General features: G+C 43.9%; 4 protein-coding genes across 4 annotated transcripts; all 4 read right to left on the bottom strand.

Annotated features, from left to right (window-relative positions):
• Positions 1-8,897: 8,897 nt before the first annotated feature.
• Positions 8,898-14,880, bottom strand: LOC142817724 (uncharacterized). The gene is made up of 2 exons (XM_075895194.1): positions 14,793-14,880; positions 8,898-13,317 (listed from the first exon to the last, which is right to left on the bottom strand). The coding sequence occupies exons 1-2, from the start codon at positions 14,861-14,863 to the stop codon at positions 11,817-11,819; spliced, it is 1,572 nt and encodes a 523-aa protein (XP_075751309.1). The 5' UTR covers positions 14,864-14,880; the 3' UTR covers positions 8,898-11,816.
• Positions 14,881-28,653: 13,773 nt separating this feature from the next.
• Positions 28,654-76,616, bottom strand: LOC119173920 (uncharacterized). The gene is made up of 18 exons (XM_075894479.1): positions 75,686-76,616; positions 73,567-73,653; positions 69,137-69,343; positions 68,388-68,552; positions 66,971-67,169; positions 66,695-66,824; positions 64,844-65,022; positions 64,080-64,144; positions 60,872-61,197; positions 51,882-52,668; positions 48,463-48,549; positions 38,499-38,690; positions 37,808-37,972; positions 36,292-36,487; positions 33,082-33,220; positions 31,762-31,946; positions 30,665-30,729; positions 28,654-29,450 (listed from the first exon to the last, which is right to left on the bottom strand). Exons 1-18 carry the CDS (start codon positions 76,395-76,397, stop codon positions 29,041-29,043), a joined length of 4,296 nt encoding a protein of 1,431 aa, XP_075750594.1. The 5' UTR covers positions 76,398-76,616; the 3' UTR covers positions 28,654-29,040.
• A 3,933-nt stretch (positions 76,617-80,549) lies between these two features.
• LOC142817723 (solute carrier organic anion transporter family member 74D-like) lies at positions 80,550-101,901 on the bottom strand. Its single transcript, XM_075895193.1, has 9 exons — positions 101,063-101,901; positions 100,493-100,579; positions 98,935-99,159; positions 96,625-96,789; positions 93,940-94,138; positions 91,618-91,747; positions 90,127-90,299; positions 89,259-89,323; positions 80,550-88,047 (listed from the first exon to the last, which is right to left on the bottom strand). Exons 1-9 carry the CDS (start codon positions 101,760-101,762, stop codon positions 87,686-87,688), a joined length of 2,106 nt encoding a protein of 701 aa, XP_075751308.1. The 5' UTR covers positions 101,763-101,901; the 3' UTR covers positions 80,550-87,685.
• Positions 101,902-105,199: 3,298 nt separating this feature from the next.
• LOC119173921 (solute carrier family 22 member 20) lies at positions 105,200-106,981 on the bottom strand. The gene has a single exon (XM_037424704.2). The coding sequence runs from the start codon at positions 106,968-106,970 to the stop codon at positions 105,264-105,266; it is 1,707 nt and encodes a 568-aa protein (XP_037280601.2). The 5' UTR covers positions 106,971-106,981; the 3' UTR covers positions 105,200-105,263.
• Between the last annotated feature and the right edge of the window lie 3,047 nt (positions 106,982-110,028).

The following is a 110,028-nucleotide window of genomic DNA, read 5'->3' as shown; positions in this document are numbered from 1 at the left end:
GAGGGGAAGGACCCAGACGAGCTCTATGCATATAATAATTTAATTTTGGAACTCGACAGTGTAGTTTGTAAAAAAAGTGTTCTGTGCGTGTTGAACAGAAATTCTTACTTTAAGGAAACAAGAGGGGTCGATACTCGTTGCGGTAAGTGATGAATGTTTTATCAGAGTCTTGGTATATGGCACGTCTTTAAATTATATTACGCATTATATAGCACTGATGTGGGAATAATTGAGACCATCGGACCACTTAGAGCCTCTTTTGCCAGAGTTTCCATCATTTCATTCATTTTCATCCCCTCGTGTCCCGGAACCCAGGTCAATATTACTAAAGTTATATGAGGGGGCATCAGAAAACGCCACCTTTTTGATTTTTTCTATGGCTCATACCCACTGTGTCGACAATCCCAGAGAATGTGTTGGAGTACTCCTGACGAGGTCAGGAGACCGGGTTGAATGGCGGATCAAGGGAGAGGCCTTGGCTCTGCAGTGGGTTTAGTCAGGCTGAATGATGATGATGACGATGATGATGACGAGGCGGGCCAATGCCCTGCACTGTTCAGAGCACGCCGACCAAACCTCGGTTATCCAACAGGTCTGCGAAGCGCCGACTAAGCATGGCTTACACGCTTCGATGAGAAGCCTGAGGCCGGGTCATCACACTGCACAAAACTCAATAAATTTTTTTTTGCCAACCACAGTACCCACAGCGTGGAAAGAGCCAAGTTTTGTGCATATGTTAAGGGTTAATAATGACGAATACACGTTTATTTTCCAAAATACTACCTGGTACTCCCCTTGGTCTATACTGTATTTTGGCGATGCAACCTTCTGGATTCCCCAGCCTCCATGACGCTGGCGACGAGGTGCCGACGAGGGGTTGGAGGTTTAAACCCTCCAATTTTTTTTTCTATTTTTCTTGCGTATTCAGGATGTCCTTATAACTTGAGCCAAAAATTTGAGAGTGAAATACACTTAGGAAGCGAATTGAACCAAACGCACACTACTCGTACTTGCCTGTAGTTACTCAGGCTATTTTTTTTCTCCCCACACTAATAAATAATAAATGTTAATTACCTAATTCTTTAATTATGGGCTGGAAACCCAAAACATGAACACAAGAAGTAGAGCACTTTCAGAAACCACGGACTAAATTGTTTCCTGTACGATACGTCTCGAGCTGTTTTTTTTTTTTTCACGTTGTAAAGAAAACCCGCAAAACTTGAAAAGAAGCCGCGTGACGGACCAAGAGCGCACTGCTATGGTGCTGCTCTAGGTTTTCTTTACAACGCGGAAAAAATAACAGCGCTAGACGTATCGCACAGGAAACCATTTTGTTGGTGGTGTCTGAAAGTGCTCTACATTTCAGTGTTCATATCTTGGGTTTCCGGCCCATAATTAAAAACGAGTAATTAAGAATTATTCATTAATTATTATGGGGAGAAATAAAAAAAAATAGCCTGAGTACCTACAGTCTAGTGCGAGTAGTGCGCGTTTGGTTCAATTCGCCACTGAAGTGTCTTTCATTCTCAAGTTCTTGGCTCAAAGTTATGTGGCACACCCTGTATTTACACGCGCATATACAAACGCACACACATACATCATGTGTCATCTAACCACCCCTTTTCCCTCGAAAAAAAAATTCTGGCTTCACTCCTTGCTGCTAGGCTTTAGTTAGGTGACGATAGGTTGTTCCTATATAGGATACGTCTCCACTGTTGTCGCAGACATGTTCCTCGTTCGGGAGCACGTCTCACGAGATCGAGCCCTGTTCCGACGAACTGCCTCCCCCCTCCCAGCGCCGCCTTCCGTGCAGAAGAACCGTGCAGTTTCGGGGATAACGTCGCTTCCTCCGCCGAACCACTTTGCAGTTCCGGGTAGGGCTGCGTCTCCTCAGCCGAGCCACTGTGCCGTTCCGGGGAACTGGTCTCGCAGAAGAGTCCCAAAACGCTATTTAAGGCCGTGCCGGCCCCATGTTAGAGGGATTTTGCCCCAGCCGACGTTGTCGTGCTGGCCGGCTCTGTACAAACGACAACCTGCTACAGTAAACGCTACTTTTGTTGCTGTTTTCAAAACGGATTGCCTCCCTGTTTCACCTTCGGGCTAAGGCTTCAGCGAAGTCCGCTCGACGGCTTGCCGCTCTTCGCCACCGCTACCATCGCGACAGAGCAAAATTCATAACACCACGCAGGGAGGTTCATGTTGAACCACACAAAATCCCACACATGAGCTGGATGTCCAAACTCTAGACAAAGAAACTCGCGCTGAAACTGAGTGTTGCACCTCCAAAAGAACTACGAGCACGTAGTCGTGCAAGTAGGGATTCTATCGCTCCAGACACTTGTCTCAACCAGCGTTGCCTCTCCCGTACCCTATTTTGTTCTCTCGTTGAACGCACCACTGAGGCACTCCATACAGATGCCTTGGCGAAAGTGAAATGTGCGGCCTCAGTGCTCATCACTGGGTTAATCCCCGCAGCGGTTTGTTGAAGCTTTTCTTAATCACTGATTACGTCAATCTAGAAATTTTTAGTTGGTGGTTGTTGTACTTGTATTGCTTTCTTCTTTTTTATTTTTCAGTGGACCAGCTGTGAGTAGGAGAAATTGCTCAATTTTTGTGGCGAGTACCCGTTCTTAAGAATGATAGTTTCTTTTTCTACGCATTTGCACGCGTCAAGATTTTACGGCTGGTTCGAACAGATTCGCTGTTAGAAAAGAGGGTATGAAATAGAGACAATGGATCTTATTGACAGTAACTGAGCAAAATTGATGGATGTATCAAACAGAAAATTAAGACGCTGCCACCTGTTCCATTTAGTGTCCTACATTAAGGTGAAACCCTTAGGCGCTTCACCAGACAATGGCTTTGAATAAAGTGGCGTGTGGCACAAAAACCCAAGAGACTGCAGAAAAATCATGGTCCCAGCAAAAATCGAACTTGGGTATCCTACGTGGAAGTCAAGTATTCTGACGTAGAATCACGCTGGTGCTTAAAACGTCTTTGGTAAAATACCCTGTACAGTCGTCATGTCGGGCAAGGAGCCACGTAGCAAATACCTATTATTGCACGGCACTGACTTAGAATTGCACCAGGTTTCATACCATGTGAATGATACAACGAGTGGGCAGTTGGAAGCTGCCAACCCATCACCCTCATCACCAGCCACTGCATCATCATCATCATCATCATCATCATCATCATCATCATCATCATCATCACCATCATCATCATCACCTGACTACGTCCACTGCAGGACAAAGGCCTCTCCCATGTTCCGCCAGTCAACTCGGTCCTGTGCTTGCTGCTGCCAATTTATACCCGCAAAACTCACGTGACCTCATCATCATCACCATCATCACCTGACTACGTCCACTGCAGGACAAAGGCCTCTCCTATGTTCCGCCAGTCAACTCGGTCCTGTGCTTGCTGCTGCCAATTTATACCCGCAAACTGATGGTGCAATTTGCACCATCAGTTTGCGCCAACTCACGTGACCTCATCATCATCATAATCACCTGACTACGTCCACTGCAGGACAAAGACCTCTCCCATGTTCCGCCAGTCAACTCGGTCCTGTGCTTACTGCTGCCAAGTTATACCCACAAACTGATGGTGCAAACTGCACCTTCAGTTTGCGCCAACTCACGTGACCTCATCATCATCATCATCATCACCTGACTACGTCCACTGCAGGACAAAGGCCTCTCCCATGTTCCGCCAGTCAACTCGGTCCTGTGCTTGCTGCTGCCAATTTATACTCGCAAACTGATGGTGCAAACTGCACCATCAGTTTGCACCAACTCACGTGACCTCTCACGTTTCGATAATAATTATGATGATGGCAAATAGACATATCAGAGGAATCTGGCCTTCGCGTGCCCTTCGGCGATTTCATAAGGTACCCTGCGCTTCCTTCGTATTTTTTACATTCTCTTCTTTATCTTAACGCTGCATAAAAGCACCCTGACATTTACGGTACGTCTTGGATTCAAACTACTCGACGAGTGACGCTCAAACGAGCAGTTACGCTTTCTTACAGAGATAAAAATCTACGCCTGATGTATATATGATGCATTAATAAGAAAGATGAAACACTCCACTCGTTTGACGGTCTCACTGTTTAAACCTAGAAAGTTTTTGTGCAATTTTACACAACATCAAGTACGCGTACACCTTTTAATGTTGCATTAAACTTATAGGGACACTAAAATCAAATAACAATTTATGTCAAAGTAAAAGCTCATTGTATGATAACGTTTAAATTGACCATGTTAGAAACAGCAAAGCCCTACTTACCGAGAAATTAAGCTATATGCACGAGAATACATGAGCCACGAGTAGGAAATTTGCAAAATGATCACACTGAGGACAGACTTACCGCCTACAATTAATCACTACTAATCGAACTAGCTGCACTAAATTAAGAACCCTCCGTGCATCAAGAGACAGAATAAAATGCTGCTTGATCGTTTTTGTTTGATTCACGGAAAAAAAGAAACGCCGGACGTTACTATGAGGATTGGCGCGAGTGGTCTTAAAGTTTCAGTTTTGCCTGGTTTACGATGATGACGATGATGTGGTGCCGTTTCCTTTCTAACGCGTCGCCGCGTGTGTGGCGGCTTGGCAATAAAAAAAAAACAGGAGTGCAAAACCGCAATCTAACTGAAAAAGAAAAAAAAGGAGAAAAATAAACGATTAAGAAGGAGACGACCTACTAAAAAGAAAGAAAAAAGTAAGAAACAGGGAGGGAGGGTGGATCCGTTTGTTTCGCGACTCTCTAAAGAGATAACAGTCTCCATCTTTCCAAGCGCCACTTGGTGCGCTCCCCCACTGCTCTGTTCACCTCCCCACGTTCACCCTCGAAACCCAGTGCGAGATGCAACGGAGTGTATCCTCTACATTGGGGTTTGATTTCCTTGCACTGCACCACAGTGTGTTCGATTGTTTCGTCTGCACACTCACAAACTCTACACAACACATCCCAAGGCTCACTATCTATAGTCCTCTGGCGCTCCAAGGTGCGCAGGGCCCCAGCTCACGCCTCGAAGAGCGGGCTGCTTCCAAGGGGACACGGCGCTCTTCTCGGCCGTCACTCACTCTGTTCAATGTATCAGGTGCTGATCGGGCTCATGGCAGCGGCGGCGACGTATGCTACACCCGTGGCATTTCGACCGATCGACACATGGCCAGCGGCTCTTGGCATTCCACAAGCGACTACGCATGATCTACTAGATTCACCAAGCACCTCGGAGCGGTGCCATCTGCGCATCGAAACGAGCTGGATGACAAAGCATCGTGGTACGCTTCCGGATCCGCCTACTGCTGGCTATAAAAGGGAGCCCCTGAACCAATGCCCACTGGGACACGGCGCTCTTCTCGGCCGTCACTCACTCTGTTCAATGTATCAGGTGCTGATCGGGCTCATGGCAGCGGCGGCGACGTATGCTACACCCGTGGCATTTCGACCGATCGACACATGGCCAGCGGCTCTTGGCATTCCACAAGCGACTACGCATGATCTACTAGATTCACCAAGCACCTCGGAGCGGTGCCATCTGCGCATCGAAACGAGCTGGATGACAAAGCATCGTGGTACGCTTCCGGATCCGCCTACTGCTGGCTATAAAAGGGAGCCCCTGAACCAATGCCCACTGGGACACGGCGCTCTTCTCGGCCGTCACTCACTCTGTTCAATGTATCAGGTTAGTTATTTATGCCGTTGTAATTGCTTTAGAAGCAGTGATGACATGCTTCTTAGAGTGTCGTGTCCCATTAACGGTAAATGGCTTATCTGGACGTGCTATGCTGTTTCTCGCGAGTGTATGGCTGCCGCATTGAATTGGTCTGTCTTGGAGGGTTACGATGTGGCCTCTCAGACATTACTACTCTTGGCTGGTGACATAGAACAAAACCCTGGCCCTATGTCTGTGCCTGAGCGAGAACAGATAAGTAAAATCGAAGAAATGCTAAAGGTGCTACAGTCAGGGCAGATAACCGTGTTGGAAAAGCTGTCGGGCATTGCTAAAACTCAGGATGAGCTTCGGAAAAAGCTGGACGACGTGATTACTAAAACTAATGTAATTGAAAAGCGCCTTACTACACTAGAGGAAACAGAAAAGAAGTTCGCTGACAAACTAGACGACTTAGAAAACAGAAGCCGGAGAACAAACTTGGTATTCTTTGGAATACCAGATAGTCATCCAAAGGAAACTTGGGAAGAATCCGAAAATCTAGTTAAGTCTGTCTGTACGGATGTATTAAAGCTGGAAAATATAGCAATAGAAAGGGCTCATCGTCTCGGGGCCTACAAAACAGAAAGAATTCGTCCAATAATTGCTAGCTTTTCAGGATCGAAATCAAGAGAATCTGTTCTGCGAAATGCATACAGATTCAAGGGGACGACATACAGCGTATCAGAAGACTTCAGCAAGGCAGTTCAAGAAAAACGCCGGCAGCTTTGGAAGTACAGTAAAGAAAAACAGCTCGACAAGAAAAATCGTGTACATTTAAGTTACGATAAGCTGGTAATCAATGGACAAGCATTTGCCTGGGATACTGACATGCACCAACCAGTTCCTCTTCGGGCGCATGCTCAGATATTGGGGCGGAAATGACATGATCATTCTAGCTTAAGAACAAATGGGAAATATACCATCACAAAAAGCTTTACACCAGTATTGTTGGTGGTCAATTGTCGAAGCCTAAAAAACAAAACTGATGAGTTTACAATCTTACTTGAAACGGTGAAAGCGCAAATCGTTATGGGTACCGAATCATGGCTTGACGACACAGTATTGGATGTAGAAATATTTCCGCCAGGTTTTACAGTGTACCGTAAAGATAGAAACAGGCACGGTGGTGGCGTGTTTCTTTTAATTTCAAGTAGCCTTGCCAGCGAAGAAGTTGTTTTTGATAATGAAACTGAATCAGTATGGTGCCGCGTCCAATTTCCCCAGGGAAACAACATCGTTTTTGGATCATTTTACCGCCCACCTGACCACAACAATGAATCTTTGATTCAACTTTCCGACATACTATCACAAATATCTCACTGCGTAATACTGGGAGGGGATTTCAATCTGCCCGATATGAAATGGGATTCCGACTGTGTAGCCCCACAAAAAAATCGAAATTGTTCTGCCTTTTCAGAACTAATGAGTGTCTATGGGCTACAACAATATGTGAACGAACCAACTCGGATTAACGCTTTACTAGATCTTTTACTAAGCAATGACGAAAATGTTATTGTTCACACAAACGTATGTCCAGGAATTAGTGATCATAGTTGCGTTGTTGCAGAGTTAAACGTTTCTAGAATACCTGCGTGTAAGCAAACCCCTCGAAATGTTTTCATGTACGACAGAGGGGACTTTAATGCCATTTCCGAAGAGCTGGTCTTGTATTATCCCACTTTTTTATGCATATCGGAGTCATGCGGCATGGATGAATTGTGGCAAATTTTCCGTGACAAGGTTACAGAGCTGGTGAATATGTACGTACCTCAGAGGTGTCTAAGATGCAGAAAGAGGCACAAACCCTGGTTCAACTCTGAGATACGCAAACTTGTTAGAAAAGCAGCGAATGCCCATAAAAGGTTTCTTAAAAAGAGAACAGCACTAAATAAAACAAAGCTCAAAAGTGTAAACAAAGAGCTTAAGTTAAAACTAAAACAGGCAAAGCGTGTCTTCTTTGACAAGCTAAACACAGACTTGAAGTGTAATCCAAAATTCTTTTGGAAGTATGTCAAGAGCAACAGAAAAGACGACACAGCTATCCCTGACCTTTTAACCCAGGAAAAAACTATAACGGATGACTTGGAGAAAGCTGAAGCATTTAACGCCTATTTTCAGTCAGTGTTTTCAAAAAGAACTGAACACTCTCCAATGCTACCTTCAAAAAATATTGGTAATGAAATGGCGGAAATTGAAATCGATTACGCTGGTTTGGATAGTCTGCTGCGTACTCTGGACACCTCTAAGGCTACAGGGCCTGACGGTATATCATCTCATGTACTTAAAAAGTGTCACGTTATTATTGCACAATATTTATGCATAATGTACAAGTTGTCTCTAGACACCGGCGTTATTCCAAGGGATTGGAAAACAGCCAATGTGGTTCCTGTACATAAGGCAGGAAGCAAAAAACATGTACAAAATTATCGTCCCATATCCTTAATTTCAACCTGTTGCAAATTATTAGAACATGTTATTTATAGCGCATTGTTCAAATATCTCGAATCTACTCATTTTTTTGCCCGCTCCCAGCATGGATTTCGGCAGGGTCGTTCATGCGTCACGCAACTAACTGAATTTCAGCATGACGTACTGACTGCGCTTGACCGTAACAACATTGTTGATGCATTATTTCTCGATTTTCGCAAGGCATTTGATACGGTCCCACATAATCTGTTAGACATTAAACTGGCTTCACTGAATATTAATGCTAAGCTGCAAACCTGGCTACGGAATTACTTAAGTGGTCGTAAACAGTGTGTTGTTTTAAATTCTAAAACGTCTTCATATGTAAACGTGACTTCAGGCGTGCCACAAGGTAGCGTTCTAGGTCCGCTGTTATTTTTGGTTTATATAAATGATATAGCATATAACATAAAATCTTGCATAAAATTATTCGCAGACGATTGCATCATCTACCGTCACATTACTTCAATCACAGACACTGAACTATTGCAAGATGACTTAAACACGGTAACACATTGGTGCTCCACGTGGAATATGTGCTTAAATATCTCGAAGTGCAACCACATCAGCTTTGCAAAGAACATTTCAAAAATCCAGTGCACATACAGTATTAATGGCGAGGCAGTCAAAAAGGTGCCCGAGTGTAAATATTTAGGAATTTACTTGACAGAATCGTTCCATTGGAACAGACACATAGACCAAATGATCTCAAAGGCTAGTAGAACGTTGTTTTTTATTCGTAGAAACTTTCACTGTGCAACAAAAGAAGTGAAAGAAACTCTTTACTTCCTTCTTGTCAGGTCTATACTTGAATATGCTTGTGTTATCTGGGACCCGGCTCAAAAGTATCTTGCAAAAACAATAGAAAAAGTCCAAAACCAGGCAGCCCGTTTCGTCAGCAACAACTACGACCCATTCGCTAGTATGTCAGAAATAAAGGCCATATTAGGCTGGGAAACTCTAAAATCTAGAAGACGGAAACTTCGATTAAAACTTCTGCATAGCATATATTATAACCTAACAGGAATTAATAAGTCTGAATACCTACTAGCACCAACATATCGTTCCACAAGATGCCAACACTCACATAAAATACAAGAATACGCGTACAAAACCACTACTTTTGCCAACTCCTTCTTTTTAAAAACAATTAGAGACTGGAATGAACTTCCCGAAGGTATAGTGAACTTGAGTGACAACAGCGCTTTTTTCTCATCGTTGTGAAATTGTGACATATGTACTTCTCTTTTGGTACCTGTTGTCATGTGCAATATTGTACTAAAATATTTTTTTATTTTTTTTATTTTTATATGTTGTTATAATTGAATTTTTTCACTATGTTTGGCGTCTTATCGCAGAAATGTTTCCTATGACTTCTTATGTATCCCCCCCTGCAGTAATGCCACTACGGCGTTGCAGGAACTATGTAAATAAATAAAATAAAGGCTATTGTCATATATTAACATCGCGCCAATACTTCGCTTGTAATAGAGATCTTGCCCCCCATCCCCTGCAGCCACAGCTTCTCTTCCTTCTCCTGGACACGGTCGCGCACATCCTTCACATATTTCTGCCATGGGTCCACCTGTATAGGTGCCGTGAAGAAGCCATATTTCTTTTGAAGGTGATATATGTGGTTTGTCCAGTTGGTGCGCATACACGTCGCCGAGAGGTCGTCAAAGACCTGTCGGGCGAGTCGCTCTTTCCGCAGAAACGGCAAGCGGCCACGGTAGGTCAGTTTGCTTGCCGCCTCCCGTGCCTCGAAGGTGGACCAACCGAGGTCTCCTTGAACAGCCTCAATAGCTACTGCCCCATGCGATTCTAAAGCAGTGCGGCCGCCCTCTCGCTGTCGTCGTTCCAGCCATTCCCTGGTCGCATAAGAGAGGCAGACGATGGCGTTGCAGAAAGTCAGTGCCGGCACATGCACAAGCGTTTACATGTCGTGAACCAGGAGATATCTGTTGAATTTCCATATACTTCTGCATCGGAGAACACACTGTGTTCGCAAGGCCATCCGTCTGACTGTATCCTCGTATTCCCTATAAATGTCGCCTCCTGCGCAGAGCATCACTCCGAGGTACTCGTACTATGAGGCAACCCCCGTCGCCTGTCCAGACAGTGTCAGGGTTCCGTTTCCCAGTGTCACACCGAGTAGCTGTATGTCTTCTTGGCGTTATAGCAAAGCCTCAGCTTTTCGACTTCCGCTGTACAAATGTTGAGTAGTGCCTGCATGTCTCGATGATTTTTTGTCATTAAAAGAATGTCATCTGCCAACACTAGTAAAACTGGACAGGTCTCGCCATCTAGAAGGTCCCAGTTGAATCAAGTACGTCGATTATCTCGGAAGCATTAGCTAAAAATGGTTCAGTGGTCGTTGTTGCTGCTGTGGCTCCCGCTACTTTCTCTGCTGCTTATATAGTGTCGGCGGCCACGCAGTAAAGCCGGGCAACGTTGTTCACGGCAACAGAGACTTGTGATGGCCACTTTCAGGCGGGGAGTTTGAAATGCGCTAACGCAATGCAGACCACTAAAGCGCGACTTTATCTCAAATTAACACCTTCTTGGCACAAAATTATAGCACTACAAGGTTTGTGGGCTGCAATTTCAGCATTCAACATTGGCTTAATATTGGCCTTTAGTGTCCCTTAAATGTTTGATTTCACAGCACGGTTGCCTTACGACGTTCCCTTGGAATAGTTGAGTGATGTTCATAGGTACTCGTAATTTGTGCTCAATTTTTCGCAAGCCCATGAATCATACTTTTCATGCGTTTTTGTGCTTCTAAATGTATACAACTTAAATGAAAATTGGCAGATTACGAAGCTAATGAAGAGACACGGACGTTAGTTGTACTGTTTTAATTGTATTGAAGATAATTGGATATACAAAGAGTTGCCAGTTTCACTTATCATATGCGGATTTGGGCTTTTTTCGCCTAATCACTTGTAGGATGTTCCTGTTTCATCTCGCGTTTTTGAGTTTATTTCCACTTTTCCAGTAAAAATTGTTACTTTAGTGATCGTCACGCTTACTAATCGCACGTTTACGGATCCCCGAGTACTTGTGCGTTGACGTCAAATATGCGCGGGGGAAATCAACAACAACAACAACAAAAAAACGATAACCATGTACAGTCAAACGTTCAATCAACCGAATGCAGACCACCTTGAAGACAATGTTGAAAAGTGCATTTGTGCTTTCATTCATAGTCATGTATTCCGTCCTGCCCAAGTAAGCGACCACGACGTTAGGTAGAAGTATGCAGCTTCATGAATATGACGCATGCGGAGGAAACACCGTGAATTCACTGTCTCATAAGCAGATGAACGCACGCTCACTAAATCAATTATTGTCACGTCCGTACAATAGTAACAGTTTAATACTTGAATTTTGCTGCGTTTTATGAGCACGCGTCATATGTGAAACTACAAAAGTAGCAAATGTGCGGCGATGGTGCGAATCTCGGCAGAAAGAATATCTTCGAGCTACGACACTCAGCCACAGTCTGCCACGGCTCGCATTTAATATCAATCGAGAGACGTCAGTGACGTGAGGTTTTTCTGGTATGTTCACATTCGTGTGAACCCAAAAGAATGCTTCAAACAATCAAGCTGGAAGTGACTAAAATGGGCTGCCCTTTGCGCGACGCTCGGCACGCAGCATCGCAGTGGCTAGCGCAGTATCGAGGGACAGAGAACCACGCTCGAATCGTGGCGGAAGTGGCAGTCGCATCACTTGAAAACCATGACGGGGTGAGCGACTTGCCTCCTCTTCAGCCGCAAAGACCCGCCGGCGTGCACGACCTTCGCCACTACCGACGAGAAGCCCTCTGGGCCTCTCCTGGACACTAGAAGCAGCGACCGCAAAAGATCCCGGTGTCGATAAAGTCGCGCCGTCAGAAAAAAGAACGCGCCTGCGCCAGCGTGTTCTGTCTTGAGCTGGAGGCCATCGGCTATCAATGAACTGCGATACCTCCGCGCTGGGATGCGCGATCGCAATCTTTCCCGGAGACTTCAAAGTTACCGGGCGGGAGTCGTCCTGGACGACGAACGTTTCGCACGTCCTCGCTTTTCGATCGGCTAACTTCCACGCAACCTGTTCGCAGGGCCAGCTTGGCTGACTGCTGCTAACGATGGAACCCCAGGCGTCAGGGCGTTCGGCGTCTTCAATCTCGTTTGTTGTCACCCAGGAAACCGTCGTCCATAGGGAGTTGTCTGAATCCTGGCCACTGGACCAGGCGCATGGAGCCGTCGATAATTGGAATTGACAAATGGATTGCGTACGTTCTTCTTTCACGGAGGCATCTTGAGGATCGAGACCGTCGGACGCAGCTCGACGGTCTTGCTTGGAGCTCGGCTGACGAACGACTTCTGATCTGTAATTTCTGGTAGTTTCTTCGCAGAGCTCGCCTTTGGTGAACGTGAAGGACCCTCCTGGACCCGGGAAAAAACGTTGCAGTTTGTTGGAGCAGGTTGCGCTTTCCTCATCTGGCGCTTCGCTCATCTTTGTAAGCAAGGTGTTTCTGTATACACGTGGAGTGTCATTCGCTTTGGTCGCCTGCGCGGTCATGGTGTTTCTAGGGCCTGCACGACTGGGCATCAATGTACGCGTCGAAAGCGTCGATATCCTCGTTCTTGGCATTGTTTGAGGTCTGCTCGCTTGATCATTGGATTTTACCACTAGGCGATGTGAAGACTTCTCCTCCCTTAGCTTCCCCGCGCTTTCTTTCAGCAAGATGTCTCGTACAGAGGAGCGGGAGTGCTGCACTGGCACGCCGGTGACGTTGAAGGTGGTCCAATGAAAAGGACCACTCCTCTCTCTTTCGACGCCGGCAAAGTAGGCAGCTGACGCTGCCTCTTGCTCAACTGCGTTCCGCAACTCATCTGATCGTGGGACATCTTCCTCGAGCCGCGTCCAATCCCATTGAAACGTCAAAAATCTAATCCTCTGGGAGCCACTGAGGGAAAGCTGGCGCAGACGGCTGCCTGCGCTGGAAATACTCTTGAACGGCCATGTTTTGAAGCAGTTGCGCAAGTTTTCCGTGCGAAATGCTCTGATGCTCCTGGGCAAAAACGAAAGGGTCGAAGAGGTAGGTCTCTTGTCATCCGAGGATCTTCTCAACCTGGAAAAGGCAGACATGTTGAAAATGTATATACTCGTGAGGATAGTTACAGTATAAAAATACGCTGATTTTATTTGCATTAAAGAATTAGGTGAAAAACACGTGATGCAATTTCTAGTGAGCTTTAAAAGTTTATGTGCACCCGAAATAACACATAAGTACTCGTATTTTACTCCGCTCATTGAGTCCTGCTAAGCGAATGAGAGAGTGGAAGATTTCCCTAAAAATATTTGCAAAGTTGCACATACCATTTTCCACACTCAATGCTATGGCGTCGTGCCGACTTCTGTGTTATAAAATATCCAACTCATTTGCCGATCAACATTCTAATGCCAGGTAATCTGTCGCGAGCGCACATTTAGAAATTCCAGCTAAGATGTGCCTCGTATCAAATAAACAAAGATGCGAGTTGTGCGTGTGAATTTGGTACATTATTTTTCTGAGCCAAAATACAGCATGCTGGTAAACAAAGATTGCCTAATTAACTGTTTAATTCTTAACTCTAGCGGTATATTTTCAATATAAATATTCTGACACTTGTTCTGAAGCGTATACATATTTCAATAATGCTATGTGCCAGTTCAATAAGCTGTGAAATTAACCGAGGTTGCGGAATTACCCTTTGAAATTGTAACTCTAATATATAATATACAATAGAAAAAGGTCTTTACAGTTATTCACTACCATCAGATCATTTCCTCCATATTAAGATAACTGGCCAGTTCAATTGTTTTCCAACGTTTCTTCAGAGCCCGTAAACTAGAAAGTTTACTCGACGCGATATAGCTGAAACAACCTGAGTGTAATTTTTGTGTGTGAGGTGCTTAATGGCTCTGCAATAAAGGGGTTCTTATTTTTCGCAAAAATATTTGTGTATTTGGGAAATCAATACAGCAACAATCAAGCAGCTTGTCATGCTACTGTTCTAAATGTTTGAAACAATGCAGTTCCTCAAGCCAACAATTCAAATTTGGAAATATCGAAACTTCTGTAAAAACCTTATAACTTGAAGGCTTTGTAACTCAAAAACACACCACGTAGACACTTTATATTGTTAGGACCAGTCTTCGTCTTGCACGCTTAAGACATCCTTCTGACACTTTCTTTATTGAAGTGTAGCACAGAAAAATAGAGCATAAAAAAATTCTTGTGTCACTGACGCTAGTGTCTCAGCAAGCGGACTTGTGTTTGTCGAGGTAGCAGCCATGACACAAACAGGCCTGCTTGTCGAAGCATTGGCTTCAGTGACACCCCTCTAAAAGAATTTTTTATTGATTAGGAGCTTCCATCTTCCCCCGAACTTTTTTATAGCGCATGTTTGGTCGCCTGGGGGGTCACGGTGTTTCTAGGGCCTGCGAGAGGTGTCCACTGTGTCATGCCCTTTGCCCAACAAGCTGCCGTTTTAATCACTGCTATCAGCGAATGTATTTGGTGCGTTCCAACTGAAATCAAATATCTTCAATCGAACCACTCACCTAATGTAACCAAGAGAGCCAATCACGATAAGCGCCAAGATCAGCAGCATTGCCGGAAACATGGCTGTCATCAGCGGCCTCCAATCAGTTATTTCTGCAGAACCAATGCACAAATCAAGTCAACTTCTTGCGCAAAGATTAAGCACGACGTGAAGTGAGCGTAATCTTTCCTAAGGACACCGTCTGCCTTTGTTTTAAGGACGATATTATTTCTCTGTATACTTCAACGCGAATATTTGGCCTGTCTGTCTGTTGTTGTCTGTCCAGCACAGTGACGCCAACCTAAGACAATATTTCATCCCTACATAGACATCTGAAAATTTCCTACATTACAAGAAAAATTCTTAGATTACCGTTTTAATGACTTTATTCAGGCTAATCGACTTTTAACTAAGTATAACGATAGTGTGATCTGTGGTCAAGTTTTTCTGCGTCTTGTTAAAAGTAAAAAAGAATTATAATAACCACCTCCAAGGTCTTCTTTTCTACCTGCCCAGTGGAGTTGCATATCAGGTGCTTGTAGACACCACTGTAGTTGCCACAGAAGCATTTGTCTGTGAAGTTCACTTTGAACACGCATTGAAGACATATATTTATACATTCGGGTCAACTTCAAATATTTTACTGAATGATAGCTATGTCTTTTCTCTATACTTTCAATAAGCTCCCCCTTTGGCCAAATATTTTGATCACTTTTGCGCTCTTATGTTAAGGCGTAACGGAAAGACTAAAAAAAAAAACGTACATGTCTTGTCTTTCTTCATCTCACAGTTTCCGCAAAATTGAAGTGGTACCACCTTACTCAATTTTCAATACTACTTTCGCTCTGTTCCTCTCTAAGCCTCCTGGTTATTTTCCATGGAAATGCTGCTAAGCGAAGTCACGCGGTGAGTGTAAACTTGATGTGTTACTGTCCACTATTAGACAAAATTTACCTGTGCTTCACAGAGCAGCAGTCACTCATGATATGAGAGTGCATACTTAACTCATGCGAAAAAGACTTTCATTTTTGCAGTATTCCGCATATAATATTCTGAAGTTACAGAGATGCTGTCCCCTTCTCTCTAGCAAGCAGAGCACCAAGGCTGTCATAAATATACAGAACATGAAATGTCCAAAACTATATAGGTTTTTACAGCTTTTTTAAGCTTAAAAAGCGTGATTACTAAACGATGCCTTTATTCATGCCGCGTTATATGACGTTCCCGGAGCATTGCAAAAATTTCTAGATTTAACACAAAATACGCCAAATCTCTAGATTATGTTGGAAATCTCTAGACCTAAGAATAAATCCTGAAGGCTAGCTTCACTGGTCCAACAATTTAGCCACCTGATGAAAGTTTTACACCTTGCTCAAACGCCCACTCATCTTGATTTGATTGATGGCTGCGTTCATAATTCTGAACGTTGTCAATTAAAAAGCAAGTATTACGCACATTTTAGGATCAACATCAGTACATAAGTCTTAGGCAATGTGTCTTTGTATTTACAAAATGCATGGATACGTAAATCTAAAGACTGAAGACTTTATTATGCTGTGCTGACAATGCGACGCTATGAACAAAAAAGCGGTTGTTTTCTACACTTCGCTGAAAAATTCAGGGGCTTTAACTACAACGACCCAATGCTGCCATCTACCAGTGACTCTGCGTTTTAAAGGGGCTTTTGTTTCTTCACACTCCTGCCAGACGGTGCCATATCTCACACAGCACCTTTATACAAAAATACAGAAGACTATCGTCTTTTTGTTTTTTAATTGTGAACACGTCGTTGGTTAAGAGATGTCGCTGTAGCCGACACTTATACAAAGGGATTCATCTTTGTGAACATTTGACGCCATCTTGGCGGAGAAAAGTATCCTTGTTCAAACGTTGGCTCCTGCAACGCCTCCTCTATAGCGATGTTTCTTGTTGGACAAATGCTGACAACTTTGGGACGTCACACTCATCCGAGGATCTGCTCGGTTTGAGTTACTGACAGTGTCATGTAAACTGATTACTCTGCTGTCCCGCATCACACTAGAGAAATAATGAACAAATATTTCCCAATTTAGCTGTACTGAAAGCTTATAACCCAAAGTTCTGGCAGCTGTGCCGACAACTAATACAATACATCGATGCCAAGAAGGTCGTATATGACGCCGACAAGTGTGTATTTGTATTATAGCATTATTAGCTATACACATAAAATCACTGGTGACAAACGGCACGAATAATCAAAGTATTATTTACTGCAGCAATAATGACCCAGAAGAAAAAAAAAGCGATGCAAGCAGACGAATACCGTGTTTTATGAACACGCCAAGGGTTACAACAAGGGCGCTATCGTTACCTCCTGTAAGCCGACTTTCGCTACACTGACACGGCCACTTACCACTGCTATATGCAAAACAACAGACTCCCACAAGACTCTGCTTCACTTCATACCCAAGACTGGTTTTACGGCACACTTGTAGTATAAATACACACGAAGTGTTAGGCCTTAAGGGTTAGTCTATAAAAATACACACGAAGTGTTAGGCCTAAAGGGTTAGTCTATAGAAATATTATTAAATAGGAAGGTACAGCGTAAATAACGCTAAGGACGAAGAACACACACCACACCCATGCGCTGTGCCTTCTCATTGTTATGAACTATCTCGTCCAGATATAAGGCTTGCTGCAAATCTATGAAATAACAAAACGAAAGTAGTAAACAAAAAAGTTCAATAACGGTGGCTGAAAATACAGTGCCACAAAGAACTCCAGTTTACCGTAGAATTATTTCAATGCGTTTTTTAAACACCTGAGGCGATTTTCAATTTCGGGAACACATATTCACACAGTAATGGTCACTCACTCGGCATGCAGAGTGAGCCATCAGCCGAGGCGTAGAAGTCAGTCTGACATCCACACAACGAGTCCACACAGCGTGCTTGTTTGTTGGTGTGGCTGCATTCGGCATCGCTCAGGCAGAATTCCTTCAGCCGCCGAGCTGCGACAAGAAACGCCACTCGGGAAATCAGACAAAAAGCAACATATAAACAAGGTGGTGAGGAGTCGTGAATGCATAATAGCCTGTAATTCAGTCACAAGATATGAACAACATATGCTATACAAAAAGGATGGCTCTGTCACTGGCTCTTCCGTTATATATTGTCGCAGCAGATGCGTATCCAGCCACTAATCATAGGGGGGCTAGTGAGAGGGCTCGCTTGAAGCAACATCGAAGAATAAGTCCTGTTCCTTTAGTAGCTATTGTCATAAGAACTTTATGATGATGAAGTTATCTATGTTCATGTAAATGACGTCTGTTTTGTCATCATCGTTATAGTATGTCCAAGAAGAAAATGTTCTGTTGAAGTGTTATTAACGTCTGTGACAATAAATGTTTCCGAACAGTTCGTGATTTTAAACACAAAGAACTCTAAATCGTTCGCCACTCTTTCTCAACACATGCTTTCCTCGGAGTTTAAGTTATTATTATTGAGTTGTTAGCCCCTGGACGTTTGTACAGCGCGTGAACTGAACGCTGTTGTCCCCTCGCCTCTTGTATTTTTTGTCGATAGGGCGCCAGGCACCATAAAGTGTGAAAACCTTCGAGACGGCTTTATGCTCTCCCGTAGTAAAGTACTAAGTACTCGAAATGGTAAACCACTTTTTGAAAATGACTTGTAGTGATTTAGGAGCGAAGCTACTGTTAGCCTAACCTTGTCATGCGTCACATGTAACCGAGAGAAGAAGAGACGAAAAAAAAGAAAGAAGTATCTCTCAAAGAGTATAATAGACGGCGCTGTCTCATAGAAGTATATACCCATGTTTTTGATGGTACTTACACATTCATTCAGTGTATTGCCTAACATCAAATTTACATGTCTTGTAATCTTTATTATTTTGATGTTACTATGTTTGCTCTTGTTTATAGTTTATTATTTTTTGTACCCCACTCCCCCCTGTAAAGCTATATGCGATTGAGGGTAAAATAAATGAAATAAAAAAAACTGCAATTGACCGATTATATTCTAGATGGCGCTGTACCGCTACTTTCGGATTGGCTGCTGTGTGGGCTGTGCCTGGGTACGCAGAGAATGAATGCCTCTCTCAGTCTCCTGGATAGTCGCCGTACGTGGCGGATAGCAGGTGGGGCATGGACGAAGCAGAGCGGCGGGCGCGTTGAAGACGCTTGCGCTCGGATTCTTTGGCTCGCGTCTCGTCGGTGTTAACCGCGCGCTGTCTGCATTTTTGAACGCGATTGGACGCATGGATGCATGCATGGATGGACAGACACAGGGGAGGATAAACGAACAAACACTTCGACCCACTCATCATCAATCACTCCGTAGACATGCTGTGTTTTTTTTTAGTGGTTTACCTGTAAACGGGACGGCTCACTGCTCTACCATAGTTAGGTACAAAGTACTCAGAATTTTTAAATGCTTTTTCTAAACACTTTCGCAGTGACCTTACGTTACTGGGACAGCTTTCTGCTCTCCCATTGCAGAGTACCAGCTTGTACACTCAATACAAAAACACTTCTTTAGTTAAGACAGTATTTTTGTTGGCAATGCTTCTAAGCACTACAAAACTGCTTCGCTAAAGTATGTAACTGGTACGGCTTTCTGCTCACTCATAGTGAAGTAACAAATACTCTGAACTGTTAAATACTTTTTCTGCTAATAAATACTGTTAATTTGTGCTCACAGCGGGGCCACTAATTTGTGCTAATCGGTGATAAAATATGGACGACAGGCAATGAAGGGAGCTGGGCAGAGGTGCTCAAGTAGGCTTTAGGGTAATGGGGAGTGATAACCGATACCACCCACCTTCTGAATTCCCCGTTGTGTTCCATAAACCACGTAGAATACTCTAATGAGCACTTATGTTTATTCGCAACTGTCTCTTAGCGATGACAGCTTCTTGCTACAGCAATTATATAAGCACCCTCAGCAAATTTTCGCCATCACCATGATGTCCCGGATATATATATATATATATATAAATTGGCTTCGTATCTGCATGTTCATCTGCAAATGTCGTCGAAAGACGACAGTCTTGCGTGGGGAGAGAGTGCAGAAAACATTTATTTGATGTTCTGCGCAAGAAATCGGTGAATGGTATTCTGGAGGCGCAGCGTTAGAGTGCCTCGAGCATGCAGCGAAGGCGAACGAGCGCATCAAGTCACGTCACACGCGAGACATGAGTGCTATATGGCAGTTTTCTTGGAAAACGAAGCGCGTGGCTCTGAGACGGGCGTGCGCGCCTGTCTCAGAGGTGATAAGGTGGAAAACGCAAGGCGACGAGTAGGTGCTACCACCGCGTCGTCTTCGCAAAGCGTTGGAAACACTCGCCTTTTCGTACAAGCGTTGCATGGTCAGCGCAGCGTGATAAACGCTACGGTTCTTAAATTACCTACGTATGCCTTTTCTAGTAAAATATGCGCTTACAGAATAAATGCGTGTTTTCATGGTGCCTCAGATACGCGCACTGATTGCTTTTTAATTGACAATCGCACAAGTATGAACGCTCAATCTTGAGCAACATTCGTGGGCACTGCGGATGGGGTCGGCCGTTTGGGGTATCGGCTGGGGCCGTTCAGACTACCCAGTACAGTTAAGCCCGGACAAACAGACAAATGTTCAGGCAGACAGACCTAAATTCTTGCGTCGAAGGTCCCCAAAAAAAGACTATCGTCTTTAAAAACGTAATACGCCACCCTCCAGAGATCGTTGTGTTTCATAAACCACGTAGAATACTCGAATGAGCACTCATGTTTATTCGCAACTGTCTCTTAGCGATGACAGTTTATTGCTATAGCAATTATACAAGCACCCTCGGCAAATTTTCGCCATCACCATCATGTCCCGGATATATATATATATATATATATATATAGATATAGAAAAGTTGTTGGCCCCGTATCTGCATGTTAATCTGCAAATGTCGCCGAAAGACGACAGTCTTGCGTGGGGAGAGAGTGCAGAAAACATATATTTGATGTTCTGCGCAAGAAATCGGTGAATGGTATTCTGGAGGCGCAGCGTTAGAGTGATCCAGTGATCCCATGCTCCTCAGCGTGCTGCGTTAACCAACTGTAGGCCTCGCCGCTCATGCTATCCATATCATTAAGAACGAGCTCATATATACCACATTTACCATTGCTTGCCGTAATTGAACTTGAAAGAAACATTCTTAAACAAAGTTTGTATGTCTCGCTTGTAGTTATGCAGCACGAAAAAATGAGACAGCTAGTTCTACCAAAGGTAGAACTGGCCAATACCCCGTAGTAGGTGGGAGCCTTATATCGAGGAACAAGCAAGCAAGCTAGCATGCAAGCAAGTTTCTCCTACCATCCAGTTGCTTCCGGCGTCGACGTCCACACTGCTATGTCTAGGACAATCTGAGGTGGACGTTTTGATGAAGTGGATTGGAATCATGCTTTTCGGTACTCTAACTGGTATCGTGGACGTCGACTGACGCCAAGGATAGAAATGCCGAACGAACCCCGGGAAAAACGCTGAATGTAGATTGGTCTTTGTGATGCCCCCGTATCGTACGAACACCTACGGAGCAGCTCCAATGGAATGCTAGTCGTGCTGAAGCAAGGTGGGCTCACATACTTGCCCAGAACAAAAAAAAAAAAAAACATGCTGCTCGTGCGAGAAACGCAGTAGCTGAACTTACATTCGACCGTGTCTACTACATTTCAAGTCATTCTAAATCTTTTAGCTTTGCTCCGTAAAACGATCCACTTCGTTGCTATCGCTTTCAATGCTTTGGTCTTAACCCAAAACTGTGACTTGTATGTTTGAATTGTCTCAATTGAAATACCACTATCAAATTATTCAACGCGATATTAGTAATAAGATGTGATGAGACTGTAGTGGCAGAAAAAAAAATGTTCACACATGTATACAAAAAAAAAACGGAGCACCAAAAGATAGAAAGAATCGTTTTGGTTCAGAACAAGTGCAAATTCGACCAGCCCTACAGAAAGAAGTCGACATATTTAATTATTTTTTTTACTTTAGAAAAGAAGTGAAGGTGATATTGCATGAAGATGTGGGGCATAGATGGAGGTTGCCAATCAGGTTTCATTGCATTAGCGCGTTAGAGTAAAGTTAGCCTGGTTAGCAGAGACATCGGTCTATATCACCCGACTAAACGAAGCTATATAAACTAATGGTGGATGCCAGATCACGTGAAAAAATGAGACACAGCGGCACGTAGTGCACGCACAGAGGAATGATAAGTGTGACAGGCAAGCCTGAGGCCTTACATGAGGCTATGCAATGCTGACACGATGAAAGCCTGAACTTATCAGAGTAACTTTGTATATACGCGGTGTTATAACTTGCGCGCATTGCTTAACCGTACCACATGCAGAGTTCTAACTGCCTCTTGATGAAGCCGTTGTGGTTTTTGAACAAGCACGCATGATAGTTCCAAAATGCTCTATTCAAAGTGAACTATACGTTTCTTCATAACAAAGACACAAAAGAAAGTAAACGGTAACCATGATACGACGACTTCTGTTTCCATACCTTAGTTGCGCTACATTATTACTCCGCTTTGTGACACGCCTTCGATGTAAACTCCTGTGGAGACAAGTAACTATACTGTATATCTGATATGCTGTCCTATAGGATATCCTTTTCAGAGCGCTTAAAATAAGAAACACGAGACATTTAACCAGTATGGTGTGTAATATGAATCGTTCTAGTGTCTCAAATAGGGCTTGAAACTATTCACTTGTGTTGCTAACACGTACAAGAAACGCAGGCGTAGCTGTCGGAATCGCGCACCAGCACGGGCACGTGTTCCGGGCAGCCGCATGTGCCAGACGCCAAGCATGTCAGGAAGGCTGTGCAGTGGACGTGCTCACTGCAAGCTGACCCAGGTCCGGTTGAAGTAGTTCCTGCGTGTACGCGAAATCGGCATAACCTGTATCCAGTTTGCATGACGACACGTTAGCCCGACCCGGACGTTCTTCGTGCGACGTCTAGGAGCGTCAAAAACATGGTCTAATGGTCGCATTAGGGGTGTCGTATTAACATTATGCAATGCCTGTAGGATATTTATCGCCATGATCTGGCAAATATTGCATACCGTTGCTGGAACTAAGTTGTGTTTCATCCTCCGTGTCATCCTGGTCATCACGGGGTGTACTGGGGTCCGTCGATGCTGAGACGTCATGCGTCGCATCTTTTCTCGGCCTACACGCAAAACCGGCAGAGAAAACGTAAAGCGTATATTGACGTTAAAACTCCCAGACAAGCGAAGTTCGCATCACTGACCTGTCTAAATACGACCTACAAAAGAAATTTCACTTGTAAGGCTGTCTCCGTAGTCAAAGGGAACAGAAAAGTGAATTATTGTCTCTCCATTTAAATGCTACAGATGTGAAAGGATCAATGTATTTTATGGCAACAACGAGTAATTCTAGTCATAAAAGAAAAAAAGAAAGGCTCCATCAAAAATCGCTGGCCAGCACAGGCGAGCGAAGGTCGCTTTGTTTTACAATAGCGTCTCTTCCCACCTCACTCTCCTAAGACACCCCCCTTCCCCCTGGAGCTGTTACGATAAGATCGCAGTGCAACGACGAGTGAGTAGAGTAACCAGCCGTACCCAGAAGGTTGGCACCGATGTAGTGGCTTTGCATAGGGACTACAAACGACTTCAGCCAAGAGCCCGCTCTAGCATAGATCAGAGACTGTTGACGACAGAAATAACTCAGGAATGTCGACCGAAAAGGACATCGCGGGTGAAGGCGACGAATGCGGCGCTCAACTTCCTGAATGTAACAGACTTACACCAGCGATTATAAACTTATTGTGCTATGGTGACTGTGAAGGGCGACTTGATGGGCATGCTCTGTGTCCTCTCTCTCATTCTCTATTTCAAAGTTCTTCCACCGCTTTCCACTATGTAGGATAGCATACCACTCCTCTTAGACTGGTTAACATCCCTGACTTTCATTTTCCTCCTGTTCCTTCCCTACGTAGGAACTATTTTGATAAGAAATACATGTTGAATAACTGCTCCGTCAATTATTGTCCAGGCTCTATAACTCTAGCATGTGTAATGCATGCTACTTCATGCATGCGGCACCAGGACCGATTCCGCGAAGCGGGCGACACTTCACCGAGCCATCCCTGTTGTTGCTTTTGCAGCTAACAAGTTCGCAGGTTATTTAACACTCCCGCTCTTTCATTCTTTGTCAGCGTCCCCGTCGCAGTGAAAACGCTACGGTAACATTTCGTTAACATCGCACGTGAGCACAGTACTTGCTGCCATATAGCTGCGTTAACACTATATGGCGTTTACATCTGTGACTTCAACATTTTATGATACTGTATGGAAAATAGTAGACTGTAGGCAGTTTAAGTTGGACGTCCGCAGCTGCTCCCTGTCCACAAGTTACCAGTAATTTCCATTTCCAATCTGCTTCCACGCAGCCGCTTCTGACGTACAACTGCCTGGTGTCTAGAGTACTGGTGTTGACTGTCTCGTCATAGCCTGTCCAGTTTACCCATAAACGCATTACCGAACAACTTGCTGCATGAAAATGTCACTCAAAGAAAAGACCGAGTAAAAGTGGTATCATTTTGTCGCACAACAATAATAGTAATCAGTCTTGCGTTATTTTCCTTGCACTATCATCACGTGCCCGGCCCTCTAAGGTTACGCACGACATGCTTATTATCAGAGTCACATATATAGCATTCTTAATAGGAAAGTGGCCAACGCCGATTTTTCAACAAAGGAAGCGTGAGCAAGCCAGATGATGGTTATTGTTGTTGGACAAAAAGACACCGTTTTTACTCGACCTTCTTTTTTTAATGTAGTGAAATGTTGTGTAACTCTCGTTCAGTTTTCTCACCTGATGACGTTCATGTGCGGAAAGGTGGCTGCCAATGGCGCCAGCAGGACCAACCCGGCAGCAGCAATAACGAGGTGGGAACCGACCATTTTGCCGTGGATGGCGTCTTCTTTTTTCACGTTTTCCAACTGTTATTTGATAATGATGATGATGCTCCTCGGATTATTGTCACCTTCGTGTTCACATCGACTGCTTGATGACGATGAAGTTGCTTTACTCCAATTTGGGTGCACAGTTATTGCATGTCAGGACTAGTAAACCACGTAGCTATCAGCGGGCGCGGCGCTGATTTTTTTGGAGAATTGTGACCTTCCCATCTCGTATAACGAACTAACAAAATATTTTCGTATAACGAAGTAACGAATTATTTTTACCTGGCGCGGAGACAATACTCGCCACCACACAGAAAACTAAGCAGACCTCAGGCTCTGACACTCATGCTTTTTCAGGTAGGGGCGTACCCTAAGCCCACGCTATTGAACAAAATTTATCCCTAAATACAGCCAACTAATACATGTTCTTTCTGCGACGATATAGCTTACTTTGAACATATGCTCTGGCGATGCCCCGCGTTACGTTGTGGGGAAGTCATCACGCCGACCAAATGGGAGGGCGATATTACAAGCTCCGGACTCGAACACCAGTTATGGGCCGTCCACCTGGCCCACGACGCAGCAGGGCGACTTGGTCTTTCTGTTCCGACGTGGCAGCGGCCCACAACGGGCTAAAGCGCGTTCCGAAGGACCAAATTGAGTCGGTATGTCCATCCAACCGTCCATCCATTTAAGCAAAGAATATGAAATGTAATCTCAAATTTTTCTAATACGGTCATCCTCACAATGAGGTCATGCGTCTCGTGCACGAAGTAGGGGGATTTGATGGTCCTTTCTATATTTCAGGTGTTCATGCAAGCCCTTAGTATACAACCTGAGATTATTTTCAAGGGACACTAAAGAGAAGCAATTACTTGGTTTGAATTGATAAACTGCACTCCGACAACTCTAATGCCATAAGTCTCACTATCATAAGTTCTCTATTAGTCGAGAAAATTGAGGTTGAAATTTAATCGTTAAATATTGCGCTGATATCTCCGTGCGTGGCGTAACCAATTTTAAATGCTTTTTTCGTATTTTCGCAACGTTCACTCGTTGAAACTTTCTGAAACTTCGTATGCTTGGTCTATGGCACCCACGGATGACAATGTACTTCAATGTTATCGATTACAAGCTGTCTTTCGTGTCCTTCTTGTCTCTGTGTCGTCGTTTTGTCCTCGCGCTATAACTATCGTCATGCCAGTAGATGCCTTCAGAATTTATGACGTCATGATGTTTGACGCGGGAATCTTAAGGTGGCATCTCCACTCGTATTTCGTTTTCGCAATTTTTCGCTTGGCCAGACCCCCAGCCTGGGTGTGTGCCACAGATTCCAGGTTCTTCTTCTTTTCTTCTCGGTGGATTGCGTTGATTTTTACGCTCCGAAAGTTTTCTGTAGGCAACGTGGTTTTCTACTGCCTCCGTTGTTGGAGTCATTTGAAGCCTTCTGCACCTGACGTAGTTCCGCAGTGATTGCGGGACAGGGGGAGAGGGGGGGGGGGGTCTTGTGGATATTGTCGAATTCTGTCGTAGTGTCGAATTTCATGATAGTGGACATTTAAGGCAAATAGAGACAAGGTAGTAGCCCTCTTGGCGAATCAGAGCTTACCGATTTTGGAATATAACAGCCTGACGGCATTTTAGAAGCGTCCAGAATAGCTGCCCGGCCCAACTTTGACCAAGGGGTGAAGCTGTGTGGCGATGTCATCATGCTACGTCGTATATTCGAGCGTAATAGTGGCGCCTTGATAACGATACACACCTGTCACTTCATGAAGTGGCGTCATCGCATGATGGTTGTTGTTTCATCACTCATTTGGACGCCCATGGTCACATGCCACGTTTTTCTGGGTATAAGGTTATCGCTTTAAAAAGTTCGGCAGCAGGTTACGCTTCCAACACTTGAATACGCAAGCCTGCTACATACTTGGTAACGCAGTGCGTTACATAATCATGGGCCAGACTTCATGTAGGGCCGAACTAGCAGCAGTGTGAGATACAGGCATTAAGTTAACTTAGCATTTTCAGTCAAATGCACTATTCGTATTCCTCCCTTCCCCAACCCCTACAACACTCAAACTTAAATGGCGTACCGCTGGGGTTTACCGCCCCCAACAAACTGGCGAAGTTGTGCCCTCGAATCAATAGAAGTCATGTTCAACAGCTGAAATGCTGCAAAAAGAAGCATGCGTGGCCATTCACGAAGTGCGCCACTGGTGTGGCTTACGAAATACCTCTATCGTGCGGAAAGAGCTAGGTTGGCCACCCGGGGCGATGATCGAGCGAAGGAACACGTTCTCATGCAAAAGAATAAGGACGGGGTGCATTTGAGCACGCATGTCTCTTCAGGTGGATGCACACCGTGCTTCACGCAGATTCGTATCATGGAAAGAAGAAACAAGAGAACACAAGACATTTTGGAGGCCTTTCACATAAAGAAGGGGGGATTAATTGTGTTAGCAAAACTTCACTCATCCTGTATGGGTCGGAGGCATATTGTAGTCCCATAGCGTGATTAGGTTAACCATGTCCCCAGCATGTTGCGGATGCGTTGACGAGTTGTGTCTTTATAAGAGCCCGTTCCCTCAAAGAATAAACAGTTGCAAGTGAGTGCCCGTCCCGTGCATGTGTTTTCTTCTTCTGTGTGGTTGTGATTTTGGCGCGAAATTGACTATTTATTTCAGACATGCACCAACTACACCAACAGCGGGTTCTACTTAAGCTTAAACATTTCTTCACCTAACGTGGCGTTGCACTACCTACAGGTCCTGGCGTGTGAACAAAGGGAGGAAGGGTGGGAGGGTGGGGGGAAGACTCAAAGTCTGCCTTCATTGACTTATTAAGGAGGGGAAGGCGCTGCAATGAACTCCCCCCCCCCCCCCGAAGGGTAAGCCTCCAGGATTGTCCCACCTTTGACCAGGCGGCGATTTCATGTGATTCCTTCATCGTATGGCATCGTGGCGGGCCATCACGATGACATCGCGATTTTCAACATATTTGACGTCTTTACAATGTTGCAAAAAAAGCTGTCATTGGTGCCATCGGCTACGCGTTTTTCTGCCTATACGTTCACAACTGACCCCCTTTCCTCTCCAACGTGCCTCGCTTGGAAGAGGTCACGTGGTTTCTTGCCCCACTTTTGGCGCCGGCTATCTTGCGTGCAAGGTCATCGCGCAACGTATGACTTGAGGCTACCTCCTTGAAGTTTACCAGAGAGCGGTATCTTGCGCGCAAGGTCATCGCGCAACGTATGACTTTAGGCTACCTCCTTGAAGTTTACCAGAGAGCTGTATCTTGCGCGCAAGGTCATCGCGCAACGTATGACTTGATGCTACCTCCTTGAAGTTTACCAGAGAGCTCTGTCTAGCGCGCAAGGTCATCGCGCAACGTATGACTTGAGACTACCTCTTTGAAGTTTACCAGAGAGCTGTATCTTGCGCGCAAGGTCATCGCGCAACGTATGACTTGATGCTACCTCCTTGAAGTTTACCAGAGAGCTGTATCTTGCGCGCAAGGTCATCGCGCAACGTATGACTTGATGCTACCTCCTTGAAGTTTACCAGAGAGCTCTGTCTAGCGCGCAAGGTCATCGCGCAACGTATGACTTGAGGCTACCTCTTTGAAGTTTACCAGAGAGCTGTATCTTGCGCGCAAGGTCATCGCGCAACTTATGACTTGATGCTACCTCCTTGAAGTTTACCAGAGAGCTTTGTCTAGCGCGCAAGGTCATCGCGCAACGTATGACTTGAGGCTACCTCCTTGAAGTTTACCAAAAAGCTCTATTACTGATTTGACACAGAACGAAAACAGACTTGCATTCTTTAGTATTCTCGCCGTTGTCGCGTCATATACTGAGCTAAGTGAACGGAAGGGAAAGCAGAAAGTGAACTTTGAACAGGAAGCGCGCAATCTGAGCTTGTATAGTTCTTTTGCCTTTCTGCCGTTTATTTCAGTCATAAATCGGCATCCTATACCCCATTACAGAGTGTTGGTGGTAGATGCCTTAGAGAGCGCTATCTCCAAATAAAATAAGGTCGGTTGTCACGTTCGCCCAATGTTCATGATTGATGTCTATATATACCACAGTTCACGAGCAGCACACAACAGTGACGCAGACGCGATATCAGTAAAAAAACAAAAACAAACAAACAGAAACTTGTTTGTGCAAGGGAGATGTTAAGAAAGGGAAAGGTAAGGATGATGACCAAAAAAAACCCGGTTCGCTACCCTACGCTGGGTAAGAGAGAAGTGAGTGGAGCGATGACGTAGCAGAACTCCAACAGTCCGTATGTGAGTATTCACTTGGTGACGTTAGTGACCTGATTGAAGTTTTGAAACTCCCAGCTATCGATGCTCTTTGTCCGAGTCCTTGGACGGTGCTCGCCACCTGTCACGTGGCCGTCAGGTCCTTCGCCAATGGACAGCCTGAGGGGTGTGCGTACACCGTCTCCACCGGCCTTCTCGCCACTGTCGACGTCTTCGTCCGCTTCGTCTTCGTAGAAGTTCTTGATGCGCGTGCAGTAGTAAGCCATGACTGCCTGAAAAAGGCAGCCGGCCAACAGCAGCGCCATCGTGACGCCGTGTATGAGGAATCGGAGCTTCTTGAGATCGTAGAGCCAGCAAGATCCATGCTCGCCGCACCTGTCCTCCCAGACAATGCACGAGGCGTCCGTCAGGGCACCGTAGATGAGCGGGTACGGAATGAAAGCTGTCGAGAAAAAATTAGAAACTGCATTACTAAATGCACAACAGCTTCCTAAGCTATGTCGTCTACTGCGAATTATGATAGTTCAGTAAAGCTGCTTGTTTGGCTATACTTGATGCATACATGAAGTTACAAAACGCAAACGTCTGAGATTTGCTTACTAATCGCGCTTATTGCCTGCACTATTTGTCGCGAAAGATACCTGGCGTACCAAATCAAGAATTAATTTGTACCACTTGAACTGGTAACCTTGTGCGCATGTGTGAAACCTTCGTTTGGATGCGCCAAGAGAATATGCCGACTTTGGAAGTCACTTCGTTTTACGACGAATTCGCCTCTTGCGGGATGGTCTGCATGTGAACTGCTCTAGTCTTGACACAGGCTGGCTAGCCAATAAAAAAACTGGCGTACCTTTATGAAGCCGCAGATCAGACAATAGAGTTTTGGTGACGTTCTTTCCTTTCGCCTATCTTGGTGTTTTCTTCTTGCAATTTTACGAATTGTGAGAGACTGTCTAGAAGTGCGTGGAAGTTAAATGACGCGAAGCCAAGGACGTGAAGACCACTCCTATAGTAAGGAGAAGTCTTCGGAGGCGTCCTTTCTACGACTTTCTTTAGTGCGTCTGTTCCTTGTAAAACAGGTGATTCTTCATTCTAACTCATTAAGTTGACAGTTATACACATGGGGGATTGTGTGTGCTTAGGCTAATGCTCTTAAAGGGTTAAGCGTTCCTTTCAGTACCGACTACCTTGTTATTTTCACTGTTGTGTACGCCACCGTTGGATAGTTAAGCTCAAAAAGCCAATCCTATAATAAGCTAACCTAAAAAAAGACGCATTTTCTTAATGACCTATCTTGATAATAAAATAGTGCGTACTTATTCATTATAAGTGATTGTAACAAAATAGTAGCACCGACCATGAGTTATTTGCAAGTTTTATCGTCTTGATGCCACATTCTTTCTCAATTGTTTTCGCTCTGTATGTACTGTAAATCACGCAATCATGTTCAGTCACATGAAGTGGAATTGTAGGTGCCCCACCAGAGAACTCTCTCCACTATAGGTTTAATTATTTTTATACCTTTTTATGCTTTACATTATTCCAAAAGGAAACTAGGACACAAATACAATTATCTTTGGTTGTTACTGTTGTCACAATACTGGTTACCTTTCCTAACTTCTGCAGCAGGCAAGACAATCGAAATTTGAAACTCACCAAATGCATTCATAATTGCCGACGTGACGAGCAAAGACAGGCTTTTGTCTCGTGGTTCTATACACCTTCAAAAGAAAGAAAGAAAAGTATCTCTTTGCGTTAGATCTCAGAAATTCAGCATCATGTGTGTGATAAGTGTTAGTATATCCGTGGTATTGGCAGTTAGGTATGAAGAAGGCTAATTAAGCATGCTCTAAAATATAGTCAAATTTTTGTATCACTAGATTGTGCCTACCATACATTCAATGCCAAGGTAATATTAGTGCCAACGATGTTCTTGATGAACAGAAAAAAAGATAAATACACAGCCTTAGGGGAAGTATCACTGCCAAATGGAAAAGTAAGAGTGTTTCTGTGCACGAATGTCCCGCGATATTTAAATCGTAAAAAAATAAAGCTTCACTAGCAGGCTGCAAACGGTCCCTCCAAAATTAAATTTTTTATGCAACCGTCAGTCAATCAATACCTGTAGTTTCTTTTCATCTGTTCTTTTCAATCAGTGACAATAGTTGGAACACATAAAGGAAAGATATTAATTTGGTTATCAAAACAAATCGCATCAAAATAATCAATGTTTTCTCATTATTTCACAGTATTGCTGGTACTTTATTCCTAATTTGTTTTCAACTATTATATATATCTTGCATGCAATTTCTAGCATATGAACATGTTTACGTGTGTCAGCACGTGTTCCTTTTGTTTAGTTTGATATTTAAATGCGTTCTCCTTCACTTTTTAACGTCATGAAGCATGCCATTCTGTATGATTATTTTGACGTGGCATATCTTTTTTTTTATAAGAACAGTATGTTATTGTATATGTATCTTGCGTCATTGCATATTTACCATTAACATCATGCATACTGATGAATGCTACATAAGCATGAACTAAGCCGAGATTCACTGCAAATATCACGCTGTGTTTTTTCTCGTGTTTTGTGAATGGAAGAATGAGTGAATCAATAAGCCTTAGCTCATCTTAATGCGTAAAATTTTTTCAACCGTTTTCACTGTGAAAGTTCATTTCCTGTCCCAACGAATTTTGTCTTTCGACGGTAGTAAAACGAGTTTTAATGAAATAAAGAAATAAGCTCAAACCTTAGCCCGACGATAGTCGATCCAACATGTGAACTGCCCAGTACAATTTGAATAACGAACACCACACCAGCGAAGATCATCATGGCGTCGAAACAGTCCTGCTCGCATTTGCTGTTTGAAACGTTCCCAACGGTGAACTTATTCATTCCGTGCTCCGATTGAAGGCACAGGCAATCTCGAAATTCCTGCAAGGTAATGGAGATATCACAATATCTATTGACATTCATTTCTTGTTATTGTCTTCATATTTGTTTATGACAATTTATATTTTTTGTCATCAAGTTAGCACTTTTACCGGGAGCTTTTCAATTATTCTTGCATACAACTTTGACCACAATGAAATATGCATATGAAGATGCAGAGAATTTAATGCAAATAAATGAGCTCTGTCTGGGCATGCATCTTGGTTCATAACCCTTACATTGATTTAACTTAAAGTAAGAAATAAGAACCTAAATTGCCTAGACTAATTTTTTAACATACCGTTGACTTAGGTTTTTACTCTCGATTAGGCTGACCACTGTTTATTTTTAACGTGCATGCTTTGTTTCAAAGTATCTGCACAGTACTTATTGCTATCTTGATTTATGGTAGCACATACTTTTTTTTTTTGAATTCGTTCCGAAAGGTTTCGACCATTAAGTAGTTGCTACATTTCTTTTCTTCATAGAAATGAAGTATGCACAGCTCGCAGAAACCGGGAAAAAAGGACATAAGTGAATGATATATGTCGTTTAAGTATCTTCGTTTCGCGACTGTTGGAACTCTGTATACTTAGTATGAACAAAAGAATATGTTTGAGGGGAGGGATATATAGGACAAGTTCGTAATGCCTTCTACGCATATCACCGTAATTATTTCAACCATGCTTTCTTTGAAGCTTTATGTAACAATTACATTCTAGAGCATACTACGCTACCACCTCATATTTTAGGCTACAGCAGTGTGTAGTAAAAACGTGTCGCAGTATCACCGTAATTATTTCGACCATGCTTTCTTTGAAGCTTTATGCAACAATCACATTCTAGAGCCTACTACGCCACCACCTGGTATTTTAGGCTACAACAGTCTGTAGTAAATATAAATAAATTAGCGTACCCTAACAACTATGCGATAACATACATAATCAATTTTTTGTGTTGTTAGTAATCGTTAATGTACGTGTGTACTACTATATAGCGCTGGATAGTTCACTAGCTGTCTTTGTTAATTCCATCAATTCACTTAGTTTACTGTGAAAAGATAGCTTAATAACACTTGTCTCTGATCATCGTTGTTTGCCATTGAATGTGAAGCGACACGAATTCTTAAGGAGCTCACCGTCTGATTGTACTCGCTGACAGGGCAACCTGCGAAGCACGCTGAGAAGTACTGCGTTCCTGTTGCTTGGTCGCACACTGGACGATGCACTCTTGTGGAGCAGTCGCATCCATCACTGCACTGATTTTGGATGGTCACTCTGCGAAGGCGTAGAAAATAAGCTGTGCACACGGAATATCCTCGATCAGTAGGAGCTTGAAGCATACCTTATAGTGCACATGTGAGAGTAAGTACGCGAGGGAATTTTTGTGTGTTTAGAAATAGTGGTGAACGATTTAGAGTACAAGGTACACTACTATATGGGAGAACATACTAAGCTACTTCTCCTGTATGTGAAAAGCGACAAGTCTAAAGCTCTGCACTGCAGGATTTGCACCCGAGCTGAAATGGTCATCTACAAAGCGCGAATTTTGCCGAAAAAAAAGTGTAATGTGTAATAAAAGCAGAAGCTACTACCGATGTTTTTTCATATACTTTTTAGCCGGGTGGAAATGGAAGGGGAGTAGCTTTGAAACCTGTGCACTTATTTAGTAGCTTTTCTCTTTCTATTTCTACAAAAGTATTGAGGACGCTTGAGCTCCGGCTGCAGAGTAGAACGTGAAAGCGTAATCGGGCACCGTACGCGTTGCATTATACCATGCCACAAGGAAAGAAACGTTTGTGGGCGTAGCGCACGTCGTTTCAACTATAGGGAGGAGTCGAAGGAGGTAGAAAAGAATGAAAGGCAGGGGGAGACAAATCAGTCGCGTGTCTGCCTCGCTACACTACACTCGGGGGAAAGGAATTAGAGAAAAAAAAGAAGAGGAAAGCATCATCAGGGTACATGTGCGCTTGCCCATTGCACCCAATGGACTGCTTAACACTGTAGATTTAAATTAAAAAAAAAAAACCGTAGCTATAGGCTCTCGTCGCTTTGCTGGCCTAGAGCCACGATCTGAGAATTTCAACCTGATGTACATTTGTCAAATGCCAACTACGTCATAGTTATTCCTTTTGCTCATTGGCCATGTACCCTCTATTCATCCGTGTACGTGAACTCGCGCAGCCGTACACTTTGTAATGGGTGGGCGGCTTAAGACCACTCACACGCTGCGCTGTTTGCTTGTTTTGACGCCAGGTTCTATTCTGGGGATTGTGTCGCGCAACATTACATGCGCCAAAGAAAGTCGTCCCACGTCATGACATTCTTATAGGCACCCGGCAATGCAGTTTACGAGATCTGATGGTATAGCGCCAGAACACACAGCCTAGCGAGTAGGCGCAGCGAAACCGAGTCTTCCAAGGCGTAGCCTAGCGAGTAGACGCAGCAAAACCGGACTTGCACGTGCATATTATTTTCTTTTTTAGTTGTGAGCAGGAGGTCACGGCTGATTATGTAAGCGCCCAGGAAGCGTTCTTTGAAAACGCGCCCAAAAGGGCACTGACAGTACAACGTCTCAGTGTGTCCAGAGAGATTCGTTTTCTTGGTATCCCTGGCGGTAAATACCAACAATGCTGCGACCGCCCAAAAAGCTTCGTCGCGCCCTCTGGTCCACTGTTGGGTGCCTATAGCGTTTTTTTACAAAGACAGTTTCAAGAAATGGCGTGGCTTTGCGGTAAAACATCTGCTTGCCACGTAGGCGGCATGCGTTTGATTCTCACTTCTAACCAAAGAAAAAGAAGTTCTGTATTTATTTTAGTTGCCCCTTTCTCGACTTCTCGTTCATAGCAAGATAATTTTTTGCTCACAATCAACGACAGCGATGCCGACACAGGAATTTCTGCGAAACGATCTATTTGTTGCCATCGTGGTAATAAAGCACAGACAGACGCTTCAGTTCATGTAATGACTGCAGTGTTACCCTGCTAAAAAAGCGCAAGGAAATAACTGTGCGCGCCCCGCCGCGGTGGTTTAGTGGCTAAGGTACTCGACTGCTGACCCCCAGGTCGCGGGCTCGAATCCCGGCTGCGGCAGCTGCATTTCCGATGGAGGCAGAAATGTTGTGGGCCCATGTGCTCAGACTTGGGTGCACATTAAAGAACTTCAGGTGGTCGAAATTTCCGGTGCCCTCCACTCTCATAATCATATGGTGGTTTTGGAACGTTAAGCTCAACATATCAATTAATCATAACTGTGCGTGCTGCAATAATGATTTGTGGCTTTTAATGGCGTAAAGGCCATGCTTGGCCAAGAAGAGCCAGTGCTGCAGTAAGCCATAAGTATAGCAATATTGCGCATAATAGGAGTAAATGATGTAATTTTCATTATATTTAGAGATCTAGCATTTCATAAAGTTTGCCAACATACATTTTTTTCTGTTACCCGGAAGACGAATGAATCAACAAATGCGCATTTGTCAGAAGCCTCGTGTGCCGTTTCAGTTCGTGACTTTTGGACCTCCTTCTGTATATACTAATCATGTATTATCTCCTTTGTTTGACGTGAAAAATAAAGAAATAGTTCTGATGATTCTGAAGGCTGCGAACGAGACACATCGATCAATAGCACATCTATCATTAGCTTCCTTTCAGAGGAGACATTTCACTGCGGCAAATAACTAAGCTTAAACCTGCGTAAGTTTCTCATCCAACCACGTCATTGTATTCTCTGAAACTAGTGGCAAAGAAACCGAAATCCACCACAGCTCGTTTTTCTCGTTCTTGCAGTTGCTTTATAACAGAGGGCACAATGAGTTACTGATCTGCAGTTAGAACACAAGTGAGTTAGAACCCTAACTCGCTTGCTTAAGCTTTAGTTTGCATGCTGCTGTGGCCCGGTTGTTGTAGCGTTCTGCTGCTGAAAATGACGTAGCGTGCTCAATTCACGGCCTTCTTCATCTAGTGAAAACTTATAGTGTAAGAACTCCCAAAGAGGGGGATGTTAACCAGCTTTTCACAACGGCGTGTCTCATAGCCCGGCATCTCAAATAGAATCGGGACGTTGAGCTACAAAAGTAAATCAATCAATCGATTAATCAATCAATCATCAATAAATAAATAAATAAATAAATAAATAAATAAATAAATAAAGCTCTCAGCATTACCGTTCTTGTTTAGTTCGGTGGCATTGCATGCGCGTCGCATACTCTGTGAATTCTTGTCAACCATCTCTTCAATTAGAATTCCTGGATTCGAGTTGCCTCCGTGAAGAACCTTCCCGCAAATTAGCACGCCTTTATTTGACCAAACTAAAAGAACTTAAGTTTAGTGACTGCATAGAGTGAAGCTCACCCTTCGACCGCATCCGGTACCACGGGGTACTGTATCGAGCCACAGTTAATCGCCATAAGCGAAGTGATACCAACTGCGGCGATAAAGACCACGACGACTGACTGTATGCCCACAATCCTGGGTGACGGCTTCACTTTGTGCACGAACACGGCGCCAAGAACGATGCCGACCACGTTGGACACGATGTACGTGGGCCCTGCGTGCACAGTTTTCTTATGTCAGAGGAACAATAATTGGATGGAGTGAATTGAGGTGAGCTCGAGCCACTGTTAGCCAACGGGTAGCTAAAACTAGCAGATATAAATAACAGCTGTCCAGCTGTAGTTAGCGTTCGCCAACTGTTATCCAATCGAAGCCAACATAAGCCAGCACTAGCCAAAGGTTACAACATTAATTACCTAACGAAAGTCAACAGAAGCCAGAGCGAGCCAGTGGTGGTAATATGGGAGTGAATTCCTTAGTGTACTCAGCGTAAGCTTCAGACAAGCTGCTATACTACATCTAATTCTGGAATATAATAGTTTGTGCTGATAATAATCTCATACATATTTGCAAGATGTTTCAGCGTGCGAACAAAGGAAAAAGGACAGGATAGACAGAAAGAGCGCTGACTTCCAACTAACTTTATAAGGTTAGTTGGACTACGCACCAACTAGCCCAAGCTTCCACTCTTGTGAGTTACAATCTCATACAGTTCATCTTGGGCACCACCCTTTAGAGTTAGAGTAATCTTGCCCTCATTTTAGGTCACAAATTGTTTTCAACTGTACGCTGACTGAATAGTGGCTCAATATACCCCGGCGTTCTAAATATGAAGCATGCGTCGTATAGCAGCCAATTCTTAACCCTTTACTGCCGGACGTTGCGAATTCGCGACATAACGAAAAACTTCAAGGATGTAAGTCACGAAGTGCGTGCCACTTCTTTTTCCGGCTGCCATGTACTCACGGGGCATGTAGCATTCAGCATTAAAAATATAGCACAGTCTCGTATTTTAAGATAGAACCAATTGTCTTGGAGCTCATGGAGGAGAACACGAAGAGCGTGCAACAACTCTCACTTTTTTTTGTTTTTTTCTCGCCGTGCTGACGTAAGTTATATCTCCAATAATATTGCTTATTTGGGGTGCGTGCATTCAAGAGGTGGTACACAACATGTTACGTGGTTCTGAAGTACGTTTTTTTTTTTGTTGCTAGGTCTTCGCTTCTGTGGTATATGGAGAATTTGTGACACGCAAAAGTTTGCATTGAAGTTGATTTTTTTTAATAATTTACCTACGAAATAATTTAAAGACTGCTACTTAAGCTGGAAAATGAATTTTTTTCTTATTTTGCTTGGTGGAGTTGAAGGGTTAACCCAATGAGTATCAACAGTATTTGGTGTGAAAACGTGCCTAATGACACTAATACACTTTACAGTCACTGAAGTTAGCTTATGTTTTACTCAAAACCTCTACAACTTCTTAAAGTGTTTACGGAGCTCCAGCGTTGTAGGTTGTATGGTCCTGTGAGCTCACCAGCAAGAAGACTGGCCTTTGAAGCGGTCTGGGAGAACTGGTGCTCCGTATAGCGAGGAAAAGAAATGTAATAACCAGCCAGAGCAATGTAATTTACGATGGCCGCAAGGATGCGGAACACGTAGACTGGATTCCGGGCAAGCCTCCCGAGGCCTTGCAACAACTCTGCAAACAGATAACAAATAGAGATTACCAGCTTATATGGAGAAGTGTGAAAAGCATATGTCAGATAGCAACATTCTTGTTTTTTTTTTATCAAACTATGTAAATTTCAACTGTAAATCTTGAGAGAGTTATGTAGGGATGAAACATCAGAATGTGTTCTACAGAGTTGCAGGCACTGGTGAACAAGTTTTACTTTTATCTTCAAAACAATATTGCACATATTTTTATATTGGATTTACAATGACATCAAAGTAGAGAACTAAGCATAAAGGAAGGCAGGAGGGGGAGGGGGTCAGGAGTGGTGGTAAAAAGCTTTACAACCTGATCAGGGGTGTTAGTGGTGAGAAGAGAAGAAAAGCTGTGCGCCACGCTACCTGATGGAGTCCATTAATGAAATGAAGAAAAAAAAAGACCACGTGAACATGATAGTCGTTGCCCGCCCACAACCCATCCTAAGTTCTCAGCATATCAGCGCGGCTGTTTACCGCAGACGAGTGCCGAACGCCGAAACACTTTGGGGGCCTACCTTTGAATTCCGTTTTCATACTCTTGTCCTTGCTCAACGCATCTCCTTTGTTCGCTTCTGATTTGGACCGAATCTTCTTCGGAAAAAACAGCATTGGGAGTGTACTGATCAGGATACCCAGCCCGATGAAGATGTAGCCGAACCACCAGGCGCCGATCCACCGAGGATCGCCAGGCTTAAGTGGGGACGTACCTGAGAGCATGTGCAAAATAAACATGAATAGTGAACATTCATGTTCTCTCTTTTTTTTTTGCTCGAAGTGGTTACATTGGTATTACTTATGATGCGTACAGTCATCCGTATTAACATTATGTTGCAGCACACCATATGAAGAAAGTCTTGTTTATGCATAGTACATGTTAAATCTTACTGACCCCCCCCCCCCCCCTCCACTCCCAGAAAGAAACCCCTTCAATTTTACTGCTTATTTCGAAGTTCCTCGCCATGCAGGGAAAGCGTCCACACCTCCACGATTTCTTTCCCGTACGTACCCAGGTCATGCAGAGAGAGAGAAAGAATATAAGAAAGGTAGGGAACGCGCCCGTCTAACACTGGCCTGCATGAATACTATCCCATCCAGCTTAGTAGCCCGATGTTAGTGCGCTTGCCGCTGGAGTTAGTCGTCAGAGTTCAATTTTGTTTTTTTACGTGATTATCACACACTAAAGTTAGCTCGACACGCCCACAACGACCTTCAGCATTTTGCGAGGAAAAGCGTGGTCTTCAAATATGAGCATTAAAAGATGGTGCCTATGACGGCGTATTGAGTACAAGTAAGGCCTCCCCCATCTGTGTGGGTTGCGAAGAGCTTTGCAACATGTTTTGCATTAGCTCATCATCGGAGACTCTTTCATGCCATGCTTCCCGCGGTCTGATCGTACTTACATTGCGTTTTTTTTTTTCTTTTTCTGTGTGGATGCGAAGCAGCTCTTTGACTAGCCTGTGTAACGCTGTCCTTCCATGCGTCCGTACGAACGCGCCGCAAAGCGCTCCCCTCACCGCAGGTGTTGGGGTGGTGACAAGTAAGTCACGCCGCAGCATCGAGTTGACGTCACGCTCTCCCCGCAGTGCGCGGTGACCTCACTCTCTCCCTCACCTGCCACGCGCTCGCCGCAGCGCCCGCAGCTGTCGCCTCGTCCGTTCGCCCGCAACACCGGCTGCTACCGCTGCTCATTCCACTACCGCGACCACCGCTTGCTACACCACCAACTCGTTGGTTCGCGTGCAATAAACCTGACACGCCAGCCATTGCAAGACCTACGCCAGTGAATCTTCCAGCGCTCACCGCAGTACCCGCGTTAGCACCGTTAAACCCGTGACGCCACTCGTGCGCAACGCTTCTGCTTTGCACCCCATCAGAATTCCTTTCGGGGAGATGGTGTGAATGTTTTCTTTCATTTTTTTGAGGCATTGTTGTAAAAAGCCGTTTCATGAACGAAAGTGAGATTTCTGAGAGAGGTCTTATGCACTCCTTTTTTTTTCTGGCTGGAAAATTCAGTTGACGCCATCTTGAATGTTGGTGCCATTCCGGGAAAGAACACCCCTTCCCCCTCCACCATGCTGGCCATTTCGGCTTCCAGAAGGCTTGTTGGGGGGAAGCACATGCCTGGAATTTTACGTATGCACAATACAGTTGCCAAGATTAGATAACACACATGTAACAGGTCGTTCGAATAAACACTGTAACATACACACAGAGCGCAGACGACAATAGAAGGAACGTTCTGTCTGATGTTAGCCGAGTGAACAATCGTGAGAGACAGCGCTAAGGTTCAACGTTACTCGGCCGTTCCATTCTTACATCTTAGACCAAGTAAGATCTGATTCAGGTGCAAGTGGATGTGGCAGGTACTGTAGGCCCTCAATATATAGGCTGCGGGATCCGTTGTCGTTCAAATAGTGTTTGCAACCAGATGAGCAAGTTATAAGGATTTTCTGAACTTGTTTCAGTTGAGAACTTTATCAACTTACTCAACATCACTCAACTGGTGCTGGAAAAGGGTCACATCCAACTTTTAATATATACATTCAGTGGCACTACGTTATAGACTCGTATTTCCAGATCGCAAAGCTAATCTAGATTCATGCGTAAACGTGGCGTGGATCACAGCTCACCGACCCCCCCTTGCTTTAAACGCACTTTGAAAGATAGTAACTACAGGTTATTTGGTTTCACGTGCCAAAGTCGTTATATGTTCGTAAGGAACGTCGTAATAGGAGACGCCGTATGAAATTCAACAAACTAGGATGATCGACGTGCCCAAGGTGCATGGCACTGATTTTTTTATAAGACATTGGAGGGAAATCTGGCACTAATGTCTGCAACTCTTGGCGCTTCAGCCAGCATGGGGATAACGGGTAGTCGAAGGATTTGTCGAAGCCCAGTTCTTTCGGCTTTGTTTGGCTCCATGAGGCCTGCCGCCGGTTCGTCTCAAGACGAAGCTCAGCGAAGTTCAGCAGTGCGACTTCATTAACTTGACCCTCTTGGCTTACCCCTTCAAGTTGGCTCACGAAGTTCACAATGATTCATTGTTTACCCTAAACGAAACCAAAAGCGCACCAATAAACAAGGCTACAAGTGCGTTCGCAATCGCAAGCTCGAAGGTAATGCAAGTTTATGTAAAGAAAAAGGTCGTTAATTCTACACTCATAAATTCGAAAAATGGGGTGATTCGGACGTGTTTTTTGGTCCCGATCAGCATATGCATTCTTGAATGGCTTCGAATTCTTGTTAATTCTGCCATATTTGCTCCAGTACGGTCAGTTCGGACGATCGTGGGAACGCGCCAAGCGTCGAAAACATGCGATGCAAAGTGACGAAAGCCGCGTTCGTGGAAAGCCGAAACGTCCGAGGGCCTTAAGAAAGACGTTGTCGCCATCCATAGTAACGCTTATTGTCATGTTTTAGCCGTAAAATAACACGAACACAGAATAAAGAAACACACAGTGACAAGAACTGTCATTGTCCTTGTTGTGTGTTTCTTTACTCTGTGTTTGTGTTTTTTTGCGGCTAAAATATGTCAATAAGCAAGTACCAACTGGGGTAACACATATTTGTGATACAACATAGTCACGCTGTCGGTCGGTAATGAGATGTAGGTTCGAGCACGTTTCGGATAAAGACAAGGAGTCATGAGCTGCGTTCACACTGCGAAGGGAGTCGAAAACGACAAAAAATTGCGGCTTATTCACTGGTTTTCCACGAAACAATTTGTGTATTTACGTATACCTCATGAAAGTAAAATTACATTGATGAACGAGGCATTTCTTAATCGTGCACCTGATACTTTCAATAATTCGGCAATTGGTTACCGCAGACAGCTTTTCGTGTCTCGTGAAACGCAAATTAAGGAGCTTTTACTGCCCTAGCCATCGTTCTCATGGTGGCTAAACGAATTCAATTTAATCTCGAAAATATTGTAGAAAACTATATATAGTGCAGGGTGCGAAAAGAAAGGTGGCACCAGCGGGGTTCGAAGGGGGAGGGGGGGTCGGACCCCCGCTCCTCAAATTTTCACCAGCCCCCGCTATGACCCCCCAAGATCAAACATGGCCAAAACAAAACGGGCGCCCGCCCCCTTCCCCTTCAAAAATCCTGGCGCTGCCCCTGCCGGTACATGAGCGCTTTCACATTCTGCTGCAGCCGAGGCCGCGGAATTGAACGCGCGACCTTGAGCTGAGCAGCCAGTGCGCTCTTGCCGCGGGTAACATGATGTGCCGACAACAACGCGAGCGGCTCTGACAAGGGCACAACAACTTGAGCCCAGCGCCGAATAGCACACGCCTGTAAAATGGGCTAAAGTATGAGGCATTAACGTACGCACTAGTATATTCTCGTTACTTTTTTTTGGCTTGTCCGCGAGCGTAGTTTTTTTTAATTAGTATTACGTAATGGTGAATTCCAGAGAAAAAACAGAGTAATACAAAATCACGCTGAGAAGGCTCTTTGAGGAGGAAGTGTGTTTCAATGGTCGATTAGGTGTGAGTGTGCTGTTACTCTGTAAACAAAACAAAAGTAAGTCTCCCATTTGAACATCTAAGAATTCTTTACGTGCCAAAACAATGATACTATGAGAAACGCCGAACTGTAGGGCTATTTAAATGGTGTCCTTTAATGTGCAATGGTATCGCGCAGCACACGGGCTTCTGGTCCCATCGAAATGCGAAATCGACCCCGCGACTTCCAAGTCAGGAGCTGAGCACCATCGAGGTGGACAGGTTTCATTTTCTCGAAACGTTCTAATGCTCGTGTTCGCAAGAACTAACCGTGCAGTAGTGACAGCAAATGTTTGATCATTGAATACCGTGTTGGTAGCCTCTATCTCTCGACATAGTTTGCCATAAGACACCTGCCACATAAGGGGAAAAATAGATATCTTCCATTGAAATCTAATGTGGTTGACGGCTACGCATAACTGTCAGTAATAAGTTAATTGCGTACGCAGCCTCTGGTCAGCGGTAAATCAAAGTATAGTTATTTCCCGAAGAAACCATTCTTTGATGCGTACGGAGGAATGTGCATCACACTTACGAGCGTTATGCACATCACACTTGATGTGCATCACGCTGCACATAACACAGTGAAAACAACACGTTAGAGACGAAGTAAATGCTGTCGCTGTGAGTAGAAGGTAGCGCAACAACACAAACGAAGACGTCGACTGACCACTACGAGCCAATGTGGTGCCCACTTCACAAATCAGCGCCACTTCAGACATGGTGTCACCGTGGAAACGTGCCAACGGGCCCAAATAAAAACATATAGCGCAAATAATAGCTTTGCGATATGTAGCTCTGACCATTAGGTGTGATGGAAAGTTCGCCTTTGTACGCTTCGTAGATAAGATAGCGGATGGTTGATTGCTCAGCTGTCAATATGTCTTGCTTTTCCTCTAGGATATTGCCCATCTTGTCCAATTTGGCCTCCAAAGCTGTGTATTTTCACCTTCTCTCTCCCCGCCACGACACCGATTGTGTGGCAAGATCTTTCATTCGTACTGCTTTTGTAGCTGTTTGTGTGACCGTTTCACATGATTTCGTAGCCAGAGCAAGTGAACACACTCTCCTAACATCATCTTCATCATAATCTTTGCCATATATAATGTAGTAATAGCTTTGACTAACACTGGTTAGTTAAAAATTCACAGAGAGCTCCAACCTGTATATTCTATGAAAGGAAAGATAGGGTAAAAAAAGACGTATTTTTGTCAATCAACCATAATCTACCTTGCACTCCTTTCCTTGCACTAAAGCGGCACGCCCGGTGATTTCAAGTCTCGAACAACATGCGCATTAACAGCGTGACATGGCTTTCTTGATAAAAAAAGTGGCCAGTGTCGAATTTTCAAGAAATAGATTGATTGACATGGAGGGTTTAACGTCCCAAAGCCACCATATGATTATGAGAGACGCCGCAGTGGAGGGCTCCGGAAATTTTGACTACCTAGGGTTACTTAACGTGCACCCAAATCTGAGCACAAGGGCCTACATAATTTTCGCTTCCATCAAAAATGCAGCCGTGGCAATCGGGACTCCATCCCGCGACCTGCGGGTCAGGAGTCTAGTGCACTAGCCACTAGAACCCCGCGGTAGGGCGAGTTTTCAAGAAAGGAAGCGCATGCAAGCAAACCAGATGTTGATTATCGTTGTGGGACAAAAATACGCCCTCTTTACTCGACCGTTCTTTGGAATTTTGCATCAATACCTAAAAAAAAAAGACAGGACAGGTAAGGCAGGTAGGTTAACCCTATATTAGCATCCTGTTTGCTACCTTGCACTGGAGTGGGGAAATAAGGGCAAGAAGGAAAGTGTACAAAATGGAGTAACGCTAATGTTCTTTATACACTGGGGAACCTTCCTGATTGACCTTACGAAAAATGTATGGTGAAAGCTAAGTCAGCCTGGAAGTGTAATGTATGTACACATTACCTTCAAAACATAAGAAAAGGTACTTATCTGCACTAAGATATGATTAGATGAACCTTTCTGGAACAAGCCGCTGTGAGAACAACTCGGAAGACTATGCCACCAAAAGTGCTTGTTTAGCTGTAGGTTGATTACTATTCATGTCACTTGAAAGTTAAATTGATAAAAAAGTTGATTAGCTTAGCAATTCATGGGCAAATAAATGCCAGTTTTAGGCCCTCCTAATGACATTTATCAAGCTAACAAAACAATATGGTATTCGCACATCTCATATTGACTCACGCGTTAATGTCCAGGTGAATTTAGAAGTGTGGCAGCTTGGGCTGGTTGGTATGACGTGACGATAGTTATAGCGCGAGAACAGAACGACGACTTCTTGTCTCTGTGTCGTCGTTCTGTTCTCGCGCTATAACTATCGTCAGTCAAGGTGAAGGTTGGATTGCCTACTTACCGCAGTGGGGTGCGTTGGCCAACCACCCGTGTATCCAGTGCTAATACAACTATCTGCATCCCCGTATCGTCAGTGTCAGCTCTATAAAATGCATTGAATCTATACAATACCACCCCACTGTTCTCTTTCAATGCCTTGTTGGCATATTTACGAAAAAAGCTGATTATCAAGCTAATCAAATGCCACTTACGTAACCATTGGTGCTGAAGAAAGTGGCACGTTATTCAGCGAATTGTACTTCGACACAGCGTGACTGTGCGCATCGCGAAAGCTTTTTTTATGTTTAATTTATTAAGCATAATGGAGCATTCAATAAAAATGCAGATGGTATAGGAAGGCTCTGTTGCGAAGCTTCCGGACGTCGTGAATGGACGAACTCTCGAACGTAAACCGGCAAAACGAGCGTTTCTTTGTCGAGGAAGTGGGTTGGGTTAGCGAGACGACGCCACAAGGACATCGAAAGCTTGGAGTCGTTTGAAAAGCGAGGTTAACAGACGCTTACGCATGTCAAATACAGTGTCGTGGTACAACGTTTTGGTACGAGCACGAGGGAGGCGGCTTTATCCATTGCACAACAAAATTTAATATGACGGCGAACAGCTTCTAAGAAGCTTCACCAGGCCCATTATGTTAACCTGCACTCAACAAAACGACCCTACACCCGCTATTTTCCCTCGAAAACTGTTTCTTTTACTTTTGCATGTCGTTCTTGACTCTTTAAGAATGATTGCAGCAGAAACTGCGTACCGTAAAACCCCGAGCAGGCGCCCTCTTCCCCTTTTAAGGGTGTTTGAAGTATACACCAATGCCCGCGAAAGGCCCTCCCCACACCCATCTTCTACCGACATTTTTTTTTTTCTAACCCTTTCGTCGTTACAGAATCCTTCAGCAGCGTTTCCCAGGAAGTCACGTTCTGATAGCACCTAAATATCTACCCGACTTCTCGCTACTTTTAATGTGGTGCTTCGGGGTTACATTCTGAGTTGTCACATATTGTCGGAACATTTGAGGAATGTCTCTCCTCCTTTAAATTTAGCACATGAAATTTCACTCGAGGATTCCTTCTGCATCAGTAAAAAAAGTAAGTCAAAGCGTATTCAATAAAGCATTTCATTAAAAGCGCAAGTCTACCTTCTTCTCAGAAGGTGTTACACCATAATCTTGAATTTTTGTGTGCAACGGATCAAGCCTTCCCACCTCCTTCCCCTTTCATATCTTGTCCGATTATCTTTCATTGTAAAGGAGGGGTGACGTCTCAGCGTTTTACGTCACTGAGGTATTCTAAGCTGGCGTGAATCTTGTTTTTAACTACTTGGCTTGACCAGCATGTGGCAGCACTACATAGCCAAATTAGCCAACCCTACTGAAACGTTCCGTATGTGAGTCCAATAATTCCATATATTCTCATAAGAAATGCATATGTTTCCCATATCTTTTCCATATATTTCCGTAAGATTCTTACGGAAACATACGGAATTATTGGACATCGCATACGAAACGTTTCAGTAGGGAACACTGGTCTGTAGGGTATGGTGGCTTTGTTCGCTGTTCGCCCATCAGCGGTGGTCAGCGCTACATGAGTGCCGATAGAGTGGGATGACTACTTGCTGCAGCGACTGTACTGTCACGCCTCCTATTTAAAACAACACACACACACACACACACACACAAACACACAAACACACACACACACACACACACACACACACACACACACACACACACACACACACACACACACACACACACACACACACACACACACACACACACACACACACACATATATATATATATAAGATCTCAAAGATCTAACAGGTCGCAGGTTCGGTTCCTGCCCACGGCAAGTTATCTTTTTGAACACTTTTCTTTCTTCATACTTAAATTACAATTCAGTCAAATAACTTCCCCTGTACTCTTTCCTTGGCATTATTGTCTGTGTCAGATCTCATTATTATTGTGTCAAACGACGGAAAAATGAGCCCTTAAGTATACACTTCTTTCTCTTATTCATTAACGAGGGTCTCATATTGGCAGACTTGGTGCCTTAGGTTGTATACGAGGGACCATTGGTGAGCTGCCAGCTCGTAATAAGTTCATGCGCTACGTGACGCCATACAGGCTCATAAAGAGTGTGCCACACTCGCCGCCATGGCTACAGATGGCGCTGACTGGCACTCCCGCGCTTAAGTTCACATATAAACCCAATAAAGTGGCTGGGAGGATAGCCGCCGTGGTAGCTCAGTGGTAGAGCATCGAAGGCGTCATTCGAAGGTCGCAGGTTCGGTTCCTGTCCACAGCAAGTTATCTTTTCACCCACTTTTCTTTCTTCATATTTACAATAAAATTCAGTCTAATAACTTCCCCTGTATTTACCTTGGCATTATTTTCTGTTAAATCTCATTAATATTGTGTCAAACCACAGAAAGACGAGCCCTTAAGTATACACTTCTTACCCATATATATATATATATATATATATATATATATATATATATATATATATATATATATATATATATGTATATATATATATATATATATATATATATATATATGTATATATATATATATATATGAGATCTAACAGACAATAGTGGCATAGAATGTATAGGGGAAGTTATTAGAACCAATGTGATTTAAATAAGAACAAAGAAAAGTAGGTGAAAAAATAACTTGCCATGAGCAGGAATCTAATTAGAATTATTGATATTGTGTCAAAACACGGAAAAACGAGCCCTGAGATATACAATTATTTCTCATATATATATATATATATATATATATATATATATATATATATATATATATATATATATATGAGCCTGTGTGTGCGCGTCACCAAATGAAATTTCTTATCAGACGTAATACCGCGTTTGGCCCTCGCTAAACTGCGGAGGTGGTGGTAGGCATGCCGTTCGCGTCTTATAATTGCGTAGGCATTACAGGGGCCTTGTAACAGTTTTTGAGCATGGTCAGAAAACGCTATCCGTAGTAGAAGCTCCCGAGAACACGTGAGCTAAATAATATAGCGTAGCACGCGTCCTGCAATTCACAATAAGTCATCAAAGTCAGCTGGAAACTGCTTTCTATTCTCTCAAGAAATGCAGGAGGAAGCTCGAAAATCACTCGTACGGGGCCATCTATCAGCCATTGGCTCACAGAGAGAGATCGCCACGGGAGGCCGGGGCTTCTCGGCGCGTGCGCGCACTATCACACTAAAAAAGCTACGTATTGGAAGATAAAAAAATGGAAAAAAGGGCGGAAGGTCACTAGGTGCACGTGACGCATTTTCTTTGCCCAAGCCACCCCCTACCCCCAATTAGCTTCCAGCGCTTTCGCCGGGACAAAATAAAGGAGAATGCAATCGCAGCGTACCACTGTATTGGCGTCCGTGCTATTTCGACGTCCTCGTGACATCTTTGTACATTGTGTCATCACTGCCGCATCATTTGGTCAGGCGAGGTTTCTTGCTGTCGGGTGGTAAAGCCACTATTTTAGTGGACGTCAGAGGTTAAAGATCGCGGCGTCGGATATTTCGCCTCGTGGTATGCATGTAGCTTTCGCTTTAAATAAGCAGATACTCACCTTTCATTTCCTCAGGGTAACTTAGGCTTAGCGACGCCAGTGTGAAGCCCAAGACGGGTCCCAGTAGACGGAAGACATACAGGGAGCCTAGAGGCAATAGAAAATGCGAATTTATTTATTTATTTTATTTATCACATACTGCGGACCAAGTATGGTCCATGCAGGAGAAGCAATACAGTTCAAAATTCTTTTATATACATACACTTCTGCTGCAGTATACATTCACTGCAGAACAAAATTTATGTACATTAAAAATTCGTGAAAAACAAGGGACAAATACAGGCAAAGAAGCAGACTTAAGCGACAAGAAAAGGGTATAGTTTCATCTCGGCGTGTCGAGCATAGGGGAATCATGGGGCAGAGCATTCCAATCAGAGACAGTTCTCGGGAAAAATGAATACTTGTAAATGTTAGTGCGTGCAAATATAGGTGTAATGCTACGACTATGTTTATGACGTGAAGCCCTGGTTGAGTCCTGTGTTATGTAATCTGGTGCATGCAATCCTGATCTGGAAAAGTATAAAAGGCGGAAAAAGTTAAGCCGTGCAGTTTTCCTTCGATCAGCCAAAAGTTTGAGGTTCGCGTCCTGCAACAGGGCTGACGGCGAATCGCGACATCTATACCGGTTGTATATAAAACGAGCAGCTAATCGTTCTATTTTTTCTATTTTCTGTATATTACCAGCTGTGTGGGGGTCCCACACAATGCTGGCATATTCAAGAGAAGGACGAACTATGACTTTATAGGCTCTAAGTTTTAGTGAACTAGAAGAACGACGCAATTTATATTTTAGAAAGCCTAATTTTCTCCTGGCAGCAGAACATATACCATCAATATGTGCTGTCCAGCCAAGCTTCGATGTAATCGTTACGCCCAAGTACTTGAATTCTTCTACTTGCCTGATAGCGTATCCACCTACATTATAAGTAAACTCCAGTTTTCGGATTTTGTTACTCAGACATAAATATGCAGTTTTCTCAAAATTAATACCATTTCCCACTTTTTACACCATTTTTTATGTAGTTTAAGTTCTCACACAAGTCACGCTGGTCAGAGATAGAATTTATGGTATTAAAAATTATGAAATCGTCTGCAAATAACTTAACAGACACGCCAGGTCGGATGGCTTGAACTAAATCGTTAATATAAATATTAAATAGTATTGGCCCGAGAACTGACCCTTGCTGGACTCCAGATAACACCCCCAAATAACCAGAGGTAAAACCGTTTATATCTACGTACTGTTTTCTGTTCGTTAAGTATGCTATGACCCAGTTAATTATTTCCGGAGGAATGCCAATATCCTTCATTTTATCTATTAGCTTGATATGCGGGACCTTGTCAAAGGCCTTGGAAAAGTCCATAAAGATGACATCAACCTGTCCAGACTTGTCCAGAACTTTGGAAAACTCGTTAACAGTTGCTAATAATTGTGTGGTGTTAGATAATCCCCGTCGGAAGCTATGTTGCGTGCTGTGAATTACATTATTTTGTTCAAGAAAAGTATTTAAATATTTCGCTATAATATGTTCAAGTAATTTGCAACAAATACAGGTAAGGGAGATTGGTCGATAATTGCTGACTAATAATCTGTTACCTTTCTTAAATACCGGAATTACACGTGCTAGCAGCCAATCGTCGGGCACTGTACTAGTTTTAATCGAAACATCAAATATTATTACTAGGAATCTAGCTATAATTTCAGCATACCTCTTTAGAAAAACAGCTGGGATACCGTCAGGGCCGGTCGATTTTTTTACGTCTAGCCGCAATAATAGTTCTGTCACCCCTTCCAAGGATATATTTATTAGGCTTGAAGGACCTGGCACCGTCATAATACTCAAGTTTTGTGGTCTTGAGAAAACGCTCTGGAAGTAGGAATTAAATGCGTTTGCTATTTCGTTTTTATTTGTGACAGCGGTTTCTCCGTTCATTATTTCATCAGTATTCATAGATATTTGATGAAAAAATAAATGAGTATTCATAGATATTTGATGAAAAATATGCAGGCTGCGTAGAAAATGCGACCACACAATTACTGAAATAACTGCCCCATTATTGATAACGCTTAGTCACAAACGTTTCCCGGCCTTTCAAACACGCCTAAATTCACGACGGGCGCATCGCCTTCTTCCCATGTTTGTGGTCATGGCTGGCCTCATCGAGCGGCCGCCGCATCCAATGAACAACCTTGAGTAGTATAGTAGACAGTAGACTGAAAAGATATCTGTCATGCTCATTACGATAATAATCACTGGGGTTTGACGTCCCAACACCATGACATGATAAGGAGAGATGTGACAGAGGAGAGCTCCAGAAGTTTCAACCGCTTGGGGTTTTTTAACGGGCACCTAAATCTTATTACACGGGTATTTATTATGTTCGCATAATCAGAAGGATTTAAAGATCCAATAACAGCGCTAAAAAAGGGACAACCGGACGGAAGACGTCTTCTTGACTTCTGCATGTTGCTCCTCTGTATTTTGCACATCAGTTATTTTGTTTAAATACACTTATGTAATTGAGCGATCACCAAATCGTCAAACAACACTTCCTTCTGCACAAGCATGCATTTGTTGCGGTTTTAAGTGCGGTGTCCTATACGTATAGGTTCCTTGTGTTGGAACTCTAATAACACTATCATGAAGGTTATTGTTAAAACCGCGAATGATATAGCTGCTTTTCAGAGAAAGAATTTCCATTTTAACCAGAAATTTCGTTTCGTCAAGATTAAAGTAACTACGTATACGATTCTATAAGTAGCATGCTTTGCAGTCTCTTCACAGTGCTATTCGTGCAGCGTCGGCATAACCAAATAAGTAATAATTAACTCGTCTCTAAGAAAATTACGCACTCCTTGCAATACAACCACCTTTGTCTCATTTTCTTGAGCTTACGGCCACTCGAAAGCGTTTGTTTGCCTTGTTACGGAAAAAGGAGGAGGCCACCGCGGGTCACAGCTTCCGCTGCGTAACTTTCCATAGCTTCCTGAAAAGATAAACTAGCCAATGCAAAGAGTAGGAAATAGACGGCTATCTCGGAAGTATTGGAAATGGTTCTGCCATTCTCTGCATATGAAATGGAATATGTCACTGATAACTAAAACCTACGTAAATAACGTAATTAAATACCATAAAATTTAACAGCTGGTTAGATGTCACGCACATGATTCGTCGAATGAATTGGATGTACTATGCGCTCGTACTCTGAACGTCTAGCCGGGGTCTTACCATTTTTTTCTGGCAATATTTGAAACCATTGCACATCCTTTTTCTTGATTGAATTTTGCAATCAGGATCTTACAGACACAGCCGATGCTTTGCCTGAGGAATCACCTACACCGATGCCTCTTGTGATTACACTTTTCTCGATAGAAGTTGTACTCCTGAGCAACAAACTGAGAAGTATGGCGGACATACCGAAGTACACAGCCGAGTTTTTCTTCTTAACGTTGTCGTCCATGTAAGTGGTCCCGATGACATAGTAAGCGGTACCGCCGAGTCCGTTCAAGAAGTTGCCCATGAAGAAGAACATCAGGGGCCCGAGTGAGGCTGCGTCCTCCTTGATGGCCTGACAACTCGCCGCTGCTGCGTCGACGTCCGAAGTGCCACAGAACTGAGTGGTACTTGTTGATACACCACTGACCATACGCACATCTCCTTCGAGGTGCTTGCCCGGACCATAGACCAGGTAAGGGAGCATACTGGACACAGCTCCGAGGAGTGAGAAGAGCATTCCTCCGGACACCCAATTCACTTTACTGGTGCGTCTCAGAAGGGCCATCATCACGAAGTTTGCCACGATGGGACTCAGGTCGTCGGCAATCATGATGATGCCCGAGGCGCGGCTGGACAGCGAAAAACGTCTCTCCACGGTGGACAGTGTCCCGACCAGGTAGGTCCGGAAGGCGCCCTGAAAGATGCCCAGCAAGCCGAACACGAGGGCATAGTAACGCGAAGTGGCGAACCTCTGTAACCAGTTTGGTCTGTAGTTTCCCACACCGCACAAGTAGTCACTATCGGTGTCGTCGTCTTGCGTCGAGTCCTGCGCCGGGACGTCGTCCTGCTTCGACGGGGGTGCGTCCCCGGCTTCCAGCGTCGCCTTTCCGCGCGTGCCGTCGTCGGCATCGCGGTCGTTGAGTCTTGGCTGAGCATTCATGACAAGTGGTGGCTCGGAGGGGCCGCTGAGGTTTCCCTCTCCGTCCGTTTATCGCGTTCGCGGCCTTCGGAACGGCCCGCTCTCTTTTTCTCCGGTCAGCCGCGGCAGTCCGCACTCGAGGGGCAAAGTGTCTGGGCGTCGATAGGCCGACCGTTTCGTCACATCCGCCAGCCGCCGTCCTAAGAAAGGAAGAAGATGTTGACGTTGCTCACGCACACTCACTCAGTTCTCCGCTATTCGGTCTCGCATGCGTCCGCCGGCAACCGACAGACTCTTTTCGACAGCTAGACTGCGCCAACTGACACGTTAGCCTCATTCAACCAATCTTTCACTCAGTCTCAGGATGTTCAATCAGTGTCTGTGCGAACACTTCTGTTGGCTTTTCTACACTCGTAGCATGGCGATGGCTTACATACCTTGGCGTTGAAGTTAGTTAATGTTGTTGCTTTGTTTACATTAGCAAGGCTTCTTCAGCAAGAGCACCGACGTTAAGCTATATAGCGTGATCAAGTCACCCTTCAACAATTATATTTGTTAATGGCCAGCTTCACTTCCCAAAACCACGATATGATATGAGGAACGCTGTAGCGAAGGGCTCTGAAAAATTTTGACTGCCTGGTGTTTTTTAACGTGCACAGGTGTCTCTCGTTATTTCACCTCAACTGAAATGAAGCCGCAACAACAGCTAGATTTCGGTGAGGTGGTTCATCCTAAATATCGTCGTTGGACAAGCAATGCAGGACGGAAAACAGGAGCAGGAAAGAGCGCCGAGCTTCAGCTGTAAATATTTGGGGAATTTAGTTGCTTCTATGCAAGGTCAATGAACTGCGTGCATGTGTGTGGTTATGCCTAATCACGCGTGCGTTGTCGCGTGTGTGATTAGCTCAATCCTCCTGCATAAAACCGGCCAGAATACCTTAATTAAATAGAGCTAAAACTCAGCAGCCTTTCTTCTCTCTGTTTCTTTCCTCTACAGTTGTTGCGTTGCATATACTATTATTAAATGAAACCGTTTCTGTCGGGATTTGATCACACGCCGTTCGGGTTAGAAGTCGAGCAATATAACTACTAGACCAGCACGGTGGTTGGAAAGTTACCCTTCAAGTACAGAACCAAAACAACACTTGATTTATTAATTGGGTTGAAATCAAGGCTGCAAACTAAATTTCGCATGGAAACTATCAATCATGTCCTTTTACATTTTGAATAGTCGATTAAAATTACCGGGGTTAAATTTTTATTCGTTTATTTGGGATACTCTGCATCTCATTAAGGTCACACGTTCTAAAGAAAAAAAAATCGCGTAGTTCAAGCTCTCTTGAAAAATGCAGTAGCAGATATTATTACGCCAAGTTGCAAATCGATAGTAATTACAGAGAACTTAACATAAGATGGTGTTATTGGCAGCCGTCGTTCTCTGTACGAGAATTGATGTAATAAACATAGTCCACTGTGGGTGTTAAATTCAAGCAATCAACTTAATCTTGCTGAAAAAAAAGAATTCATCACATTCGTAAATCAGAGATAACAGATGCTGCAAATTACGTGGCAAAGCCAAGCACAAAGAGTGAGTCGAAATAAAGAATGAGAAAAGAAATAAACAGTCGAATAAAATGGGTGAAGCTACAGGGTTATTTGTAAACACGCTGCTTATAAACTCCTCTTTCACTATGTCGATGTACAAACTTATCTTTGTCTTCTTGATCACCCAGAACAATAACACAATAACGCGTTAATAATAATAATAATAATAATAATAATATTATTAATAATAATAATTATAATAATAATAGTAATAATAATAATAATAATAATAATAATAATATAGTTAATCAATTATCTGCATCAACCCACTCGTGGGAAATCGGTCAAGACACGGGTGGATCATAGGGACTTCATTTTTTTTTTGCTCTAGTAGAGTTTACGGTGTGAATTAGAAAGAAGAGTTATTCTTAATGAATCTCAATTTCAGACTAATATGCAAACCCTGCTGTGAAACCTTTAAAAGAAACAAATCACATCACCGTCAGGTGCACATATAAAGTATTAGCGATCGATGTATATATGAAATCTATTTGACCCGCATATAAATGTTGACTTATGACATTATAAAACAAGGCGGGCTGCACTTCTTTTTTTTTATGGCTGGCAACACTTCCACAACGAAAAATGTGTTATGAATTTCCAGCTACTATTAGAAGTGTTACTGTACTACGCGTAATCTGGAACGCTTGCTCCTCGAACAATTTCAGTGATTCATGATGTGCGCCAGGGTTGCCGCTGGATGGACTTCAAAAGGCGACAGAATTCACGGCAAGAGTAACCAAGGAAACCACTTCATTTATTATTGTCGCCTAATTAGTAGCCCAATAGAAGAGGAGCGTTATTGTTAACAGAGTCCTTACTATTGATCAACGAATAAAGGCGTTTTCAATATTCAAAAAGAAGAAGTTCAAAGGTAGCCAGAAAATAGCCATTGCGCCAGTTGGAAATTTTCGTCGCCGAACGGGTCGAAAAGTAGCTAACTTGAGGAAATGTAGAACAGCAACCCTGATTAGCGCGAAGAAACTGCAAGCTTTGGTTGTTGTATATAGCGGTTATGGTGCACTGCTGCCGCCTTGAAGGTCGCAAGTTGAATGCCCGCTGCGGCGGGATAATTTTGATGGGGGGAAATGATAAAAAGCCCGTGTACTGGGTAATTCCGATGCAATTTAAAGATTCCTAGGAGGTTGAAATTTCCGCATCCCTCCACCATGGCGCGCCTCATGGCCGCGTCGTGGTTTAGGCGCAAGCGATAACTTCTAACAGAAGCTTTCAGCTGAATAGCGTCTATATAATTTTTGAAAAAAACCCGATTAAAAACTATTATCATTAGAGAGACAACCAACTTGACTAAAGAACCCCCCCCCCTCAAAAAAAAAAAAAAAACATTGACTCGGTTTAGATTGACGAAGTGTGGAAGCTTGGGCTAGTTGGTATGGCATGACGATAGTTGTAGCACGAGAAGAAAACGACGACACATTGTCCTTCGTCTCCTTGTTGTCTCTGTGTCGTCGTTTTGTTCTCGCGCTATAACTATCGTCATCGTTAAATTGACAAGTTCCGTTCCAAGAACTTAAATGCCATATGTTTCACTATCATAAGTTCATAATCAGCGGAGAAAATTCAGGGTGAATTCTTATTTTTAAATTTCGCCCCAAGATCTATATACGCGCGTGACGCCACGAATTCCAATATGTAATTTGGATATTTTAGCGAAATTGGCACGATGAAAATTTCTAAAGATACGCATGCTAGGTCTATGGCACCCACAGATGACACTGTACTTCAATGTTTGGTGAAATAGAATCTACGTAGGGCCCAGTATATGCCTTCAAGACTTATGACGTCACATTTTTGGGTGCGGGCGTCTGGAGGTGGCGTATTGACTCGCATTTTCTTTTCGCGAGTCTTCTCCCTTACCAAGCGTCGCGTCGCGGCAAGAATGGTGCTTTTGAGATTGTGAGATTGTACTTTACAAATAGGCAATTTTTTTATATTCTTTTAGTGTCCCTCTAAACGTCAGAAGCCTCGAAGAAAGATGTAAGCTTGAAGAGATGAACAAGTCGTGAACGTGGGCCTACTGGGAAGCCGACGTTTCGGCAAGAGCACTTGTCTTTTTCAAGTCTGTGACTGTTTGCCTTAGCGGGTGTTTGTTTATGAGGGTACGACGCGTAAACTTATACACGCGCGGTATAGGGTCAGCCGTCGCTGTCTTGAAGAAAATGACACCGCTTCTCGAAACATCGGCTCCAGAGACAACCCCATATTCACAAATGCTTTACAAACTTCCATAAAGTGGTCACCCTCCGCGGTGGTCTATAGCAGTTGTGCTGCCCGACGGCTGACCCGAAAGTCAGGGGATCGAATTCCGGCATCGGCGGTCACATGTTCGATGAAGGCGATAAAGGCTTGAGGCGTACTTAGGTTTAGAAGCACGTTAAAGAAGCCCAGGGGGTCGAGATTGCTGGAGCCTTCCACTACGCCGTCCCTCATAAATTAGCATGGTTTTGGAACGCTAAAGACAGACTAATACTATTATTAACATAACACAACAACGGTAGAGGGAAAGGTCAGACAAAAACAAACAAACAAAACATGGTTCGCGAAAAGAGCGCTGACATAGCCAACTCACCATCGTTCTTCTAGGCGCGACAATACGCCGACGCAAGGTCAACAGTTCACGCCAAGCCCTTGCACGTGACACTGATGATTTTCTTGTATTGCCGCTACTAGCGCAGTAGCTTGGTCGCACATTGTCCCAAGACTGGCCCGGTTCTGATTATTTTTTTCACCTATTTTTCGACATTATCGCCGTCTCTTCCATCGCGTCTCTCGAGCTGATACGACAGAGCGATTGGCGATTCACTTTTCGAGTATTCTGGCACCGGCCCACTTGCCCTGTGCCCAACGCGCAGTGCGGACTTATCTATGTGCTCGCGAGGTACCTTCGGCTTCCTTGGAGGTGACTCGTTGAGGTGAAAAAAACAAACGCTCTTTTTCTTTTTTTTTCCTTTGACGTTCTATGCGCGAGCAGCCAGTCACCTGTTGGAGGACTCCTTACACAACTTTTTCTGTCATGCGGCACGGTTCTTTGTGTCTGATAGCGAGAAAGGATAAGAAGAGATCGCAAACACAGCTTTTTAATGCAGATGGCCTAGGTAACTCTCAGACTTGCATCTGAGAGTTGCCGAAGAAAGATTGACCCACCCTTCTTCCTTCCCCGCTCATATTCTGTCCTCCCTTGGCATCACGCTGCCCTCATCACAAAAATACATCCCGCTAAAATACGAGAGTATCAATTTGCGCAGGTAGTTAGGTACACATGGCAGATATTGAAGTGTTTGTTTACCAATGGGTAATGTTCAAGAACTTCTGTATCATGTGCCACTTGGTGTGCACATTGATGGCGTGGTCATCGCGCAAATGTTTCGGTCGCGACTTCTTCGTGTTGACGTTCACCGGTGTGCCGGTGATCTTGATAATCACACTGAGGTTGTCAATAGCGTTTTGTACGAGACAATTTATCTATATAAGCGGCCATAATGTGCGATACAGCCGAAAGGTACTCGGGTGATTAGAGTAATTGGAGTGTGGGAATGCTATGTCTTCCCGAAATAAATTATTCTTCTGAGATAAATCAAGAAAGTTCGGGTAACATGGTCAACTTTATCTCTTCCCGACGTCCCGCAGTGGCCCGGTAACTAGTAGCACTATTGTCTGCCTTTTTAGTTCTAGTGATGGATTTCATTTGAAACGCCACTTGAAATAAGAAGGCAGATAATAGGGATGCGGCCTTTGCAGAACGTCGCAAAAAAGATAAAGTAGACCGCGTTACCGGAACATTATATGTCGATTATTGCTTTCCGATTTATCTCAGGAGGATAATTTTCTTCAGGAAGGCATAGCCTCCGAACACTCCGATTACCCAAATTGCACGTCAACTGTCGTGATTTCCACGTAAGGAAAGCGACTGGAAACACCACAATACCAGCTTTGAGTAGCTGAACACTAACAATATTACAGGGCTATCGCACTCACCCGTATATTTCCCCCACCCCTGTGCTGAGTAGCAAACCGGATGCTATTATATGGTTAACCTCCCGGTATTCCTCTTCTCATCTCTGTCTTTCTCTCTTTATTTTTTTTTTGAGGTGAGGAGACAGCCATACTTTATTATTATATATTCGTGCCTGCATTTCTATGGTTGCATGTAGCAAAATGAAACTCGTGCTAGAAGTTTGACACGTCCCCGCCTCTCCCACCCCTTCCCTCACTGACTGCGCCAGCGTCTGGAGTTGTTTTCAATCCAGCACATAAAGTGTTAGATCACTGAGCTGTTCTTGTTTGTTATAACTACAGCACCGCTGTAAATACTCGATATAGTTAGTCTATATGCCGTCAGGCATGTGCGAACTCGCTACAATCCTCACACGAGTGGCGCTGTTTCAGTTCACACAAACATCCGTGAAAACTTTAGGCGATAAGCTCCTTATGGTGTAGATTGTGCGTCGCTCATTGTAGTGCGTAACCACCGGGGGCACATACCCGAAAGAGCGGTACTTAGAATGTCCGCTAGATGGCGGTACTTGTATATGATGAATACATGATGAAAAGATGTGAGATGTTGGTGCTTGGAGTGCTCACTATAGATAGACTGACGGACGGATGGACATGCAGATAGACTGACGAACGCACGGACGGACAGACAGACAGAGGGGCGGGCGCAAGGATGCAGTAATGGACAGACAGATGGACGGCCGCACGAACAGACACATGGACGCACGGAAGAACGGACGTACGAAGGACGCATGGACGGGCACACAGACGGATGGACGGTCACACGGATGAACGGACACACGCATGGACGGAAGCAAGAACGAATGGACGGACGGAAGCACGGATGGACTGACGAACGCTTCGCCCCACCAATCATCATTCACTCCATGTATATGTTGTGATTTTTTTTTTCACGGCCCGAAAAATTGTGACAATCACACGCATGATCAATCACACGGGTCAACACTGCGGTGGAAACAAAGATTTACCGAACAGAGGGTATGTTAATGTAAATAAACACGATGCGCACCGATACTTGCGTCTAAGTCTATGTTCAATTTGATGTTAACGTGGGCAAATATATTTATTGTCATTATAACACTTCTTGTGGCCATGCGCCGCATAGTCTCTCCATTAAGGTGTTCAGACTAGGCAGGACTGCTAACATATTGCCAAATCGTGATAGCAACATGTTGTACTGAATTTAGTAACAGACCGCATGATGGCGTGATGATGACCCTGCACTTGACAAGGATCAGTTACCGTGTTCTGTTCATTTACTTTCTGATGGTTCTCAAACCGCGAAACCTTCATGAAGGGCAGATTAACATGCTGAGAAAAAAAAAGTTTGGTGGATTACTGAGTTCGCAACGGCTGTGTGTCCGCTCTGTCTTGGAAGATATATTCTGATTACAAAGGTTCCAGCCAGGTAGCAGCTCTTAATTGTGATCCAGGCAATGTTACTCATTACAGGGCCTCTAAACAGCCTTTATATACACGAAGAACAACTGCGCTATTCTCTCCTCTCATTATCCGTCTTTACGGTACAATTCGTGAGGTCAGCAGTCTGTTTACGCTGACTCATGAGGAAATAAGTTCTCGATTGGTCGGCATACAAATGATAGTTCTAAATTGTCTCCTATACCAGGCTTTTGCCATGCAGTCACCCGCTAGTCCTATTTTGTCCTCGTTATACATTGCGTGATCGCCTGATTACCCTAGTTGTCTTCATTTTCGACTGCGCAAGCGTAGATAAAAGTGGGCTGCCAAAAAACTTGAAGTTATGATAGGCTCAGCTTTTAATGTTGGCATTGTCAATGCGTCTTATTGAAGAAATGAGTGGCGAGGAGGTGGTAGCGCCTGTAAGAAAGATAATGAAGGTGAGATGGAAGCCACTGCCTCGTGTTTAATGTAGGAGTGGTTTCAGTAGGGCCCCTCACCTATCTCTACAAAAAAAAAAAAACGAACGCAATATGTCCTCGTGATACTTCTTGTCCTTCTTGCGTCTTTCTGTGACGCAGACAGTAGTTCCCACGACGTCCATAGCTTACATGCTCTCGATCTGTCAATAACGCGAAATATACAACGCGTTGTTTGTCTCCTGCACTGCTTTGTCATGCAACCGCCTACCCGTTCTTCCTTGTCTCTCTTGAATATCGTGCACCATCAACCGATCACGCCTAATTTTGTGTGACTACAACCACGCAAGCGGTGATAACAGCGTGTAGACAAAAAGCGCAAAATGCTGATGGTCTCTAGCGCTCAGTGCTGCCATTGTTCACGTGATTTTGAGAACTAAGGGGTGAGGAGGATGCATCGCGTGGGAGAAGGTTAGCGAATGAGAAAATACCCCCCCCCCCCCCGTCTTTTAACGTGGGGTGGTAAGTGGCCCTTTAAGTTAGTATTGCTCGGCATTAACAGAGCGGACGTTCATGCTTGCCATGAAGCCCATGCTGTATACATTTTTTTTTTTTTGGCCGGTTGTGGTGCTTACGAGGACAGCGTCCTTCAGTGTAAATAAAGGCATTTTCCACCGGTACAAAGTTACGCTATACGCGTAGCTCAGTGCGATCTGACGGTGTCACGTAGAGCTCCGGTCGTTCCCGTCTTTCGTAAAATTGAAAGGCGGGAAACGGTTGTCGCGCCTGTTTCAGGGGCTGCTCGACGTCGTCTTGCCCGCGAGGACGCCGTTGACGCCGTTCAGTTCGAGGGCGCCGTTTTCTGTGGGCTTGGACGACGCGTCGTCTTGGCGAACTTCGTCTTCGCCGTACATGTTGGTGACCCGCTTGGCGTAGTACGACATGATGAGTTGGCACACCAGGCCGAGTGTCATGAAGAGAATCGTGACGGCGTGGTAGATTACTCTCAGTTTGTCGACGTCGTAGAACGAGCAGTTGCCCCGGTGGCCACCCCGGTCTTCCCAGACGAGGCAGGTGGCGTCAAATATGGCTGTGTAGATTAGCGGGTACGGAACGGCACCTGAAAACAGGAGGACACTTTTTTTTAGAAGCTACGATAAAAGCGTAGATATTTAGAACTATGCTTGAGAGGTAGGGAGAGTGCTGCAGAGGGTACATAATTGAGTATGTTGCTTTGGTACTTATAGCCTTGTTACACACTTTGAAATAGACTCCTTTCAAGGTCTATACATGGCTTGCACTGGCGTCACTAAAACCGCCATGTTGACGCACGGTATATCACAAGCAAAATTTGGGACATCGCGTGTTTACGTTTTCGTCACTTGCATTTTTTCTTGTTACTGAAACATATAGTCTACAATTCTGGCTGCATCGTTATTGTATTTAAGCATGTTAAATACGATGGTATTATGCTGCGTTGACGTGATCAAGGCCACCATTTTAGGAAACCAGCACGTTACAAAGCTGTGACGATGACGTCAAGTGCAAGTTCTCTATGAGCAAGGGTATTGCACTAACACCTTTCGGTGTCAACATTGCGTAGGCGCCTACCAAGGTGAAAATATTGTATGGACGTTTCAATTACTCGAGTGTCAAAAAGCCCGCTTGTAGCCTTTGCTCACCCCATTTATAATTACACCCCTTCAAGGCGTGACAGCGTAATTGTTCTGACGTTGATGTGCAATAGCAAAGTTGTTTTGACGTCATAGCGACGCGAGGAGACGCTGCAGTAAAAAGGCTATCGGCGTGCCTCTAGATTAAGCATGTTTTATCTAGGAACCTAGACAGATGCAAGAATAGCTGTGTTTGGTCGTTCTTTGCTTCACTCTTCTTCCTCATACAATGTGGTGCGGGTGCTCTGTTGGACAACTATAATAACAATTGTTAGGATTTAACGTCACAAAACCACCATATGACTATGAGAGACGCCGTAGTGGAGAAATCCGGTAATTTTTAACCACCTGGGGTTCTTTAACGTGCACCAACAGGTCTAACCATGTGGGCCTCAAGCATTCTCGCCTCTACCTAAAATGAGGCCGCCGCAGCTGGGATTTGATCCCGTGACCTGCAGGCCAGCAGCCAAGTGCCTCAGCCCCTAGACCACCATGGCGGCTCAGCTGGAAAACTAGCGGCCACATCACATCACTTGACCTGAAATTCGATACTGAGAAGTCAGATGCAGTGGCGTAGCCATGGGGTGGCACGCCATGGCATATACAGCACAAAATGACACTCGACCACATCTGTCTACGCAGGCCCCAACTCAGACCAAAATGGTGCCACGTCGAAAATAATTTCTGCCTATGCCCCAGCTCAGAAGCGATACCTTTTCTTCATTTCAGTTGAAATTCCAGTCGTTAGATGCAAAGTCTCGAAATCGAGTTGTATTGCGCTTCAACAATGCTTTTAGTGTGTCCCGGTAATTTTCGTGTATAACACAAGTTTGTTGATATGGCAAGTAACCTTAGTGCGAGTTGCGTACACAAATTAAAAAGTACAATACACAAAACATGAGAGAGGCAGAGGGCAACAAATAAGAGTGACAAGGCATAAACTTTACCTAGAAGAAAAAAAAGCATGATACGTTAGTTCGCCATGTAAAACAGGGAATCAGAAAGAGGAAAGATAAGAAGGTGTATTAGAGGAACGCTAAACACAGAGTCCTTATCACTGAGAAGGATTTATCACTAAGCGAGTTGGTGATTTATGAAGAACTGCGCGAAATAAATTGGCACAAGCAAGACACATGCACGAGCGCGTACGTGGCTTTTTTTTCTTTTTTGTTGTTTATATCTGTGTTCTTATAACAAACTTTTATTTGCAAGTCTGCGCTTGTGCTTGGGTCTTTCTTGTCCTGCAGTTTATTTCGCACAGTTCTTTGCACTTCTTATCACAAGTCACAATTCCCACACTCTTTCAAAGCACAGCTGATGATCTGCCTACCAGTTCGAAACCTCTTGGAGAAGTCACTTGTGTGGTGCACTGTTCTTAAAAATAGCCACGCTGTCTCACAGTGTGTAAACAGTGCCGAAAATCTCAGCAGTTCCCAACAATGCCTCAAAAACAGCAACGGTGCAAAAGTGCTAAACGAAAAAGTACATCAGGATGTCTCACTGTCTGATGGCAGTAGAACAAAAAGGATGTATGGAATATTGAGAGATATAGGGGTTTAAAACCTTGCCAAGTTGGGCAGTAATACAATTTTCTGCCCTGTTGATCACGCATCTTAGAGGCTCTTGTGTCGTACACTTGCGGCTTAAAGACGAATGATTCACTCAAAGGAGCTTGAAGCAAGCATTAATTAGAATTCTGTCTTGTAAGTGTATGCTGCAAGCACTAGTTTAAAACTAACCCATAATAATGAGTTATTATTATTTATGAGTTGCTCACAAACAAAGCAGTCATTGAAAAATACAATGGTGTACATAGGATTCTTAACCATGTTATTAGACTCAACAACATTTCTCCTAGCTGCTGTTTTCTTACAAAAAAAAAAACGACCAACAGCTGTATGCGAGGCAAAGATGCCTTTGTAGACATTGTTCTTGTCAGCATTTCTTTTTCGTCAATCATGAATATCTGATCATCTAAATTAACCCAATTGGGTATATAGGAATCAGCAAATAGACCTTATATTTCTTTCATATTTGGTCGGGATAATCTAAACCGAGAATTCAGGTTAGGCAATGCATGGAAACAATCCTGCTAACAAGGTAAGCCGTGATGGCTGCCCTGAGTTTGTCGAGCATTTTCAACAGCCCAACACCAGAGAAAACACTGTGTTAACTTAGTCTAGTCGGTAAATCTTGCCGAACCTTGAAATTATGAGCATGCTAATAAAACATTTTTGTTACTCTGGAGATATGGATATCATTCAACCTGTACAAGAACTTACATAGTTTGCAGTACACCATAACAAGCACGAAATTTGGTTAGTCTTACCGAGAAAATTTAAGCAGCCGGCGAGCATTCCAACTGCTATTCCCTTGTCTGCTGGGTCAACGCACCTGCGTTACGAGGGTGAAAAAAACATTGTGTCATTTTCTTAATGGCGGCTTCGGTGAATCTTCCCTAAGGACATAATAAGCAAGATGATCGCTATTTAAACGGAAAATATACATTCAGTACACCCTCACTTTGTAAAGCACTTTGTGAACAAAGCACCAAAATATCGGTGCAAAAGTCTTCACTCTCTCCGCTCCATTGTTTGGTGTGTCTGTTATTCCAAGGTAAAGCACGTACCATAGACTCTTTTCGCGGTTAAATTGAAGTTACCTAAATAGTAAGCGTTCAAACAGAATTGTATGGAAGGATCCATTCTTGCGCAGCATTTTTTTCCCCTATGCGTAGAATTCGAGATGTTGCGACATTTAGAGCGAAATCTGCCCACTTGCATCTATATTTTTAGAGCGTATTGATGTGGTACAAATGTCCTGCCAGCAAGCAGTTGTTACCTTCAGGTGTTTTGAGCCGTTATTAAGCCTGGTCCAATTCACTCTAGTAAAGCTGTGGCCAACATGCCTGGCTTTCTAATTTCCCCTCACTCAGAGCTAACTGAAATCTGGCCCCAGACGAACATAATTCCAAGCCTCGGCACGACATATATTATCAAAAATATTTTCGGTTCCAGAATTAATCTTGTCGCTGACTGCCACTGCGAAAAGCCACCGTAGAACACGAAAATTGAGTGAATGGTATATAAATACCTGAGAGTGATGAGCGTGGATCCTACCCGAGAAAGCTGCGATATCAGCTTTCCCAAGCTGATGATGAACACGAGGATGAAGAGGTTTTGGCAAGGGAAGTCGCAGAATCCGTTAGCCATTTTTGGAAGCGCAATGTCGGGACCCACAGCTTCTGTTATGCAGGAACACTCCATGGATCCCTGAAACAGGACGCGAGTGTAGCAATCACTGTTAAAATTGCGATATGAGTATAAAACACACGAACAAACAGTTCGTGCCACACTTCCAAGCATTTTATTGTATCACAGAGGCGTACGTGCTATAACAGTGGCGTCGACGAGAAGCTCACGAAACTTGTTCAACATTTTTATAGAATATTTCTGAAAAGTTCTTCTATTACACACGATTTAACGAAGTGCGATGGTTAAGCAGCCAAGCTCGGTATGCGTCTGTGAAGACCATCCCTCCGTGATTGAGCTATACATATATATAGTCACCCTACTACACTCTATTAAGCGCCCTGTTCTCTTGGGGTTTTCGCAACGTTAACCAGACTCGCTGTTTCACTGCATGTCTCTAGAGAATTTATAACCATCCAGGTGACGACGCCCTTAATTTAAGCAAAACTAACGAGATTCTGTTAAAGCGCTCATCTCGCTGACATTCCGGCGAAAAACAAAATGGCATGGTTTTTGAGACAAAAGCAAACAAAGCTTCGAGTGGGAATAGACCTGACGACTTCTGCGTGGCAAGCAGATAGTGTACTACAGAGCCTCACCCAGCTGCTTAAAAAACAAACGAAAAAAACCCCGGCATATTCCACGCGTTTGTGGAATCGATGTAATGCGAAGCAGCCAGCAAGGAGCAAATGATGCTGTACATCACATGCATGTCATGATTGACATGTTAGAACTTATCATTTATGTTCGTCGTGCAGTCACATTACGCAACACCAATTTTGGTGTTTGTCAAGTCAGCAAAACAGGCGCGGGCGCACAATGGGCATGGCATGTAAATCATGATGCATGTGCAACGCATGTAACGATTGTCATCTTTTGTAGTGATTTACAGGCGCACAGTACCTCCGCTTGCGACACGGTTTAGGTGCCCACCGACAGGCGAATGTATGCTGGTGATTGAAAAGGCGAGCTGAATATGGTCCAATTACGCTAAATCGCGCACACTTCTCGAAGGCGAAGCTCAGGCGTCTGTCAAGTTTTCGTTGCAAAAGGATGGGGACAGCGCTCTTACGCTTCACTAGCACTCTCCTAGTCCCTTCTATAGGTTGCTGACGTGGCTTCAGCGATAAAGACACAGCAATGTAGGGTGAGATTAGATTCTTCAAACAGGCTAGACTAGCTTAGCTTGGCGTAGTCTTGGTACTGAGCCACAAGAGAACCAAGACGCCCGTAGACTCCAACTAAAGATGCTCACGAATTAATAGTATTGAGCACCGAGTTGATCGCATGGTTTTTTTTAAGAAAAAAAGAAACATACTAATAATTGTTAGGGCTTAATTAACGTCCCAAAAGTGCGACATGATAGTGAGGCACGCAGCAGTGGAAGAATTCGGGTATTTCGGCTCTTCGGGGTTCTTTAACGTGCATCTAAATATAATTGCACGGGCCTGAACCATTTTCGTCTCTGTTGAAAATGCGGCCGACGTGGCCACGTTTCTATCCCGTGAAATTTGTAAAGAAAAAGAAGGCTGTACTTTTGTCGCTGTTGAGAAACGCTTGCACGTAACCTAGATCTAGTTTGTAGTCCGGTCTACTATTTTACAGTGCATAAAGATGGATTATACAACTGATGGGGTAATGAATTATTTATCTACTTCCAGAAAAGTATTTGAAATTAGCAAAGTCAACCTACGTTTCCTCTGTCGAGGCACCCCGCCGCGCATGGCGAGAAGTACGTGGCCGATTGATCGACGTGGCAGATGGGCTGGAAGCGTCCAGTGGGACACTCGCAGTGTTCGTTGCAAGGGTTACTCAGAGAAAGCCTGCGTAAGTATGGCAAGAGAACTATTTCACACAAAATACTTTGCCGCAAACTTTCGCGTAAGGCAACCATCGTAGAGTCGGATACCGCGGAGTTTTCATTTAGGAATGCATAGAAGGCTAAAATACCAATCTGGAAGGGGTTTACCTGCCATCAGTGTCGACATGTGTGCCCGCCAGTTGCCAGCCGGAGCAGCCGAGGAAAATGCCGGCGAAGAGGAAGGAAATGTTGATGAAGTCCGCGAAGGCTCCCAGGAGGCCTATTGTGCGTGCTCGTGGCTTCCAGAAGCGAATGATCATTCCTCCGAGAAAAAGGCCAACCATCATTGCCAGTACCTTGGTGGGTCCTGCGCAATATTATTTCGATATTTTACGTTTACTTTATTAGTTTTTTTGCTGCCCAGACCTTATGAAGATTAATTTCCAGCCGTTCTAGGAGCAAAGCAGTCTAATTGAAAGACTATATGAGCGAAAAGATCTCATGCCAGAAGTGACGTCTAGGTTTCTTAAAAACTGAGTTCAATTCAATTTCAATTCAATTTTATTTACCAGTTTATACATTATGTAAACCAGAATACCCCAGTTTGGGAGTATATAGGAAGCACCAAAACAGTCGTGCGCCTTGGACGTGTATGTACCATGGGCAAATCTTTTTACGGCCGCGATGATTGTTAGAACTTTACCGGCAGCGGGCTCATCTTTTTTTATATTTATTGATCATTCGACATTTTGATAAATTAATTACATGCAGTCAGCCTCTTCCTCGACTCTTCTTTGTTAAGACATCTTTAAAAGTGTGTGTTTAAGCTTCATCTCTTGTCTGTGGTAACTATAAATATACTGTATATAGTATTAGCACAAAGCGGTTAGATTAAGGTATGATTCATATCTGCTCATCTTAAGCATTACTATCAGCCTTACCTGGGTTATTGTTTATACTCCCAGGTGTTCACTAGTATTGCAAAGCAGTGTAGTTCATACGCAAATTCAATATTTATTAATCACAGGCATGAGTTACTTAAACAGTGCTTTGTGCCCCCCACACCCCACTGTTCCATAGCAATGCTCAATAAATATGTGTTATGTAGTAATCTCTTCCGAGAAGAATGAACTAACTGGTTTGCGAGCACTCATAACTCGTTCTCGAAGGTACTATATCAAACGGCACCAAGAAGAGCATCTATTACTTGAGATATTGGTGTTGAAGAGCATTGACACCTTAGTCGAGAAACCTCATTCCAGGCTAACGGACTCGTGAGCCGACTCACTGTCGTTGCCGACCTATGGGTATATCCATATTAGGGTTCTAGCGACCATGGCAGCACGATGTACTAATATTTTTCTACACAGTATAAAGTCCGCGTCTTCCAGACAGTTACTCGTGTGAAGCTGTCAATATATATCACCCATCTCAAATATGTCAGACGCACAAAAATACAAAAAAAAAGACAGACGGAGAGAGGTTAGGCACCGAGAGGTTAAACAACACGAGCGAAGAACGCCGTTCCAGCGAACCAGTCCTTCGATGGCGAACTTCAAGGAACGAAACACGATTACGTCCTCACCTGTGAAGAGGCTCGCCTTTGACGCCGAAACTCGGTACTGGTTCTCGACGTACTTGGGGAACATGCTGACGTAGCCGCCGATCGCGTTGATGATAAAAACGAGGGTCGCCATTTTCCACATCAACACGGGGTTCTTGGAAAGGCGGCTCACGGCCGTCTTGAACTCTGCAGGAGAAGTAGGCGTCGTTAGCTTTCGTGCGTGTGTTCAAACCTTCACTTTATTTTTGGAAACTGTTCGATTTCTTAACGTAACATTATTATGTCTAGAAATAAATAGAAATTTCAAGGACTCGTTTTTTTTGTTAAATACGGCAATATTGAGAACTAACAGACAATAATGAGAAGCAAAGTATAATTGATTGATATGTGAGGTTTAACGTCCCAAAACCACCATATGATTATGAGAGACGCCGTAGTGGAGGGCTCCGGAAATTTAGAAGAAGCAAAGTATAGGGAATATTATTGGTAGTAAGTGCAATGTAAATGTGAAGGAAGTAGAGGGGACGAAAACATGACTTGCCGCTGGCAGAGACCGAACTTGAAATGTTAGAAGATTTCAGGTTAGGTCCCTGTCATTAATATGATAGTTATTAGAAGTAACAGACCCCATACTGTTCTTGGTAGTATTGTCTGTTCTCATTGTTCATGTTTCTTGCATTATACTTAACGGGTAATGTTTGACTAGTATACGGAAAAATAAATGAAAGAGAAAATCCGAGTAACGTTTCGGACTTGGGAAGCGCTCTCACCTCGAGCATCGTTAGCGATCTTGTCGCCCAACGACTTCGGATTGGTCTTCTTATCCTCGCTGGTTGCGTGTGCAGAACTCCTCCGGATGTGCTTGGGAAACAGGGACATCGGCAGCGACATCACCGCCATGGCACCACCCCAGATGACGAACCCCAACCACCAGGCTCCGATCCAGTTCGGGTGCTTGCGGTTGATTCCTGGTTTCTCTGTTTTAGTGTGTGTGACACGCAGTGCAATATTAGAAACAAGGAAACGTTGGAAGTGAGTGATTACTACGTTAGCGCGCACTATACCTCGTGGTAGTGGTTGTCAATCCTTCGTCAAAGGTAGATGCACCGTATATGCAAAAATTCTTGATGACACTTGAGTTTGCCCTCAAGAATAGAACGCGATAGCATAATCGGGCCCATTCACATCGCCTCCTCGGTCGGTATAAGATCGTTTTGCTTTTCGGAGGATACCTCAACCACACCGCAAGGAAATGAACACCTGTACCCTCGGCATTAGCCATTTCAAACTTTCCTTCCACGCCTACTGAAGGTACAGTTGCGAAAAGCCCGGCACGCCACAGTTCTTCCTTTAATGAATCAGCGATGTACCCTCTACACTATGCGAGGCATACCACGAACCTTCTCAGCTTCTCACTTTGTGGATGCTTTTGCTGTTAATGGTGATCAATTATGTCAGAGAAGTTTGTCATATAGGTGGGCCTCTAAACACCTCACTCGTTGTATAATTATCATATCTTGACACCTGGTGTGGTTCGACGTTTGTGCCGCGCAATATTACATGCCTCAAGAGACTACTCGCATTACATGACACTCCTATAGTTTTTAAAGCCCTTTCAAGCAATAACGTGACTTTGTGATAGAAAACCTAAATGCCTCACAGATGGCTTGTGTCCGAGTCCCACTCAAGACAAAATGTTTTATTACCTATTCATCTCCATGCACTTCGTATTTTCACTCACAGGCGACGCTGATTTTCCGCTCACAACCAACGACGCCAACGCCACAATTTGAGTGCAAATCAGGGCCAATCGCGTTAATTTTACGTAAATTAAGGGTATCAGCCGATAGAAGGTTGTAAAGTCTCCCGAGATGTGCAGAAAAACAGTGAGTCCGGTTGTTGAAGCGAAAGAGCTAAGTGGACACGCCACTCAATCGAGTCAAGTAAGGCGACTGGCTCGACGTAAGGTCGTCACAGACGTACATTGAAACTGGCTCCTTATGCGATGCATACAAGCAGGGGTCCTGTCGCAAACCGCAAAACGGCTGTCATGAAAGAACTTTCCCAAAATATATAATAAAAATGTAGAACATGTCTCACAAACTTCTCGTCGATCCCAATGTTATAGTCCGAATGCTTATGAGATACAATAATGCACTTTTTAAGTGTGACACTAACTAGACCACCCCGTTGCGGTGGTCTAGTGGCTAAGGTACGTGACGGTGGTCAAGTGGCTATGGTACGGTCTAGTGGCTAAGGTAAGTGACCCGCAGGTCATGGGATCGAATCCTGGCTGCGGCGGCTACCATTCCGATGGAGGCGGAAATGTTGTAGGCCCGCGTGCTCAGATTTGGGTGCACGTTAAAGAACCCCAGGTGGTCGAAATTTCCGGAGCCCTCCACTACGGCGCCTCTCATAATCATATAGTGGTTTTGGGACGTTAAATCCCACACATCAATCAATCAGGGATACACGGAACGTTACTGCATAACAGAAGCGGTGGGCCGCGACGAAACCGACACCGAAATTGCTGCGATGTGAGCTCTCAACACTATCGCTTTAGCAAACGAAGCGAGGGACGTATCGCGTAAAATGGCACATATATATTTTCGCTTTGCGAAGCCATCCGCCGTGGGAACTTGGCGACCATGGGCTGATAAGCTCGAGGACGCGGGTTAGACTTCCTGCCACGGTAATCAATTGGGACGACATACAAAAACTCGCGAGTACCAATAGTTAGGTACACGTCAAAGTGATTCCTGGGTGCCCCAAGACGCGCCTCATATTCATATTGTGTTTTTGGCACGTAAAAATTGACAATTTCAATGCATGTACAAACTCTGTGAACCGATATGAAGATCACGCGCAACAAAGAGGGCAGACACATAATCGTCTATAAGACACGCGCCTATAGCAACAAGGTCAGGGCAAATCACACACAATCATATATATAAATTTGTGCCCTTACCTTACTCATTGCTACTACTGCTTCTCATGTATCGATTGCTTATTGTTTTGCATGCTAGAAATGATTGCTTCGTGTTTCTTTTCTGTATCATATGTATGCCCTCCCTGCAATGATCTCCTTGTGAGATCGGCAGTATTGTTAAATAAATAAATAAATAAATAAATAAATATATATATATATATATATATATATATATATATATATATATATATATATATATATATATATATATATATATATATATATACATACACATTTCCTTGTGTGTGTGTGTGTGTAATTGCCATGGAAACTTATAGACTGCCCACTTGAAATTACTTTTGTTGGGCCACCATTAAAAAGTTTGTATGGTGTTTTCATGTCTCCCTTCCTTTTCAGACGCGGTATATTTGTGGTTCAGTTAAGTGACAAAGATTTCAAGGCTGACTAGCCAAGTGTATTCACATTAATTCTTGCACCCGCCTGTCACTTCAACCTTGGGCCGCATAGCAGTGGTGCGTCATACACGTACTCCTATGTTCGACATATTTGTTCACAGGAAATTTTTTTCTTCTTCTTCTTTGCGATGTTTCAGAATTCCGTTGCTCTTTAAAGGTTAAGTAAAAAATGCGTCACACTCCGCCATATTCGCGATTCTTTCTTCCAAAACTGTGCCACTCGAGTTCAAAAACTTCAAGGCATCAACTGAAGCATCGCCATCATCAACAATGAAGGGCGGGACGGGACAAAGGTTAATCTCCTCTTCCCCCACCTCGCCTGAAGAAAACTGCTGAGCTTTAAATAACGCTTATTATGAATATTAGATTCGTACACACAGTGGTCATGCATTATGATCGTTATACCTCATGACCCTTGATGCTGCAGGATTCATTATTACTGCGATAGTGTTAAAAGCTTGGTTAGCAGCAGTACCTGTGTCAGTGTAGGCGTCGTTGGTTGTGAGCGAAAAATCATCACTTCGTCTGTGATCGCAAAACTAAGGAAAATGCAAATAAAATGAATAATAAATAAGATCAGTTCGAACAACAAATCAACCCCTGCCGCGCGCAGGCAAAGCAGGTATTTGACCATGGAGCCACGATACTTCGTGAAGCTGCTTCGTAAAAAAAAAAAAAATCTGGATGCCACATTGTGGAATGAGTCTCCCTAGCGCATGTTATGTGTGTCAGGCATCGAAACACGTGAATCGCCAACAAGTGTGTTTTAAATGCCCACTCCTACAATACATTCAGGCATACTATTCAGGCATCATCAGCCGCAAAAGCTTCAACGAAGTGAGCTGCTGTGCAGGTTCGCGTGTTACCCAACGGAAACGTCGGGGGCCCTTCGTTTATTCGCAAAAGAGAGTTGTGGCGTAGTAGGTACTTTGCAAATGTACCTGCGATAGGCATTCAAGGATAGTTTGAAACGGCTAATGTTACGCGTACAGTCATTCGTTTTCTTAGAGCACAGTTGAGGAGTGCACCGAGAATCGAAGCCAGGCTACCGATCGAGTAGGCGATGTGAAAGGGGCCAGATTATAGATTATGCTACCAAGCTCCAGCACTATTGAAGGTAATAATTAAGCATCCTACAAGTTCTTGCATACTGCATTGAGTGCATTTCCTTTATTGTATATTGAAAGCTTACGGAATTTCGCTTTCATCACGTGTTTTCTTAACGACGCTGTTTGATTGTAGTTCTTTTTTATGTTTTCATTTTTTCTCTTTTCTTCTTCATGCGGTTTAGGGTGGTTTTTTTTTCTTTTTCCAATCTTCCTTCTGTGAGTTATATAAGTACAGCAGGCGTAGAATGTAGCTCCCCGAAGTTTAAATGAAATGCATTTTTTTTTTTGCACTGATGGAATTAGTGTGCCGGCCTTATGAATGTTCGAGGGCGAAATGTGTGAAAGCAAAGAAATAAAAAGATAGATTGCAAACACCCACACAGAGCTATTTTTCCACCGTCTTCTTTGCGCGTTTAGCCTCGAAATTTGCTAAATCAGCACACAAATTCACAAATTCCTTACGTCCTCTAAAAGTACTCATCAGCTCCAGTCGTGGCTTTTAAACTTCTAACAGAAATTAATAGGCGAACAAGTTTGATCGTGTTCGATTTGTGTTACGAAACAGTAAAGTTCGGTGAACGCAATCAGCAATACATTCCTATCTCAGAAAGCTATCGAGTAATGCCTCACATTGAGCAAGCACTAAATCAATTCATTACAAGAAATAATTGTTCAGTGTTACTTACCAAATGGCGACTCGTAGATGCTGAGGCACACGGACGCCGAAACGTAGCCCAACATAGGCCCGACCAAACGCAGGGACATGATCAAACCTGTACGTGACAAGATCACACAAATGATTATTTTGCTTTGATACACTTATCATAGTATCAAAATGCAGTCACTAGTGCTAGATTGCAATTTTTACTGCGGATTCACTTAGTGTGCGTTAAAATCTACGTCTTAACCAATCAGCTTATGAACGACTCTTCATCTGCACATTGTGAATGCGATAAAACTACAGTAAGGTCTATGAGTATACGTACGTTGTTTACGAATACGAAGGACAAAATTTTTTCCGAAGGGGAAGTTCATGACTTAAGGGAGGCTATCGCTTACGATTAGTGTATTTTATCGTATCAGCAGTGTACAAATAGCACCATGGGTGACTGACTGGCTTGACAATCATTTTTATACGCTATACACAACTTCGGTGAGAGCTCCTTGAAAGGCGCCATTACCCTTCAAAACTTTGGATTCATTGGTACTACGCCAGAAGATATTGGAATGTTTTCACACATCTCACTATACGAAATTTCGTTTTCTACGCCTTTTATAATTTTCCTGTGTTAACTAGGTAAACTTCATTGATTGTTTACCAAGTTATTAGACCCAGTCATAATTACACCAATGTCCGAATCCCTTTTCGTTCATCTCCTCACTCTCTCTCATATAATATCATGCCACGAAATGTGCTTCCACCGGAAACCAAGACTTTTAGATGGGCCAATTTTTCGTATCTTCGACTTCATGCTCCAGCACCGAACTACTCCACCAGTGTATTCTTCCACTTTAAAATCCGTGGGAAATGCATGAAAAATTAAATTGACCAGTACACACTATGGGCTGCAGTCACCACGAGAGATGGCCAAACATTCGAAACTTTAACACGAGTGCGCTTTGGTGGTACAGGGGTTGATATGCTCAGCTGCTGATGAAAGAGCCGCGGGCTCGATAGCTGCCATGGCGTTTGCAATGCAGTGGAGGTGATATGATAGAGTCCTGCATACTGGGCGATGTCAAGTGCACGTCAAAAAACGGCGAATGGTCGAAACTTCCGGAATCCTTCACTTCGGCTTGGCTCAAAGTCGTGTGCTTGTTTTGGCACGTACAGACGGCCAAATTTTTAGCTATCGTGCATGAGTGGCAGTTTTTTTCTTGTGTAGTTTTGTAATGTGACTGAAATAAGTTTAAAAAAAGATGAGAAGTAGTGCATGCCTGCAAAGCCGTGTTCACAAAGCAATATTTTGTAAATTTGGTCTATGATATGACACTGAGAGACAAAAATGTGGTCACTGCGCACAATAGTTGAAATTTTAACCAACTGTACAACCACCGGCATAATAATAATAATAATAATAATAATAATAATAATAATAATAATAATAATAATAATAATAATAATAATAATAATAATAATAATAATAAGAGTTACATCATTATTATTATTATTATTATTATTATTATTATTATTATTATTATTATTATTATTATTATTATTATTATTATTATTATTATTATTATTATTATTATTCAACACGAAATGACACCTTTACACTCTCGCATTCAGGTACATTCACGTAAGCACTGCATAAACACACTCAACACGTTTTTGGGCTGTCATTATAGGATCTTGCGTAACGTAACCAGCCTTGGAAATTAAATAAGTGCACATGTGGACAAATGAAGCACCGACGAAAAGAAAACAAAGAAAAAAACCAAGTGGATAAGCTTCCGTAAACGATAACTCTAGAGTGCAATCTGCCGCTGGGGATCGTGCCCTTACGAGAGCACGTTTGGGCCTCACACAAAGCGCACAAACATAAATCACACTTGTATTAACAATAATGTTAAAAACAAAACAAAGAAACGTTCGAATAACTTGTTCGTCCCAAGTTTTTTGTTAATCAGTTTGCTGCGGCTGTAGCATCAGCAATACAGTATTTTACGAGTATTCGAACCAACAAGTACCCGGCTGCTGTGCTCTGTGCAAGTATTGGTACAGCTTAGACATAATTAGGAAGAAGTTTTGATGTAGGAGGACTTGTAGTGCGATATAAAGGGAAAAAATGCCGAACAACTTACTGAAGTAGACAGGGGAATTCTTCTTTTTAACGTTGTCATCTGTGTACGTAGCGCCCGAGATGTAAAAGGCCGTGCCGCCGATACCGTTCAGGAAGTTGGCCAAAAATAGCAGGCACACGGCCACAATGGCCGTCGGTGCGGGCGTCTCGTCCCTCGTCGTGCTGGCCGCCACCGCCTCAACGACGTCCTGCTCAGCCTCCTTGCAAAACGTTAGCTGCGCCCTGGAACTGCGCAACGAGGCCTCCGGCTTCGCACCGGACGCGACCTCTCCTCGACCTATGAATCCCGGCCCGTATATGAGGTACGGCAGCACGCTGCAGAAGCATCCCAGCACGGAGATCCAAACTCCGAACGCTATGATCTTTGGACGGCTGATCTTGGTGGCGTAGTAGCCGATGAGAAGACTGGCGAACAGGGCGCTTATGTTGTCCGCTATGAGTATGACGCCGAACGTCTTGCCCGTGAGGCCGAATTTCTTCTCTAGGGTCGAAATGCAGCCGTTGAGGTACGCCTTGAGCGCCCCTTGGAAGATTCCGAACAGTGTGTAGAACAGGAGGAAGTAGTAAGCCTTCGCGAATCTCTGGAGCCACGGTGGTCTGCATCCGAAGACGCCGCACATGAAGTCCGGGTCCGTTTCACGTCTCGTGTGGTCTTCGTCTCCCGGATCTTTTGTCGGAACGGATCGAAACTTGAGATCCTTTCTTGAGGGCATGATGTCTCGAGCAAGCTTCGCGGCGAAAGAAGCACAAGTCAAACTAACTGAGAACTCTGGTAAACTAGCTTTTTTTTTTCTACACTTGGCAGTTGTCCGAGCCTCTGGAAGAACTTGGAAGTCCCGGACTTGTCCCGACACGTCGCTCGGAGGTCTGGGCGGACGCGCTTCGTCCGTGTGTGTGCTGTACGAGTATTGAACGAGATGGGCTTTGAAGGGTCCGCAAAATCAGCCGGCGCCGTACCTCTGATTGCCACTGAGTAAACTCCGGATAAGATCTAAATGCTTGTTTTCAAGATACTCCACACTCCATGCATGGGAAGATACCGGGTCTTGCGATGTCTCTCAGCCCCCTCTCCTTGAGAGTATCTCTGGTAGCGTCACACTCCCCTTCATATCTACTTATCATTTTCTTTTTCGGCAGCTACGTCATGTTATGTTGTGTGTCATGTGATTTATGAACGTACGTATAGGTAAACACACCCACTCGAGTGATAGTGGCGGTTTGCGACATAAGAGCACAACGTAGAACCCAGATCCTAGTAGCCTGATAGTGCATTTTATTACTAGAAGCGTGTTTCCTTCCAAACTTTAGAACTATTGTCGACCGTGTGAAACCAACTTTCTGGGTGTTTGCCAAAGGGTTGATGTCGGGAATGTTAGAGTCGTATGATGTCTTTGACATAGTGGGATGCAACAAAAGGAATAATTCTTTTGGGGGGACGACTTAGTGCCCCAGCTTATTGGGAAGGCTACCGCGGCCGCGGTACGATTTCTGCATGAACTCGCCTTACCCCCTTTCTACCTCCACACAATATACTTTTGAACGAGGTAGCGTTAAGGAGCTCGTGGCACTATGGCACTGGTGTCGGCGTTGGCGTCGTTGGGTTAGAGCAAAAAATAATCACGTTCTTTATGACCGAAAATTGAGAAACATGCAGGTAAAATAAATAATAAATTTTTGGGGGTCCGAGTGAGCATCAAACCCCGGCCGTCTGCGTGGTAACCAGGTGTTCTACCCAACACCCGCAATATTTATCCAAAATATTTGAGCAGAAAACACTTTAAGAATGTCATATAGTGTTTTCCGTCTTCACTGTTGAGTGCAGAGCTACCCAGCGATTGGAGGAGGGCTCATGTTGTTCCCATCTTTAATAAAGGCAACCATTCGCTTGTATAAAACTACCACCCCCCTCATTAACATCACCAATTTGTTAAATGCTCGAACATGTAATACCTAAGCGCGCTGTGGCATTTCTGGAGCAAAACTATGTACTGCCTTATTTTCAGCATGGCTTTACAGAAGGTTATTCAACGGTGACTCGGTTAGTCTCAGTGGTTCATTCACTCTGAATAAGAATGGTCAAATGAGCGTCATTTTTCTTGACTGTAGCAAGGCATTCGACAAAGTTGTTATTCGCAAATAATTATAAAACTTAGGGAAATCAATCTACCCGACATATTCATTTACTGGACACAACACCATTTATCAGGACGTTCAGAGCTTGCTTCAATAGATGGGAGCAATTCGAGCTCTCTTCCTGTTACATCAGGCGTGCCGCAGGGTATTGTCCTGGGACTACTGTCATTTTTAGTTTATGTAGACAATATTTTCAACACAGTACTACCAAGAACTCAAATCAGATTATTCGTGGATGATTGTGTGCTCTTTCGTTAAATTACTTGTTCTAATGATCAAGAGAATCTGAATAATAAGTTACAATTCTGGTGTAGTGACAATGGTATGGTACTGAACGCACAGACACAGAGAGAGATATAATATGAAGAAAGGCAGGAAGGTTAACCAGAAAGCAAGTGTCTGGTTTGCTGCCCTGCGCTGGGGAAGGGGAATTGGAAGACTTAAAAGTAAGGAAAAGGGAGTGAGAGAAAGAGAGCGGGACGGAAGCGAAACACACAAATACATTAAAACGTCACAAATGTTCGACGAGGTGGGTCGATCGCAGAAACTTTAGGAGGGCCTTCGTTGCTTTTAGGCGTGAAGCTCGATCTTTCTGGTATTCCAAAATTAATTTTTCGGAAAGTGGTTGATCATCGAGGCGTGCAAACACTGCTGACAGACATGGGCTGTCTCTGAATGTTGTATTGACACAAAATATGTTCGATGGTTTCGTCAGCGCCGCAATGATCAAACGTAGCCCTGTCTGCCCATTCGATGCGGCAAGCAAAGGCGTTTATCCCTGCTTGACTAGTTCAAAAACACCCCTTCATTTTACCTACAACCTCGGCTCATCCTCACTACAACAGGTAAAAAACTACAAATATCTAGGCGTGACGATAGCCCCGCCGCGGTGGTCTAGTGGCTAAGGTACTCGGCTGCTGACCCGCAGATCACGGGCTCGAATCCCGGCTGTGGCGGCTGCATTTCCGATGGAGGCGGAAATGTTGTAGGCCCGTGTGCTCAGATTTTGGTGCACGTTAAAGAACCCCAGGTGGTCGAAATTTCCGGAGCCCTCCACTACGGCGTCTTTCATAATTTTATGGTGGTTTTGGGACATTAAACCCCACATATCAATCAATCATTAGGCGTGACAATTATTGATGACCTGTCTTGGAACACTCACATAGACAACGTATGTTCTTCTGCGTTCCGTAAGCCGCGTTTTCTAAAACCTAAACTTAGAAATTCTTCTTCTAACGTAAAGCTACTTAGTTATTTTACGTACATAAGACCAAAACTGAAATACTCATGTGTTGTATCGGACCCTTTTACTAAATCCAATATTAAGAAATTTGAAGCAGTTGAAATGAAGGCTGTTAGGTTTGCTTATTCTACGTTCAAACTTACGGACTCGCCGACTGAACTCATGAGTCATGATTGCTAACAACATTGAAACACTTTCATTACGACGAAAAAGGAACTGCCTTAACTTTCTATATCTGCTAGTTAATCACAAGTAAGCCCTTGACCCGAGTGCATATGTATCTCCTCTGTCCACTAGGCATACACGCCATCACCACGCCTTTTTTAACCCCGTATTTAGCCAAAACCAACGCATTTAAATTCTCCTTTTTTTTTTGCGTACTGTGTCAGAGTGGAACTTCCTGTCTCAGCCAACTTTCTGTTGTTTAAAGATAAAATAGGCACTGTCAATTTGTGTTCTGTTTCTATTTTTTCTGTAATATTTTTACCACGTTAACTTTTATGCATTCCGTTAGTACGAGTTTTCGATTCTATATCCCGTGATATATTCTTATGTTATCACATGTGTTTTTTGTATTTATATCGTGCCTCGTGTACCTGTCCTGCTTGGACCAGTTCTTGGTCTGCAATATTCAAATAAATAAATAAATACATAAATAAATAAATAAATAAATAAATAAATAAATAAATAAATAAATAAATAAATAAATAAATAAATAAATAAAGTGAAAGGCAAGGCAGGAGCATAGAATGACACCAGTCGTCAAAAGATGTGAATTGAGCAATGAGTGGGCGTTTCAAATTCTCACTCATTGCAAACCACTCATACATATTTATGCATCATCAGCAGCCGAACCGTCAACAAACTGAACATCTGCGTATAGGTTCACGAGTTGCTCCATACGGACACATAGTGGGCGGCCCTTCGCTAATTTGCAAAAGGAATGATTATGACGCACTGGGCGCTTAACAATCGTGTTTGTAGTAGCCATTAAATAATACTTTGCAATACGCGCACAGCCCCGCCGCGGTGGTCTAGTGGCTAAAATACTCGGCTGCTGACCCGCAGGTCACGGGATCGAATCCCGGCTGCAGCGGCTGAATTATTCATGAAGGCAAAAATTCTGTAGGCCCGTGTTCTCAGATTTCGGTGCACTTTAGAGATTCCTAGGTAGTCAAAATTTCCGGAGCCCTCTACTACAACGTCTCTCATAATCATATGCTGGTTTTGGGACGTCAAACCTTACATATCAATCAATCAAAAAATCAATGTTACGCGCACAGTAATTCCTCACGTATCTTTACGGTACGGTTGAGGGGTGCGCCAGGAACCGATGTGGGCTTTTAGTTCAGAAAGGCGATTATCACGAGGCCCGATTACACATTCGCAATCTGTGTGTGAAGGCGGGGCTCAGGCGTCCATTATTTTTTTTCCTATCAAAATAGAGGTTCGTATCTCAACTGCGGAAAAACAACACAAAAAAGACGAATACAGAGGCTGATAACTGACGTCTTTATTGCACCGATCGCTCTTTTTGCAGCGCGCCAAACCGCGCACACCATTTCAATCAACTTGACCGCCAAACAAAAGCTCCAGGTAGGCAAACTACGTGGCCACTGGAAGCTAACACGTGTACATTGCCTGCACCGGGTGCCAGCATCTTACCCAGCTAAGAATGTACCAACTCGCCCACATAAAAGTCCTGTTCGTTTCTCACAAGGTAACAAAAACAATAGAAACAGCCGCAATTACTGACTGCCGTGGGATACACTGAATTTAGACCATGTGCCTTCACAGCATGGTTTACAAGTTGCCAGGGCGCCCACAGTAATCTAGGTCGCATTCAAAAGCCTTCTAGACAGTGTTTTTAGACTGACGTCATATATCAACGACTAGAAGGACCAGCCCCGCCACGGTGGTCTAGTGGCTAAGGTACTCGGCTGCTGACCCGCAGGTCGCGGGATCAAATCCCGGCTGTGGCGTCTGCATTTCCGATGGAGGCGGAAATGTTTTAGGACCACTTGCTCAGATTTGGTTGCACGTTGAAAAACCCCAGGTGGTCAAAATTTCAGGAGCCCCCCACTATGGCGTCTCTCATAGTCATACAAGGGTTTGGGGATCTCCAACGCCATAAATCAATCAATCAACTAGAAGGACCACACATCAGGCAGCATTCTTAGGTGCGGCTTGGAGAATATTAGCTAAGAAAATATAGCCATCGGTTACCAGCCTATACCATTCATGTAGCCTTACCAAGATTGCTTCAGTGGCATGTACTACTGATTCGTAATGAATTTAGGAAAAAAAATTCTTTCAAGCTTACTGTCGAAAGCGTAACGCTATAGGAGCAATAGCCATCGCTGTATTATGGAACCTCTTCTAACTTTGTTTTGCCAAGTTGAAGCTTCTGCACCAGAGTGCTGTGGTAATTTACAGCAGCCATTCTTCAATTCAAGTAGTATCCCTGGCATTACTGCAACATACTTCTTGTATATGCCTAATATCAGTCTTCTACATCAGGCAGTTTCAAATTACCAGACTACTTCAAAGCTCTATCAAAAAATCAGCGTGATGCATAAATCAACGTTTCTAATAAATAAATAAATGGTACGCTGCACAGTCTCACATTTTTTTGTGCCCTTTTTGTTTATCTTACGGCATAATTTGTCTACTATGAGAAAAAGAGTAGCCAGTGCCACCATAACGGCACCAACCTCTCCTATTTCATCAATTTAATAAAACAAATCAATTGGGCTTACATGAAGCAGGGTTTTGCACGAACAGCTCTTCGCACCAAGTGGTACTGTATATCTAATCTCTGAGTGGTCACTTGTGTGTTCTGATTCGTTTTTCTAGGTCCTAAAAGCTATGTTATCTTGCAGGCTTACAGCGACAGTGATCTATTTTGGTTACAGGGCATGTCATGGCCCCCTCAAAGCTCCTACGTATGAACGTAGTCGTAACAACGGCTTAATTCAACAGAAAACTGAAGCAAAAACTGAAAAACGGTCCTTAGAAACATCTGTTGAAGCTGGCTTTTTCAGAACTATAGTTATCGTTATGTTTGCAAATTAATTTCACACACACGTTGTTAGTCGAAAACAACCGTAAAAGTGAGTCCTACCCAGGTAAACAGTCCTTTTCTCATTTAAGTAAGAGAGCCTGCTGCACTGTAACAATAATTTTTGATATGGTGTTCTTTGGTGAGATAATTTGCAGCTGTCTTGATTTTTTTTTGTTCTTTGAAAATTACAGCATTGTGGCGAGTATGAAAAAAATGTGAACGTTTTTGCGTGTTGGTCATGTGTACGACACATGATCAATGCTAAGCAATGCCTCCGCTAATATCTTACAATGGATACCCGGGTACTGAGATAATACGAGCATGCTGAATATAGTTTAGGCGTGTCACTGCATTGCACGTAAAAACTACTATTGTTAACTTTCCAAGTGAGTTCTTCAAACCAGGGCACTTAGTTATTTCAGGCGTGATTTATATACTTATTTAAAAAACTCGACTGCTGAATCCTCCGAAGAAAAATTTGTTTCGCAAGAAACTGCCTATACACTCTCAATTAGGTCCTGCTTAAAGTGCTCGTTATATCCAGGAAACCGGACAGCTTTCCTTCTGTTTCTGGGTATAGCCAGCATTTGATCAGGACCTCATAAGGAGCGTAGACTGCGCATAAATTGTTCCTGTCAGTGAGTATTCGTGTGCTTTTAGGAATTTTGTAACATTATTTTTCACACTCAAACGCTAACAATAACTTCACCCGACCAGGTGCACCAACTTTTTTATTTTGTCATTATAATCATGTTTTATGTCACATCCAACAAATATTCTAAACAACATATTTTTACACTTAAATAGGCTTTTCTTTGTATAATGAAGGCGTTTTCGAAACATAATTTTTTTATACCCTTACGTTCTTTCTATTTCGAAAAGACATGCTGTTATGATTTTCACATACAGCTGCAGTGTCAACGGCACTTAAGTTTCAAAGGCTGACGTTTGGATCGGTACAACGTAAAGTGATAATGCACTCTTTTTTTTTTCTTCCGCGTATGTATTTTGCGCTTCGTGATCAGTCAAAATATTTCGGTGTCATGACAGCTGCACTTTCTCTGTTACACTGTGCAACAAAGTACACGAAAATGAGACATCCCATAATAACACTTCACACAATGTTTATAGACGATTAGGCTGGGAAACAATTAAATTATAACCGAAGTGGAATGAAATTGAAACCAACTTAATATTGGGTCCTGCGGAACGCGACTGGTTCGCGCCTCTGAATCTTCTTTGTCATTAATCCCTCATTAGTGGTCAGAACTTTCAGGCTCCGCCAACGCTGCCGGGCTCTCGCGTGATGCCATAACACCGCAAAAACTCACCGCATAAGAATGTCGTGTACGCATTAAACAGATCATCGATGTATAGTCAGAGTCTAAAGTTTCAGGAGCACGAGACACAAGAATAAGCCGTATATGTTTGCTGCTTTTGCAGGAAGCCTTGAAGCTAGATTTCCGCCATGCTCTAAGACGTCCTGACAACATGTGCGGTGCAGTTTTAACCAAATGCAGCCCGTTGATTGCTGCGAAGTTCTCTAGTCTCTAGACTCTCTAGTCCCTCTAGTCACTACTCTATAGTCTGTATAATTATTTATTCTCTATACTTTTGGTGCTGATTGTGCTTAATGAAACTTTTACATCCACAAGGCGCACAGTGACCTGTTTTACACGGAAAGGAACAAGGCTGCCCACCGACAGTTCGGGCGCTGGCCACCTGTAGCTGCCGGCGAGAACTGGTTAATATAGTCCAAGCGCAACATTTTTTGTTGGCATAGAAATCTGAAGCCACTCCTGAGCAAGACTCTTGTTCGCAGAGCATGGGCATGTTTAACGCTTTGTTACAAGCCACCGCAAGATAAGCAAGGAGAAGCGGAACAATCAAAGACTCAGTTGGTACCCTCGTCCCTCGGTGTTCTGCTTTCGATGTACGAGCTCGTCCCATCTAGAGATCACTCCATGTTCCACTTCAGCGTGCTCCTCGACTCGTGTCGATAGATAAGAAAATTGTGTCACAGTAAGCTATGCAATGTGATGTAGCGGTGATGCCGCTTGGCATGCTTCCACATCCTGCATGATTTTGCTTGGGCTCCAAGATCGGAGGAATCCGACGTCATTTGTGCCTCGCGTGGCCTTCAACTGCCTCCGTGATGGGGCCACCTCTGACCAGGCGACGATGTCATGTGATGACGTTATGATGCGACATCACTTGGCCTGACGTCATTGGCCTGTGACACCATCACTTGATGATGATTGTTTTAATCGCTCTCTATCTCTCTCTCACCGTTACAGCATCGATGGTCACTATTGGCGTTTTATAGGACGTCTATAAACACTTTTTTTTTTGGTACTGTAAAGTCAACAGCAATTTACTTCATCATGGTCGAGATATAGACATCGTTTGTTGTGGGGGCTATCTTCGTAACTCAATGTTTATTATCCTCAGTGCTCTGAAAACTTTTACATGCATGTTTTGTTCCTATCGCATCAAAAATAAACAATTTTTCACCACCGTCATCATATCACTGATTTCGGTGTTCATTTTTAACTTTAAATTCACTCCTTTATTCATTAGCAGCCGATTCCACGTTGCCAGAGGGATTCCATTATTATTATTATTATTATTATTATTATTATTATTATTATTATTATTATTATTATTATTATTATTATTATTATTATTATTATTATTATTATTATTATTATTATTATTATTTGTTTATTTATTTCTCATTGAATTCTTCCGCTTAGCTATACTGGGACATGGAACCCCACGAGAAAACTTTTATCGTCCACCCACAATACGTGTGGTAGTCGTACACCCAGATTTTCTGCAGGGACAGTGAAACACTCTCCATATTGCCACAATGTTAGACGTCAGTTTACAGTAAATGTGGTTATGAGATCACAACTCGGGTCTCGCACAGCGCCGTAGTTGTCCGCTGCCGCCGCCGGTGTCCGTAACCACATCGTGCGAAATTAGAAAAAAAAAGGTTAATTACGCAGTGGGGCTCGAACCCGGGTCCACTGGGTGCCACCCAGTATTCTACCACTGAGCACGCCAATGCTTGGGACTTGTCGGCAAACTTGCTTTAAGCAGGCTTGATGTCGGGAAAGCAATCGCGTTAATACGACTTATAAAGCGCTTCAATACAGCTAAAGAACAAGCAGTCGTCGCACAATGCAAATAACGTAACAATTGGGCCGTCCTATGCTGCAACCTATTACAAAAGCTTGTTTTTGTTGAGCTATTAACTGTGGCGCATACCCTCTGCAGGCATAATTTCTCATCGTCGTCAGCCACTGCATGGACAATTGGCACAAAATTCCTCTCAATAGTTTAGCGGATACCACGTTTCTCAGAAGAATGACGAAAAATAGCATAGTGAATGCCGGGCTACCGCCTCAAAATTTCATTATTGATGCCGCATGGGCATCAACCAAGTACTCTAGTTACTCTAGTTTTAAAAGTGTTGCCGTTGATTTTATGCCCGCTATGTGCGCTATACCTGTTTCTTCGTTCGCGTGCTTGAGAGGCAAGCCTTAGTCATATCTGATGTGAAGGGACGGCTTTATGCTCTCCCATAGTAGAGTACCTAGTAACCTAAATTGTTAACCTTTCTTCGAAAACGCGGTACCTATTTTTGATGGAGTGCTCTTCCATAGTATTGTACCAAGTATTCTATTGTTAAATACTTTTTTGTCAACTCTTGGACAGCTCAAAGTTCTCCCATAGAGTACACTGTACTTTATGTGGTCGAATTTGTTCTAAAAACTATTCCTCGGCTCCTATTCTCCTTAACGGTATAGCTGACGTCACATTACGTCTGCCAATAAAAACTCTCTCTAGTCAACAAAACGTGACAATGCAGAGATATTCGATGAGTCGTAGTTGACCAAGATTCATAGCATCATAATGTTTCGAAGGCGTCGTCGTTAAGACGTTTCCTATCCACATTCGGAAGTTGTGTGGCACTGCCTGATGAGTGATGACGAACATGGTTGGCGTAGCAGAGACCAAGCCACCCAAAACAAAAACCTTAAAACATAACTGAACGTAACCAAAACTGACCAAAACGTAACCAAAACAAAACTGAGATGCTGCACAAAAGGAGCGAAACCAGCTGGGAAGGCAACAATGCCCACGTGACGAAGTCCGGATGCACTCGAAAGCTGAACTTGCTGTTTTGGCGCATTATACAACTCAGAGCACAGAAACAGCCGTGTTTCTTTTTAATTTTTTCTAAGGGTCTTTGAATCTATGATTATAGAGCAAAGAAAAAAAAAGCTAACGCTGCTCGTATAACCTCTCTAAGCATTACGTCACACTAACCACAACCGTTACTGCCTAGGTGGCTGGTAGTGCCGCATGGTCGTTTAGCAGCCCAAGAAAACTGCGATTTCAAGTGGGCTTCATTAATTTTAGACTGACTATTGCACCTAGATATTTCGGAATCAGCATGTCTAATCCTTATTGAAGAAGAGAAAATTACAACAGGGCCGCTTCACTTTCTTTTCACGACCACTTTAAATATCTGGAACGTGTCGGAAAATGCTTGACGTCAGGGAAATGAACAAGACTGATTGAGTAGAACGTGCACGCAATTTCTGTCACGGTGGTACAGTGACGTGGGTGGGTGGAGCTTGTGTTTATTCTTATAGTCGATTACAACCTAAGAATAAGTACAAGCGCCACCCCCATAACTGTGGCGCATTGTAGCGCACCTGTGTAGGGCACCTTAAGATCCATGGATAAAAGAAGTCTTTTATAATGATACTTCTTTTTGGGAACTTCAACGCATGTTTGAGGCGTAACATCAATACGTAAGCTTTAAGCAAAATGTATTTTATTAAAAAAAATGCACGGATATGTAATTCTTAAGACCGAAGTCTTTGTTGCGCTGCGCTGACAATGTGACGCTATGAAAGAAAAAAATGGGTGTTTCCTACGCTTCGCTAAAAAAAACAACAAACAAACGGCCCTACGCTGCCGCTTACCAGTGCCTCTGCGTTATAGAAAAACCTTTCGCTTTTCACATTACTGCCACATGGCATGCACCATACCTCACGCAACGCCTCTAGACAGAAGGCTATCGTCTTTCGACGTCCTTTGCAGCAAAGCACGGAGACACGCGGCCAATTTTCGATCTAGGGACTTTAGGGCGCCCCACATCGAAGCACTCTACACCCGTGCAAAAGACTCGTTTCTATTGGCTGTTTGTCGTAACCGTTAGTTCATTGCCACTGCTGATGTGGACATTGGGCATAATATCAGCTGGAAGTTCTTCGTCCCCACTTAAAATATTATAGTTCTCCGAGTACTGAAGCTTGAATTTTTGGTGACATGCAAGCAAGTTCTGCTTTATCTATATTCAGAACCAGCAACGAGAACATGTGCATGTATGAGAAAATTGCCGACCGGAGATGCACAAGTGCTGCTGTACATCGCTTGCACTATAGGATACCATCTCGGCGAAGGGTGTAGGCGGAGTTTATACTTATTCTTAAGTTACAACCGGCTATGCAATTTCTTGACGAACGAGAGACGACTTCCCGTCAGCAGCGCACCTGCTGCTGCGTCGGTTTCTCTCCCTCGGCCGTCATCTTGCGCATCGCGTCTTCGTCCAGCTCGACCATGCGCAGGCAGTCGTCCTCCCAGGCGGACGCCGCTGCCGCCGTCTCCTCGGCGCGCGCGTCCGCCTCGCCGTACAGGTTGGTGACGCGTTTGCTGTAGTAGGAGACGATCAGGTTGCTGACGAGGCCCAGGCTGAGGAACGCTATGGTCACGCCGTGGAAGAGTATGCGCAGCTTGTCCGCGTCGTAGAACGAACAGCTTCCACGGTGGCCGCCTCGCTCGTCCCACGCAATGCAGGTGGCATCGAACAGCGCGGAATAGATGAGCGGGTACGGCACCGCGCCTGCGCAGTTCAAATAGAGTGACTGTTAAGTGCGTTGGTGGCGTATTTCACTAGAAGAATATCATTCCCAACATAGAGTTTCCCAATATACACGAGAGGGAACTCTGGCGCTAGTGTCCATGGAAGCTGCAACGCACAGCGCTTCAGCGAGCATGGGAATGATGGGTAGTACACACATTTGTCTAATTTTTCGTACTTCTGGTCTGCTTCTGGCTCCGTGTGTGTTCGTGTGGCTTGGAGCTGTTTTCTCACGAAAACATGAATTAGCAAATTTTCACCGTTTGCGCTTCACAACCTTTTTTTTTTTTACTTACCATTTCGAATCAAGTTACTAAGTTTAGAAGGGCTTGTTCTTTCTTTCAAAACGAAACCGTAACCAGCAATAAACGAAGCCGCAAGTACGATTCGCCGCCCGCAAGTACGAAGACTAGGCAAATGTGTGTACTACCCATCATTCCCATGGTCGCTGTACAATCGCAGCGCCAGAGTGCCCTCTAGTTAATTTTGGGAAACTCTATGATTCCCAAAACACACTAGTTCGGGGTTGAGTTAATTAGATACATAAAATCAGTAAGCGGAAGCTTGTGACGTTCTTAATGGACAGATGATAGCAAAAGGGAAAAAGATGAATCAGTACAGACTCAATAGGTATATCATGGCACAACGAAAGGTGATGTGTCGTACGATGAAAGGTGGCAAAATGGGTCACTAGTGGCCATTTTACTGACACGAAAAATTGTATGAAGTACTGGTAGTTAAGCCAAATGCACAATAAAAATTGTACAGATTGTGTGTCCCAAAAACCACGATACTATGATGAGGAGCACCGTATGTAGAGTTTCAGAAATTTGGTTTGTGGGATTTCAGAAATCTGGTTTGTGGATGGACACCAGGACCTGAACTGACAAATATTTTTTATTCCCGCGAGTAGTTTCCGACTGGATTGTCATATAACTTATTGGTATTTCCGCTGTCGATATTGGACGTTTTTTTTTTCTTCTTACTAGCTTAAATGAGAACATCTTGCGAATGCGGACCGGGGCACTGTACGCACAAAATTTGTTTCGTAATTGTTTTCTATAACTGGCCAGCAGGCTTTGCTTGTGACATGTCTCCCATCAGGACTGATTGACTTTTTCCCCGCAGATATTCTTAGCGAAGTTTAGGGAATCCGAATTACAAGTTACAGGACGTAATGAGAGCGTACCGACCTAAGAGGTTAAATGCTGCTCCCATCATCCCCACTGCAAGGCCTTTGTCCGCATGATCAACACACCTGAAAAGGAAAGCAATGCCAGTCCACATATTAACTACTGTTTTTACTGCCAACGATAAATTTAACAGCTGGTTCCATGAATTTTCATAAAAGCTCACTGCGTGTTTGAGCTGAATGTCAGTTTACATGATAATATAATCTGTCTAAGGCTCTTAAATTATCATATGGCATAAGCATTTCAGCTGCGCATTCAACCATATCGGAGCGTTAACACAACCTGCGTTCCGAAGCTGTATACTGATAGCGCGATCGTAAGTCGCAGTGTTCCTATAATAAAGAATACTGAGCGCCAACATTTTTGAAAACTAGACAGCGTGTGTTATTTAAGCCAGGACTTTGCTGCATGACGAGCACACGTTTCTAGACACGAGGTGATTGCATTATATGTAACGTAAAAAATGTGGTAATCGCGACATGAATGCTTTGTTGTGTGTGCGTGTGCGTGTGCGTGTGCGTGTGTGTGTGTGTGTGTGTGTGTGTGTGTGTGTGTGTGTGTGTGTGTGTGTGTGTGTGTGTGTGTGTGTGTGTGTGTGTGTGTGTGTGTGTGTGTGTGTGTGTGTGTGTGTGTGAACGTTCTGCTCTGTTGCACATGTCTGATGTTTCGTGTTCCTGTTGTAGTGTCTTTTTTTATTTATTAATAATAAACAATGAATTGTAAGTGTAGGAACTGTCCCGTCCACTTGTATTGCCGAAGCCTTTGGTGCTCATCATGCTGAATGAATGTTTACCAACTAGCACGACAAGTGTTGCGTCCGAACAAAGTTTTCAGAACCGATCGAGATTATGAGAACGAGCCCTCTGACCTCAAAGTGACGATTATTCCTCCGACCCGAGGAAGCTGCGCCAGGAGTTTGCTCACGCTCGTCAATGCAACGAGGATGAAAAGGCTGTCACATCCAAATTCGCAAAAGCCGTCCGTCACCACGGCTTCTTCAGAGGTGCTGTTGCCCATCAGACAGCTACAGTCCATTGTTCCCTGTGCAAAGCAGACTGTACTGGAAAAACTTGTCGTGGTTTCTCGTCCCAAAATCGCAATATGATGCTGAGAAAGGCATAAAATGGGAGGGGGGGGGGAATTCGGGATTGGGGAGGGACGTCATCCAACGGTGCCACAAAGGCTATCAGACGTCCTATAATACTATGAACGACAATATCAAGTAGTTATTGTTAGGTATCAGAAGCACCGTTGGATCAGACGTCTCTGTCCCATTGCTACTTTACGTATACTGTCATTGAAGAAAATGAAAAAAAAAACGCTTAGTCATGATGTGGCGGGGCACAAGTCGACTATATTGCGTGGCGTGTATGAGAAGCCACGAGAGAGCGTGGCCTCAGAATAACAAAAAATGAAGTTCGCGAACGTCGGCATACACCTGTCGACAGCGGCAGCCTTTCTTCAAGTCATTGAGCCTGATTGCCCAGCTCCTACTTGACTTATCGCGGCACGTGCTTATCAGACAAGCTATTTGAGTAGCCGAACCACTCGATCACAATAGGTGGTCTCCACATTTCGCATGTTAGCCCTCTTCATTTTGCTCCTCTTAACATGACAGCAGTTTCCTCGAAAAACGGCTAGCAAAGGCTCGTATAGCATTGGAATAACGAGGGAGAAGAAGGGTGGGGGGTGGTGATAAAGGAAGGAACATTTTAATCGCTGCCTCACTGTTGGCTTGCGATTGCGACACAGATCTCGAGATGATGTACAATCATGCATCCATTATCCAGCTTTGTGACAATGCCAAGTGGCCTATGTGTGCCCACGATAATTTTCATCTCCTTCTAGATTACAGGGTCCTTCCTACAGTCAACGAGGCCATGTTTTTTGAGTGGCGCAAACGTCGGGACGTGTGCACAGATGAAAATAAGTTTGCCACTCGTGCGTTTCAAAGTTATATGCGCGAGAAATGGCAGCTCCAGTGTAGCCAGATGATACCGGATAAACAAGCAAATAAATACTCATCACAAAATAAGCCCAAAGGAGATAGGAAATTTATAAATTTTCCATTCTTGAAAATATTAGAACAAAAATAAAAAGTTTGTCACTCAAACAGGAAGAGTATTTTGAAAAAATCACTTACTTATTTTTCGCCGCGAAAATATGCCCGGTTATGAACAAAAGCACTTAGTTATGTTTTTGCATGCATTGAAAGTGACCACAACGGCATTATGATCACAAATAATTGAAAAGCGGTTATGCAGCTGTACTCTAGATGTACTCTAGAATAGTGCCCCTCAAAAAGTTCTAGACATCGAATCGTGTAGTAGAGTGGTAAAGAGTTTGTGTGATTACTCACATTTACGTTTTCAGTGCAGCCAGCTGCGCACGGTGAGAAGTACGTCGCGTTTTCTAAGACGTGGCACACCGGCTGAAAAGAGCTGCCCGTGCAGCCACAATCCTTGTTGCATTCGTTGGTTATGGACAGACTGAAATACAGCACGGATCGAGCATGTCGCGCTCAACTATAGTCAAATACTCAATTGATGCCTTCTTAAGCATCACTTGGTGAACAGAGACATGCAATCAGCGATCACGGTCTGTCTATGCCTCACCAAGCACACAGGATGAACGAATGAAGACGGGGCCAGTCAACACAGACGCAAGATAGAAGTCAAGACACCACAAACACCGTGTGTTCGGTTTTGCACGCCCCGTCTGTTAAAATGAATAATTGCAAACTCGCTCAGCTCTGTCTTATTCAAAGAGTAGACTTACGCATCCTACAAACACCGTAAAATATTTACGGGGTGCAGCGTCTGTCAAATTAGTATTTACACGGAAAGTTCAATACAACGAACCATGATATATCGAAATATTCGTTATACCGAAGTGCATTCAGACTAATCTCGCAATAAATATGGTGTCATAAAATACACCTTTAAAATGCATTTTTTTATATAACGAAGTTATTTTCGTGTAAGATTCGACTTTGTGATAATGAGGTTTGAGTGTATTTCTCGGAACCACGGGCTACTAACAAAAGAACAGAGCCCAGAATCCATAGCCGTTTCGAGCAAGTTATCAGGTACAAACGTTTTTCGTTTAAGTATGACATACCTGAACGCAGCCTATACATGAAGGCTTGCTTCTCCTCTCACGGAACGTGTACTTCGCGTACGCTTAACGCAGACTACAGCATGTGCATGGGGTGAAATTGTACGCAGTATATGCTTTGAGTAGTTAGAGAGTGATCGATCATCTGATCAACGATAAGATTGATGCGTTTTTGTACGTTGAAGGTCGAGACGTAAATTCACTGATGATCATGTGGTAAGCGCGAGATAAAATTGTAAGCACTATCCGTTTTATAAAGTCGTGGTGTCTTCGATAACACGTATAGTTCATATTAGTCAACATCAAGCGATAGTGCTGGTTTATGCAAGTAAACAATGCAAGGCCATCGTAAACTACGTATATTTTTTTTTCTCTTGGTAGAGCGTCCCTGCTAACGCTAACCGATCAGAATGCCAAATTGCAACGTAAATTGGAACGCGTGCCCGGAAGGTAAGTTGCTGAAACGTTTCATCAATACTGATGTGTTAGCCGGCAGTTAATGAATTGTGTGTTATTACTATGAGTGTAACTACAGCGCAACTGCCAAGTTGTTGTTTTTTCGTTTTGTCGCGTGGTTTAACTTGAAAATCATCATTATCCGGAACGTGCTCTATCCGTCCTCTTCTTCAGCTTCGTTCCTCATCATCGTTCTCTGCTTTGTTCCCAAGACACGTACGCCCATTTGTCCGGCGTGAGACGCAATAACTCTGATAAGTGATAGAACGAGTAGAAAGTGCGACGGATGGGAAGAAAGAGAAACGCAGAAGTAGAGAGAAAAAAAAAGTAAAGCTGAAATATAGAAGCTGATAGAACGAGTGTATAGAGAGATAGAGAGAGATACATAGGGAGAAAAATCTAGACAAAGAAAGAAAGGAAGAAAGAAAGGGGGAAAGATAGAAAGACGGAGAACGAAAGAGATAATAAGGAACACACCAAAAAAAGGTAGAAAAACAAAAGAAAGCAGAACGACGTATACTATAGTATACTATCAGAGCCACGTATAATATGATCTGCTATAATATACTATAGTAAAACGCAGTATAGCAAGGGTGAGAAAGAGAAAGGAGTAAGTGAGAGGGTAAGGCATACAAAAGTATTGTATACTAAAGTAAATTAATTGATGGGAAAGGAAAGTTAATGTGAGGAGGACGGAAAGGAGGAGGACAGCGCCAGCTGCTTTGCTAGCTGCTTTCTCACTGTTCGCAGCACTAAAGCGTAGCTGCCCCCCCCCCCTTTTTTTTTGTGTGTGTGAAGCGTCGCTGCGATAATCAAGCCCCAAGTGTATCTAGCATAAAGAACGAAATCACAGTGTGGCTGTACGGAGCATGTCTGTCTGTGCTAACGTATTGTGTGCAACATGCACCGAGAAAGGGTTTGTTTCCGCACCTGTTGGCGCAACCATTAATCGAAGCGCGCTGTTTACAACTAAATTTCCGAATGCTGCACGTTATATCAAAAGTAACTAGCATGTGACCAGTGCCGAAATGGAAAAAAAAACATGGGAATATCGCCAATAGCGAGTTGAACAACTTGACATAGCCATGTTCCCATGCTGGTTACGTACATGTTGGACGTGCTCATGCTGGTTCCTGCGAGCTGCCAACCAGAGCAGGAGAGGGACATACCAGCGACGAGAAAACTAATTTCTATCAAGTCACTGGCTGCCTCCATGAGGGCTATGGTGCGGGCCTTAGGTTTCCAGAACCTTATCATGAGACCACCGAGAAAAACTCCCAGTATCATGGCCAGAATCTTTGTCGGACCTGTCTCAAAACACACACACAAAAAAAGCGAAACATTAAGATTAGAATTAATATGTTGTAGGTAGCCGGCGGATGTAGCCTTGTATAATTTTCAGGCAATTGCCCCGCCCGGTTTCCTCTTTGATAATTGTATCTAATGACCTTTCGTTTGTTTCTTTGTTAACTAAGCACGAGCAGGCTCTTAAAAGAAATCGCGAATAGCACGGCGTAAGCCTGCATAAGCCGGCGGCCTTTGTGCTTATTCCACGTGCAGTATTCTGTCGGTGCTCTATCTCGCGCCACCATATCCAAAAGATAATTAGTCAGGTGAATTCATTCGATCATTATGTAGTGCAGCGCAAAAAAACACACACAGCAAACGAGCGAGAGAACGAGGACACAGCTGTGGTAATGCTTAACCGTTAACGTGTTTGCTACAATGATAACTTAAAACTGTTCATCGGCAACAGCTAGTAACTTGTCTACCGCGGTGGCGTACTGGTTACGGTATTCGGGTGCTGTACCGAAGTTCGCGGAATCAATCCCAGCCGCGATGGTCGCAGTTGGATGGAGCAGAATGTTAGGAGCCCACGTAACGTGTGATGTCACTGTGCGTTAAATAACATGAGGTGGTCCCGACTTCCGGAGCCTTCCACTACAGCTTACACCACAGTTACGTCGTGGTTCTGGCGCGTAAAACCCCATATACTATTACTGACTAATAACTTTTGGAAAAGTGAGAAAATTTGGCAAGTGCTTTAAGCTAATAGCTTTATATTATATTTTGCGAGGCTTGCGACCAATCTATACTTTCTGTTGTTTATTGCGAGGTGTGAAGGCAACAACCAAGCCACAACTGTAGGTAGTGTACTATACAAAGATCATGATTATTCACCGCGTTCGTCTAGTGGTTCAAGGGCTCGACTGCTAGAGAACTTAAATACTGTAGGAAGGCGCAGCGTTGGGTACTAGTCTACTGTATAATGCTCTAGACATGTAGCATGGCGTTATTGCGTAATGAAATAAAAATAAAAGAGAGGACTCTGAACAATCAGGCATTAGAGACATGGTTGATTCATCCGTCATATGAATCGATATAACCCGAAAGTAAGACGTCTTGCTAAAGAAGTAGTTTAGTGCTTATTGTATACATTGATATAAAATATCTCATACAACGTCTCTCGGCGTTCGACAGTTAAAACGCCGTTTACGCAAATGTTTCCACGTCGACACTTAGTGATAAATCTCAATACCGACAACTGTTGCGAATGATAAGGAATTGATTATAGATAAAACATGTCCTAGTGGTCATGGATTGCTGTGCAAGCTGTAGTAGCTGAGGGGGATAGTGGAACCATTGAAAGCGGTGCGACAGCGAGAAAAGTGTAACCGATTGTACACCACACTTAGGCTAAGGTCGTCTACTCGCGGAGACGCAACGAGCGTTTTGTCTTCCCTGGCGAGTATAAGCGGGGGACGCCGAGTTACGTCCAGTTGAAGCAGGCACGTTGCTCTATGCGTTGCAGAACTATTTTTGGTATGCGGACGGATTATATGAGCCACGCCGACGCTTTGAGCAAGGTGTGCACCTTGCTGTATATAAAGGCATTGGCAAAATTACACTTCTACTGGAAACACACTGAGCAGGACGGACACGTGGAAACGACGCGCTGAAGGAACTAATCGGTTGCTTAAATACAAAAGACAAAATTTCAAAGCTTGTAAAGAATGTGGTGGTGCCCTAATTTATTGAACTTATGTGCAAGTTGCGAGAAGTTTTTGCAAGACATGGCAATGGACTGCTAAACTTTTTAAAAGAATTATGTAACTTGAAACTATTTTAAGAAAGTGTGGCGAATTGATCATCTTCCTTGAAGCCATAGCCTTTAGCTTGAAGCTTAGTTGGACTTTGCTTACTGTTGTTTGAATGTTACATGTCGCAATAAAGCAAAAAAAAAATGTGGTGGTGGCGCAGTGTATAGCATGGCCAGCCGCTTTTGTCGCCGACCAAGAGGTCGTGGTTTCGACTTCCATAACTGAACTTTTTCTGTCTTTTAGCGTGTTATTTTTAGACGTCATTTCCGTGACGGAAGTACGTCACTGAATTCTTGGTGGACCCCGACATAAAACACTTTCGTGTCAAAAAGAGTCCGAGAGTTCGTGTATGCAAAAAGTACTGGTGTACGGCGCTTTTCTTTTGAGAATGAAGCTGAACTTCCTGATAATTCTATGAAGACCCTGTTAGTATTCTATGACATTTATGTTAACGTTCTGTAAGCATATATGTTATGAACATTCTATGAGCAATTAACCAATTGTAGGTGAGTCAATGTTCGTGACAGGAACAGACGAAGCGATGAGTTGATTTACCTCTTATCAGCTAGACTACGTACGTGTTACAATTTTCTCTGCGTAGTGTTCTGACAGTTTCATCTATGTATATTAAAATATTTCTACTATGTGTTTTCACCGGAGGAGACAAGGATGATATAGAAATTTTTACTCGCCTGTGAAGAGACTGGCATTTGCGGCCGAAACCCTGTAGTGGATTTCTACGTACTTGGGGAACATGGTAATGTAACCCCCAGTACCATTGAAGACGAACATGATGGTTGCCATCTTCCACATAAGCACAGGATTCTTGCACAGCCTTGCGATCGACCTTCGAAATTCTGCCCGAAATAAGAATGTGAGAAGATGTTAGTAAAATAAACATTAAAATATGAATCGCATTTCACTCACATGTAACACTGCACTATGTGCAAGTAGGAACAAGGCAGAACTACATGGGAATATGAAGTCTTGAAGTGATAATAATTGCTCGAATGAGAATTGTCTCCGGAGTTGAAGCCTTGAAGATAGGTAATTGGTGCTCGGTGCTACCTCGACGATGACAACTTTTCTTGGTACACGTACAAAATGTGTTCAAAGGTCACCGCAGTGACACATAGCAGACAAATGAAATCGGTGGCCACCTTTTTATTGCATGTTGTGAAGCAACAAGTATCAAAACAATTCTTTCGGGTCCTCCACGTCATCATAAACGCAATGTTTTCAAAGCTCTTATCAAGTTTTTGTGAGAAACAGAGCTCGAAAAAAAAAAGACTTAAAAGTTTTTGAGCTTTCGAGGTTTCGATTCATCATCGCTTTCATCATCATCTTCTCTCTACTCTCTTTACCTTTCCTTAGGTAATGATGACTACCTGGTCAAAAAAATTTATTCAAGGCGACTTCTTAGCTTTTCTCTCTTAATATTTTAACCTCTCTCTCTTGGCATATATTCGTGACCTTCTTGACTCGACGCAGTCCACCGTGCTAGAACATGGGTTACGCTTCTCAGCTGCTGACTTGAAGGTAACGGGTTTCGTTACAACATCGACGATGACAACTTCGCTTAGCATATATCCGTGACCACCTTGACTTGACCCCTGTCCACCACGATGGAAGAGGAGTCATGATGCTCGGCTGCGGAATCGAAGGTCACGGGTTTCGTTACTACACTGACGACAACTTCTTTTAGCATATATCCGTGACTACCTAGACTTGACCTCAGTGCACGACAGTGGAAGAGGAATTACGATACTCAGCTGCGACTCGAAGGTCACGGGTTCGATGCCGGCCACAGCAGTTGGATTTTGATGAAGGCAAAATGGTAGAAGCCCATGTACTGTGCAACGTCAATGCACGTTAAGGAACACGATATGGTCAAAATTACCGGAGCCTTCTACTACGGCCTGTTATGCCTTGGTTTCGACATGTAAAAGTCAAGACAATATATTTATCCTTGACGCCAAACATTGAAATTTTCTTGAGAAAGGCTTCAAGCGACAATCCTTCTTTAATGTTTTCCCACCACAATAAACCTCCACCGCATTGTACGCATGTATAAATCAGAATTGGTTGCGGCTGAACGTTTGTAGCCTGCGCACTTCCAGTATGTTTAAAAGTAAGTCACAAATGAAAATAGGCTATATTGGTTAGTTCATAATTTTTCGACACTATACGAGACTAGATGAATAGATGAATAGGTGAACAAAAGAACAGCAAATCGACGAAGTGACTTGCGCTGTTGGCCTGCTGTCGATACCTTTAAGAGCTAACCTTCCTGCGAATCTCCCACCTTACTATGCTGAATTTCTATGCAGGGTCAAACAACAACGTAAACGCGGCTGCATAACGAAAGAAGTTGCTACCACAACAGCTCATCTACCCGTTATAAATCATCTTTGACTCGCAAACTGAGGGAGCTAGATGAATACTGTATGTATAGCTAACTCTTCAATATTTCGATATTACATGCTTGCTATTAGTGTATTGGTTCCACACACACTCAACTAAATACCTGAGACAATTAAATGTGTTTAATTTTTCATTGTAGGGCTTCTGAATATTGTGCCGCCCTTCATTGGCGTCCGCTCCAAGGACAACCATTCGCCAACGTAGGATTTATATGACGCGTATCAGCATGTCTGCGTGCAGTGTTCTGTACAGTACGGTACAGTGTTAAAGGGAGTGCTCGAATGAGCACATTTCATACTGCTGGCCCATTAACTGAAAATGGACGGGAAAACATGGTTCGTGCACGGCTCTAGTCTGTCAAAGACTCAGAACTTGCAACTATACCAGTGGTTTTATGCAAATCTAAGCCACTGCGTTTTTCCAAGAGAGAAAAATCTGCATATGCACTGCACGCAAGTGTTTACTTTAGTAGTTGATCCATGTGTACATGTATGGGTACATGCGCTCACGTTCAGGCGAATGCGAGCATGAGCTAATGTGAATGCACCTGCAAAACGTATACATATGAAGCACTGTACCTGCAAAATCACCGACAACCTTCTCTCGGATCGAGTCGGGAGTCGTGTCCATAGAGGATACCTTTTGCATCTCTTGCTTCTCGGGTGATTGCGATTGTCTCTTAATGTGTTTGGGAAAAAGAGACATCGGCAGCGAAATGATGAAGAGCGATATACCCCAGAGGATGAAGCCGAGCCACCAAGCCCCAATCCATTTCGGATGTTTTGGCGTGATGCTTGGAGTCTCTATGAGAGAAGAACATAGATGTTTGTTATACGCACTTATAAAAGTAACGTCTTGTAATGCCATGAAAGAAAAAAAACATCATTGATTCACACATTGTGACAAAGCACATCTATTTTAGAAGGTAACTGTTAGCTACGTACAATGGAACGTCTTCCGAGAGAGGGGCTGAATTTTCGAACTCTGTCTGTTGAGCAGACGTTCATATTGGAGTTTAACGAATCCTATTGCTTATTGTTAAAACCTAAGCAGTTTATCACAGTAAATAATTACGAAGATATGAGCAGACAGGCATAAAGTTAGGTGGCCGGATAAAATAAAGAACTTTGCCGGGATGACATGGCAGAGAGAATACCAGGACCCGGCTGTTTAGCTTCACAAGGGAGGGGCGTTTGTCTTGCAATAAACACAGTCAGGTTCACCATGATCATGATGATAATGAGTAGAGATTACAAGGTGTCTGCTCTTCAGTTTCAAATCAAAGGCAAGTATGTGCTTGATTTCATTGGCAGAACGGAACTGCAAACACGCATGCACAAGGTGGTTCCATTAGAAAGCAGACTCATATTTTGCTACTTTTCGCTTAAGTGGTTCAAGTGGTTCCAACGCCCAACTTTTAGCCCTTTCAGACACCAACTATTGAGAACTGTCTGTAAATATGTCGAATCACTACAAAGTTACTTCAAGGCACTCAATATTCTTGTGCAATAAGAATGAGATAATTGTAGAATATACGGGTGTTATAGTAACTCGTTTTAATTATGTTGCAATTAAATATCTGTTTATCCTGAAGTGATTGATGCTTACTTTTGGCATAAACAGAATCTTATGACAGGCTATGAGTATAGTGAAAATTCATATTTGGTTATGTCAGTTGTGAGCAAAAAAGAAAAAAATCTGCTTTTCATATTGTTTGCAGAAAGCGGCACGTCGAACGACTTGTCGAACGTGGTAGTGCCTTAAGAAAAGCGATCATATGGGTCAGTACACTTCAAAATTAAATTTAAAGAAGACGAATGTAATATACAGCAGGTTCAATTTGTGTAACTCTTAGCCTCTACTTGATGCAAATAGCGAAAAGTGTACATATCATCTCAAAGGGTCAAGCGGCTTGTAATTGCATTTCGCCCAAGGAACGCAAACTCTTGTTGAACATTTCATTGATCGATTGATTGATTGATTGATTGATTGATTGATTGATTGATTGATTGACTGCAATAACGACACTTTTCTGCCATCGTAACCGGATGATAAGTCAGCAGGCAGGTTCTGGAAGTTTAGCGAATAGAGTCAATCAAACGGTCTCGCTCTTGGAGCAACGTTGAACGTACTTACCAAACGGTGACTCATAGATTCGGAGACACACTGACGCCATGACATATCCAAGCATCGGGCCCAGGAATCGCAGTGAAAACACAAAGCCTGCAGCAAAATATAGCCAAGTCATGCCTTACTTGTTGAACTTAGACTCGCTACTTCGCCATCAATTACGTGTTCACAGTTCGGTAAATACACCATCGGGAAACACTACAGATAATCTTGGAGGTGAAAAAATGTTTCTCAGATAAATAGGACAACTCACTGTTCATATCTCAAACAAATTTTGTATTTTACTAGTTTCTAAATGGACCCATTACATCAGTGGCTGAATTCATGAAGTTTTTTTTATTTCGTAAGTGCATTTTACTATTGGTCAGCACTCTTCGCTACCATGCCCTGAATTGTGACTTGCTGAACTATTTTCTCATGAAAATGATTAGCATGAGACGTTTTTTTGAATACTCTCTCAAAAACAATTTTCAGTGTTTCAGGATTTTTTTTTTTGCTACTGTCTAACGTTTATTACTAACCAAGCAAGTGGCAAAACGTTCACTAGTGAGCAATAATGAAAAATTAATAACTTACTAAAGTAGACGATCGAGTCTGTCTTTTTAGCATTGTCGTCAGTGTATGTGGTGCCCGATATGTAGAAGCCCGCTCCACCGAAGCCGTTGAAAAAATTCGCAATAAAGAGAATGCACACGGCAAGTATGGCAATCGCCGCTGGTGACTGGTCTCCAGCCACGGACGCTTCACCGTCGTCAGTACGGCTGCAGAACTCCTTCGTAGTGTCCAAGATCACCTGGGAAGTCTGATCTTCTCCTTGAAGATCTTCACGTTGAAGTTGTACCTCGGTGTCACCGATGAAGCCGGGTCCATAGATGAAGTGCGGTAGGGCCGCCAGCACACATCCCAGTACGGTCATTGACACGGAAAACACTATCATCTTTATTCTACTCACTTTTCGGGCGTAGTAACCTATCAAAAGGCAGGCGAACAGGGAACTCACGTTGTCTGCTATGAGTATGACACTGAACATTTTGCCGGTGAGCGCGAATTTGCGTTCTATGGTGGTGATGCACCCGTTGAGGTAAGCCTTCAGAGCTCCCTGGAACACTCCGTAGATGATGTAGCACACAAGGAAATACTGGGTCCTTGCAAATCGCTGCATCCATCGCGGCCTGAAATTAAACACTCCGCAAAGATAGTCGCGATCAGTCTCTTGGAATGTCGCGGTGGTGTCCGACGTCGGGAGTGGTTGAAACTTTGCGGAATTCGAAGGCATAATTTTACCGGAAATTTTTTTTTCTATGTGGGCAGGCAGAAAAGTGAAGACACGGTGAACTACTGCTGGCGCCTCTCAACGCGCCAGACGACAGAAACAAGCTTTCCTTTCAAGTGCTCTCATCAGGTCGATGTGCATGCATGTTCCGATAAACTGAAAAGGGCTTGTATCGGCTCGATAACGAAAGTAACCTCCGGCTCAACGAAACCTAGCTGTCGGTGTTGGCACGATGCGCTGGGTGTTATCTATAGATGGCGTCACAAGACCTTCGTTTACGCTGTATACGTAAAAAAAAAGAAACTGCCCGGCGATCCATTGCTCATGCACGTGGCTGAGCAAGTCCAAACAACGAGCGTGTCGGGACATGTACACACATACACATTGCATGTGTCCAATGCAGGCCTTCGGGTCCTATATGCGAACCCGATTGTCCGGATTGCGGGTTTCCTTCCTCCACTTTAGATCACATGCTCTGGTGAAGTCCCTTGTAACAACAAAACAATCGTCTCACCACGAAAGCAGAGTGGAAGAAGGCGCTCAAGAGATCCAACGTCGCCGCTCAGTTACGGCCCGTCCAGAGGGCCCACGGCGTAGCGCTCAGGCACCGCTTACCCTTTCCGACGTGGGAGCTGCCCGCAGTGGTTTCTCCCCGTGAAGAGACTTTCCTGTCACCCCTAATGACTATAAAAAGGTCTGTCTGTCTGTCTGTCTGTCTGTCTGTCTGTCTGTCTGTCTGTCTGTCTGTATGTCTGTCTGTCTGTCTGTCTGTCTGTCTGTCTGTCTGTCTGTCTGTCTGTCTATCTATCTATCTATCTATCTATCTATCTATCTATCTATCTATCTATCTATCTATCTATCTATCTATCTATCTATCTATCTATCTATCTATCTATCTATCTATCTATCTATCTATCTATCTATTTATCTATCTATCTATCTATCTATCTATCTATCTATCTATCTATCTATCTATCTATCTATCTATCTATCTATCTATCTAATCTATCTATCAGCCTACGACTTTTAACTCTCCTACCCGTCTCGATAACAGTATTGATACCAAAATTGGTATGGCATACCATGACTGTATGACGAGCATATTTGACTAGTCATAACATGAAAATCAAGACATGTATGTCCTGAATGTCATAATTTACATTTCATTGTCTTGCTGCTCTTGCGGTGGTTTAGTTCACATAACATTGTGCAAAACCATGGTGTGGTATGACATGACTGCATAGCGAACATAAATGGCAGACCCTAACGCGGAAATCATGTAATGCATGTCATTATTGTTCATGTTATGACTAGTCATGACTTCACGCCGCTCTCATGGGGCAAAGCATCATATGGTTTAGGCTTGTTCGTTCGGTGTTGTCCGTTGTCCGGAACGGCACATGCACGGTACCCACTAAATGCCATGACGACGTAGATGAGGATGATGAACAATAAGTGCATTTCAGACCACACATTCTCTTTCTGCCATCACGACACAGCACATGCCGGGTACCCACTATACGTCATGACGATGGCTATGACGCTGACGACGATGACGTATAGGCGCGTCGCAGACCACATATACTATTTGTCCATGGATGAAAACGAATGTGAAAGTGGTCTCGCCCGCGCAACCCGAAGCAGCAACGCCGACAAGAAGCATCTACTCCGGAGGCAAGAGCGCGGCATGAGGCGGTTCAACGTGTATACGCAGACAGCAAGCTACCCCGGAAGCTTTGTGCGGTTCACGTTGTGTACAGTTGGATTTAACCAATTTCTGTGACACATATCCTTTTATGAGGATAATAGTTTTTGAGAGGCCACGCAGATTTAACTCTTCTCTGGGCAGGGGAAATTAAAAAGGGGAAAATAATGTTGAAGGCGATGATGGAGCATGGGAATTGCCAGAAATTACTAAAACGTCTGGGTACTCTCGTGAGCACCGCCTTAATTTGTGGTAAGCCAAAATTACTGTAATGGAAAAGTTAGATGGTTTCATGAATACGACTCGCTCGTCATGACATGAATGATGTCACAATCTCACCGCGTACGTCGTTAGGCATCTTCCGCCAGACAATGGCACATACTCGCAGGTGGGTATGTTCCACTGGTATGCAGGTATGTGCCACAGGTGATTGACACTTTTTATCTACCCAGGAACGGCGAGAACACACATGGACGGCTTTAACGTGCGAGCGTGATGAAAAAGCTGATATCGGCAGCGTTGACCCGATTAATGCAAAAAATAAATGTCAGTGTCTCAGCAGGAATCGAACCCTATAGCACTGTGTGTGGCAATCAAGTATTTTACGATAGAGCCACGCCAGTCCTCGGAACGTCTTTGAAAGAAGACCTTATCAAGTTGGTAAAACGTCAGTTGTGGTTGTAGAGCTGCCCATTAAAATTTTCAAACATTACATTTGTATTCCAATAATGCAGGCGTTACTCAATTGTAGTTAAGTGCCATCCACTGAAGATTGTCCACGTAGCCCTACTCAGGGATACCAGTTTTTTTTCTTTAATTCACAAGTGCTACATTTCAGCTTACCGCTTCTGATGTGGGTGATACCAAAGTGGCTCTTGCACTGCATTTCCAATCAGAGGAAGTTATTCTCACTGCATTCCCCCGTCTGCGCGAGAATACAGTGAAGATAACTTCCTCCGCTTGCAATTGCAGTGAAAGTAATTTTCATACTTTGCGAACACACACGCCCTGTATACATGTTTCGCAATACAACATGAAATATTCCAGTAATAACACGTTATACAAGCCAACGGATCCATAGGGTGTCAGACCTTGTGATTATCATGACGACTTCGTGGTATACAGCCGGAAACCCACTACGAAAAATACACACGCCACTGCGCGTATTCCCTTTAGGTCACGTAGTAGGTGCATAGCAAGTTCGAAAAGATTTAATGCACTAAGATTTCGAAATACGTACTGGGTACAGGATATCGCGTTGAACTCTTCAAGGCGAAGCTTAAGGTGAAGCTTATTCAAGGCGAAGCTTATTTGTATGAAACATACGCGACTGTTCAACATGCATACCTGTGCGTATGCCATTTGTACGCATGTTTAGCGTCGTTCCGTATAACGTTCCACTCAACAACAAAAATACATCCCAATGACCTTCCTTCCGCAATCTTCGCATGACATAAACTCCAATGGTACGTGGGATCTGCCGAATTTATTTACCTATACGCTTTTGGAACTTTACTCGGCTCTTCTAATAGAGAGTGAACAGTGGGGCTCAACGTCCTTCGAGTGCAATTGATGTTAGGAAATAAACATTGCGACGCCACTAGTGTAGGCAAACGCATTTCTAGAAACAAAAAAAGTTAGGCTGTGGTTAGAAATGTTCAAGCAACCTTTATGTGATTATCGGGAATTGCGAAACGCGAAAAAAGAAAAAAAGGTGAAAATTCAGCTGCAGTGACGTCTTCAAATATCGTGTGCAGAAGATGCTGGGCACACCAAATTCATCGGCGCCGAACATTCCATTAATTCTTACGCGGCCTCTTATCACTCGGTTTCGGGCGTTTCATTTGCAGCGGCTTGAGAGTATCTCTAAAAGCTCGCCTTAGTTCTTCGCCTGCCGAGCTGCGCCTGCGACTTAAAGACACGGCCAAAGCACTCGTCTTGTTCACGTCTGGGAGGTACTCGCCGGCTATCACGAATAGTGCCATGGTCACAGCGGCGATGACAAGACCGTTGCCCGTGTGCCAAGTAGGCCCAATGAGAGTGGTGCTTGTCTGCGCCAAGGTGTCGCCCACTCGGCTGGAGACGATAGCAATGGCCATGGCGACGCAACGTGCAGTGACAGGGTACAGCTGGAGGGTCAGCATGCTGAAATTCAAGAGAAGGCTGTAGCTGCTCACTCTTGTGACGACAGTTAGGACGTTGCGGACCATCTGATCGTTCGCTGAAGTGGCAGTAGTGGCGGCCAACGAGGCGCTGAAGAGGAGCCCGTTGGCGACAACGGTGCGCTTGGGGCCGTACTGAACCACCCAGCGTGTGAACAAGAGACACACGGTGAGGGAACCGACGGCGGCGATAAGCTTCACCGGGCCGCTCACGGGTATTCCGTCATTGGTGACGTAGATGTCGTGCACGTAGGCGAACACCGTCCACATGTATAAAATGAGAACGGTACGGCCTCTGAGGCGCGGGCCACAGGCGTTGGTCTGTTCTACCGCCTCTGCCTCATCACGCTGCTGCGTCTTGTACTGCAGGGCAAACAGTTCGCGGCAGCGGGTCATGGTCACTCCGTTGGACCTGGCCAGGTGCACCGACACCCGTTCAGCTTCTACCGCGTGGCCTGTGGCAACGAGCCAGCTGGGAGAGTCTTCTAAGGTGAAGTACAGGGCGACAAGCAGGAACGTCGGCACCATGAGGAATAGCTGAAGCGTGGCCCAGCCGGTCTTGAGCGCTTCCGCGGCGGCCACCGCACTGTCGGAGACGACCAACGTGACCAGAATGGAGATGACGCAGTACAAGGGCGCCTTGCGCGGTGGACTCACTTCCCAGAGGATGGCGAGCAGCGGTGGCACAGTGCAGCTCGTCGCCGCTGACACCACGGCGCGGACGATGACGAAGAACTGGAAGTTGTTCGGAAGGCTGCTCGCGACGCCCGTGATGAGCACCACCGGAATGGTGCCGAAAACGACCAGCTTGCGACCGGCGCGATCCGCGAGCCTGGACACCAGGGGCGTGGAGACGATGCAGGAGGCGGCGTAGGCGAGCCTGGCCAGCACGATAAGCCACGCTCGGTCGCATACCAGTGCCCACTCGCTGACTATGTTGTTTCCGTACTTGTCCAGGTCGAACTCCCACGAAGCGCAGGGAACGACGTGGTTGTTCGCTACGCCGAAAGGCGGTTCGCGTACGGTGCAGCGGCTGTACACGCCGTTCTCGTCGATGGGAATGGCCAGCTCCTTCCACTGCGTGACGCTGAGGTTGCCGAATTCCTCGGGGCGGCTGCACCAGTGGTCCATGACGCCCGCGGTGATCCTGAAGCTTTCGTAGTGCAGTATGTACACCGCCGCCGCGATCGCTGCGTTGAGAAGGCTCACGAGCTGTACGCGACCGTCGCCGAAGGGAGGCTCGTCGACGCCAGCCATCTCGGTTCTTCTTAGGCTCAAGCTTCTCCAAGTGCTCCTCTCTGTGGCCATGCTCTGCAGGGACATCTTGCTTGGCTGCCTATTCATCTTCTTCTGGACCACAGGAAGCGGGTGTCACGCGAGCGAGGTTTTCTTCTTTTCGCGTTAGCTCGCGCTGCTACTGTGCCACGCCTATATGCAAATAAACGTGACAGTAATTTTATCCTTTGGAGGAATTACATTAGGTTATAGACACAGGGAGGTTTGTTCTGCTGTGTGTGCGTACATAGTGAAACAAAAAGATTACCTTGTTAGCCAATTGATGCTATTATTTCTCACTCCAACTCTATCTTATTGCCTCACTGCTAGCTCGTGTAGCATTTTCGTACAACATTTAAGATTTGTCTTGTGTTTTACTGAAACTTCATTGGATGCTTTGAAATACATAACCAACAAACCCAAATATCCTGCCACCGGGTTCTTGGCCGATTCCCCTCTGAGGGCGAGTGCCACCAATGCAAGATGAACATCATCATCATCATCATCATCATCATCATCATCATCATCATCATCATCATCATCACCATCATCATCATCATCATCATCATCATGCACGCTCTGAAATAATCGAGTGAATAGTCTATAGTTGCGGCAGTGCGCCGAAGACGTTCTCAGTTTTCAGCCTAGGATATTGAAGGTGGAATTCTCGATGGGCGCTAACACCCCATTTTGATTACTAAGGCGTCAAAAAACTTCGATAATTCCAGTTCATATTATCTTGTTGAGAAGAACGGCAAACTCTCGCCCACTTGGCCAAAAAACTTGTAGTCAATAAAGGTTTTCACTATTATTACTACTGCTACTACTACTACTACTACCACTACCACTACTACTAGTTATAATAATAATAATAATAATAATTATTATTATTATTATTATTATTATTATTATTATTATTATTATTATTATTATTATTATTATTATTATTATTATTATTATTATTATTATTATTATTATTATTATTATTATTAGCCTACGACTTTGTGCTCTCGTGACTGTTTCATTAGTCAGATGCATAGCGAAATCGGCACGGCATGACATGACCCTCTGACGAGCATGAACGACACATCATGACATAAAAACCATGATATAAATGTCATGAAAAACGTGATTACATGTTAAAAGCAGATGATCCATTTCCAGATCATTTACTATGGCGTCTCTCACAATCATATCGTGGATTCGTGAAGTAAAACCCCGCATATTAATATTGCTGTGAACGGCATGATTTTCACTCCACGCTCTTGGCGATCTTGCGGCTGCTTTGTTAACCTCACATATAAACAAGATCAATGAGGCGTGACAAGGGTGCATGACGAACGTAAGTTACTGGCCCTAATGAGCCTTATGTTGTGCTATAAACAGAATGCATGTGATATAAGGCATAACTCACATGTCGTGGTACCAGGGCGCTCGGGGGCGAATAATTGAATCGATATATACCAAAACAGGTATGACGATACACTTTTATTGGACGAATATATATAACCAGGGGTAACGTGAATATCATGATATGCATGTCGTCTAGGTCATAGCTAACAAGTCACGCTCAAGGTGCGCGGGCGGCCGTTTCGCAGTCTTGGTTAACGCCGTAAGTGATGTTGCGTGACGTGTCTGTATGAAGAACACAAATGACAGGTAATAGCATGAAAACCATTACATGCATATTATGAAGGTCATGACCTGCATGTCATGCTTATGGCCCCGGCGCGGTGGTCTAGTGGCTAAGGCACTGCTGCTGACCCGCAGGTCGCGGGTTCAAATCCCAGCTGCGGCGGCTGCATTTTCGATTGAGGCGAAAATGCTGTAGGTCCGTGTGCTCAGATTTGGGTGCACGTTAAAGAACCCCAGGTGGTCGAAATCTCCGGAGTCCTCCACTACGGCGTCTTTCATTATCATATATATGGTGGTTTTTGGGACGTTAAACCTCACATATCAATCAAGGTCACGCTTATGGTGTTGTGGCGGTCGGTTCGGTAGCTTGATGTACACCAAACCCAGTATAGTTTGACATGACTGTAATGACGAACATAAATGACAGGTGGTAACCTGAAAATCATGATGGGCGTGTCATTTACGGTATGAGTTGCATACCCCGCTCATGTTGCGCTTACGGCCGTTCGCTAGCTTGATATACACGTCAATTAGTGTTGCGGACGTGAATCTATAATGAACGAAAATGCAAGTTGGTGACATGCAACTGATGCCTTGCCTGTCATATACGGAATTATTTCGATAACACTGTTCCGGTGCACTTTTAGCCGTTTTGTTAACTGAGCACAAGATTTGTATGACATGACATGTGTGCGTGACGAATATAAATGACAAGTCATGCAATGTTTGTTTCAATTGTGTTTTGCATACATGCATGCATGATATGATGATTGATGATAATGATGATGATGATGATGTTGATGATGATGATGACGCTGTTGTTGTTTATGATGATGATGATGATGATGTTGATGATGATGATAAGTGGGGTTTAACGTCCCGCAACCATCGTATGATTATGAGAGACGCCATAGTGGAGGGCTGCTGAAATTTCGACCCCCTGGGGTTCTTCAACGTGCACCCAAACCTGTGCACACGGGCCTACATCGTTTCCGCCTCCATCGGAAATGCAGCCGCCTCAGCCGGGATTCGATCCCGCCACCTGTACATGCATGTATGGCAATGATACGATGTGCACTGCATGTCATGACATGAGTAACTTCCCTTAACTGAAATACATTCGCAGTGATGCATGCAGCTTCTTGCTCCATGGCTGCTTCAAATTACATCAACTGCCAGAAAGCGCGGAATCTTCCCATTTTTTTAACGAATGTTTTACTCACTCGGGATAATGAACTGCTTGCCCACAGGTGAAAACTTCCCGACGTTGCCATGACTCTCTATCTTGTCCCTTTATTTTTTCGTCTACGTGGGTTACGTCTTTAACCATTCCGGGACCCATTCAGTCCCTTCCTTTCAGCTTTGTTTCGTATTCTGATCAACTGTAGGTAAATTGGTACAATGTGCCACACGCCACAGTTATGGAGAGCGTAATAAAGGAAGTGGTAGTGTTATGGTAAATTATAGTGTGTTTTAGAGCAACGATTCTTAT

Source organism: Rhipicephalus microplus, chromosome 5 (assembly GCF_043290135.1).
Source record: "Rhipicephalus microplus isolate Deutch F79 chromosome 5, USDA_Rmic, whole genome shotgun sequence".
Lineage (NCBI taxonomy): Eukaryota > Metazoa > Arthropoda > Arachnida > Ixodida > Ixodidae > Rhipicephalus > Rhipicephalus microplus.
This window is presented reverse-complemented; position numbering and strand designations above follow the sequence as displayed.

Coding starts and splice junctions, on each gene's coding strand:
- LOC119173921 (XM_037424704.2), bottom strand. CDS start 106,970: ATGAATAGGCAGCCAAGCAAGATGTCCCTGCAGAGCATGGCCACAGAG.
- LOC142817724 (XM_075895194.1), bottom strand. CDS start 14,863: ATGACAGCCATGTTTCCGGCAATGCTGCTGATCTTGGCGCTTATCGTG. Junction 13,318..14,792: donor GGCTCTCTTGGTTACATTAG/GTGAGTGGTTCG, acceptor TGCCTTTTCCAG/GTTGAGAAGATCCTCGGATG.
- LOC119173920 (XM_075894479.1), bottom strand. CDS start 76,397: ATGCCCTCAAGAAAGGATCTCAAGTTTCGATCCGTTCCGACAAAAGAT. Junction 73,654..75,685: donor GAATTCCCCTGTCTACTTCA/GTAAGTTGTTCG, acceptor TGTCACGTACAG/GTTTGATCATGTCCCTGCGT. Junction 61,198..64,079: donor CGGCTGCTTAAATTTTCTCG/GTAAGACTAACC, acceptor TCCTGTTTTCAG/GTGCCGTTCCGTACCCGCTA.
- LOC142817723 (XM_075895193.1), bottom strand. CDS start 101,762: ATGCCTTCGAATTCCGCAAAGTTTCAACCACTCCCGACGTCGGACACC. Junction 91,748..93,939: donor AGCATGAGCACGTCCAACAT/GTACGTAACCAG, acceptor GCTGTATTTCAG/TCTGTCCATAACCAACGAAT. Junction 89,324..90,126: donor GGAATAATCGTCACTTTGAG/GTCAGAGGGCTC, acceptor TTTCCTTTTCAG/GTGTGTTGATCATGCGGACA.